At 37.5% G+C, this 121508-nt stretch overlaps 3 protein-coding genes across 3 annotated transcripts; all 3 read left to right on the plus strand.

Annotated features, from left to right (window-relative positions):
* The first annotated feature begins 7425 nt into the window (after window positions 1–7425).
* Window positions 7426–65254, plus strand: GCSAML (germinal center associated signaling and motility like). The gene is made up of 5 exons (XM_052643496.1): window positions 7426–7541; window positions 43227–43286; window positions 46820–46869; window positions 64084–64112; window positions 65021–65254. The coding sequence occupies exons 1-5, from the start codon at window positions 7426–7428 to the stop codon at window positions 65252–65254; spliced, it is 489 nt and encodes a 162-aa protein (XP_052499456.1).
* A 23465-nt stretch (window positions 65255–88719) lies between these two features.
* On the plus strand, window positions 88720–89648 carry LOC128050484 (olfactory receptor 2G2-like). Its single transcript, XM_052642741.1, is given in 2 exon segments — window positions 88720–89347; window positions 89350–89648. Coding segments are annotated over 2 exon segments (927 nt in total).
* A 13976-nt stretch (window positions 89649–103624) lies between these two features.
* Window positions 103625–104578, plus strand: LOC128050551 (olfactory receptor 2G2-like). The gene has a single exon (XM_052642807.1). It carries the CDS (start codon window positions 103625–103627, stop codon window positions 104576–104578), a length of 954 nt encoding a protein of 317 aa, XP_052498767.1.
* The last annotated feature ends 16930 nt before the right edge of the window (window positions 104579–121508 follow it).

The raw sequence follows: 121508 nt of genomic DNA on the forward strand, positions 1-121508 counted from the left end.
AGTCATGTCTGACTCTTTGCAACCCCGTGGACTGTAGCCCACCAGGCTCTTCCATCCATGGAATTCTCCAGGTAAGAATACTGGAGTGGGTTGCCATTTCCTTCTCCAGGGGATCTTCCCGACCCAGGGATCGAACCCAGGTCTCCCTCATTGCAGGCAGACGCTTTAACCTCTGAGCCACCAGGGAAGCGCTGTTTTTTATTTATTGTTTATTTATTTTTTGATGATGGCCGTTTTGATTAGTGTGAGGTGATACCTCATAGTACTTTTCATTAGCATGCTTCTAATAATAAGCAGTGTTGAGCTTCTTCTCTTGTGTTTGTTGGCTATCTATATGTCTTCTTTGGAGAAATATCTGTTTAGGTCTTCCAACCAAATTTTGATTGGATTGTTTGTTTCTCTGGTATTGAGCTTCATGAATTGCTTGCATATTTTGGAGACTAACCCTTTGTTGGTTGTTTCATTTCTATTATTTTCTCCCATTATAAGGGTTGCATTTATATCTTGTTTATAGTTTCCTTTGCTTTGCAAAAGCATTTAAGTTTAATCAAGTCCCCCTTTTTTATTTTTGTTTTTATTTCCATTACTCTAAGAGGTGGGCCAAAGAGGATATTGCTCGATTTATGTCAAAAAGTGTACTGCCTATGTTTTCCTCTAGTAGTTTTAAAGTTTTTGGCCTTACATTTAAGTCTTTAATTAATTTTCTATTTATTTTTGTGTGTGGTATTAGGAAGCGTTCTAGTTTCATTCTTTTACATGTAGCTGTCCAGTTTTCCCAGCACCACTTATTGAAGAGGCTGTGTTTTCTCCATTGTATTTTCTCTCCTCCTTTGCCGAAGATAACGTGCCCATAGGTGCATGGGTTTACCTCTGGGCTTTCTATCTTATTCAGTTGACCCATATTCCAGTTTTGTGCTAGTACTGTACTGTCTTGATGGTCTGAAGAAGGTTGATTCCTCCAGCTCCAGTTTTCTTTCTCAAGTTTGCTTTGGCTATTCAAAGTCATTTGTGTTTCCATACAAGTTGTAAATGTTTTTACTCTTATTCTGTGAACAATGTCATTCATAATTTGATAAAGATTACATTGAATCTGTAGATTGCTTTGGGTAGTATAGTCACTTTATAAGACTGATTCTTCCAATCCAAGAACATGGCATATTTCTCTATCTGTTTGTGTCATCTTTGATTTCTTTCAACAGGTTCTGATAGTTTTATACATGCAGGTCTTTTGTCACATTAGGTAAGTTTATTCTTAAACATTTTATTCTTTTGTTACAATGGTGAATGAAATTATTTCCTTAATTTCTTTTTCCGACTTTTTGTTGTTAGGGTATAGGGATGCTAGGGATTTCTGTATATTAATTTTGTATTCTGTGACTTTACCAAATTCATTGCTTAGCTCTAGTAATTTTCTAGTGGCAGCTTTACAGTTTTCTGGAGAAGGCGATGGCACCCCACTCCAGTACACTTGCCTGGAAAATCCCATGGACGGAGGAGCCTGGTAGGCTGCAGTCCATGGGGTCGCTAAGAGTGAGACACGACTGAGTGACTTTGCTTTCACTTTTCACTTTCATGCATTGGAGAAGGAAATAGCAACCCACTCTAGTGTTCTTGCCTGGAGAATCCCAGGGACGGGGGAGCCTGGTGGGCTGCTGTCTATGCGGTCGCACAGAGTCAGACATGACTGAAGTGACTCAGTAGTAGCAGTACATATAGTATCGGCCCTCTGCAAACAGTAAGAGTTATACTTCTTTTTCAATCTGGATTTCTTTTCTTTTTCTTTGTGATTGACATGGCTAGGACTTCCAAAACTGTGTTGAATAATAGTGATGAGAGTGGCACCCTTGTCTTGTTTCTGATGTTAAAGAAAATGCTTTCAGTTTTCCACCATTGAGAATGTTTGCTGTGGGTTTGCTGTATATGTCCTTTATTATATTGAGGTATGTTCCTTCTATGCCCATTTTCAGGAGCGTTCTTATCATAAATGGGTGTTGAATTTTGTGAAAAGCTTTTTATGCATCTAGAGATTATCATATGGTTTTTATTTTTCACCATGTTTAAATGGTATATACACTGGAGAATCCTTGCATCCCTGGGATTAAACCCCCATTTGATCATGATGTATAATCCTTTTAAGGTGTTGTTGGATTCTGTTTGCTAGTATTTTGTCGAATATATTTTTTTAATTTTTTAATTGGAGGAAAATTACAATGGTTTGTTGATTTCTGCCATACAAAAATGCAAATCAGCTATAATTATACATATGTCACTTCTCTCTTACACTTCCTACCATCCTCTTGTTGAGAATTTTTGCATCTATGTTTTTTCATCAGTAATATTGGCCTGTGATTTTTGTGTGTGTGTGTGTGATATTTTGTCAGGTTTAATATTAGGATGATGGTGGGGTCATAGAATGAGTTTGGGTGTGTTCCTCCCTGTGCAATTTTTGGAATAGCTTGAGAGGGATAGTTGTTAGCTCTTTAGCTGTTTGATAGAATACACCTGTCAAGCCATCTGGCCCTTAACTTTTGACTTTTGGAAGATTTTTGATCACAGTTTTGATCAGCTTGTGATTCGGTTCAGTTCAGTCTCTCAGTCTTGTCCGATGCTTTGTGACCCCATGAGCTGCAGCACGCCAGACCTCCCTGTCTATCACCAACTCCCGGAGTCCACCAAAACCCATGTCCATTGAGTTGGTGATGCCATCCAACCATCTCATCCTCTGTTGTCCCCTTCTCCTACTGCCCTCAATCTTTCCAAGCTTCAGGGTCTTTTCCAATGAGTCAGCTCTTCGCATCAGGTGGCCAAGATATTGTTGTTTCAGCATCAACATCAGCCCTTCCAAAGAAATCCCAGGACTGATCTCCTTTAGGATGGACTGGTTGGATCTCCTTGCAGTCTAAGGGACTCTCAAGAGCCTTCTCCAACACCACAGTTCAAAAGCATCAATTCTTCAGCACTCAGCTTTCTTTATAGTCCAGCTTTCACATCCATACATGACCACTGGACAAACAGCCTTAACCAGATGGGCCTTTGTTGGCAAAGTAATGTCTCTACTTTTCAATATGCTGTCTAGGTTGGTCGTAACTTTCCTTCCAAGGAGTAAGGATCTTTTAATTTCATGGCTGCAATCACCATCTGCAGTGCTTTTGGAGCCCAGAATAATAAAGTCAGCCACTGTTTCTCCATCTATTTCCCATGAAGTGATGGGACCAGATGCCATGATCTTCGTTTTCTGAATGTTGAGCTTTAAGCCAACTTTTTCACTCTCCTCTTTACTTTCATCAAGGGGCTTTTGAGTTCCTCTTCACTTTCTGCCATGAGGGTGGTGTCATCTGCATATCTGAGGTTATTGATATTTCTCCCGGCAATCTTGATTCCAGCTTGTGTTTCTTCCAGTCCAGCGTTTCTCATGATGTACTCTGCATATAAGTTAAATAAGCAGGGTGACAATATACAGCCTTGATGTACTCCTTGTCCTATTTGGAACCAGTCTGTTGTTCCATGTCGAGTTCTAACTGTTGCTTCCTGACCTGCATACAGGTTTCTCAAGAGGCAGGTCAGGTGGTCTGGTATTCCCATCTCTTGAAGAATTTTCCACAGTTTATTGGGATCCACACAGTCAAAGGCTTTGGCATAGTCAATAAAGCAGAAATAGATGTTCTTTAGTCTGTTTATATTTTCTATTTCTTCCTGGTTCAATCTTGAAAGGTTGTGCTTTTCTAAAAGTTTTTCCGTTTCTTCAAGGTTGTCAAATTTATTGGCATTTAGTTGCTGATAGTAGTGTCTTTTGATCCTTTGTAGTTCTGTGTTGTCTGTTGCAACTTCTCCATTTTTGTTTCTTATTTTATTGATATGAGTCTTCCTTTTTTTCCCTCAATGACTCTGGCTAATGGTTTGTCAATTTTGTTTATATTCTTAAAGAACCAGCTTTACGTTTGTTGATCTTTGTTCTTGTTTTCTTAGTATCTTTTGTTTATTAATATTTCTTATCTGGTTTTATGATTCCTTTCTTTCTACTAACTTTGGGGTTTTTGTTTTCTTTTTCCACTTGCTTTAGGTGTAAGTTTAGATTATTTATTTGATGTTTTTTCATTTCTTAAAGTAGGCTTTTATTCCTTTGAACTTCCCTCATAGAAATTTTCCTGCATCCCGTGGGTTGTGAATCATCATGTTTTTACTGTCATTTGTTAGTAGGTATTTGTTTTTTTTAAATTTTCCCTTTTATTTCTTCAGGGACCTCTTGATTTTTAGAAACGTATTGTTTAGCGTCCATGTGTTTGTGTTCTTTACACTTTTTTCCCCCATAATTGATACATAATCTCATAGTGTTGTGGCTCAGAAAAGATGCTTGATACAGTTTCAATTTTCTTACATTTACTGAGAGTTGATTTGTGACCCAAGATGTGATCTGTCCTGGAGGATGTTCCACGTGCATTTGAAAATAATGCGTATTTTGCTGTTTATGGATGGAATGTCCTGAAGATATCAATTAAGCCTGTCTGATCTAATATGTCATTTAAGACTTGTGTTTCCTGCATTAATTTTCTGCCTGGATGATCTGTTCATTGGTCTATGTGGGGTGTTAAAGACCCCTATTATTATTATGCTACTGTTGTTTCCATATTTATGGTTGTTAGCATTTTACTAACGTATTGAGGTGCACCTCTGAAAGTGAAAGTGAAATCGCTCAGTCATGTCTGACTCTTTGTGACCCCACGGACTGTAGCCCACCAGGCTCCTCCATACCTGGGATTCTCCAGGCAAGAATACTGCATTGGGTTGCCATTTCGTTCTCCAGGGGATCTTCCCAACCCAGGGATCGAACCCAGGTCTCCCACATTGCAGGTAGAAGCTTCAACCTCTGAGCCACCAGGGAAGCCCATAAATATTTATAACTGTAATTTCTTCTTGGATTGACCCCTTTTAAATTATGCAGTGTCCTTCTTTATCTCTTAAACAGTTTTTATTAAAAATTTTTTTTAATATGAATATTGTTATTCCAGCGTTCTTTTGATTTCCATTTGCATGGAATATCTTTTTATATCCCCTCATTTTCAGTCTATATGTGTGTTTAGGTCTTAAGTGGGTCTCTTGTAAGCAGCAGGTATATGGTTCTTATTTCTGTGTCCATATATCCAGTCTGTGTGTTTTGATAGGGGCATTTACCTCATTTACATTTGAGGTCATTATCAATATGTACGTTCTTATTGCCATTTTCTTAATTATTTTGGGCTTGATTTTGTGTGTCTTTTTCATTTCTTGTGTTTCTTGCCTACAGAAGATTTTTTTTTAGCATTTGTTGTAATGATGGTTTGGTGGTGCTGAATTCTCTTAGCTTTTCCTTGTCTGTAAAGTTTTTGATTTCTCCATCAAATCTGAGTGATATTATTGCTGGGTAGAGTCATTTTAGTTGTAGGTTTTCCTCTTTTATCACTTTTAATATATCCTGACACTTCCTTCTGGCCTACAGAGTTTCTGGTTCTTTTATATGTTATATTTTGCTTTTCCATTGCTACTTTTCCTCCTTATATTTAGTTTTTGTTAGTTTGATTAATATGTGTCTTGGTGTCTTTCTCCTAGGATTTTCCTGTTTAGGACTCTCTGTGCTTCCTGTAGTTGGGTAGCTATTTCCTGTCAGATGTTAGGGAAAATTTCAACTATCATCTCTCCAAATATTTTCAAAGACTGTTTCTCTTCTTCTTCTGAGACTTTATAATTCAAAAAAAGAAAGTAGCAGAACAATAAAAAAGAGTAATAAATGTAATAAATTTAGAATGCTAACAGATATCCTAGAAAAAATATTAATTTGTTTGAAACAGGCACTGTAGCATAAAACCAAACTCCAAAAACAAAGAAGAAGAAAAAATAATAATAAAAACAAAAGGGAGTGTAACAGGAACAAAGAATAAAAATAAAATGAACTTAGAAAATCAACAGATATATTAGAAAAAATATTTCTACTATATTAGAATAAACAGTACTATTATTGATGAAACAATCCCTTGAGGGTAAAGCTGTACTCCAATAGAAAAGAGAGAGAAAGAAAAGTATATATATATATGTATGCTGTTGTTTAGTCATTCAGTTGTGTCTAATTCTGTGACCCCTTGGACTGTAGCCTGCCAAGCTCCTCTGTCCGTGGGATTTCCCAGGCAAGCATACTGAAGTGGGTTGCCCTTTCCTTCTCCAGGGGATTTTCTGGACCCAGGATTTGAAGCCATGTCTACTACATTGAAAGCAGCTTTTTGATCACTGAACCATTTGGGAAGCCTCTCTCTCTCTATATATATATGTATATAATAACATATATGTGTATATATACATATAATAACATATATGTGTATATACACATATAGTAACATATATATATATATGTGTATATATACACATATATAATGAAAAAAGAGAGAGCAGTACGATAATGGAGTGAAAAATTAAGTTTAGGAAATTAAAAAAGAATAATAGAAAAAAAGTTATATATGAAACAACTACTGGAGGGTAAAACCAAACTCTACTGGCAAAGAGTGAAAAGAAAAGAAAAGAAAAGAAAACAACAGAAAGGCAGAAAATTTGAAAATTTTCTGGCTGTGAAGGGCAGTGCTTAGTTATGGAAGAGCCTAGGATGTGGTGGGATTTAGGGAGAGGTGTAGTTTACCCGGAAGTGAAATCCTCATTCAGGATCCACAGCTCTGGATAATGTACTGGGCGGGGAAGGGGGGCAAGCTTGGGCTCTTTCCAGCTGAGGGGTCCTCTGGAGTGCCTCCAGCTTTGGGTGCCAAAGATTAAGCCCATGCCACCAGGAGGCTCTCTGGGCCTGAGTGGGTGGGGGAACTCCAGGTGGTTCTCTGCTCTTCCACACCTCAAGGTACCCTCCCCCCACCGACCTGGCTCCTTTTCCTCTACCTTGCTTCTTGTACCAGTAGCACCTATACAGGCAGAGAGTGCCCTGAGAGGGCACTCTGGAGGACAGAGAGGGGCCCTGGAGGGTAGAGCCCTCAGTGAGGGCTTGGCCCCGAGGGCAGAGGGGAGCCCAGAGGATTGAGGACTACACCCCAGAGGGTGGACAGCTGGGTCTGGAGGGTGGAAGGGGGCATCCGTAAGATGGAGTGGAACCACAAATGGTGGAGGGCTCAGCCTGGAGGGAGGAAGGGACCTCAGAGGGAGGCGAGCACTCTGTAGGATAGAAGGGGCCCTGGAGGGTGCAGGGATGGGCTCAGAGTGATCCCAGATGGGGGAGAGTGTCCTGGAAGTTGGTGGTCTCAGCTTGGGGTCAGAGGGCTCCTCAGGCCTAGTCAATGGGGGAATGGCAGGTGGTTCCCTGATCTTGAAGCCCCTGAGGAAGCCTCCACTAGCCTGGATTTTCCTCTTCCTTCTTCCCCCTCACATCCCCAGGGCCTACCCAAGTGGAGGAAGCCCTGAAGAATGGAGTGTGCCTTGGAGGACTCTGCTGAGAGGGTGGAGATAGCCCTGGAGGACAGAGGGCCTCCAGAGCATGGAGGACCAGACTCTGGGCCCGAGAAAGATCCCCAGGGCCAAGTGTACAGGGAACTCCAGGGACTTCCTTCAATGGATCCTTCAATTCCCAAGGATTCCATCCCCCTCCCAGCTAAGGTGATGTGCTATTCCTGGCTCCTAAACTGCTTCCCTTTCCACCAGCCACCTCTCAGTTGCACCAGTCCCCTCCACTTTGCATTGACCTCTCACCTTCTGCTCCCCACTACCTGGTACCTGATTGCCCAGGGGCTCCTCCCATGCGCTTGGCCATTGGAGGTCTCCCATCAGCATCTGGTGAGTATCTTAGGTATGAGAGACATGGGACTCCATGTCTTCCCTCTCCACAATCTTGGCTCTACCTTCTATTTTGCCTTATTAATAGTCATATATTTGAAACACTGAGAGTCAAACTTATTTTTGACAATTACAATATTTACCATATTTACTGTATTGACATTTACAATATTTACTATAAACACCTTTTAGGTAAAATATACTGGAAGCAAAGAAAATAATTTCAAAAAATAACTTTTGCTTTATGGATAGTTACTGACTACAGTTATTGTACAAACCAGAGCAGTTAAGCTCAAATTCTACAGCTAAATGTCTGTACTTGGCTTCCCTCATCTCAGGGTCTGATCAGGAACACAGCCAGCAGGGAGTGCCAGTCTGAATTTACTCAGCCTCATGGCTAGAATTAGTGTCCTTGAAAATTGAGGATATGTTACTCAAAGGATACAACCATAAAGTTGGAAGATGAATAAGTTCTGGGGACCTAATGCACAGCCTTGTGATTATAATTAACAATATTACATTATGTACCTAAAATTTGCTAAGTGACTAGATCTTAAATGTTCTTATCATGAAAAAAAAAAAAAAAAGAAAGAAATGGTAATTATGTAATATAATGTGCTGACTATGTCAACAATGTTAAGTATGGTGGTACTTATATTCAATACATAAATGTATCAAATCAATACAACTTAGATTTACATGTTAGGTGTAAGTTATAGCTTGATAAAAAGAAAAAAAATCCTAACAAAGCATCTGACATAGTTAAAATACAATGAGAGAGAAATGCTTCATACATGGGGGGTTTAACCTATAAACCAGACAACTGTCTTCAGTATGGTGTGTCTATCAATTAGAAATACATAATAAGAAATGATGTTCAAAGTTATTATTGAGCATGGTTCAAAGAGCATTTGAATAATCGAGATTTTTATAGTTACTAAGATTACTAAACTATATATGTTTAACCTTCTACTTTAAACAATCCAAACCATCTGCTTCTCTGCCAACTGACAATCCATCATGACATCAGTTTCTGCAACTTAACCTCTAATCTTACTAGGTTGTAAAAATATCAGAACTTCTAATATTTGCTAATTCTTAGTGCCAGTGCCTGTCAGGTCATTCAAGAAATCTGATTTTAGTAACTGCTAGGTAAAGGACCATAAACAACAACAAAAGGACCTATGTCAGGGGAAAAGGTGCCATACAATTTGTTGAAGGAATAGTTTCTGGTCGGCGATAGGGCATTCATGATGAGTATGCTAATGAAAGGTTGAACATTTGCATTCTGGATGGAGAAAATGAGGCCACAGATCTGTACACAGATTGTTAAGCCAAATTACATCATTCATTGTTCAGGAAAATGTTTTCAATTAGGTCTTGAATCTAAAAGAGATGTAAAAAAGACCTCCTCAAGTTCTTGCACTGTTAGCTTTGGCTCTTGTATCTTTCAGTGTTCCTGATTATTTCTGGACAGTAGCACTGGAAGAAAAACACTGAGTTGTAACATAAGTTGTAATTTATAGCTCAACATTCAGAAAACTAAGATCATGGCATCTGGTCCCATCACTTTCATGACAAATAGATGGGGAAACAGTGGAAACAGTGGCAGATTTTATTTTGGGGATCTCCAAATTCACTGCAGATGGTGACTACAGCCATGAAATTAAAAGATGCTTACTCTTTGGAAGAAAAGTTATGGCCAAACTGGACAACATATTAAAAAGCAGAGACATTACTTTTCCAGCAAAGGTCCATCTAGTCAAGGTTTTGGTGTTTCTAGTAGTCATGTATGCATGTGAGAGTTGGACTATAAAAAAAGCTGAATGCCGAAGAATTGATGCTTTTGAACTGTGGTGTTGAAGGCTCTTGAGAGTCCCTTGGACTGCAAGGAGATCCAACCAGTCCATCCTAAAGGAGATCAGTCCTGGGTGTTCATTGGAATGACTGATGCTGAAGCTGAAGCTCCAATACTTTGGCCACTTGATGTGAAGAACTGACTCATTTGAAAAGACCCTAATGCTGGGAAAGATTGAAGGCAGGAGGAGAAGGGGATGACAGAGGATGGTTGGATGGCATCACCAACTCAATGGACATGAGTTTTAGTAAACTCTGGGAGTTGGTGATGGACAGGGAGGCCTGGAGTGCTGCAGTTCTTGGGGTCGCAAAGAGATGGACATGATTGAGTGACTGAACTGAGCTGAACTGTAATATAGATATTTAGGCAAGTTATGTCATAAAGGGAAATTTTACTTCTATGTTTCAAAATATGTTGTGGCAACAAAGGTACACTTTCCACAAGTTTCAGACGAGGATCAGTTAAGATAATTATAACTTTCTTGAAATCATCATTATCATCATCATCATCATCATCATCATGTCAGGCAATTGTAATGGAGGAAATCTTTCCATCTGCCTCTCTCTACTTAAGCTTAGTGACTGAGGCCCTATAAATTAAACTGACAATAGATTAAGAGAAGGAAAGATATGCAAATTTATTAAATTTTAATTTTATATCTATGGGGGGCATTTTTTTGGAAAGTGAATATCCAAAGGAGAAGTGAGATATGAGAGCTTACATATCTTAACAGGGAAAAAGGGAGAGAACAAACACTACTTGCTGCTGCTGCTGCTGCTAAGTCGCTTCAGTTGTGTCCGACTCTGTGCGACCCCATAGATGGCAGCCCACCAGGCTCCCCTGTCCCTGGGATTCTCCAGGCAAGAACACTGGAGTGGGTTGCCATTTCCTTCTCCAGTGCATGAAAGTGAAAAGTGAAAGTAAAGTCGCTCAGTCGTGCCCGACTCTTAGTGACCCCATGGACTGCAGCCTACCAGGCTCCTTCGTCCATGGGATTTTCCAGGCAAGAGTACTGGAGTGGGTTGCCATTGCCTTCTCCAAACACTACTTACCAGACAGCAAATGAATTTTAGGTTCTTAGGAGAATAATGGGGGGTATGATAGATGATGACAATGTCTGTTTGAATGTGATGATGACTTCTTATCTCGTTTCCTTTGATGATTCAATCCTCCCTGTGATAAAACTCCCAGGGAGGGGATTTACTACAAATGAATTCTTTCTTTGAAGAAATTCTTTCTTTGTGTTTAAGTAGATAAGGGGAGCTCAAAGAAAGCTTTTTCCTGCATTTATTGATTATAAAATATCTTCATTACACCAAAGTGGCATATTATGATCTCCTATACAATCATTATTTTATCTTTTCTCAAAATCGAGATAACTTTTTTCCCATATGATGAAAATAACAAAATTTAAATTTAGTCAAGCAATGACATTAAAAACATTTTAAACCAAGTATCTGCTTTGTTGATCTGTTGACTTTTCCAGTAATCAATTTTCATCTTATTGGTCTGTCCTTCCACATAAAATAATCGAGTTAGCTTTGAGAGTCAGTTTCTTTACCCAGGTCTTGGGTAAGAAACCATTTTGGTTCCAGTATTATCTACAAATAAGCAGGGACTAGCTGTTAACAGATTGGAGAAGGCAGTGGCACCCCACTCCAGTATTCTTGCCTGGAAAATCCCATGGATGAAGAAGCCTGGTAGGCTGCAATCCATGGGGTCGCTAAGAGTCGGACATGACTGAACGACTTCACTTTCACCTTTCACTTTCATGCATTGGAGAAGAAAATGGTAACCCACTCCAGTGTTCTTGCCTGGAGAATCCCAGGGACAGGGGAGTCTGATGGGCTGCCGTCTATGGGGTCGCACAGAGTCAGACATGACTGAAGTGACTTAGCAGCAGCAGCTGTTAACAGATAAGAATCTTCTTTCATCTCACATGCATGGTCTAGCTCCAAGCTTTACGGAAGTAACCGATACCAAATCTCCCACACGGATGGCTGATGTAATTTAATGTTGCAAACATCACTATTTTCATAGAGGGAAATTTCCAGTTAACATTAGAAATTTTAAACAAACATTATCAGCAATGTAAAGATTTATTTGTAAAAAATGCTAATTGTAGCATTATTATAATAGAAATACTGAAGTAACCAAAAAAATAAAAAAAAGAGAGAGAGAGAGAAAGAGAGAGAGAGAGAGAAAAGACCAAAAAACAATCATTACATGGTTATATAATGGGGTACTTTGTATCATTAGTAATGATATTATGAAAATGTAATAACAGTCATCCTAAAAAGAACTTTACACAGAATATTATAAGATACTGATGAAAGAAATCAAAGATGACATAAATAGATGGAAAGACAGTCCATGTTCCTGGGTAGGAAGAATCAATATTGTGAAAATGACTATACTACCAAAGACAATCTACAGATTCAATGCAATCCCTATCAAATTACCAATGACATTTATCACAGAGCTAGAACAAAAAATTTCAAAATACATATGTAAATACAAAAGACCACGAACAGCCAAAGTAGTCTTGAGAAAGAAGAATGGAGCTCGAGGAATCAACCTTCCTGGCTTCAAATTATACTACAAAGCTACAGTCATCAAGGCAGTATGGTACTGGCACAGAAACAGAAATATAGACCAATGGAAGAAGATAGAAAGCTCAGAAATAAACCCATGCACCTTATAGGTATCTTATTTTTGACAAAGGAGGCAAGAATATGCAATGGGGCAAAGGTAGCATCTTCAATAAATGGTGCTGGGAAAACGGGACAGCTACATGTAAAAGAATGAAATTAGAACACTTTCTAACACCATACACAAAGATAAACTCAAAATGGATTAAAAACCTAAATGTAAGACCGGAGACTATAAAACTCTTAGAGGAAAACATAAGCAGACCACTCGATGACAGAAATCAAAGCAAGATCACCACCCAAGGTAATGGAAATAAAAATAAAAGTAAACAGATGGAATCTGATTAAACTTAAAAGCTTTTGCACAGCAAAGGAAACTATAAACAAGGTGAAAAGACAGCCCTCAGAATGGGAGAAAATAATAGCAAATGAAATAACTGACAAAGGATTAATTTCCAAAATATGCAAGTAACTCATACAACTCAATGCTAGAAAAACAAACAACCCAATCAAAAAGTGGGAAAGAGACCTAAAGAGACATTTGTCCAGAGAAGACATACAGATGGCTAACAAACAAATGAAAAGATGCTCAACATCGCTCATTATTAGAGAAATGCAAATCAAAACCACAATGAGATATCACTTCAAACCAGTCAGAAAGACCAACATCAAAAAGTCTACAAACAGTAAATGTTTGAGGGGGTGTGGAGAAAAGGGAACACTCTTGCACTGTTGGTGGGAATGTAAATTGATACAGCCACTATGGAAGATGGTATGGAGATTCCTTAAAAAACTAGGAATAAAAGCACCATATGACGCAGCAATCCCACTCCTACATATATACCCTGAGGAAACTAGTGTTTCATTGCAGCACTATTTACAATAGCTAGAACATGGAAGCAACCTAGATGTCCATCGACAGATGAATGGATACAGAAGTTGTGGTTCATATACACAATGGAATACGCAGTTCAGTACAGTCAGTCAGTCGTGTCCGACTCTTTGCGACCCCATGAATCACAGCACGCCAGGCCTCCCTGTCCGTCACCAACTCCCAGAGTTCACTCAGACTCACGTCCATTGCGTCAGTGATGCCATCCAGCCATCTCGTCCTCTGTCGTCCCCTTCTCCTCCTGTCCCCAATCCCTCCCAGCTTCAGAGTCTTTTCCAAAGAGTCAACTCTTCACATGAGGTGGCCAAAGTACTGGAGTTTCACCTTTAGCATCATTCCTTCCAAAGAAATCCCAGGGCTGATCTCCTTCAGAATGGACAGGTTGGATCTCCTTACAGTCCAAGGGACTCTCAAGAGTCTTCTCCAACACCACAGTTTAAAAGCATCAATTCTTCAGCGCTCAGCCTTCTTCACAGTCCAACTCTCACATCCATACATGACCACAGAAAAAACCATAGCCCTGACTAGATAGACCTTAGTCAGCAAAGTAAAGTCTCTGCTTTTGAATATGCTATCTAGGTTGGTCATAACTTTCCTTCCAAGGAATAAGTGTCTTTTAATTTCATGGCTTCAATCACCATCTGTAGTGACTTTGGAGCACAGAAAAATTAAGTCTGACACTGTTTCCACTGTTTCCCCATCTATTTCCCATGAAGTGATGGGACCGGATGCCATGATCTTCATTTTCTGAATGTTGAACTTTAAGCCAACTTTTTCACTCTCCTCTTTCACTTTCATCAAGAGGCTTTTTAGTTCCTCTTCACTTTCTGCCATAAAGGTGGTGTGGCATATCTGAGGTTATTGATGTTTCTCCCGGCAATCTTGATTCCAGCTTGTGTTTCTTCCAGTCCAAAGTTTCTCATGATGTACTCTGCATATAAGTTAAATAATCAGGGTGACAATATACAGCCTTGATGTACTCCTTTTCCTATTTGGAACCAGTCTGTTGTTCCATGTCCAGTTCTAACTGTTGCTTTCTGACCTGCATACAGATTTTTCAAGAGGCAGGTCAGGTGGTCTTGTATTCCCATCTCTTTCAGAATTTCCCACAGTTTATTGTGATGCACACAGTCAAAGGCTTTGGCATAGCCAATCAAGCAGAAATAGATGTTTTTCTGGAACTCCTTTGCTTCTTCCATGATCCAGTGGATGTTGGCAATTTGATTTCTGGTTCCTCTGCCTTTTCTAAAACCAGCTTGAACATCAGGAAGTTCACGGTTCACGTATTGCTGAAGCCTGGCTTGGAGAATTTTGAGCATTACTTTACTAGCATGTGAGATGAGTGCAATTGTGCAGTAGTTTGAACATTCTTTGGCATTGCCTTTCTCTGGGATTGGAATGAAAACTGACCTTTTCCAGTCCTGGGCCACTGCTGAGTTTTCCAAATTTGCTGGCATATTGAGTGCAGCACTTTCACGGCATCATCTTTCAGGATTTGAAACAGCTCAACTGGAATGCCATCACCTCCATTAGCTTTGTTCATAGTGATGCTTTCTAAGGCCCACTTGACTTCACATCCCAGGTTGTCTGGCTCTAGGTGAGTGATCACACCATCGTGATTATCTAGGTTGTGAAGATCTTTTTGTACAGTTCTTCTGTGTATTCTTGCCACCTCTTCTTAATATCTTCTGCTTCTGTTAGGTCCATACCATTTCTGTCCTTTATTGAGCCCATCTTTGCATGAAGTGTTCCCTTGGTATCTCTAATTTTCTTGACGAGATCTCTAGTCTTTCCCATTCTGTTGTTTTCCTCTATTTCTTTTCATTGATCGCTGAAGAAGGTTTTCTTATCTCTTCTTGCTATTCTTTGGAACTCTGCATTCAGATGCTTATATCTTTCCTTTTGTCCTTTGTTTTTCATCTCTCTTCTTTTCACAGCTATTTGTAAGGCCTCCCCAGACAGCCATTTTGCTTTTTTGCATGTCTTTTCCTCGGGGATGGTCTTGATCCCTGTCTCCTGTACAATGTGACGAATCTCATTCTATAGTTCATCAGGCACTCAATCTATCAGATCTAGGCCCTTAAATCCTTTTCTCACTTCCACTGTATAATCATAAGGGATTTGATTTAGGTCATACCTGAATGATCTAGTTGTTTTCCCTACTTTCTTCAATTTAAGTCTGAATTTGGTAATAAGGAGTTCATGATCTGAGCCACAGTCAGTTCCTGGTCTTGTTTTTGTTGACTGTATAGAGCTTCTCCATATTTGGCTGCAAAGAATATAATCAGTTACTCAGCCATAAAAGGAACACATTTGAGTCAGTTCTGATGAGGTAGATGAACCTAGAACGTATTATACAGAGTGAAATGAGTCAGAAAGAGAAAGATAAATATTGCATTCTAATGCATATATGGGGAAGGAAATGGCAGGCCACTCCAGTATTCTTGCCTGGAGAATCCCAGGGACAAGGGAGCCTGGTTGGCTGCTGTCTATGGGGTCGCACAGAGTCAGACATGACTGAAGTGACTTAGCAGCAGCAGCAATGCATAGATACAGAATATAGAAATATGGCCCTGAAGATTTTATTTACAGGGAGCAACGGAGAAATACACATAGGGAATAGACTTATGGACATGGGGAGAGGGGAGGAGAGGGTAAAATGTAGGGAAAGAGTAACATGGAAACTTACATTACCATATATAAAACAGCCAATGGGAATTTGCTGTATGGCTCAGGAAACTCAAACATGGGCTCTGTATCAACCTAGAGGTGTGGGTGGGGAGGGGGATGGGAGGGAGGTTCAAAAGGGAGGGGTTATATGTATACATATGGCTGATTCATGTTGAGGTTTGATAGAAAACAACAAAATTCTGTAAAACAATTATCCTTCAATAAAAAAATAAATTGAAAAAAGAACAGTCATCCTAACTGGTTTGAGGTGAAATCTCATTGTGATTTTGATTTGCATTCCCCTAATGAGTAGTGATGGTGAGTGTCTTTTCACATAACTGTTGGACATCTGTAAGACATCTTCAGAGAAATGTCTACTCAAATACTTTGCCTATTCTTTTATTTGGCTACTTATTTTTCATTATTATTTCTGTTATTGAGTTGTATGAGTTTCTTACGTATTTTGGAAATTACCTCTTTATCAGATACATAGTTTGCAATTATTTTTTCTTTTCTGTAGGTTGTCTGTAGGTTGCCTTTTCCCTCTGTTGACTGTTATAACGTAATGCTATAGTTAACCAAAAGGTATTGTACACTTAAAATTTTGTTAAAAGTGTAGATCTCATGTTAACACATGCAAACACACACCCACATGCAAACACCAACAGGATGTAAGGAAATTTTGGAGGTGATGGCTAGTTTTATTTGCCTGATTGTGGGGATGGTATTGAGTATATATGTGTGCCTGCTAAGTTGCTTCAGTCGTGTTTGACTCTTTGCGACCCCATGACATAGCCTATGAGGCTCCTCTGTCCATGGGGATTCTCCAGACAAGAATACTGGAATGGGTTGGCATGCCCTCCTCCAGGGGATCTTCCAGATTCAGGGTTTGAACCCACATTGACTCTTATGTCTCCTGCATTGGCAGGTGGGTTCTTTACCACTAGTGCTATACTTGTATCTGACTCTTTGCAACTCTATGGACTGTAGCCCACCAGGCTCCTCTATCCATAGGATTTTTCAAGCAAGTATACTGGAGTGGGTTTCCATTTTCCGCTTCAAGAAATCTTCCTGACCCAGCAATTGAACCTCCATCTCCTGTGTCTCCTGCATTGCAGGTGGATTCTTTACCCTTTAAATCCTTCTCTTTTTCCTGATAGACTCATGCTAGTGTGAGCAGAGGGGAACCTAAAGAGGCTGAAGAAACTGGAGACCTTGGGTGATACCTCATCTCCATCACTCAGTGTCTGGCTCCCAGTGGGGACCTACTTAAGCATTTAGGGACTGATGAGTTTGCTGCTGCTGCTACTGCTAATGAGTAATAAATGGTTTATGGCACTGGTTCTCAAATCTTAGCAGGCAATAGGAGGAACACATCCCAAGAGTCTCTGATTCAGCAGGTGTGAGCTGGGGCCTGAAAATTTGTATCTCTAACAAATTCTCAGGTGACATGGATGCTCTTGGTCTGGAACCATGCTTTGAGAATCCCTGGTCTAGCACTGTGTTCCTTAAAGGATCAGCAGGAGTGGCATTTACCCAAGAGTTTGTTAGAAAGGCAGATTATTGACCCCAGCTTGACAATCAGAATCTGCATTTACAAGATCATCAGATGATTATTATAGATGTGAAAGTTTGGGAAGCAGGGCTTTAGTACACAGGTTCTCAAATATGAATTGGGTAAACCATAAACGCAGAATGAGATGTGTGACAATCTTGTTGCAAATATATTTTTCTCACAACTGTGGCTGAAACATAAACTAGAATTTAGAAATTTCTGAACCAGAATTTGGGCTTTCCCGGTGACTCAATGCAGGATCTGCCTGCAATGCAGAAGCCACAGGAGACATGGGCTCAATCCCAGGATTGGGAAGATCCCCTGGAGGAGGAAATGGCAACCCACTCCAGTATTCTTGCCTGGAGAATCCCATGGACAGAAAAGCCTGATGGGCTATAGTCCACAGGGTCACAAACAATCAGACACAACTGAAGTGACTTGCACACACACACAAGACCTGATACTTTCTGAGCTCTGCAGATGGCTAAGGAATTCATGTACACCTGTGGGGGTTTCATGTCAATGTATGGCAAAACCAATACAGTATTGTAAAGTAAAAACATAAAAAAAATAAAGACATCCTCAGTCCTGGAACTTTCAGAAAAAAAGAATTGAAACATATGAGTGTATAGTTTCTGAATTCAGCAGATCAATTTCATGTTGAATGAGAACTGAAGAAAAGTGGCTACTTGTTCTCTCCTCTATTGCATGAGAACTATAACAAAAAGCTATTTCACTCTCCCAGCAACAATGGCTCAGAGTCAGCAGTCAGCTCATTGCCTGCCTTGAAATTATCACTGTGGCCAGCTTGTGCTCTGTGGCTCTGATGGGCGGTGTAGGGGAGGAAGTGGGGGAGCAGATGGTGGAGATTGTATGTTAGGCCCTGTCACCTTCCCCCTTGTAATGTTAGTCTTGAAAAACAGCAGGAAGAAAATTTTCTTTTTTACTTATCTTGAATAATGTCCAGACTCTTCTATTTCTCTTACTCTTTCTCTGCAGTCTTGTCTTCTGAAGTATCAGATCACTAAGGAAAGGCATTTACATTTGATTTGATTTTTATGGATGGAAGAACAAACAGACATTTGTTCTGTTTTTAACTTTATTTCTTTTCCTTATAGGAGGGTTTCTTTTTGTGTGTTTGGAAGAGGACAAAATATTGAGAGTCTTGAAATCTCAAATTTCTGAGAAATAGAGATAGTTCCTGTCCTATCTGACTCTGAAATCCTGAAGTTTTCTTGAAAGCAAAATGAACCCAGAGTGTTAGATTTATTCTCTCATGTTTCAGCCTGATTTTTCCACACTCCACACACACACACACTCACACTCACATCTCTTCCTTTTCCCCTCCCCTGCCTTCTCTACCATGCCTATGCCCATCCTCTGGCAACTTGTCATTGGTGAAAGCATGAATCAGTGGTCAGATGTAACATCCTGCCCCATTTTGTGGTGACTGTTACTTTGGTCAAGACACCCCAAGTGGAATTAAACTCAGGATCTGAGAAACAGAGTCACAGTGAGAGGATGGGAAATAATTTCATGAGAGAAATCAGGTGAGTCCTAACTCTGGCCACAGCCCTTCTTGGGAGAAGAGACAGGGAGAGGGAGGTGGGGTGTGTGCATTTGGAATGGTGGATCAGTTGTGCTTTAATAAGGTTGAACTTAAAGACAGCATCTCCTAAGAACATACAGGAACCTCCCAATCCACTTTCTCTTGGCTTACTGTGGAATTGTGGTAGGTTGCCAGATTTAGAAAATAAAAATACAAGATTCCAGTCAGATCTGAATTTCACATAAACACATGAATTTTTTTTTCAGTATAAGTATCCCTCATGCAATATCTGGAGCACTATTGCACAGGTCATGTGCTGTGCATGGGTCATTCCTAAACTGAAAAAAATGTTGTTTACCTGAAATTCAAATTTAACTGTGCATCCTGTCTTTTACCCAGCAACCTGGGTCTGTGATCACTTGAATCTTCCTACAACTCTTTCTTCATCTGGGTAGAGGGCTTATCTTGCCATTCATTGACTTCATGGGATCAGTGTGAAAATAAACACTCAGGTTCTTACAAATTGTGGAAGTGAAATAATTCACTCAAGTGTTTTTAATTTAAGTAGTGCCTTTTGTGGGTGATTTTTATCCCTATCCTCATCAAACACTTCCCTCTTTCTCATAGGTAAATGATTTTTTCTTTGCCTAAGATATATAGACACATTTCTTTTTGTTGTTGTTGGAATGACTTTTATTTTATTCTTTATTGGAATATAATTGCTTTATAAGACACATCTTTTTTATCCATTCATCTGTGGACTTAGATTGTTTCCAAACAAGATATATCAAGTGTTGGCAAGGGTGTAGAGAAAAGAAAGACTTGTATACTGTTGGTGGTTCAGTAACTGTGGAAAACAATTTAAATAATTTAAAAAATGCAATTATCCTATGATCTAGCATTTTTGCTTCTGGGTACATATGCAAAAGAAATAAAAACAGGATCCTCCTATGTTTATTGTAGCATTATTCACAATAGCCAAGACATAAAAATAACCTAAGTATTGAGCAACGGATCAATGGATAAAGATTGTCTTTTTTTTTTTCCTCTTGTTTTTCTTGATAATAGCCATACTAATGAGGTGATATCTCGTTGTGGTTTTGATTGATTTGTATTTCCCTGATAGTTAACGATTGTTGTTGTTCAGTCTCTAAGTTGTGTTTGACTTTTTGTGACCCCATGCACTGCAGCATGCCAGGCCTCCCTGTCCTTCACTGTCTCCTGGAGTTTTCTCAGACTTACAGCCATTGAGTCGATGTTGCCCCCTTTTCCTCTTGCCTTCAATTTTTCCCAGCATCAGGGTCTTTTCCAAATAGTCATTGTTGGCCATTTGGATGTGATCTGTAATACAGGTAGATTGATCTAGCCTTGCGACACTCAACATATTGCTCCTGTGTTCCAATGAGTATATCTGTTTCCCACTAGCAAACATCTAAACTGTGGAACATTTGTTTTAGAATTTAGAGTCCTATATATTGTTTTAATCACTCCCTCCTTGTTCTCTTCTCCCTTTGGGCATTGACTCACTGGGCATTGCCTCTTGCTTAGCAACCAGCATCTAATTAAGTAATTTCTACTTACTAATGGAGTCTCTCCAAGGCAACTTTTACTTTGAATATATACTTACAGCCACTATAACTGTCTAGAATGTAGAGCAAAACAGAAATCTAAAGAATGTGTACTTAGTTAAATATACCTTTTTTTTCCCCTTTGTGTCATAAATATGTTGTATGGATTTTGTCAATCTGGTCTCTTGGCCTTTTTGAGTTCAAGTGTGCCTTGGCTGTCAGAACTCTTGCTCTAAGGCTCATTTTCAACCATTTCTTATTTTTCAAAATATAATATTCATTTTACAGTGCTGTGGCCAGATATTACATCTTCCTGATCTTTGCCAGAAATTATTCTTTTACTATTCGATGAGTTGTAAATGGTTCATACACACTGATGACACTAAACTCATCGTGTTCTGTCACGGTTATATGAGTGTAAGACTTTTAGATAACGTATTCTCTGACTACGAGGATAGTACTCTTAAACCCTGAAAATCCCTGAAATTCTTGCTAATGATCTGCAGAAAGAAGGCTCTCAATAAATGTTTTCTGGCTAGTGTTAGAAACACATGCGCTCATTGGAGAAAAGCAGAAGGTTAAATCATCCTCTTCAGATTACTGAGACTTAAAGAAGCTTTCTATTTTTAGCTGTCTTATTTTCTGTATTGATTTTTATAATATCCAACTTTATCTGTTACCATGTTCTGATAAGGTTGGTGGTCTCTTTCAAAACAGCCATGAATTTTGCTTACTTTACAACATGAAAGCATTATGAGGATGCTGATTCAGTTCAACCATGTTGTAAACAAAGCCAGTTAGACTCAGAGAGATGAAAGTGTCTTGGTTTGCTTACACTTGTCATTGCAAAACCCCCTTCTATTTTACTCTTCATGGGATTGCAAAGAGTCAGACACAACTGAGCAACTAACACACACGCATATTCTACTCTTTAGCCATTGCTCTCTGCTTAGGATCCTATTCCCACCTTCTGGAGAAGCCTATCAGCTAGATTTCAGTCCAGGAAGATGTGAAGAGGAAGTAGACAGATGTTGTTTTAGGATTTCTCATGGTTTTCATCTGTGAATGATGCCTCCACAGTATGAGAATATTCTAGGTCCTCCTGCATGCCCACAAACTTCAAGGCAACCAGATTCTGTAGTACTCACAGGACTGAGTGAAGTATTCAACTTGCAGTGATAGTAGAGACTAATAATTATCTCAGGCTTGCTCTCTGCTCTATACACCACTCAGAAGTTCATAAGATTATCTCATTATTTTTCCATACTAAGTGGTGATTTTTATCCTTATGTATGGTTTCATTGGAAAAATGCAATATTAAATATAAAAGTGATGGATTTTGAATACATTTATTAACTGGTGATGGGAGGTTATTTTATTTTCAGTAAGTAAAATACGGGTAATTTCTGTCTAGAGTACTCTTTGCCTTGGTGAACTTCAGAAGGCAGGTTAGCAGCACTGCTTGCAGTTCATACAACTGGATAAAGGAGAAATGAATAATTTCTAATAAATACTTCACCTGAGAAATCATGAAGCTAGATTAAGCTTATATTTCATAATTGTCCTATTTTTCTTGTGATCCTGGATAAGCTCCTCGGTTTCTATAATTGCATAACTGTATGTCAACTGTGAGGGTAATAATATTGCCAGATCCTAGATTTAGTTGTGATGATAAAATGAAACAAAGTATATGTGTTAGTGGACTTCCCTGATAGCTCAGCCTGCAATGCAGGAAACTCTAGTTTCGATTCCTGGGTGGAAAAGATCCCCTGGAGAAGGGTTAGGCTACCCACTCCAGTATTCTTGGACTTCTTTTGTGGATCAGCTGGTAAAGAATCCACCTGCAATGCAGGAGACCTGGGTTCAATCCCTGGGCTGGGAAGATCCCACGGAGAAGTGAAAGGTTACCCATTCCATTATTCTTTCCTGGCGAATTCCATGGACTGTGCAGTTCATGGGGTCTCAAAGAGTCGGACATGACTGAGTAACTTTCACTTTCACTTTTTAAATATGTTAGCAGGAACATCAGTTCAGTTTAGTCTCTCAGTGTCCAACTCTTTTTAGCAGGAACATAGTAGCTGATTAATGAATGATACTATTATTTAATTCCATTAGTACTGAAGTCAACTTTATTTTCAGATTCTTGAGTTACAGTGCATTTTGCTTCAGTGAATTACTTATATAAATTATTTAGTTCACAATGAACCCCATTCAATGAACTACAGATATGATTGAGAACAAGATGGAAAAAGATTCTACCTCATGGAACTTGTTCTAGCAGGAGAAATGGATTACAAGTATATAAATAGTGCACCTCAGGGAGTTCTAAGCACTATGAATGAAATAGAGCAAAGAGAGGGGTATGATGTCATGGAGAGCTAATATTAGAGTGACATGAGTAATTGGGAATAAGCAGATTAGGCAAAAACCTGTGGGATTCGCTTCCAGACAGAGAGACCATGTATAAAGGCCTTGAGGAGAGTCAGAGTATGGTGTGTAATGGGATGAGGTGGGCAGAGGACATGAGGTTAATAGGATCACCTCTTGGCCACTCCATATTTTACAACTGCTTGTCCTGGGCTTTTATCTCTAAGTGTCATTGAGATATAGTTGTTATGCAAAATTCATATATTTAAAGTATGTATTTTTAAATTGATACATATTTACACTTCTGTGATATCATCACCACAATTAAGGTACTAATACCTTAATTAGTGGAGATAATTAAAAGTGAAATAGAGGAGAGTGAAAAAGCTGGTTTAAAACTCAACATTCAAAAAACTAAGATCATGGCATCCAGTCCCATCACTTCATGGCAAACTGATGGGGAAACAATGGAAACAGTGAGAGACTAGTTTTTTTGGGCTCCAAAATCACTGCAGATGGTGACTGAAGCCATGAATTTAAAAGACGCTTGCACCTTGGAGGAAAAATTATGAACAACGTAGACAGCATATTAAGAAGAAGAGACATTACCTTGCCAACAAAGGTCCTCCTAGTCAAAGCTAAGGTTTTTCCAGTAGTCACGTATGGATATGAGAGTTGGACCATAAAGAAGGCTGAGTGTCAAAGAATCGATGCCTTTGAATTGTGGTGTTGGAGAAGACTCTTGACAGTCCCTTGGACTGCAAGGAGATCCAACAAGTCAATCCTAAAGGAAATCAGTCCTGAATATTGATTGACTGGAAGGACTGATGCTGAAGCTGAAACTCCAATACTTTGCCTAACTGATGCAAAGAACTGGCTTATTTGAAAAGACCCTGCTGTTGAAAAAGATTGAAGGCAGGAGGAGAAGGGGACAACAGAGGATGAGATGGTTGGATGGCATCACTGACTCAATGGACATGAGTTTGAGCAAGCTCCAGGAGTTAGTGATAGACAGGGAGGCCTGGCATTCTGCAGTCCATTGGTTGCAAAAAATCGGACACAACTGAGCGACTGAACTGACTGAACCATCACCTCCAGTTTCCTTGTTTTGTGTGTGTGTGTGTGTGTGTGTGTGTGTGTGTGTTTTGTGTCTGAGTTAAGAACGCTTAACATGAGATCTTAATATATTTTAAAATGCACAATTCTGCTGCTGCTGCTGTGTCACTTCAGTCGTGTCCGACTGTGTGCGACCCCATAGATGGAAGCCCACCAGGCTCCCCCGTCCCTGGGATTCTCCAGGCAAGAACACTGGAGTGGGTTGCCATTTCCTTCTCCAATGCATGAAAGTGAAAAGTGAAAGTGAAGTTGCTCAGTCGTGTCCGACTCTTAGCGACCCCATGGACTGCAGTCTGCCAGGCTCCTCTGTCCATGGGATTTTCCAGGCAAGAGTACTGAGTGGGGTGACATTGCCTTCTCTGCACAATAACTTATTATTAACTATAGGAACTATGTTGTGCTGCATACTCTGGAATTACTTTATATGGTATAACAGAAACATGATATTATTGAGCAGCAACTCCCCCTTTCCCTTTCTCTCCAGCCCTTTGCAACAATCACTCTACTTTCTGCTTCTATGAGTTCAACTATTTTCTTTTTTTTTTTTAATTTAAAACTTACTTAGTTTTCATTGAAGAATAATTGCTTTACAATATTGGTTTGATTTCCGCCATACATGAAGTAGCCATAGGTGTACATATACTCCCTCCTTCTTGAACCACTCTCCCACCTCCCACCCTTTCCCATACCTCTAGGTTGTTACAGAGCCCCAGTTAGAGCCTTAAGTCATAAAGCAAATTTCCATTTGCTATCTATTTTAGATATGGTAGTGTATATGCTTCCATGCTACAATTATTTTCAGTTTCACATATGACTGAAGTCATGCAGTATTTGTTCTTCTGTGACTGTATTATTTTACTTAAGCATAATATACTCAAGATTCATCCATGTTGTTGTAAGAGGTAGAATACTTTCTTTTTATGGCCAAATAATTTTAGATAGTATGTATATGCTACATGCCACATTTTCTTTATTCATCTGTGAATGGGCTTTTGTGTTGTTTCCATATCTTCTCTATTGTGAATAATGCTGCAGTAAACATGGGAAGGCAGATATCACTTTGAGACCCTGATTTTGATTTCTTTGGACATATACTCAGAAACAAAATTACAGAAATAATTATTTTGTTTTTAATTTTTTTGAGAAGTCATCATACTGTTTTCCATAGTGCCTGCATAATTTGTCTACCTACCAACAATGCACAAAGTTTCCAATTTCTTCACACCATTGCAAATCCACCAGCAATGCAGGAGACCTTGGTTCAATTCCTGGGTTGGGACAATCCTCTGGAGAAGGGATAGGCTACTTACTCTGATATTCTTGGGCTTCCCTGGTGGCTCAGAGGGTAAAGAATTTGCCTACATTGCGGGAGACCTGGTTTGATCCCTGGATTGGAAAGATCCCCTGGAAGAGGGCATGGCAGTCTACTCCAGTATTCTTGCCTGGAGAATCCCCACAGACTGAGAAGCCTGGAAGGCTACAGTCCATGGGGTCACAAACAGTCAGACATGACTCAGCTATAAAACAACATACACACATGTAATATATTTTTGATAACAGCTATGCCATTTTAATAGGTGTGAGATGATATAACTCAATGTGGTTTTGATCTGCACTTCACTGATAACTAGTGATGTTGAACATTTCCAGGCAGCTGTTGGCCATTGGTATGTCTTCTGTGGTGATGAAGGTGAAGTGAAACAGTTGTGCTCAAAGAGTTGAATTCATGTATGCCATGATGAAAAGTGCTTCCTTCTTTTAAGGTCAGTCAGAATTTATCGGAAGCCTATATGAAATAGCACTCTTGGCCTTAAGAAAATAATAACATAGATGAGGGACTACAGTGGATGCCAATTAAAAAGTTGATAAGCCCCTTGAACAAATACTGTACCTAATAGATGTTTGTACTTAAAAAAATTAGAAATTATATAGCTGATAGATTATAAAAGCTTTTCAAGGTCACTTCTGCTATAAAATGATGAATTAACACATATACAATGATGATTTAACACATGTATATGTTGTGAAATGATTACCAGGATATATCAGTAATTGATATCATGATATCAAGTCATGTGTCATTTCCACTATTCCACAACAACCTCCTTTTTTTCAGACAGGGCAGATGTTAATGTATTCTTCATAGAAGCCTAAATAGTGTGCTATAGAAACAAGAGGAAGGGATGAATGGAATTCTGATTTGGACTGGCAGGGAGGTAGGGCATGTTTGAAGAATTGCAGCTTGGATTGTTCTGCCAATGTTAGGCAGGCTGGACAAAGTGGAAAAGATTGCAAACTAAAAGGACAATGTGTGAAAACATATAAGAGTTTGAAGTACATGGTGTTTCAGGAAGTACAATTGTCAAAAGTTAGAGCATATTGTTCGAGGATAATCCCCACAGGAGAAGAATTTGAAAATGAGATTTGGCATTTGATGATAAAAAGTCTTCAAAGGCATCCAGGAAGTGATAATGCAATGAACATTTATGAGTGGAGAAAGATGTAATGTGGCTTATATGTTAAGAGAATTGTCTGTCCTCGGTGTGTAAGGTGAAATGGAGAAAAATGGACAAAGTTAAGAAGTTCTAAAAAATAGATGAATTAAAAGGAAATGAAGAGCTGAAATTCAGCAGGAACAATCAAAATGGAAAAAAAGAGTTTTGGTGAAAGTAAATGCACTTCACTTTGGTGTTTGTCAGTCATTTAGATCACAAATGTGGCATGAAAGGAGGAAAAAGTTATTCCCATGAATGACACATAAGTCTCTTCCTGGCCTCTCCTGGGGACCTCTCCATTATTAGAGACTCTTGGGATATGCTGCACATATTTTGAGATGAAGGAGACACAGAAACGGGGAGAGTAGTGACGAATCTTAGGTGAGGTGGTACTTTCCAACTTCCTCCTGTAAATGTCAAATAAATCCCCATCAAATCTGCCAGAGGAAACAGAAATGATAAGAATCAGACTCAGCTCTCCCCCTTTCCTTTGTCTGTGATAGCACTTTTTTATTCTCCAGACTCAGCCATTACCCCATGTCTCTGTGTGGTCGTTCATGGAATCAAAGCGCCATGAGACTGGCACCAAAGATTCTCCACATTTCACTCGCAGGCACTCTAATCCACTGGCGTTGAGGGGAAAGGGAGATGACATTTATCAAGCAACCGAACAAGCGCCGAAATACTGTATAGCTGGGCTAAATCACTACAATGATACCACAAAGGAGATATTGTTATCCCCATTTTTATATGTTTTGAAATTAAGAGTGCACTGGTTTCAGTCTCTCAGTTAGAAGGGGTGGTTTAAGTCATCAAACATGTTGTCAGCAAGACTCCAAAGACCACAATCTTTGTTTGATTACTTGAGAGAAATTTTCTATAAGACTTCTCTTCTTTCCAAGAAGAGGGTACGTTGGACCTTTTAGAACATGGGAAGGTGGGAAGCCTGCTGGTGGCTCTCAGAGGAGTATGAGGGATGACATGAAGCCCTCTGCCTGTTGCTTGTCTATTGGGTTCAGCATTAAATGGATAATAAGAACTGTTTCCTTCTTCTGGAAATCTATAGCTGACACATACATTATATTTAGAAAGTGTGAATCTTCTCTCCATCTATCCAATAATAGGGTTCAGGATGTACTACCCTAAAATATGGTGCCTTGGTATATTGACTATCTCAAGCTGGAGAAATTCAAGGACAGCAGAAGCAGGATGGTTATTCTGACTTCCCAAAACTTGCCTTTCTTCCCTGAAAGCAGGAGATGAATCTCTTACGTGAAAGGTGCTCTCCTTGTTCCAAGATGAAGAGAGAAATTTCTATCACCAGAGACAAGGAATTTAGGGTCAAAAAAGCTATGTTAACAAAACTTGTTACATCTTTGTCATTTATTAGCTCTAGCTCAATCCCTCTGCCTTGTCAGTGCTTTACAATCTTATTGTGCCTTTGTCTAAAAGATACACAAGCTTCCGGCCCTGGTCACTTCTGGTCTTCTTTCTCAAGTGAAGGCTCTCATGTGCATGTAAAAATTCAATAAAATTTGTATGTTTTTCTCCTGTTAGTCTGCCTCATGTCAGTTTAATTTTTAGGCCCAGCTGGAGACCTAAAGAAATTAGAGGAAGTCTTTTTCTCCTCTACATCATCAGTCTACTTCAAGTTTGTATCTATATATGTACACAGCATGCAAACAGGCCCATATTGACTAAAAATAATAAAATTTCTGAATAGTGCATGAAAAATTTAAAATTATAAGATTAGTAGTTTTATTGTTCTTGATCATCTTAAATATTTTATGATCTCTGTATGAGTCAGTCTTTCAAAGATGATAGTTTAAAGGAAAATTCAATAACAGAAAATCTATATTGCCTCTAGTGGAATTAGACCCAGTCCATATTTCCTCAGGCAACATGGATTTAGAACTTACATTTTGGACAGAATTTTATAACCAGATCTCCATAATTGTTTATGAAGAATTTTTACATTCCTGCTCAGGGCTAAAGTAACCAAATTAAAGGCTTGGATATTCCCCAGAGAATAAGACTTTAGTATGCCTCTGTATTCAGAAAGGGGAGGTAATAAATTGACTAAAGAAAAGGAAAATGTACCTTAAGAGGAAATTCATTTACCGTCTCATCATTCTGCTCTTACTTTTAAAATTGTGTTCAGGGCCAAGTGCTTAGCCAGGCATCAGAGACTGAAGTACCTGACTTTGAAGCAGATGAATTTTTCATGTGTAGATGATCATGTGGTTTTTTCTGTTTATTCTCATTAGTTAATAATTAAATGTAGAACTTGATGACTCTTGGTGATGCTTTTCTGCTTTCCAAAAAATAAAAAGAATGTGTTAAAGATTTTCAAAACAAACTACTCTTTGTGACCACTGAAAAGTATTTTGCATTGTTATTTTCATATAGGTTCTAATAAAGTGGCAGGTGCTTTAAAAGCAGAGAAAGGAACAAAGGAATCACCACTAACAGGAAGACTAAGGAGTGGTATCTTGTTTAGTCACTAAGTGGTGTCTGACTCTTTTATGACTTTGTGGACAGTAGCCTGCCAGTCTCCTCTGTCCTTGAGATTTCCCAGATAAGAATATTGGAGTGAGTTTGGGGCTTCCCTGGTGGCTCAGAGGGTAAAGCCCTTGCCCACAATGTGGGAGACCTGGGTTCGATCCCTGGTTTGGGAAGTTCCCCTGGAGAAGGAAATGGCAACCCACTCCAGTATCCTTGCCTGGAGAATCCCATGGATGGAATAGCCTGGTGGGCTACAGTCCATGGGGTCACAAAGAGTCAGACATGACTGAGCGAGCTCACTTAAAAAAAGTCCTTGCTTTTCCAGGGAATCTTCCCAACTTGAGAATCAAATCCATATCTCCTACATTGACAGGCAGAGTCTTTACCACTGAGCCACCTACGTAAGACCATTCTTATTATGTTTTCTCCTTCCTCCCTCATTCCCAATCTCATTCCTCTTCCTATAAGTACCAATTTTAATTTATTTTATCTGTAGCCTTAGAGTGTTTGGATCTGAGTCTTTGAAATGTTAATAGATGCAAATAATAACTTAATATCAACTTAGTCTCTTTTCTTCTATACTCATCAATATCTTTGAGATCTATATTTATTAGAGTGAGTGTATCTGCCTTGTAACTTTGTATCTGCACTTGCTTCACACTATCCATTCATTGCCAATCCGCCTACCAAAGTCCTGCTGTGGATATCTACAGCATACCTCTTATATCCCTTTGGAAGGAGTGACCTGGAAAATACCCCATTTCTTTACCAGGAGGCTACACCTTCTACTCTCCCTTTCTGGAGTTTCTGGATCTTCACATCTGTTCCTATACTTGAAAAATGCATGTTTTCTAATTTTGCCATATATTTTAAATGTAAATTTGTAAACAATTGTTATTTTAATTTTCATTTCTCTGGTTGTTTATTGGTGATTTTGTGTATCTATTCAGGTGCTTCTTAGGCTCTGAAGCTTCTTTTAAATGTTTACTATCCAAAGCCTCTGCTCCCAGAGCAGCAAGCTGAGTTCCCTGTGCTACATAGATGCTTCCCACTAGCTAGCTTTTTTACACATGGTACTCTGTGATGACCTAGAGGGTTGGGAATTGAGGAGTTGGGTGGGAGGGAGGCTCAACAGGGAAAGGATATGTGTATACTTATGGCTTATTCATGTTGTACAGCAGAAATCAACATATTATTGTAAAGCTATTGTCCTCCAATCAGAAATAAAGCAAAACAAAATACCTAAACAAACAGAAACTTTTTTGCTCATCTCCGCCCCCCCCCCCCCCACCCCCCTTTTGTTTCTTGAATTCTTGTGGATTAACAAACACCTTTTGAATATTACAGACTCACCTCTTGAGTGTTAGCCAGGTTAAAGAAAAAAGTAATGACACTTGTTAAAGATGGCAAGGAAGACTTGATTTTATAGCTGGGGAGAGAGATGGGGCTGAAAGAATTTACAGTCAAGGAACAGGGTAGGGGTCAGTGGATGAAAATTTACTAAGAGGAAATAGGGTTAAAAGTGGTTCTGGCTCAACCGACCTAACAGAACTCTTGTTGAAGACAGGCCATGATGATCAGAAATCTCTTGGTGGATGGTGGAGGGTGAGGAGCTTGGTGGGGTTCTGGTTAGAATACTTTGGCAGGATTTTTACTAAAATTGGATTTTATAGGGAAGTGCACAGATAGGACTAGGAAGAGGTTCAGGAGACTGATTCAAGTTTGTTAGCCATAACAAATAATCTAATCTTACCAGGTATCTATCTACTTGCTTCATTGTTATTTATTAATGCCTAAAGTCCTAAATGTTGATGTAATAAAATTTGTCAAGTTTTTGTGGTTTGGTTCTTTTAAGATAATTTTCCTTTAATTGATTTCTGTATTAAGGCAAAATTTGCATATGGCAAAATGAGCAAATTTTAAGTGTAACACTTGTTGAATTTTACAAATGTGTATACCTATGGAATGTGGTATATATCTGTAGAACATGTATATAGTCATAGAACATGTGTATACCTATGAGAACACCTCAATCATGACATATAATTTTTCATCATCCCAGAAATTTTCCTCATGCCTCTTCTCAATCACCTCAAAGTACTCTTCTATTCTCATTTTTGTTTTCTTACAAATGAGCTCATAAAATATGTACTTTTTTGTGTTTGCTTTTCAGTCAACATTAATGAAGAGATTCATCCATACTGTTGCATGTGACAAAAGTTCATTCTTTTTTGTTACTGAATATTCCAGAGTCTGTTTAGGTGCAAATATACAAGAGTATGATTATGCATTCTTCTATTCATAGTATTTGAGTTACTTCCTATTTTGGGCTATAATGAATAAAGCTACTATAAATATTCATATTTAAATGCTTTTGTGGATATATGTTTTCTTTTCTCTTGGGTAATTCCTTAGGAAGAAGTTTTCTCCCATTTTTATGTAGCAAAGCTATTACTCTGAATTTTCTTGTACTGATTTTCTTCATTAGATCTTTGATCTCTATTAGTAAATGGATTAAGTTAGGGGTTTTGCTTTTTTTCTCTCAAAAAAAAAAAAAATGACCCAGATTTTGAAACTTCAATTACTAGAAGATCTATTCTTTTCCCATTGAACTATAATTACTTCTATATTATATATGAAGTGTCTACATATGATTGGTTTATGTCTTGTATTCCTTTACTAGCAGCATATAGATTTTATCATTGTGACTTTGTAGTAAGACTTGATATCTGGTGTGACGTTATTCTCTATAACATCACAGAGGTTTGATATAATAAATATAAACCATAGCAGAATGATTTTAGTAGGATGGATTTTAATGTAAAGAATTTGGTACCTACAAAATCACTGGAATGGCTGTAGTTGTGGTTTTCCGCCTGGGCCTCTTTATAAACATACCTTTACCCTACAAAAGTGACCAAGCTATCCTGCCTAAGAGGTTTATAGGGTGATTCTACATTAAAACTTTCCCCACCAGTACTGTCTATGAGGCCTGAGAATGGACACCAGAAGGCTGATGCACAAAACTTCTTGTCTGTGAACCTGACTTTTGGAGGAAGAGCCACAAAAAGGCCTCTTCACACTTTGAGCAGCATGTAATTTGAAGCTTTAATATTGGTGGCAAATGATTCTGAGGAAAGCAGTCATCACTTTCCTTTTTCCAGAAAGAAGATGGAATAGATATTAACAATGCCCATTAACTATGCTCAGAACATGCCCTCTTTGTTCTTCATTTCAAAATTGATTTAACTTTTTGAGGACTTTTACCTCTCATATTTATTAAAAACTAAATTATTTGAGTTAATCAAAAGTGTCAGCTTGAATTTTGATTGGGATAACATTGGCTATATAGATTAATTTCAGGACAAAAAGCTATGCTGATGCAACCACTATTCCAGTCAAAACAGTAGTGTGTAACTTTATTCAAAATTTTAGTGTATTCTTAAAGAGTTGCAATTTGTGTTTTCTTTGTTTAGGTTGATTTCTAGGTACTATTTATAATATCAGATAAAGTACATTATACTCTAGCCTAGTGTTGTTAAAATGCTATTGAATTTTGTAAGATCGTTTTGTGTCTACCAGTCTTGCTAACTTTGTTATTTAATGGTTCGTTAAGTTAATGCTACTGGGTTTTACATATAGTTAATATATAAACTACAAGAAAGACTTCTATTTCTTTCCATTTTTTTTACAACTCCTACCTTTTTCTTGTTTTGTTTTCATTAACTTTGCTGTATGCTTTGATATATTGCTTTTATCAAAATAAGAAGTTCCAACTTAATATACATTTTATGAGAATATTTAATATTAATGTGGCTAAATAGTATTAAATGAATGTTTGAAATTGTTGAGATAACCTTTAAATTTTTTGGTTAGATTTCTAAGATGGTAAATATGTTAATAGGTTTCTTTCATTTTTTTAAAAAATTAATGGCTTAGAGTTCCAATAGCAATCAGTGTTTGATAAACAGAGATGGTAGTGAGAAAGCGAAAAAATAATGAACATAAAATCCATTATCAATTCAGAACTGTATTAAGTTACTGACTTTACTGTCCTGTCTTAGCAGTGTCTAAGTAAACTCTGGGCTTGTGAATAAGAGAGATTGTTAACAAGTAATAGGAAATGATTAGGAAAGGCTTTTCTCCTTGTCTTTTTTTCTCTGTTAGTGAATTGGAAACACTGTAAGTTGCATGACCCGTATCCATTCCTCAAGATTCCTTGCTAATATAATTTTGATTTTATTTATTTTAGCAATATAATCAGCTCTAATATCCCTTGTAGGTAGGCATATCATTAGATGTTCAATGAGATGACCTGGAGCTTCCTATGGAATATTTTTATTTTCTAATAAATATGTTCAGCATAAATGGCATCTACTTTCCCTTTTATAATTACTTTGAACATGGACATGATGTCTGAGGTTGTGATAATAATAAGACAAGCATGATAGTGACACCAAAAATGTAGGCATGGCAAAAGTAACAAGCGTGTCTGCCAGATAACACTCCTGAATGTCTCAACCCAATATCTGTAAATGTATCTAATTATTTCAGAAAAATGCACAAATAATGAACAAACAAAAATCTATTTGCTTAAGCTTATAATTTTTCTGTTAGCAGATTAATACAAGCTAAGTGTAAAATATAGTACAAGTCAATAAAGGCATCAAAGTCCAAATAGTTGATAATATGGTTCGTTTTTTAAACTTTTAATTTTAATTTGAACTTGATTAGTAATATCGTATTAGTTGTAGGTGTACAGCAAAGTGATTCAGTTATACATATTCATGTAACTATTCTTTTTCAAATGATTTTCCCATGTGAGCTCAGTTCAGTTCAGTCACTCAGTTATGTCCGACTCTTTGCAACCCCATGAACTGCAGGACGCTAGACCTCCCCGTCCATCATCAACACCTGGAGTCCACCCAAACCCATGTCCATTGAGTCGGTGATGCCATCCAACCATCTCATTTTCTGTCATCCTCTTCTCCTCCTGGCCTCAATCTTTCCCAGCATCAGGCTCTTTTCAAATGAGTCAGCTCTTCGCATCAGGTGGCTAAAGTATTGGAGTTTCAGCTTCAACATCAGTCCTTCCAATGAGCACCCAGGACTGATCTCCTTTAGGATGGACTGGTTGGATCTCCTTGCAGTCCAAGAGACTCTCAAGAGTCTTCTCCAACACCACAGTTCAAAAGCATCAGTTGTTTGGCATTCAGTTTTCTTTATAGTCCAACTCTCACATCCATACATGACCACTGGAAAAACCATAGCCTTGACTAGATGGACCTTTGTTGACAAAGAGATGTCTCTGCTTTTTAATATGCTGTCATAGCTTTCCTTCCAAGGAGTAAACGTCTTTTAATTTCATGGCTGCAATCACTATCTGCAGTGATTTTAGAGCTCAGAAAAATAAAGTCAGCCACTGTTTCCACTGTTTCCCCATCTATTTGCCATGAAGTGATGGGACTGGATGCCATGATCTTAGTTTTCTGTATGTTGAGCTTTAAGCCAACTTTTTCACTCTCCTCTTTCCCATGTAGGTTTTTACATAATATTGAGCAGAGTTCCCTTTGCTATACAGTAGGTCCTGTTGGTTATCCATTTAAAAAACAGCAATATATACATGTAAGTTCCAAACTTTTTTTTAATTAAATTTTAATTTTTACTTTATTTTATTTTACAATAATGTATTGGTTTTGCCATACATTGACATGAATCCACCACGGGTGTACCTGCAATCCCAAACATGAACCCCCCTCCCACCTCCCTCCCCACAACATCCCTCTGGGTCCCCTAGACCCTTTCCCTTTGCTAACCATAAGTTTGCTCTGTAGGTCTGGGAATCTGTTTTTGTTTTGTAAGTTCATTTGTATCATTTTATTTAGATTCTATATATAAGCAATATCATACAGTATTTGTCTTCACTCAGGATAACAATCTGTAAGTCCATCTATGTTGCTGCAAGTGACATTATTTTTAATGGCTGAGTAATATTTTATTGAATATATGTACTGCATCTTCTTTATCCATTCATTTGTCAAGGAACATTTAGGTTGCTTCCATGTCTTGGTTATTTGTATTGATAACCTACCCTTTCTGGGATAATACCTAGTTGATTGTCATGTGCTTTTTCTGATTTTTTAAACTTTAGTATTTTTATTAAAGTATATTTGACTTCTAATACTTTATTAATTTCAAGTGTACAACATACTGATTCAGTATTTTTACAGGTTATACTGTATCTAAAGTTGTTATAGGAAAATGGCTATAATTCCAGTGCTATACAGTATTTTCTTGTTGGTTATCTATTTATAATAGTAGTTTGTCTCTCTTAACCTCATATCTCTAATATGACCTTCCTTCTTTTCTCTCCCTTTTGGCAAACACTAGTTTGTTTTCTATATCTGTGAATATCTTTTGCATGTATTCATTTGCATTATATTTTAGATTCCATATATAATTGATATCAAACATTATGTCTTTGTCTGACTTACTTTGTTGTTGTTGTTCAGTCGCTCAGTCATGTCTGACTCTTTGCGACCCCATGGACCCCCTGAAGCATAGCAGGCTTCCCTGTCCTTCATCATCTCCTGGAGTGTGCTCAAACTCATGTTCATTGGTTCAATTGCTTCAATGGTTGATGGTGCCATCCAACCATTTAATCCTCTGTCATCCCCTTTTCCTGACTTCAATCTTTCTCAGCATTAGGGTCTTTTCCAATGAGTCAGCTCTTCCCATCAGGTGGCCAAAGTATTGGAGCTTCAGTTTCAGCATCAGCATCAGTCCTTCCAATGAATAGTCAAGGTTGTTTTCCTTTAGGGTTGATTGATTTGATCTCCATGCTGTCCAAGGGGCTCTCAAGAATCTCCTCCAGCACAATTCAAAGGCATCAATTTTCGGTGATCAGTCTTTTTTATTGTCTAGCTTTCACATCTGTACATGACTACTGGAAAAACCATAGCTTTGATTACATAGACTTTTGCAGGTAAAGTAATGTCTCTGTTTTTTAATATGCTGTCTAGGTTTGTCAATGCTTTTCTTCCAAGGAGCAAGCATCTTTTAATTTCATGGCTGCAGTCACCATCCACATTGATTTTAGAGCCCAAGAAAATAAAGTCTGTCACTGTTTCCATTGTTTCTGTAGATCCATCCATGTAGCAGCAAATTCGATCTTTTTAAAAGACTGAATAGTATTAATATTGTGTATTACACACACAAATCTCACGTCTTCTATATCCATTTATCTATATCTATGTCCATTTAATGAACACTTAGGTTGTTTCCATATCTTGGCTATTGTAAATAGTGATATTGTATGTACACAGCATACAGCATCTTGTGTCTTTTGCATACATGTTCTTGTGTCTTTTGCACATATGTTCTTGCTTTCTCTAGATGTAATACCAAGGAGTGGAATTTCTGGATCATATGTAGTTCTATTTTTAGTTTTTTGAGAAATCTCCATACTGTTTTTCACAGTGATTGTACCAATTTGCATTTCTACCAACAGTGTACAATGGTCCACTTTTCTCCACATCTTTTCCAACTTTTGGTATTTGCAGTTTTTTTCTTAATGGTCATTTGACAGGTGTAAGATGATACCTCAATGCTGTTTTGATTAATATTTATCTAATAATTTATGATGTTGAGCATCTTTTCATTTGTCTGTTAGCCATCTGTATGTCTTTGAAGAAATGTCTGTTCAGGCCCATTTTATTGGTTGGGTTGTTTGTTTTTATGATACTGAGTTGTATGAAGTATCTATATATTTTGGATATTAGCCTTTAATTAAGCTCAGCTTTTGCAAATATTTTATCCCATTCTTTAGGTTGTATTTCCATTTTATAAATGATTTCTTTTGTTGTGCAAAATGTTTAAGTTTAATCAGATCAAATTTGTTTATTTTTGCTTTTATTTATTTTGGCAAAAAATGTTGCTATGTCAGAGTGTTTGCCTATATATATTTTTAGAAATTTACGGTTACAAAATCTTACAATTAGGTCTTTAAATAATTTGAGTTTATTTTTTAGTACAATGTGAGAAATTTTTCTAATATCATTGTTTTACATGTAACTATCCTTTTCTTTTTAACCAGGAAAATTTGTTGAAGAGACTGTTTTATCCATTGGTATATTCTTACCAATGATTAGCTGGCTAGAGATACATGAATTTATTTCTAGATTCCCTTTTCTGTTTGACCTATGTGTCTGTTTTTTTTGTGCCAGGACCAACTTGTTTTGAATACTGTATGTAAGTAGTATACTCTGAATTCTGGTAGAGTGATACTTCCTGCTTTGTTCACTTTTCTCTAGAGAGCTTTAGAAATTCTGGGTCTTTTGTGGTTCCATATAAATTTTAGGATTCTTTGTTTCAGTTATGTGAAAAAAGTCATGGGTATTTTGATAGAGATTGCATTAAATTTGTAGACTGCTTTGATTAGAATGCTCATTTTAACAATATTAATTATTCTAATACAAAATCACAGTATAGATTTCAATTTCTTTGTATCATTTTCAACTTCTTTCATCAATGTTGTATAATTTTCTTAGTATACATCTTTCACCATCTTGGTTAAATTTATTCCCAGATATTTTAATTCTTTTTGATTCAATTTTAAACAAGATAGTTTTTTAAAACTTCCCCTTTTTGAGAATAGGTATTAGTGTACAGAAACACAAAAGATTTCTGAATATTAATCTTATATCCTGCAATTATGAGGAATTTATTTATTTTAATAGACTTTTTGGAGACATTAGGGTTTTCTATATAAAGTATTGTAAATAGGAACAGTTTTACTTCTCATCTAATATAGATGTATTTTATTTCTTTTTCTTACCTAATTGCTTTGGCTAGAATTTCCAATACTATGTTAAATAGAAGTGGCAAGAACTTGTTCCTAAATGCAGAGAAACGGCTTTCATCTTTTCACCATTGAGTGTGATGTTAGCTGTGGATTTCTCATAAATGTCCTTTATTATGCTCACTTATATTTCATCAGGGATCTTAGTTTTCTGAATGCTGAGTTTTAAGCCAACTTTTTCACTCTCTTCTTTCAGTTTCATCAAGAAGCTCTTTAGTTCTTCTTCACTTTCTGCCATAAGGGTGATGTCATCTGCATATCTGAGGTTATTGATATTTCTCCAGGCAATCTTGATTCCAGCTTGTGTTTCATCTAGCCTGGCATTTCTCATGATGTACTCTGTATATAAGTTAAATAAGCAGGGTGACAAAATACAGCCTTGACGTACTTCTTATCCTATTTGGAACCAGTTTCTTGTTCTATGTCCAATTCTAACTGTTGCTTCCTGACTTGCATACAGGTTTCTCAGGAGGCACGTCAGGTTGTCTGGTATTCCTATCTCTTTCCGAATTACCCACAGTTTGTTGTGATCCACATTGTCAAAGGCTTTGGCATAGTCAATAAAGCAGAAATATATGATTTTCTGGAATTCTGACAGTCTACGGTTCTTGAGGTTGCAAAGAGTTGGACACGTCTGAGCATGTACATACACTCATCAAAAATACTGTCTAGCACCTAGGGTATTCTACTCAATTAGAATAGAAGGTGAGATAAAATTATCTCAGACAAGCAAATCTAAAAGTTTTCATCAGTAGCAAACCTATGCTAAGTGAAATTTTGACGAGTCTTCTTGAGGTGGAAAGAAGAACCCATGGAAAATAAAAAATCTCAAATTGGATGGAGAAATATTGTACAAATTATGAGTTTTGGTGTTTATTTAGATTTCTTTTGTGGAGCTATGATGTATTAAGAAGTTAAAGTCATACATTTGGAACATTTTTAAAAAGAAAGAAAAAAGCACAGAAGATATGGAAAAATCAGCCCTTACCTCAGTACTTTGGCCAGCATACATTTTAAGCTTAATATGTGGTTTTTAAATTATATAATATTGACAATTTATTAATTTGTTCAAGAAATCTTTGTATATCATCAATGCCTGATGGTATCTGAATTCTGTTTGATTAAAACAAAATCTTTTACTTTATGTATGACAATTCATAAATGCCTATTTATGTACAGTAATTCTAGTGACATGGAATTCCAATTAAGTGCCTTCTAAATTAGGAAATTTATGACCCTGTTTTTTAAATTTTGAAATACAAACGGGCCCTTAGAAGGGTAAATTAGTGAATCATTGAAAACCTCAAGGAGAATCTTCATTGATCAGATTGGAAAAGTAAAATCATGAGAAACTGGATTCTAGGGAAACAGAAAAAGAACAGAAGAAGAACAGAAGATAGGGGACATCAAAATTAAATTTTTCCTGATTTACAATCTATACTATTAAGTAATTATAACTTCCAAATTTGACAGTTTCTGAATACTATCCAGAAATATCTACATCAGAATCAAAAGAAAAGGTTCCCTTCTTCCTCAAATCTGATTTATTTTGTATTTAACAAGTTCTACTCTTTGCTTAGTAGTCCTGTATGTCAATATCTAACAATGTTTCTTGAACTTTAAACACTAATACTGAAGAAATGACTTCTCTCAATAATGTCAGTAAGCAAGTATGAGGCTCATAGTCTGAGATATTTTACATGAAATCTTATATAGAAACAAGAGAATACACTATTTTTGAGGATTTGATACTAGTGGGAAAAGACTATTCCAAGAAATGCTATGTTTGTACAAGGCACATAGTGAAAAAATTTGATTAACTGAATCACGGGCTTTGGTCTATGATGAATTATTCTGTAACCATTATATAATCATACAAGTCACTGATTTCTCTGGTTGTACCTTCATCATTCAGTGTTTGCTTGATCCTCATAATAATGATTTTAATTAATGAGAATAAACATAAGAGTAATATGCACAACATATACTTCTCTGAATGTAGGTGAGGATTACGTTGTTCTACATGTATGTGGATGGCAAAACAGAGGGCTTTAGAAAATCTTACTCTGGCTCAGAGGGCCAGTATCCGTAGTCCTAGTATTCCACATAGACACATACAGCATGCTTATGCTACCTGGACTCACTGGAGAGGCTGCATCTTTCCATTGTAAGAGGCTTTCAACCTTCTTGGCACCGCCTATCTCTTCTGGAGAACTCAGGAAATTTGCATGCCAGATCATGATCAATCCAAGCCCTGGAACTTTCCTGATTATAAAAAATTAAACTGAGAGAATCAAAGATCCAGATCATAGAATTTTGTTCCATCATAAGTCTGGCTTCAGGTCAATTTCCAAATTGCTTTCTGTATCTATGACTGTCAATTTCAAAGGAAACGAAGTTTAACAAAAAGGAAAAGCAGGCTTTTTAATAGTAAGAGAAGTGTATTCACTCTCTAGTCCACCATCACTGTGATAAAAACCAAATATCATGAAAAAGAAAATTACAGACCTATATCACTGAGGAACATAGATGCAAATGCTCAATAAAATACTGGTAAACAGAATCCAACAACACATTAAAAACACTATATACCACGATCAAGTGGGATTTATCCCAAGGATGCAAGGGTTTTTCAATATATACAAATCAATGAATGTAATACACCATGTTAATACATTAAAGAATAAAAACTATATGAACATCTCATAGGTGCAATAAAAGCTTTTGACAAAGTTCGACACCCATTTGTGATTTAAAAAAAAAAGTGCCCAGAAAATGGGCATTGAGGGAACCTATCTCAACATAACAAAGGCTATATATGGGAAACCCACAGCAAACATCATTCTCACTGGTGAAAAACCTGAAAGCATTTCCTCTAAGATCAGGAACAAGATAACGATGTCCATTCTCACCACTGTTATTCAACATAATTTTGGAAGAGCTAGCCATGGCAATATGAAAAGAAAAACAAATAAAAGGAATCCATATTGGAAAAGCAGTAAAACTGTTACTGTTTGCAGATGACATGATACCCTACATAAAAAAAATCCTCAAGATGCCACCAGAAAACTTCTAGAGCTAATTGATGAATTTGGTAGCTACAAGATACAAAATTAATGCACATACATCTCTTGAATTCTTATACATTAACAATGAAAGATCAGAAAGATAAATTAAGGAAGCAATGCCATTTATCATTACAACAAAAAAGAGTTAAATACCTAGGAATAAACTCACCTAAGGAGGTGAAAGCTGGAGTAAGAAATGGCAAGCCACTTCAGTATTCTTGACTGGAAAATTTCATGGACAGAGGAGCCTGGTGGGCTATAGTCCATGGGGTTGCAAAGAGTTGAATAGAACTAATTAACTAAGCACAAGGCAGCAAAAGACCTGCATTTATAAACCAATAAGACAACACTGATGATGAAAGAAATCAAAGATGACCCTAACAAATGGAAAAATATACCACATTCTTGGGTTGGAAGAATCAATATTGTGAAAAATGACTACGCTACATAAAGCAACTTACAGATTCAATGTAATCCTTATCAAATTACCAACAATAATTTTTAGAGAATTAGGATGAAAAATGTTGCAGTGTATATAGAAAGGTGAAAGACCCCAAATGTCCAAAGTAATCTTGAGAAAGAAAAATGGAGCTAGAGGAATAAAGCTCCCTGACTTCAGCTGTTGTTCAGTTGCTCAGTCATGTCCCACTCTTTGCAACTCCATAGACTGCAGCACGCCAGACTTCCCTGTCCTTCCCTGTCTCCTGGGGTTTGCTTAAGCCACTACACTACAAAGCTGCAGTAATTAAAACAGTAAAGTACTTGCACAAAACAGAAATATAGATCAATGCAACAGGATGGAAAGCCCAGAGGTAAACCCATGCACCTATGGGCACCAAATCTACGACAAAGGAGGCAAGAATATACAGTGGACAAAAGACAGACTCTTCAACAAGTAGTGCCTGGAAACCTTGACAGCTACATGTAAATGGATGAAATTAGAACCTTATACCACACACAAAAATAGGCTCAAAATAGATTAAAAACTGAAATATAAGACCAGACACTATGAAATTCTTAGAAGAAAACAGGAAGAACACTCCTTGACATAAATCACAGCAAGATCATTTTTGACCATCTCCTAGAGTAATGAAAATAAAATCAAAAATAAACAAGTGAGACCTAATTAAACTTAAAAGCTTTTGCATAGCAAATAAAACCATAAATGAGGTAAAAAGACAACCCTGGGAACAGGAGAAAAGAAAGTGTTTGAAAAAGAAGCAACTGACAAGGGATTAATCTCCAAAATATACAAACAGCTCAATTACAACAACAACAACAACAACAAACCCCAATAGGTGGAAGACCTAAATAGACATTTCTCCAAGAAAGACATACAGATGACCAAGAGGCATATGAAAAATTGCTCAATATCACTAATTATTAGAGAAATGTATTTTAAAACTACAATGAGGTATCACCTCACACCAATCAGAATGACCATTTCAAAAAATCTACACACAACAAATGCTGGAGAGAGTGTGGAGAAAAGGGAACCTTCTTGCACTATTGGTGGGAAGGTAAATGGATATAGCCACTATGGAGAACAGTACAGAGTTTCCTTAAAAAACTAAACATAGAACTATTATATAACCCAGCAATCCCACTACTGGGCATATACTCTGAAAAACCATAGTTCAAAAGGCACATGCCCCTCAGTGTTCTTTATAGTACTATTTACTATAGCCAGGATATGGAAGCAACCTAAATCCAGATGAGTGGATAAAGAAGATGTCATACATATATACAATGAAACATTTTTCAGCCATAAAAAGGAACAAAGTTGGGTCATTTATACAGATGTGAATGGACATAGGGTCTATCATACAGAGAGAATTAGTCAGAGAAAAACACATACCGTGCATTAACATATATGTGTGGAATCTAAAAAAGATGGTATAGATGAACCTTTTTGTAGGGCAGGAATATAGATGCAGATGTAGAGAATAGACCTGTGGACATGTACGGGGCAAAGTGGGATGAGACTGACATATAAATCCATCATGTGTAAGAGAGATAGTAAGAACCTGCTGTATAGTAGAGGGTGCTCAGCTCAGTGCTCTATGATGACCTAGATGGATGGGATACAGGCTGGGGAAGGTCCAAGAAGGGGGAGATATGTATATATATGGATGATTCAGTTCACTGTGCAGCAAAAATTAACACAAATTGTAAGGCAACTATACCCCATTTTTTGAAAAATATTAAGGAAAGCTGAAAAAGAAGACAAAAAGATTTGGAAAGAGGTAACAATCTCTTTTTTTTCTTGTGTGTTTTCTAGTTGCTTGAAAGACAATCAAAAGGAGCTTGGGAAGGTAAGCCCAGACGTGAAAAGAAAACGGTAAGAACACAGCATTTCAGAGTATTTTCCCCAGAGATTTACTTCCAAAATCTCTGTACCATGAGAGCTAATGTCCTGTCTTAGACCTCTTACAGCCACAATGATAAAATTCTCTGGCGATTGCCTTTAAGACTTGGCAGAATGTTAGATGGAGACTCTAAACATGAAAACTGGGTCATTAGTACACATATTTTGTTTCTTAATAGTTATATAATGTGAGTGCATGAATGAACAGCTGATAGAAAGGATATTTGTTTCTGGTTGGTTATTTAGAATAACCACACTTCCAACCTATTCCACATACTTGGAATAATTTGGGGAAATATAAATCTAATCATGCCTTTCCCTTAAAACCCATCAATGTTTTTCTATTACACCCAGAATAAAGTCCAAACTTTTCACCGTAGACTAAAATTCAGTACAGATTGACTTCTGTGTATGTCTCCAATATCATTCCTCACCCTGCATGCTCACCCGTTTTCTTCCAGGAAGTCATATCCTTCATGCCACTCATCTTCTTCACCTCAGGGCCCTGGCACATGCTGCTTTGCTAGTGCTCATGGGTTTCATTTTCCTTGTTTGTGACAGAAAATATCTCTTCTGGAGATGCTGGCTCTTGATTTCTATGAGCTCCTTGACTAGACTATGTAAGAATGCTGTTTCCATACCATGTCGATTTTCTACACTGCCTCTCTCTTTATATTTTGCTATTGTTCAGTTGCTCAGCTGTGTCTGACTCTTTGTGACCCCATGGACTGTAGCACACCAGGTTTCCCTGTCCTTCACTATCCCTAGAGTTTGCTCAAACTCACATCCGTTGAGTCGAGGATGCCATCCAACCTCTGTTGACCCCATCTCCTAGTGCCCTCCATCTTTTCCAGCATCACGGTCTTTTCCAATGAGTCGGCTCTTTGCATTAGGTGACCAAAGTATTGGGGCTTCAGCTTCAGTGTCAGTCCTTCCAATGAAAATGCAAGATTTACTTCCTTTGGGATTGACTGGTTTGATCTTCTTGCAGTCCAAGGGACTCTCAAGAGTCTTCTCCAGCACCACAATTTGAAAGCATCAATTCATATTTTTCTATGTCTTTCTTTTAACTTGTAACTTTATATTGTTAGTTTGACTTTTTACATTCCATTTTCCTCTATAGACCAAGTGCTTGTGAAGGCTTTAACCACTGCTTGAACTTGTTGGTGCCTATCAGTTGCCCAACCCTGACAGGACACTCATGGAAAAAAAAAAGGCAGTGAAAAAGCAATCTATATCTGGACACTCATATCTTGCCACTGCTTAGATTAACAGAAATGCCATGACTTGTTTATCAGTCATGAGATTTTCATATCTTTGTACTCAACCCCTTTCTTAATCATTTCATCTCAAGGTTTGTGTTTCTGTCTCTGAGATGACTCTTTCTAGTCTTACAAAATGTGAAGTTATGGGGGATGGAGAGGAAGACCTTGATGTTTGTTGGTGACAGGAAATAATTTTTGAGGAATCAGTCATTTCCTAAGTTTCAGCTATGCTTTCTCTGCACAAAGGAAAATGTAGAAATAGTGGAGTGGCTATGCCTTCACTGTGACTCTTTGCAAAGACTTTACATTTTGTAGCTGGAGAAGAGGTAGAAAATACCTTGTGATGTTTCTGAACTAATGTTCTGATTTCATTCTATATCTGTAATGTTTTCCCATGGATGTTCCAGAATTCATTATTCTTGAAGTTCAGAAGCTATTACACATCAATGTTCCCATGATTTGTGTTTTTTTCACCAATAAAATAAAATTTCAGATTCAAGTCTTTATTTCAGGAGTTATTTTTTAAAGATGTATTTGGATATTTTTGTTTTAATTGTTTGGTTCTCATGTCTTGAAACAACAATTATGTGATATTAAGGTTTCTTTTTTTTTCATAATTATTCTTTTTCTAACCACTCTACCTCTTTATTTTCTACCACTTACTTTTTAGTCTTAAGTATGTTTTTTATGGTACTGCTTGTTTTTTTTTTTTTACTTTTCCTTGCTTTTAATACTATTTTACTTTCTCTAAAAGCTTTGCCATTTCTTTCAATTCCCCACACCCCCATTTATGCTAGCCCACTTTCCTGCTCCATGTATTATTATGAACAAAATTATTAACATAATTTTGTTCTCTACTTGTCTTTATCACATTGTTTCTATTATATATATATATATATATATATATATATGTATGTATATATGTATATATATATATTTATAATCCAATCCACACTTGCAACTTTGTGCTTAGGACTTTGCTGTGCAAGCAGGTGATTTGTGAGATAAAGTAGTGTGTATATTTGTCCATTGGTTTAGTGAGAGTGCTTCCCTGGAGGCTCAGACCGTAAAGGATCTGCCTAGAATGCAAGAGACACGGGTTTGATCCCTCGGTTGGGAATATCCCATGGAGAAGAGAATAGCTGCCCACTCTAGTATTCTTGCCCAGAGAATTCCATGGACAGAGGAGCCTGGTGGGCTACAGCCCACAGGGTCACAAAGAGTCGAACATGATTGAGCATCTAACACTTGCACTTTGGGGGAGAGGAGAGATAATCTAAGACTCAGGCTTTGATTTTAGTATGTTGTCTCAGATGGCCTCCTCACCAAATATTTTCTTCCCTCTGCTCTGAGCACATCACTGTTTTTATATGCATTACCCTCTTTGAGTTGGGAATATCATTATAGGTTGTATCCTTTGTCACTTCCATTTTGTCCCTCAAGTTTAAGAGTCTGGGAAAAGGAAAGTTGTGTTGGCAACTTCACCCCCTCTTTGTCTCTTCTTTGTTATGTGGTGTGGAATTGTGTGGCTGTAGAGATAATCTCTATTTCTTTCATCACTAGCCCATACTTTTAATGTCTGTCACTGCAAGATTGTAGTTATAATTTCTAGAACTTATGATTTATCTTTAAAGATGTCCTAACTCATCCAGAACAGCAGAGAAATAAATTGAATTTCAATATTATCCTTTGGGTCATTCCCAGTTTCACTATATTGCACATATGCCTTTCATATATATGCTAATATACAATATATGTGGTCTAAATAATTTAGAAATTCCTAAATACAATAAATTCATAAAGTACTTTGTTGGTATTTGTGGAATTTGTTCTCTGCTTTTCATTCTGTTCTTAGATTTGTGTGGTTTTCCTTTTTTCACCTTTATTGAAGTATAATTAAAAAATAAAAATTTAAGACAAAGTTTTAAGATAATTACAGAGTACTTGATGATTTACGTATACATTTTGAAAGGATTGCCCCACTGATGTAGTTAAAACATCCGTCATCTCACATATTTACCTTTTTAAAATGTGAGAGCCTATTTCAATGATACAATACAGCATTAACTATATTTCATGGTTTTTCTGAAAGGGGAGTAAGCAAGTATTTAAATTTATTTAACCTTTGAACTATAGATTTATCAATGAGCTTAGGTTAAGGGCAATTAAATATTTCTTTCAAGTGCAACTTTGGCTTCAGAGAACTGGAGAGTCTCATATTATTATCTTTTTCCTTTGTAGGCAGGAAGTGACTACATTTGAGATAGAAAATCAAGGTCAAGATAAGAAAAGTAAGTCATTGCTTCATAATATTTTTCATACTAGGTATGTTGTAAACATACAAATTAGGTGATGTTCTGATACTATGTTCCAGTTGGAGGAAATTCTGCTTGGAGTCCTTATAGGGATGTGCTGGTCCTTTACTTATTTTTATCTCACAAAATTGATCTCATTATTCTTTGTATTACAGTAGTATTTGAACATGATTTATTTTTGGCAGCATTTCATAGATTTCTAGGGGAAGGAATTAATCAATCTCTGCCAATTTTAATTTGTATATATATTGAAGTTTTAAAATAGGGTCATATTATCTGGTGTTGAGTTTTGTTTTGTTTTTTTAAAGCATTTACTCCATTTGATATAGTATCTAGGTGTAGTCGCTTGGTTATGTTGACTCTTTGTGACCCCAAGGACTGTAGCCCACCAGTCTCCTCTGTCCATGGGATTTCCCAGGCAAGAATATTGCAATGGGTTGCCATTTCCTTCTCCGGGGGATCCGTCCAATCCAGGGATTGACACTGCATCTCCTGCATTGGCAGGCACATTCTTTACCACTGTAGTAATCATGCAATTACTCAAAATGAACAATTATGAAGAAAACTCACATTTTCTAATCACTATTGCTTCAGCTGTCCTCTCCTCTTCACAGTCAAACTTCTTGAAAGAATTGTATGGCCTTATTATTTGGGACTTTGCATTTCCCAGTCTAAACTCAGAGTAGTTTACTTCTGGTACTACTGTTCCACTAAGTGTATTCAATGGACTATGAAACAATACATTTTACCAGACTGTATCACAGCCATAATTAGAATAACATGCTTAAAGAGCATCATAGTGCACTGCATATATAATTGTTATATGAGAATTATTTTTATTTTATATATGTATATGGTTGTACTGAACCAGGATATAAAATATACTTTTAAGTATGGATCACATTAAAAAAAGTTGAATGTCTCTGTTCAGATGTAACTACAGACTCTAAAGGAAAATATTCCATCGTAATCCCCATCACTGTATCTCTAGCACTTGAAAATGCTGCTCAGCATCTCCCTCCTGAAATTCTTCCTTCCTTCATTTATTTGACACCACACTCTATTCTTTGGATCCTCAATTGTTGCCCATTGCTCTACTGTCTTATCCTACCCTGTTTCAGTACATCAGGAATGCTGGTGCTTGACCCAGATTTGGAAACTTTCTACTCTTTTGAGGAGCTTCTGTATGATGGATTTTATTTTTTCTAATCTTTGGTAGAATTTTCTAGGGAAAAGTATCTGGGGAAAATGTTTATTGTAAGAACTTTTTTCACTTCTAGATGCAAACGCTTTTGTAGTTATAGATCATTCACATTTTCTTTTTCATCTTGTCAGTTTTGCAAGTTAAATTTCTCATCAAACTTACCCTTTTTAATTAAAATTCTGAGGTCCTAAACTTAAAATTTTAAGTATTTAATGTTTGCGGGATCTATAGTGATGCCCTCTTGCTATTCCTTTGAGCCCAACTCCAGCTGATATATACCTTACTCAAATCCTAAGAGATTCACCAAATATTGCCCTACTTTTATTTACAGGAAGAGTAGATGCAAATTGATTGAGGTAGCTGATGCTAAGTCACTTCAGTTCTGTCCGACTCTGTGCAACCCCATAGAAGGGAGCCCACCAGGCTCCCCCTTCCCTGGGATTCTCCAGGCAAGAACACTAGAGTGGGTTGCTATTTCCTTCTCCAATGCACGAAAGTGGAAAGTGAAAAGTGAAAGTGAAGTCGCTCAGTCGTGTCCGACTCTTAGCAACCCCAAGGACTAAAGCCTACCAGGCTCCCCGTCTATGGAATTTTCCAGGTGAAAGAGTACTGGAGTGGGGTGCCACTGCCATCTCTGGATTGAGGTAGGGCTATTCTGAAATAATTCAGGTTACTACCCCTCCCACCCCACAAAACTTCACCTAGGTGAAGGTTCCTTCATTTTTCTTTGGCAAACTATATATCTAAAGTATTCTGGGGTACCTGTCCCTTTATGTTCACTAGGATATATAGGCCTTATGTCCTCTATATAGTAGATTATTTTTATGTCTTGCAGATATATGAAATGATCAATGTTCCTGCAAAGCAGATATTGACAGAGAGACAGAAATTGATAAAGCCCTGAAATACACCAATGAAGTAGCACTGGTGTCTCTTCATGAAAGCAAATGTATCTAAGTATCTGCCAATGCACTGCTTTAGTGATTTAACAGACCTCATCTGCAACAGTAAATGCAACTTAAGTTATCTAATTAATTTTGTGAAAATGTCCAAGACCCAGCCACATTTACTGAAGCCAAAAGGGAAATTAAGTGAAAAAGTTATCTAAATTACATCTCTGCATCTTTTTGATATTAAAGTCAATAATTATTTTATTGCTTTTAGTTAGTTTACATTCCATTTGGACCAGAGCCAGTTGAGGAGAACCTATATGATGCTGCTGCAAATTGGTCAACATATCTGCTTTCACCCTTGTTTTAAAGTCATGGTGGTATTCATTGGATATATTTGTGGACCCCTTCAACACACTATGACATAGACACAGGAAAAAATTCCCTTCTCTTATTAGTGGGATAAGGTAAAATAAAATTCTTTTAGGGAAGTTTCCTTGGTCCTTTAATCAGCTCTTGAATCACAAATTTAAAGTATCATATTATCTGTTTATGTGCTCCAAAAAAAAAATCAGATAATCAGTAAGTCTTTATATTTCTCATTCTTCCCCAAAAGGTCTGTTAGAGCAGTCATTTAGGCTAGCCTTTTCCACCCAAGTGACCACAGGTAAATTTTAATAAGTCTTTTGCCATTTGTACTGTGGACTACTTGTGTCTCATTTTTTTTTTTTTTTAATACTGATGGAGTCTGCTCTGCCTCTAAACCTAATCAGCTGATGTAACTAAGCCTAGATTCTCCTACCTTTGGAAGTTTGTTACTTCAACCATTCCTGGTTCCAACAATTACAAATCAGTCATAATTATTGGATTGAACTGCAGGAAAGATGTGGCAGTCTGTTAATGGTGTATGAATCATAACAGAGCCAGAAGACTTACCAAAATACAAACAGCAAGAAAAAATTGCAATTTAGAAAGCAATGTGATGCTTACCATGAACATAGGGAAAGGAAGGTTATTTTTGCCATTTTCTGAGATGTTGGGGCAGGATGAGAAGGTTATAGCAGCATATTCATTTAAATATTCTTACATTCCTAAATCTTCAGATATTTTCCTCTTTTTGGCTTTATAGCAAGGAATATATAGGTAGTATGTAGAATAAGGGGCTTCCCAGGTGGCTCAGCAGTAAAGAATTTTCCTGCCAATACAGGAGATGTGGGTTCAATCCTTGAGTTGGGAAGATCCCCTGGAGGAGGAAATGATAACTCTTTCCAGTATTCTTGCTTGGAAAATCCCATGGACAGAGAAGCCTGGTGGACTACAGCTCATGGTGTCACAATGAGTTGGATAGGACTGAGCTACTGAGCATGCAAACAGGTATTAACAGAATAAAGGCCCCCGAAGACATCCAAGTTTGACTAGGTTTTTAAATGTCAAAAGGGACTTTGCATATGTGATTCAAGGTTTCTACCTGGAGAGATGAACAAATGCTCTTAAAATGTAGAAGAGAGAAGCAGAAGTGATGCAGCACAGTGTCAGAGTTATGCAGCGTAAGAAAAACTCAAACAGCTATTGCTTGTTTGTAGCAGTGGAAGGGGACAATGATCCAAGGAATGAGTGCAGCCTCCAGAAGCTTGAAAAGGCAAAGAAATTGAGTCTTATTTAGAATCTCCAGAAAGGAATGTAGCCATGTCAACATCTTGATTTTGGCCCAGTGAGACTCAGAATTCTAATATCTAAAACTGTAAGATATTATTAGTAAACTTGCATTGTTTTAAGCCATCAGGTTTGTGATAATTTGTTACAGCAGTTTTTGTTCAGTCACTCAGTCATGTCTGACTCTGTGACTCCATGGATGGCAGCATGTCAGGCTTCCCTGTCCTTAACTCCCAGAGTTTGCTCAAGCTCATATCCATTAAGTTGATGATGCCATCCAACCATCTCATCCTCTGTTGCCCCTTTCTCCTCCTGCCCTCAATCTTTCCCAGCATCAGGATCTTTCCAATGAGTCAGCTCTTCGCATCTGTTTTGCAGAAAGTTTTCACTTTCATCTCAGGTTCACAGGATTTGTTAACAAAATAAGCCACTTGTTATATACAAATAAATAATAAAAATATTTATTAGAGAATTATCTAGCTTACTTGCAATATACTAACATTAAAAGAAAGGAGAAATAGAGCAGAAGATACATCACCAAATTGGGTTTTGACCAACATTCAGACTCAATCAGCTTTGGGAAGTCCTGTGTCACAGCACATCTGGAGCCCCAATTGGGAAAGGGTCCAAGGCAGCATGTCCACTCCATGGGTGAGACTTCAAGGACTGCAATTTGGGTCTCCCATTTACAATCCCAGGACAGATGCAAACTGATATCATCAATCTGTGACCAAATTGCAAACCTCAGTTCAGTTCAGTCGCTCAGTCGTGTCCAACTCTTTGGGACCCCATAAATCACAGTATGCCAGGCCTCCCTGTCCATCACCAACTCCCAGAATTCACACAAACCCATGTTCATCAAGTTGGTGATGCCATCCAGCCATCTCATCCTCTGTCGTCCCCTTCTCCTGCCCCCAATCCCTCCAGCATCAGGGTCTTTTCCAATGAGTCAACTCTTCCCATGAGGTGGCCAAAATACTGGAGTTTCAGCTTTAGCATCAGTCCTTCCAATGAACACCTAGGACTGACCTCCTTTAAATGGACTGGTTGGATTTCCTTGCAGTCCAAGGGACTCTCAAGGGTCTTTTCCAACACCACAGTTCAAAAGCATCAATTCTTCGGCACTCAGCTTTCTTCACAGTCCAACTCTCACATCCATACACGATTACTGGAAAAACCATAGCCTTGACTAGACAGACCTTTGTTGGCAAAGTAATGTCTCTGCTTTTGAATATGCTATCTAGGTTGGTCACAACTTTCCTTCCAAGGAGTAAATGTCTTTTAATTTCATGGCTGCAATCACCATCTGCAGTGATTTTGGAGCTCCCCAAAATAAAGTCTGACACTGTTTCCACTCTTTCCCCATCTATTTCCCATGAAGTGATGGGACCGGATGCCTTAATCTTAGCTTTCAGAATGTTGAACTTTAAGCCTGCTTTTTCACTCTCCTCTTTTGCTTTCATCAAGAGGCTTTTGAGTTCCTCTTCACTTTCTGCCATAAGGGTGGTGTCATCTGCATATCTGAGGTTATTGATATTTCTCCCGGCAATCTTGATTTCAGCTTGTGCTTCTTCAAGGCCAGCGTTTCTAATGATGTACTCTGCATAGAAGTTAAATAAGCAGGGTGCCAACATACAGCCTTGACGTACTCCTTTTCCTATTTGGAACCAGTCTGTTGTTCCATGTCCAGTTCTAACTGTTGCTTCCTGACCTGCATATCGGTTTCTCAAGAGGCAGGTCAGGTGGTCTGGTATTCCCATCTCTTTCAGAATTTTCCACAGTTTACTGTGATCCACACAGTCAAAGGCTTTCGCATAGTTAATAAAGCAGAAATAGATGTTTTTCTGGAACTCTCTTGCTTTTTGATGATCCAGCAGATGTTGGCAATTTGATCTCTGGTTCCTCTGCCTTTTCTAAAACCAACTTGAACATCAGGAAGTTCACGGTTCATGTATTGCTGAAGCCTGGCTTGGAGAATTTTGAGCATTACCTTACTAGCGTGTGAGATGAGTGCCATTGTGCGGTACTTTGAGCATTCTTTGGCATTACCTTTCTTTGGGATTGGAATGAAAACTGACCTTTTCCAGTCCTGTGGCCACTGCTGAGTTTTCCAAATTTGCTGGCATATTGAGTGCAGGACTTTCACAGCATCATTTTTCAGGCTTTGAAATAGCTCAACTGGAATTCCACCACCTCCACTAGCTTGACTTGTAGTGATGCTTTCTAAGGCTCACTTGACTTCACATTCCAGGATGTCCGGCTCTAGGTGAGTGATCACACCATCGTGATTATCTTGGTTGTGAAGATCTTTTTGTACAGTTCTTCTGTGTATTCTTGCCGCCTCTTCTTTTTTTTTTTTTTTTTTTTTTTTTTTTTTTTTTTTTTTAATTTTTATTTTTATTTTTTATTTTTTTTAATTTTAAAATCTTTAATTCTTACATGTGTTCCCAAACATGAACCCCCCTCCGCCTCTTCTTAATATCTTTTGCAAGCCTAGTTTCATGCTAATTCTGTTTGTTTTGTCTTGTAAAACTTGGAATATTGTTAAGCCTGGGGCTTGGTTGGCCAGTCCCCCTTCAGGGGCTCAACAATCTCAAGATTCTTCCCCCATTTTATATAAGGTACTCTACTTTGGCAACAGAGGTCCATCTAGTCAAGTCTATGGTTTTTCCAGTAATCATGTATGGATGTGAGAGTTGGACTGTGAAGAAAGCTGAGCGCTGAAGAGTTGATGCTTTTGAAGTATGGTGTTGGAGAAGACTCTTGAGAGTCCCTTGGACTGCAAGGAGATCCAACCAGTCCATTATAAAGGAGGTCAGTCCTGGGTGTTCTTTGGAAGGAATGATGCTAAAGCTGAAACTCCAGTCCTTTGGCCACCTCATGGGAAGAGTTGACTCATTGGAAAAGACTCTGATGCTGGGAGGGATTTGGGGGCAGGAGGAAAAGGGGACGACAGAGGATGAGATGGCTGAATGGCATCACCGACTCGACGGACATGAGTTTGAGTGAACTCCGGGAGTTGGTGATGGACAGGGAGGCCTGGCGTTTTGCAATTCATGGGATCGCAAAGAGTCGAACATGACTGAGGGACTGAACTGACTGACTGAAATGACTGAAAATCTTGCACTTACAGCAGGCAGTCACTCTCAGTCAGTCCCAGTCAGGGCAGTGGCCAGGCAGGTTAGAAGCAAAGTCAGAGGCCGGCTCTGCTTTGTCTCTGAAGCCTAAATAAGACTGTGCGTGTGTGTGCGTGAGCGCGTGTGCATGCGCACTTATTTTCTCAGTCATGGTCGACTGTTGCAACACCATAGACTGTAACCTGCCAGGCTCCTTTATCCATGGGATTCTCCAGGCAAGGAAACTGGAGTGGGTTGCCATTTCCTTCTCCAGGGGATCTTCCTGACCCAGCAATGGAATCCAGTTTTCCTGCATTGGAGGCAGACTACTGACTGAGCTACACAGGAGGTTTAGTTTCCCTAACAGCATCAGGTGGCCAAAGTATTGAAGCTTCAGTATCAGTCCTTCCAGTGAGTATTCAGGATCTATTTTCTTTGGGATTGACTGTTTTGATCTCCTTGCTGTCCATGGGACTCTCAAAGTCTTCATAAGCACCACAGTTCAAAAGCATCAATTCTTTGGCACTTAGCCTTCAGTATGGCCCAGCTCTCACAACCATAGCACTACTGGAAAAGCCATATCTTTGACTATACAGACTTTTGTCAGCAAAGTGATGTCTGTTTTTTAGTACTCTATGTTTGTTATAGCTTTTCTTCCAGGGAGTAAGCGTCTTTTAATTTCATGGCAGCAGTAATAGGAGACAATTACAACCTGAAGCAGTAATGCCATTTTATACAGGCCATTACTGAGATTAACTCCTAGGCAGCCACTCTAGTTAACAATTAGATGTGCCTCTCAACTCTGTGAATTGCACTATTGAATCCAGACTTTCTGGTAAGTGCATCAGTATCTAGACATTCATTTGGTTCCATACGATATGTGTGCTTTCTTTCATAATCTAGGACTCACAGAATCAATTCAATAACAACACAGTGTTGCTGAATTCACACTTTTGTTTGTTTGATTTGGGCCTGTTGTGAATACATATTAAGAGCATAAATAAAAAGGAAAATATACTTTCTTTAAAAAAATTTTTTATTTTAATTGGAGGCTAATTACTTTGCAATATTGTAGTGGTTTTTTGCCATACATTGACATGATTCAGCCATGGGTTTATGTGTGTTCCCTATCCTGAATCCCTTTCCCAATCCCTCCCCATCCCATCCCTCAGGATCATCCCAGTGCATCAGCCCTGAGCACCCCATCTCATGTATTGAATCTGGACTGGCGATCTGTTTCACATATGATAATATACATGTTTCAATGCTATTCTCTCAAATCATCCCACCCTTGCCTTCTCCCACAGAGTCCAAAAGACTATTCTATACATCTGTGTCTCTTTTGCTGTCTCACATATAGGGTTACCATCTTTCTAAATTCCATATATATATGCGTTAATATGCTGTATTGGTGTTTTTCTTTCTGACTTACTTCATTCTGTATAATAGGCTCCAGTTTCATCCACCTCATTAGAACTGATTCAAATGCATTCTTTTTAATGGCTGAGTAATATCCCATTGTGTATATGTATCACAGCTTTCTTATCCATTCATCTGCTGATGGACATCTAGGTTGCTTCTGTGTCCTGGCTATTATAAACAGTGCTGCAATGAATATTTGGGTACATGTGTCTGTTTCACTTCTGGTTTCCTCGGTGTGTATGCCCAGTAGTGGGATTACTGGGTCATAAGGCAGTTCTATTTCCAGTTTTTTAAGGAATCGCCACACTGTTCTCCATAGTGGCTGTAGTAGTTTGCATTCCCATCAACAGTGTAAGAGGGTTTCATTAATTTCTCCACAGCCTCTCCAGCTTTTATTTGTAGACTTTTGGATAGTAGCCATTCTGGCTGGTGTGAGATAGTACCTCATTGCAGTTTTGATTTGCATTTCTCTGATAATGAGTGATGTTGAGCATCTTTTCCTGTGTTAGTTAGCCATTTGTATGCCTTCTTTGGAGAAATATCTGTTTAATTCTTTGGCCCATTTTTTGATTGGGTCATTTATTTTTCTGGAATTGAGCTGCATGAGTTGCTTGTATATTTTTGAGATTAGTTGTTTGTCAGTTGCTTCATTTGCTATGATTTTCCCCCATTTGAAGACTCTTTTCACCTTGCTTATACTTTCCATCGTTGTGCAAAAGCTTTTAAGTTTAATTAGGTCCCATTTGTTTATTTTTGCTTTTATTTTCAATATTCTGGAAGGTGGGTATAGAGGATCCTACTGTGATTTATGTCAGAGAATGTTTTTCCTGTGTTCTCCTCTAGGAGTTTTATAGTTTCTGTTCTTATGTTTAGGTCTTTAGTCCATTTTGAGTTTATTTTTGTGTATTGTGTTAGAAAGTGTTCTAGTTTCATTCTTTTACAAGTGGTTGACCAATTTTCCCAGCACCACTTGTTAAAGAGATTGTCTTTTCTCCATTGAATATTTTTGCCTCCTTTGTCAAAGATAAAGTGTCCATAGGTGCGTGGATTTATCTCTGAGCTTTCTATTTTGTTCCATTGATCTATATTTTTGTCTTTGTGCCAGTACCATACTGTCTTAATGACTGTAGCTTTGTAATGTAGCCTGAAGTTAGGCAGCTTGATTCCTCCAGTTCCATTGTTCTTTCTTAAGATGGCTTTGGCTATTTTTTTGAGGTTTTTTGTATTTCCATACAAATTGTGAAATTATTTGTTCCAGTTCTCTGAAAAATACCGTTGGTAGCTTGATAGGAATTGCATTGAACCTATAGATTACTTTTGGTATATACTCATTTTCACTATATTGATTCTTCTGATCCATGAACATGGTGTATTTCTCCATCTATTTGTGTCATCTTTGATTTCTTTCACCAGTGTTTTATAGTTTTCTATATATAGGTCTTTTGTTTCTTTAGGCAGATTTATTCCTAAGTATCTTATTCTTTTTGTTGCAATGGTGAATGGAATTGTTTCCTTAATTTCTCTTTTTGTTATCTCATTGTTAGTGTATAGGAATGCAAGGAATTTCTGTGTACTAATTTTATATCCTGCAACTTTCCTATATTTATTGATTAGCTCTAGTAATTTCTGGTGGAGTCTTTAGGGTTTCCTATATAGAGGATCATGTCATCTGCAAACAGTGAGAGCCTTACTAATTTTCCAATCTGGATTCCTTTTATTTCTTTTTCTTTTCTGATTGCTGTTGCTAAAACTCCCAAAACTATGTTGAAAAGTAGTGGTGAGAGTGGGCACCCTTGTCTTCTTCCTGACTTTAGGGGACATGCTTTCAATTTTTCACCATTGAGGGTATTGTTTCTGTGGGTTTATCATATATAGCTTTTATTGTGTTGAAATATGTTTATTCTATGCCTGCTTTCTGGAGGGTTTTTATCATAAACAGATGTTGAATTTTGTCAAAGGCTTTCTCTGCATCTATTGAGATAATCATATGGCTTTTACCTTTCAATTTGTTAATGTGGTGTATTACATCGATTGATTTGTGAATAATGAAGAATCCTTGCATCCCTGGGATAAACCCCACTTGGTCATGATGTATGATCTTTTTAATATGTTATCGGATTCTGTTCGCTAGGATTTTGTTAAGGAGTTTTGCATCTATGTTCATCAGTGATATTGGCCTGTGGTTTTCTTTCTTCGTGGCATCTTTGTCTGGTTTTGGTATTAGGGTGATGGTGGCCTCATAGAATGAGTTTCAAAGTTTACCTTCCTCTGCAGTTTTCTGGAAGATTTTGAGTAGGATAAGTGTTAACTCTTCTCTAAATTTTTGGTAGAATTCATCTGTGAAGCCGTCTGGTCCTGGGCTTCTGTTTGCTGGAAGATTTCTGACTACATTTTCGATTTCCAGGCTTGTGACGGGTCTGTTAAGATTTTCTATTTCTTCCTGATTCAGTTTTGGAAAGTTATACTTTTCTAGGAATTTGTCCATTTCTTCTGAGTTGTCCATTTTATTGGCATATACTTGCTGATAGTAGTCTCTATGATCCTTTGTATTTCTGTGCTGTCTGTTGTGATCTCTCCATTTTCATTTCTAATTTTATTGATTTGATTCTTCTCCCTTTGTGTCTGGATGAGTCTGGCTAATGGTTTGTCTATTTTATTTATCTTCTCAAAGAACCAGCTTTTAGCTTTGTTGATTTTTGCTATGGTAACTTTTGTTTCTTTTGTATTTATTATGCCCTAATTTTTAAAATTTCTTTCCTTTTACTAACCCTGGGGTTCTTCCATTTCTTCCTTTCCTAGTTGCTTTAGGTGTAGAGTTAGGTTATTTGTTTGACATTTTTTCTCGTTTCTTGAGGTAAGCCTGTATTGCTATGAACCTTCCCCTTAGCACTGCTTTTACAGTGTCCCATAGGTTTTGGTTGTTGTGTTTTCATTTTCATTCATTTCTATGCATATTTTGATTTCTTTTTTGATTTCTTCTGTGATTTGTTGGTTATTTAGCCTCCATATGGTGGCATTTTTAATAGTTTTTTTTTTCTTGTAGTTGACATCTAATCTTACTGCATTGTGGTCAGAAAAGATGCTTGGAATTATTTCATTTTTTTTGAATTTAGGAAGGCTAGATTTATGGCCCAGGATGTGATCTATCTTGGAGAAGGTTCCGTGTACACTTGAGAAAAAGGTGAAATTCATTGTTTTGGGGTGAAATGTCCTATAGATATCAATTAGGTCTAACTGGTCCATTGTATCATTTAAAGTTTGTGTTACCTTGCTAATTTTCTGTTTAGTTGATCTATCCATAGGTGTGAGTGTGGTATTAAAATCTCCCACTATTATTGTGTTATTGTTAATTTCCCCTTTAACACATGTTAGCATTTGCCTTACATATTGTGGTACTCCTATGTTGGGTGCATATATATTTATAATTGTTATATCTTCTTGGATTGATCCTTTGATCATTATGCAGTGTCCTTCTTTGTCTCTTTTCACGGCCTTTATTTCAAAGTCTATTTTATCTGATATGAGTATTGCTACTCTTGCTTTCTTTTGGTCTCCATTTGCATGAAATATCTTTTTCCAGCCCTTCACTTTCAGTCTGTATGTCCTTTGTTTTGAGGTGGGTCTTTTGTAGACAGCATATATAGGGGTCTTGTTTTTGTATCCATTCAGGCAGTCTTTGTCTTTTGGTTGGGGCAGAAAACCCATTTACATTTTTGTAATTATTGATAAGTATGATCCCATTGCCACTTACTTTGTTGTTTTGGGTTCAAGTTTATACACCTTTTCTGTGTTTCCTGTCTAGAGAAGATCGTTTAGCATTTGTTGAAGAGCTGGTTTGGTGGTGCTGAATTCTCTCAGCTTTTACTTGTCTGTAAAGCTTTTGACTTCTCCTTCATATCTGAATGAGATCCTTGCTGGGTATAGTAATCTGGGTTGTATGTTTTTCTCTTTCATTACTTTAAGTATGTCCTACCATTTCCTTCTGGCCTGAAGAGTTTCTGTTGAAACAGAAACTAATGGGAATCCCCTTGTGTGCTATTTGTTGTTTTCCCCTTGCTGCTTTTAATATTTGTTCTTTGTGTTTGATCTTTGTTAATTTGATTGATACGTGTCTTTGGGTGTTTCCTTGGGTTTATCCTGTTTGGGACTCTCTGGGTTTCTTGGTCTGGGGTGACTATTTCCTTCCCCATTTTAGGGAAGTTTTCAACTATTATCTCCTTAAGTATTTTCTCATGTCCTTTCTTTTTGTCTTCTTCTTCTGGGACTCCTATGATTAGAATGTTGGGGCATTTGACATTGTCCCAGAGGTCTCTGATGTTGTCCTCATTTCATTTAATTCTTTTTTCTTTTTTACTCTCTGCTTCATTTATTTCCACCATTCTATCTTCTACCTCACTAATCCTATCTTCTGCCGCCATTATTCTACTGTTGGTTTCCTCCAGAGTGGTTTTGATTTCATTTATTGCATTATTCATTATTGATTGACTCTTTTTCATTTCTTCCAGGTCCTTGTTAAACATTTCTTGCATCTTTGCAATCCTTGTCTCCAGGCTATTTATCTGTAACTCCATTTTGTTTTTAAGATTTTGGATCATTTTTAGTATCATTATTCTGAATTATTTTTCAGGTAGACTCCCTATCTCCTCCTCTTTGGTTTGGTTTGGTGGGTATTTATCATATTCCTTTACTTGCTGAGTATTTCTCTGCCTTTTCATCTTGTTTACATTGCTGTGTTTGGGGTGGCCTTTCTGTACTTTGGCAGTTTGTGGTTCCTCTTTATTATGGAGTTTCCTCCCTGTGGGTTGGGTTGGATGAGTGGCTTGTTAAGGTTTCTTGGTTAGAGAAGCTTGTGCCAGTGTTCTGGTGGGTGGAGCTGGATTTATACTCTCTGGAGTGCAATGAAGTGTCCAGTAATGAGTTTTGAGATGTCAGTGGGTTTGGTGTGACTTTGGGCAGCCTGTATATTAAAGCTCAGGGCTATGTTCCTGTGTTACTGGAGAATTTGTGTGGTATGTCTTGCTTTGGAACTTGTTGGCTCTTGGGTGGAGCTTGGTTTCAGTGTGGGTATGGAGGCTTTTAGATGAGCTCTTATTTATTAATGTTCCCTGGAGTCAGGGGTTCTCTGTTGTTCTCAGGATTTGGACTTAAGCCTCCTGCCTCTGGTTTTCAGTCTTATTCTTACAGTAGCTTCAAGACTTCTCCATCCATACAGCACAAATGATAAAACATCTAGGTAAATGGAGAAAAGATTCTCCATAATGAGGGACACCCAGAAATGTTAGCTGAGTTACATGGCGAAGAGAAGAGGGAGGAGGGAGATAGAGGTGACCAGGAGGAGAAGAGGGGGAATCAAAAGGGGGGAGAGCAATCTAGCCAGTAATGAAATCCCTATGTGTTCTCGACAGCCTGAACACCCAGAGAGGTTCACTGAGTTACACAGAGAAGACAAGAAGGAGGAAGGAGATAGAGGTGACCCTCAGAAGTGGGGGCGGGGGTCAAAAGCAGAGAGGCAGATCTAGCCAGTAATCAGTTCCCTAAGTGTTCTCCACAGCCCAGAATACCCAAAGAGATTCACAGAGTTGGGTAGAGAAGTGAAGGGGGAGGGAGGAAATAGAGGTGATCTAGGGGAGAAAAAGGAGAGTCAAAATGGGAGAGGGCAATCAAGCCAGTAATCACACTCCTAAGTAAAAATGGGTACTGAAGATTGGATTCTTAAAGGTACAAAATTTATAACAAATACTAAAAAGCAAAGATTAAAAATCTAGAGTAGAGATTAGGCTCTCAAAAATACAATATTAAAAAAGCAAAACAAAATCACAAAAACTATAAAAAATATATATGAAGTTTCCTTTAAAAATAGGGTCTTTTTTGGCAAGGTAATAGCAGGATATAAAAATGAAAATTAAGGGAGTAAGAGGACTTAAAAATAAAAAGAAAATAAAAAAAATTTGAAAATAGTAAAATTATATGTAGGAATTTCTATGGAGCTGTTGAGGGCAGTGTGGTGTCAGTTCAGTTTCAGATAGTTTCCTGTTCCAGCTTATACTTCTCACGATCTGTAGGCCCCTTCCAATGTAATCGGTGCTAACTACAGGGTTTTAATCTGTTGCACCTGTCACTTCTAAAGTGGCTTCCTCTGTTTATTTTGGTTCCCTCTGTTTATTTTGGCTTCTGTTTGTAAGTCTCTTCAGTGTCTAATTTCCATCCTGACACAACAGGGTGAAGGTGGTCACTTATTTAGGCTCACTTGTTCAGTCGTGGTGTGGGGAGAGAGGAACACTGCAAACAAATATCACTGGCGTGTGTGGGGAGTGCTCGCAGTGTTTTGGCCACACTGGGTTTGCCCCCGCTCACGGAATGTGTGCTTTCACAGTCCACACTGCTCAGGCTCCAGGTTGCTCTGCAGGGGAACTGTCTAAAGCAGGCCATGGGTTGCGTGCGCTTCCCAGGTCTAAGCTGCTCAGGTTCAGGTTCTCGGGTACTCCACGAAGGTGCAGACTCGGTTGGGCCTGTAATTTGTGCCCTTCCCAGGTCCGAGCAGCTCAAATGACCAGGTGCTTGGTGAGCACACACCCCAGGTGCGGTGCGTCTTATCGCCTCTCGCGTCTCAGCCATTCAGTTTCCTGGGTGCACCAGTGGGAGTGCCGTCTCAGGTGTGTCCTGCGTCTCTTCCGGGGAGCTGATCTCTGGTTGCGACCCTCCTGGTGGATGTCAACCATCCAGGATCCCAGGAAGACTTGGTTAGAAACTGTGAGCCTGCTTGCAGTTTAATAGAGGATGCCATCTCTGGGGCGGAGATTGCCCCTTTCCGGCTCTGGCCGTTGCCCGCCTGCCTCTGTGCCTCCAGCGGGGGATGGGCCGGTCCGCTGCTGGCTAGCTCTCCTCTAGTATTCACTCAGTCCTTTGTTCTGTGAGCAGGCCAGCAGTGCCTAAGGTTAGGGCTTTTCACAGGAAAGCTCTCTCTCTCTTTTCTCTCTCTGGCTATCCCTCAGTTTGAATTGCTATCTCAAGTTAGCTCTCTTAGATTGCCCTCAGGGCATTCAAGCCTGGTCTTTACCCTAAGCAAAGCAGCGTGTGCCTCCCTGTTCAGCCCCTGCTTGCTGGTGGTTCTTGCAAGCATCTGGGCTACTTCTCCACTGGGAGTTGCCATTCGGCACGTAATCTGTGCGTTTTATTTATTTATTTTTTCCACCTGGTTATGTTGCCCTCTGAGATTCCAAGACTCCCCACAGATGCACCAGTGAGAGTCTTATTGCCTCCTGGTGTTTGGAACTTCTCTTTTACTACTCCCTTCCACGACTGGTCTCCATCCCTAACTCTTTTGTCTCTCTTTTTTATCTTTTATATTTTGTCCTACCTCCTTTCGAAGACAATGAGCTGCCTTTCTGGGTGTCTAGTGTCCTCTGCCAGTGTTCAGAAGTTGTTTTGTGGAATTTGCTGAGTGTTCAAATGTTCTTTTGATGAATTTGTGGGGGAGAAAGTGATCTCCCCATCCTATCTCTCTTTCTTTTATAATCTACTATATGTCAAGGGTATGTTTGGATCTAATTTTTATCTTCAGTATGAATAATATAATGTATTCTTGGTAAGAGATACTGGCTGGCCTTCCTTTGCAAGATAAATTTCAGGGTTTTCAAAAGGAAAGAGGAGTCCCACTCTCTAAGACCAGAGGGAACACCTCATGTGACACATTGATCTTTCTTGGAGTTTGGAATTCAGGTTAATTGCAGTCAACAGAAAATTTCTCATATATTTCCATTCTGGTTCTAAGCTTCACATATTTTTTTTTTCAATGTTCTAACTTCAAATAAGAAGTCTACTCTGGATATGGATTTAGCTGACCTTTAGCACAATGATGGCATGTTTCACATTTTTTACCTTAGAATAAACATGCTTGTTCTTAAATATGTTAACATTTTCAGCACCAAAAGCTGTAACCACTTCACCCACTGGTGTATGGTTTTTTTGCATGTCTTTCATACTTGTGTTTGGTTCTCCAAATTGTCACTAATGCTAAAATTGAATTATGCTCAAGCTATATAATTCCCTCAGTTTCTGATTATAAAACAATATTAATTTTAAAAAATATTTGGTTAATTGTTTAATTACATACTATAATATTTATAGATATATTATTATATGGATAATATAATATTTCATATTTGAAATCAGTGCATTGAATGTGACTTTTCTGTGAAGAACAATGAGGTGTTAAAAATTACTAGCATACTGTTGTTATACAGAATCTGTTTATTTAACATATTCTATGATTTTGCTCACAATCACTTTAAAGCCTATTAGGTTGTAGATTTAAGAATCATTCAATGTTCCTTTTACAAATTGGGATTTTACTATATTTAGTACTCTAAATATAGTAACCTATAGTTCTAACATATTTATTTAAAATATTAGCAATGAATCTTAGAGTAACATGTATAATTCAGTATTTATAGCTGTAATCAAATTGAATCTGTATTTAATTTGATATAGTTTTGTTATGTCAGTACCTATCCCTATAACAACGTCATCTTAAGAGGTGTATGATTTCCCTATGATAACTTTATAAAATTTATAGCAATTTTATAGCCATAATTATTTTTTATTTATACTTGCCATTCTGTATTGTCATAGCATATTTATGGACAAAATTTTATTATCCAGCTTCAAAATTTACTTTTAGTCACCAACTTTGGTATGTATCATTTACACAGAAAGATAGTATTGTTGCCTCAAAAGATGTGTCCTTCCTTAAGAACCTCAATAATAACATGGAATCATGACATGTTTACACAGTGGACCTTTTTGAAGTTTCATCATTTCTTCCTATCCTTTCATTATCTCCTTACCCTCAATTTTTGATGTCCCAAAACTCTTAGATTGCTTTCTTTTTATTTTTACCCTCCAGGTAAAGGTGTTCCATTCACTTCTAATCAGGTAATACAATCACTGTTACATTTGTGTGATAAATGCAAAATACAGACAACTTCATATAAACCTACTTGTATATCTTCCTTAACATGCAAATTCTGAATGGATTTATCAAAGACTTTCATAGTTTAAATATTATTCCTGGAAATTCTAATGCAGAAATAGAAATAAAAAATAAAAATATTTTAACAAAATTTAGGTGATTAGTAAGTTTGTATTGTTTTCTTAAGTCTACCAAAGTCTAATATTTTAATTTTCAAAGCTACTATAACAAAAGTAAATAAAATTCACAACTACAATCTGACTACCATAAAACATATTATTTTTTAGTTTTCCACATTCCCTTTTAATCTTTATGTGCAGGACTTAGATTTTGTATTTATAAACGTGGTGATATCAATCAACAGATGAAAAAACACTTATTCTTTTTAATATTGTATCACAAACATTTTATTGATTTAATTAGCAGTATTTTAAGTTTTCTTTCATGGTCCATACAATTGAAAATGTATTTAGATGCTTAATTATAGTAAATTTTATCCTATGAAGAATTGTTATGCAATTTGCTTAATTACTTATAGATCTGTGATTCTGATTGTTGCATATATTATACCTCAGTATGTGTGACATAAACTATACAACTACTTTTCTCTAGATGTTCAGGGAGATAACAGTGTCTTGTTATTCTCTTTTATTATTTGTAGTGAAATGAAAACAGAATTAGTGGTAGTTTGAAGCATAGGATATGTTGCTAAAATGAAGTCTTTAAGACATCAGGGCTTGGAGAAAGGGCCTTGAATACCTGAGGTGCAAGGTCATCATTAGACAAGAAAAAAGGATGGGTAGTGGAGTACAGAGTTCAAATCTGATGATTGATTCTAGATCCTTGATTTCTTTTTTCTTTGTACTTGCAGGAAAATGAGAATGTCAGTGGTTGTGAAGAAGTATGCTACACTGTCATTAATCATAGGCCCTATCGGAGACCCTCCCTGAACTCCAGTGATGATGGTTATGAGAACATCACAAGGAGAGTGAGACCATTAAGAGAAGGGCCAGAAACAGAATATGCCCTTCTCAAGAAACCTTGCACTATCAGATCTTCTTCCTGTACAGCTGAGAATGATTACGAAATTGTGCTTCCTCACTAGAATACTCCTGCCTCATCATCCTCCAGTAATAAAGATGACCAAATGGTGACCTCCAGGGGAGTCTTTCTCTTTCAGCAGTACATGCAACTTTTATTTCTGGCCAGATTTTATAAATGATATTCTTTCATTGTACCACATTAAAAAACTGAAACATCTTGTCAATGTGGTTTGGGTAAAGCCACAGAAGTTGATATAATGATATAGAATATTTGACCTCTTTTTGTTTGTAAGGTTTAAGGATGTGGAAATTGTAGGGGGGATCCTCCTTAGAACAATAAACATCTATACATATGTGACTTAGAATATCCAACTCCAATTCTACTTTCCAAATTTCAGAGGCCAGCATTCACACTCCTAATTATCTATTTCATTTTTGAGGTATAATCTACTCAATAAATTCTTAACATAATAAGACCAGTGACCAGAACCTTTGCTAACTGAGTATTTACTTCAATTTTGCCTTTTCTGCATACTGGAGATTCTTGCATGTAAATTTGTGGTAGCAGTTTAAGAATTAATGGGTTTTGATATTGGCCTTTCTAAAAGGAAAAGCTGAGTGCAATTTAAAAAAAGGAATGAGGTTTAGTGGCCCAGTGTTTTTCTTTCTGATAGTAAATCAGATAAATCTGTTCAAAGTTCACTAAAAACTAAAAGCATACTTGTACTTACAGTTTTGTTCACAATATACTAGTTAATTTAAATACTAGTTATTTTTAATGAAGAAGGAAGAATAGTGTCTGGCTTTAAAATCCAGGCAAATTGGTAAACAACCCATTTATTTTTACTTTTGTTCTCAAGGAGAGTCTAAACAACTTGCTAACTTCCCATTGAGGACATAAAGGACATAATTGATAAAACATCAATAATTATTTTTTATATAGCTACAATATACTGACCTTTTAGATTACTGGCAAGGATAAATCAATAGATGTCAGCTAACTTTCTGTTTTGTTTTTCATATTTTTTCATTAAAATGACGTGCTGTAGGAAGGAATCTGGTTTCTAGTTATTAGTTTAATACTAGACTTACTCTAAAATAATGTCTGTTATTCTTCTATGCACATTAATCTCTAACAAAATGTAAACTGAGACACTTCTCTACATTGGAGCTCCTTTGCTGCCTCCTCTACAGGCACTCTCTACCTGGAAGAGAGTGGGCAGACAGAAAATGGACAAATTAGCAGAATGTAATAGGTCATGTCAAAATATAACTTACCTTATTTATTAGGAATGATCTCATATAACATAAGATACAGATAATTACTATTTATTGAGCATTTGCTGGGTTCTAGTTGTATAACTTATTGGGTTTTATACAAATTTTGACTCTCTATTCTTGGTAAATTCTTGTGTTACTTTAAAGAGATTTCAATGTGTGGAAGGAGAACTTAACAGAAATCTTATAATTCTGGAAAAGTCACCCTGTTAGAAATATGTAGAGATATTGTAGAAATCAGCCAACTTTAGGAGGTGACAAAACTAATTTTTTATTGTAGAAATCAGTCAACTTTAAGAAACGACAAAATTGTTTTACCTCGTAGAAATCAGTCAACTTTATGAAAGGACAAAATTATTTTTTCTCTGTATGATTTTGTAGTTATTTTTCACATGTAATAAATACTATGTTCAAGATAATGACTCATTTTAATATACTTAATAATCTGGAATTATAGGAGAAGGGGCAGTCAATAGGTCAATGAATATTACTGTTTAGTAAAAGAAATATAGAAATCTAAAAGCATAGATGTGACCTGGTTGTAAATCATACCCTATTTCTTGTGGAGATTCAGTATTTATTTTTAATGTATAAGCTGTGTTTCATTCAGCATAATGAATGTTTCACCTTATATTAGTAGTTGACATTTTGATTAGTATACTACTGAACGAATAACTCATAATTTTTAATCCAATTATTTGCTGATGGGTATGTGAGGCATTTATAGTTTTGACATAAATAAAGCTGCTATACATTTACTTGAGTACTCAGACGTATTGGTTTGCTAGGGTTGCCAATGTGTCACAGTCTAGGTAGCTTCAATAACAAAATTTTATTTTTTCACAATTCTGGAGGCTGCAAAGCTCAAGATCAAATTGTAAGCCAGAGGTTTTCTATTTTCCCAAGACCTGTTTTATGCCTCTCTCCTAGTTTCTGATGACTTACTGGCAATCTTTGGGATTTGAAGACTTATCAGTAAGACCTTTATGTCTCAAGAGTAAGAAATAAATTTTACTACAATTCAGTGATTTTCTATGTTAGTGAAATATATAGGCATCTAGTGGTATAGGGGATGTTGAGATATTATTTCTGAGGTAAATAATAAATTGTTGCATCTGGCTACTACTATAAACAAAAAAGAGATCCAATGCCTGTGGAATTTTGAAGACACAATATTTGTGGATTTTGCTAATAACATACTCTTTATTTGGATTTGCAGCTCTTGTCTGCTTATGGAGTGACCTAAAAAGTTGCTAGTTTTTAGTGGGGCCCAAGACAAGTGACAGTTCTGCATCAGGTCCAGGCTGCTCTCTGCCACTTGGACCTTATGATTCAGCAGATCCAGCGGTGCTTGAAGTGTTAGTGGCACATAAGGAAATTGTCTGGAGCTTTGGAAGGTTCCTATAGGTAAATCACAGGGAAAGCCCTTAAAATTTTGGATCCATCCTCCAAAGATCATTACTATCCTTTTGAGAAATAGCTCTGAGACTAAAGGTTTAATCATGGTCACCAAGTTGCCTTGCAATATGAGTTGCCCATCATCAACTGTGTCATTTGACCAAGCCATAGAATTGGGCACACATGATAACATTCCATCACATATACCACTGGAAGTGGTATATATAACTTTGGGCCAAGCAGGCCCTGAAGGCACAAATAGGTTACATGAAGAAGTGGCCCAAATGCCCCTGGTTCCCATTCCTGCTATAGCACTTTCTTTCTCTCAACCTGTACCTATTGCTCCATGAAGAGTTTTCCACAATCAGCTGACAGGAAGAAAGACTCATCTGGTTTACAGATGGTTTTGCACCTACACAGGTATTATGCCTAAAATGAAAAGCTCTTGCTCTACTGTTCCTTTCTGGAACATCCCTGAAGAACAGTACTGAAGGGAAATTCTCTCTGGGCAGAACTTCAAGAAGTGCACTTGGTAATTCACTTTTCTTGGCAGAAAAAATGACCAGATGTGCAACTGTGTACAGATTCATTTGCTATGGCCAGAGGCTTAGTGAATAGTCAGATATTTGGAAGGAACATGATTGGAAAATTGGTAAAGAGGTCTGGAGAAAAGATATGTGGTTAGACTTCTCTTAACATGTTAAAAATTATGAAGATATTTGTGTCCTATGAGAATGCTCACCAAAGTGTGACCTTAGCAGAGAAAGATTTTAATAATCAGATGGATGGGATAACCTGTCAGCCTGTTTCCCCAGACCTATCATTGCTCAGTGGGCTTATGAACAAACTGGTCATAGTGGCAGGGATAAGCTTTATGTTTGGGCTCAGCAACATCACTCACCAAGGACTACCTTGTTATGGTCACTGCTGATGGGCCAAGTGTCAGCAGGAGAGTCCAGCACTGAATCCCTGATGTAACACTATACCTGTGGTGATCAGACAGGTACCTGGCTGTTGTTATTCAGTAGCTAAGTCCTGGCAGACTCTTTATGACCCCATGGACTACAGCATGCCAGGCTCCTCTGCCATTCACTATCTTCTGCTATTTATAAACTCTCACTATTTGAGTTTTTTCAAATTCATGTTCAATTGATTCGATGATGCTATCTGACCATCTCATCCTCTGCCACACCATTCTCTTTTTGCCTTCAGTCTTTCCCAACATCAGGGTGTTTTGTATCACTCCCATTAAGGAAGAGCATTATTTTTGTTTTTAAGGAGATAGGCACTTTTTTAAGATGAGGTTTTCACCCTTTGAATGCAATGTTTCTGCCAAAATCACCAGTAGTAGTACCAACAGTGGAATGCCTCATCTACTGTTATGTTACTCTTCTACAAGAGCATTGCTTCTGATCAATGAACTTACTACACAGAGAAAGAAGCATGGCAATGGGCCCATGATTATGAAAATCATTGATCTTACCATGTTCTCCTGAAGCAGAGGGCTTGATAGAACAGGGGGGTGATATTTTGAAGACTCAATTATAGCACCAGTTCTTTGGCAATATGTTGCTTAGTTGAGGCCAGGTTCTCCTGGCTGTGTACACTCTAAATTGGTGGCCACTATGTGGTGCTGTTTCACAAGTCCCGCAATCGAAGGGTGAACACGGGAGGGGCACCACTCACTATTACTTCTAGTGACACATTAGGCAAAATTTTGCTTTTAGTTCTCAGAAACTTATGCTCTGCTTGCCTAGAGATCTTACTTCCAAAAGTAGAAGTATGAAGACCAGGAGAAACAATAATGAACCAGAAGTTAAGACTGCCACCTAGCCATTTTGGGCTCATACCACCTGATCAACAGACAAAAGGAAATTACTGTCCTGGTTGGGGTAATTGATATGAACAACCAAAGGGAAATAAATCGGACTGGTCGTCTACAACAGAGATAATGAAGAGTATGTCTGGAATTGGGGATATCCCTTAAGGTTCTCTTAATGTTACCATGTTATATGACTAAGGTCAATGGAAAATTACAACAACCTAATTCAGGTAGGACTACTAATGTCCCTGACACTTCAGGAATGGCTTGGATCACCCCACAAGGTAAAAAACCCCCAACTATCTGAGGTACTTGCTGAGGGCACAGGAAATATGTAATATGTAATGAAAGATGATAATTATCCAGCTACAACCATGTGACTAATTATAGAAATGAAGATTGTAATTGTTATGAGTATTTCTTTTATGTTGCTATGCATGTGTTTGTGTTTATGAATTATATCATATATATATTCACACACACATATATATATATAAACCTGTAAATGTATAGTATACATTTTACATATTACATATACATGTACATTTATATTAAGTAAATGTCTTTAAATCTTTCCTCTCATTTTCTTATCATGAAACATAAAATGTATTGACTTTCCTTATATATATATGTACATACATACACATATATACACATACATTTTAACTTTACATCATAGTATTTAAATTATAGAATATCAAACAGAAGAGTGAATCTCATCCAAGGACTTTGCATTCTTTTTGGGGGAGAAGATTAGTATACCTTTGGGTATACAAAAGATAAGCAGAGAGGCTTCCCTGGTGCCTCAGTGGTAAAGAATCCACCTGCCAATGCAGGAGACATGGGTTCAACCTGGTCTAGGAAGATCCCACAGGCTGTGGAGCTGCTTAAACTGTGTGGAGGAACTAAGCCTGTGTGCCACAACTATTGATCCTGTGCTCTAGAGCCCAGGAGCCACAACTCCTGAGCTCACATGCCACAACTACTAAAGCCCACACCCTAGAGCCTGTGCTCCTCAACAAGAGGAGTCTGCAATGAGAAACCTGCATACCACATCTAGAGAGCAGCTCTGCTCAGCACAGCTAAAGAAAAGCCCATGCAGCAACAAAGACCCAGCACAGCAAAAAGTAGACAAATAAATGAAATTTTAGAAAAAGATAAGGAAAGGTGAAATTTTGCTCTTTCTCTTTTCTTTAAACTAATTTCTGAATTTGTGTCATTCACAAACTATATTTCATCCTTTCTTCTATAAAGTAAACATTTAAGATAATAAATTTTAAAGTACTGTTTAAGCTGTATCCTACATATCTGAAGACACATTTCGACAACTGTTCACTTTTTAATATTTTCTGTTTTCATTACTATTTATTTTGGATCATAAGTTATTTAAAACACATTCTCAATTTCTAGTATCAGTTTTTTTCTTTTTTCCTTTTGTTAATACTTTCTAATTATTGTTGTTGGAGAAGGATGTCTGTATAATACTAGTTCTCTGAAATTTGTCAAAATTTGTTTCATGATACAGTAAGTGGAAAAGTTTTGAAATTATATCACAGTGAGCTAAAAAAATAATGTAACTTTGGTTCCATTGTGTATATACCGATTAGATATAACCAGTTGAGCATGTGGTTTAAATAGTCTATCTTCATTTTTTTCCCTTTAAATGTGATAATTATTGAGAAAAAATGTGTTGAAAATATCCTACTATGGTGGTAAATTTGTCAGTTTCCTTTCATTCTATACCATATTTAGTTATATATTTTGAAAGAGGTTATTAACTTCACGCAAAGCTTAGAATCAGCACCTCTCCTTGTTATCCTCTTATATATCCTCTTTACTTAAGCTTTATTTTTTCTAATGTTAATAAAGCCATATCAGTTTTGTTTTAGTTATTATTTGCATGATTCAATTATCTTTTTTAATCCTTTTTCCTCTCAACTTTTCCATGTCCTTATATGTTAGATACCTCTTTTAAATAGCTTAGCTTACAGCTAAATATTGTTTTTCTAGTCCAGAAAGTCTTGACACCTTCTTATTTATTTATTTAAATTGAGATATAACATTGTATTAGATGTATATATAGTTAACATACATCATCACTCATAAGTACACATTGTTTTCTCATGGTAAGAACTGTTAAGATTTACTCTCTTAGCAATTTCTAAAGATACAATACAGTATTGTTAACTATAGTCACCATGCTGTCATTACATCCCCATACCTATTTGTCTTTTAACTTGAATTTTGTACGTTTTAAGCACTTTTACCCATTCCACCCTGTTATTTTTTTATTTGCAGATTTAGTACTGTTTAAGAAGATGTGTATGGATGCCACACAAACAAAGGGTGGACCACAACTTGTCTAGGCTGCTCAAGCAACCATCTAGATGTTGTTGTGATATTTTTTTTAGATGTGATTATCATTTAAGTGTGTAAATTTTTAGTAAAGTATATAACCCTTTATGGGCTTCCCTTGTGGCTCAGCTGGTAAAGAATCTGCCTGCAATGCAGGAGACCTGGGTTCGATCCCTTGGTTGGGAAGATACCCTGGAGAAGGGAAAGGCTATCCACTCCAGTATGCTGGCCTGGAGAATTCCACGGACAGTCCATGGGTTTGCAAAGAGTCGGACACGACTGAGTGACTTTCACTCACTTCACTTAACCTTTTATAATGTTGTGTGGGCCTCATCCAATCAACTAAAAGCCTTAATTAAAAAAGACTGATACAAATCAAGAAAGAAAGATTTCTTTCTAAGACTGCAACATAGAAGTCTGGCCTAAATTTCCAGACTCCTGTCCTACAGAATTCAGACTCAAGATGCAGCTTCAATTCTTACCTAAATTTTAAGCTGTCAGACCCACTTAGAAATTTCAGGCTTATCAATCATTACTTTTGTGTGAGAAAATTCTTTCTCTGTCTCTCTATGGATAGATAGGTAGATAGATGATAGGTAGGTAGATAGATATAGATATAGATGCATCTTTTGTATTAGTCTGCCTCTGTGGAAAACTCTGCCTAGTAATCATTATCTGTTCATCAATGTATCTTAGGTATTTAAGCATTTAAAAATAAATCTCAGAGACTTCCCTGGTGGTCCAGTGGCTAAGAATCCACCTTGCAATGCAGGGAATATGGGTTTCATCCCTGGTCGAGGAACTTAGATCCCACACACTGCACAGCAACTAAGTTTGTGTGCCACAACTAGAGAATCTGTGCAGTGATGAAATGAAATTCATGTGAAAGGGATTCACAACTGCTGAACAATCATGAAAAAACCTGTCAAAAAAAGATACCCCACATCCAAAGACAAAGAGAAGCCAGAATGAATCAGTAGAAGGGGTGTGGTCATAATAAAATCAAATCCCATACCCAGCAGGTAAGTGACCCACAAACTGAAAAATAATTATACCACAGAAGTTATTCCACAGGAGCATTCTGAGCCCCATGCCAAACTTCACAGCTGGAGGTCAGGGAATGAGAGGAAGAGTCCCCAGAGAATCTGGCTTTGAAGACCACTGGGGTCTGATTGCAGGACTTCCACAACACTGGAGAAAACAGAAGCTCCACTCTTGGAGGGCACACACAAAGTCTTGTGCACACTAGGACCCAGAGGGGGAAAAATAGTGAACCCATCAGAGACTAGGCAAGATCTGCTTGGTAATATTGAAAGGTCTTCTGCAGAGTTCAGGGTGGCTGTGACTCAATTCAGGGATGAAGACATTGGAAGGATCAGTTCTGCAAAGTACTCATTGGAGTCAGCCCTTCCAGAAATAGCCACTAACCCCACCAAACAGTCTGTAGGCTCCAGTGCTTGGTCACCTCAGGCCAGACAACAAAGAGGTTGGGAACACAGCCCCATCAATCAGCAGACAAGCAGATTAAAGTTTTACTGAGTGCAAGCCTGACCACCAGAGGGACAATACCCAGCTCTACCCACCACTAGTCCTTCCCCTCAGAAAGCTTGAAAAATCCTCTTAGTCTCATATATTAGAGGGGAGACATCAGAAGCAAGAACTACAACCTTGCAACCTGCAGAAAGAAAACCATAATCACAGATTCAACAAAGTGAAGCAGTAGAGGAATATGTACCACATGAAAGAGCAAGATGAAGCCCCAGAAAAACAATTAAGTGAAGTGGAGATAGGCAGCCTCTCAGGAAGAAAAGTCAGAATAATGATAGCAAGGAAGATACAGGATCTCAGAAAAAAAATTCTTTTATTTAAAAATTAGATATGTTTGACATATGTCATGCATGTTCTAGTCATCCAGTTGTCTCTGACTCTTTGCAGCCCATGGACTGTAGTCCACCAGGCTCCTCTGTCCATGGAATTTTCCAGGCAAGAATACTAGAGCAGTTTGCTGTTTTCAACTTTAGGGAATCCTCCTGACACAGAGATCAAACCTGTATCTCTTGCATCTCCTGCATTGGCAGGCAGCTTCTTTACCATTGAGAAATACTGAAGGAGTCCCAAAAAGAGAAAAAAGAGAGAAGGGGGCTGAGAACATACTGAAAACATATTAGGTAAAACTTTCCCCAACCTGGGAAAGGAAACAGACATCCAGGTATAGGAAGCACGGAGAATACAAAAAAGAAAGTCCCAACAGGACCACATCAAGACAAAGTGTAATTAAAGTGGCAAAAATTAAAGAAAAGACAGAACCATATAAGCAGCAAGTGGAAAGCAACAGTTATGTACAAGTGAGCTCTCATTATTCTTTCAGCTGACTTTTCAGCAGAAGCTCTGTAGGCAAAAAGAGAGTAATGCTTTATATTGAAAATGATGAAAGTGAAAAACCTATAGCCAAGAATAATCCATATGCCAAGGCTTTTATTCAGATGTGATAGAGAGATAAAAAATTTCACAAACAAGTAAAATTGAAAAGGTTTAGCTCCATGAGACCAGCTCTACAATAAATGTTAAATAGACATCACTAAATGGAAAAGAAAAAGCCCCAATTTAGAAATTAAAAAGCTATAAAAGAAAAAAGTCTAATGGGAAAAAGCAGGTATGCAATAAAGGTAGTATAAACCTTTTATAAAACTAGTAGAAAGATTAAAAGACAAAAGTAATAAGATCATCTATAATAAAAATAGCTAAGGGACAGACAAAAGAAAAATATATAAATAAGGATGTCAAAAACAGTAAACATAATGGGAGAAAGTAAAAATTCACGGTCATTAAAATGCATTTAAATATCAGAAACAAATCAGTTACATATATGTGTATATATATACACACATATTTTCTATATTGCTATATATAAGCCTCACGATAATCACAAGCCTAAAATTTGTAATAGATAAAAACACAACAAAGAAAAAAATCCAAACATAAGTTAGTCATCATATCACATAGAAGGGAAAGAAAGAAGAAAGAAACACAAAAGAACTACAAAAACAATCTTGAAGAACTACAAAAACAATGAGAAGAATGGCAATATGTACACATTAATACTTATCAGCAATTTATTGATTTACATTTTTTTTTGTATGTGAAATGAGTGCAATTCTTTTTTTTTTTAAATTTTTTATTTATTTATTTTTTTAATTTTAAAATCTTTAATTCTTACATGTGTTCCCAAACATGAACCCCCCTCCCACCTCCCTCCCCATAGCATCTCTGTGGGTCATCCCCATGCACCAGCCCCAAGCATGCTGTATCCTGCATCAGACATTTTTAAATTTACTTTTTATTTTATACTGGGGTATAGTTTATTTATAAGATTGCATTAGTTTCAGGCGTACAGCAAAGTGATTCAATTCCACATATACATATATCCATTTTTTCAGACTATTGTCCTGAATAATCCTTAATAATAATAATTTTTTCCTGAATAATAGGTTATTATAAAATATTGAGTAGAGTTCCTGTGCTATACCTTAATCTTGCTGATTATCTATTTTATATATTTTAGGATATACATGTTATTCCTAATTTATCCTGCCTTTCCACCTTTCTCCTTTGGTAACCATAAGTTTCTTTTTGAAGTCTGTGAGTCTGTTTCTGTTTTGTAAATAAGTTTGCTCGTATCACATTTTTTTTAGCTTCTGCATGTAAATGACACCACATGATATTTGTCTTTCTCTGTTTGACATAATATTTCACTTAGTATGCTAATCTCCAGATCCATTATGTTGTTGTAAATGACATTATTTCATTTTTAATGGCTGAGTAATATTCCATAGGATATGTATACCATGTGGACACTCAGGTTGCTTCTATACGTTGACTATTATAATAATGCTGAACATTGGGGTGCATGTATCTTTTGGAATTATGTTTTTTTTCCAGCTATATGCCCAGAATTGGAATCCTGGATCATATGGTAGTTTTATTTTTATTTTTTAAAGGCATATTCATAGTATTCTCCATAGTGGCTATACCAATTTACATTGCCACCAACAAGATGAGAGGGTTCTCTTTTTCTCCACACCCTTTCCAGCATTTATTGTTTGTAGACATTAATGATGATGACCATTCTGACAGCTATGAGGTGTTAACCCATTGTAGTCTTGACATGCATTTTTCTAGTAATTAGCAATGTTGAGCATCTTTTCACATGCTTTTTGGTCACCTGTATGTCTTCTTTGGAGAAATGTCTATTTAGATATTTTACCTATTTGTTTATGGTTATTATTACTATTTTTCAGTATATTGAGTTTCATGAGCTATTTGTATATTTTGGAGATCAATCCCTTGTCTGTCACTTTGTTTGCAAACATTTTTTACCATTCTATGGATTGTCTTCTTGTTTTGTTTATGGTTTACTTTGCTGTACAAAAGCTTTCAATTTTAATTAGGTCACATTTATGTATTTTTGTTTTTATTTTCATTACTCTAGAATGTGGATCTGAAGAGATCTTGTAGCAATTTATTTCAAAGAGTGTTCTGCCTCTGTTTTCATCTAAAAGTTTTATAGTATCTGCACTTTCATTTGGGCCTTTAATCCATTTTGTGTTTGTTTTTGTGTATGGTGTAGAGAATGTTCTAATCTCATTCTTCTACATGAAGTTGCCAGGTTTCCCAGTACCACTTATGAAAGAGACTGTCTTTTCTTGCCTTCTTTGTTGTATATCACTGACCATAGGTGTGTGTTGGTTTATTTCTGAGCTTCCTATTGAGCTCCACTGATCAATATGTCTTTTTTCTTTTTTTTGCCAGTACTATACTGTTTTGATGACTGTAGCTTTGTTTTAATAGTATAGTCTGAAATCACAGAAACTATGTCTTCCAACTTTATTTCTTTATTCTTAAGATTTCTTTGGTATTTGGGATCTTTTGTGTCTCCATACAAATTAAAAAAAAGTTTATTCTATTAATATGAAAAATGCCATTGGCAATTTAATAGGACTGCATTGAATCTGCTTTGAGATAGTAATCATTTTCACAATGTTGATTCTTCCAATTCAAGAGTATCTTTACATCTGTTTGTTTAATCTGCATTTACTTTCATCAGCATCTTAAAGATTTAAGAGTATAAATCTTTTGTTTTCTTAGGTCACTTATTCCCTAGCATTCTTATTCTTTTTGATGTGATATTAACTAGAATTGCTTCCTTAGTTTCTCTTTCTGAATTTTCATCGTTAGTGTATAGAAAAGCAACAGATTTCCATGTATTAATTTTGTATCCTGTGACTTTACCAAATTCATTGATGAACTGCAGTAGTGTTCTGGTAGCATCTTTAGTTTTTTCTATGTACAGTATCATGTCACCTGCAAACAATGACAGCATTACTTCTTTTCCAATGTGAATTACTCTTATTTATATTTTTCACCTCTGTTGCCATGGTTAGGAATTCCAAAACTACATGGAATAAAAGTGGTAAGGGTGGACATACTTGTCTTGTTCCAGATCTTAGAGGAAATGCTTACAGCTTTTCCCTGTTGAGCGTGACGTTAGCTATGGTTTGTCATATATGGTTTTTATTATGTTGTGGTATGTTCCCTGTATGCTCATTATTCAAATCCCTTATGATTATTCTGTAGAAGTGACAAGTAGATTCAAGGGATTAGACCTGATAGAGTCCCTGAAGAACTATGACAGAAATTCATCATATTGTACAGGAAGCTGTGATCAAAACCATCCCCAAGAAAAATAAATGCAAAAAGGCAAAATGGTTGTCTGAGGCGGGGGTGGGGGTGGGGGTCTTACAAATAGCTGAGAAAGGAAGAAAAGTGAAAGGCAAAGGAGAAAAGGAAAGATATAGCCATCTGAATGCAGAGTTCCAAAGAATATCAAGGAGAGATAAGAAAGCCTCCCTAAGTGAACAAAGCAAAGAAATAGAGGGAAAAAACAGGATGGGAAAGACTAGAGATTTCTTCAAGAAAATTAGAGATAGCAAGGGAATATTTCATGCAAAGATGGGCACAACAAAGGATGTAAATGGTATGGACCTAACAGAAGCAGAAAATATTAAGAAGAAGTGGCAAGAATACACAGGAAAACTATACAAAAAAACTCTTAATGACCCAGATAATGGCAATAGTGTGATCACTTCACCTAGAGCCATGCATACCATAGCGTGAAGTCAAATTGTCCTTAGGAAGCACCACTATGAACAAAACTAGTGGAGGTGATGAAATTCCAGTTGAGCTATTTCAAATCCTAAAAGATGATGCTATGAAAATGCTGCACTCAGTATGCCAGCAAATTTGGAAAACTCAGCAGTGGCCACAGGACTGGAAAAGTTCAGCTTTCATTCCAGTCCCAAAGAAAGGCAATGTTGCTCAAACAAGATTAAGAGCTATAAACTTCCAGTTGCAGAATAAATGAATCACATGTATGAAATGCACAGTGTGGGAAATATAGTCAATAATTATATAATACCTTTTTTTTTGGTGACAGATTATAGCAAAACTTATAGTGGTGATCATTTTGAAATGTATAGAAATATTGAATAGAACTGGACATGGAATAACAAACTGGTTCCAAATTGGGAACGGAGTACATCAAGTTGTATATTGTCACCCTGCTTATTTAACTTCTATGCAGAGTACATCATGAGAAATGCTGGGTTGGATGAAGCACAAGCTGGAATCAAGATTACTGGGAGAAATATCAATAACCTCAGATGACACCACCCTTATGGCAGAAAGCAAAGAAGAAACAAAAAGCCTCTTGATGAAAGTGAAAGAGGAGAGTGAAAAAGTTGGCTTAAAACTCAGCATTCAGAAAACTAAGATTATGGCATCCGGTCCCATCATTTCATGGCAAATAGATGGGGAAACAGTGGAAACAGGGACAGACTTTAGTTTTTTGGGCTCTAAAATCACTGCAGATGGTGACTGCAGCCATGAAATTAAAAGATGGTTGCTCCTTGGAAGAAAAGCTATGACAACCTAGACAGCATATTAAACAGCAGAGACCTTTGTCAACAAAGGTCCATCTAGGCAAAGCTATAGTTTTTCCAATAGTCATGTATGGGTGTGAGTTGGACTATAAAGAAAGCTGAGAGCCAAAGAGTTGATGCTTTTGAACTGTGGTGTTGGAGAAGACTCTTGAGAGTCCCTTGGACTGCAAGGAGATCCAACCAGTGCATCCTAAAGGAAATCAGTCCTGAATATTCATTGGTAAGACTGATGCTGAAGGTGAAACACCAATACTTTGGCCACCTGATGTGAAGAACTGACTCATTTGAAAAGACCCTGATGCTGGGAAGATTGAAGGCTGGAGGAGAAGAGGACGACTGAGAATGAGATGGCTGGATGATCACCAACTCAAGGGACATGAGTTTAAGTAGGTTCCCAGAGTTGTTAATAGACAGGGAAGCCTAATGTGCTGCAGTCCATGGGGTCGCAAAGAGTCGGACATGACTGAGGGACTGAAATGAACTGAACTATGTTTTCTAACAGGAACTAACATAGAGTTGCAGGTCATTTCTACTTCAAAATGAATAAAAAAACACTGTAGAAGAGAATATCAGATTTGTGATTGCCAAAGGCAGAGAGTGTTGTGAAACGGAACTGAATCAAAGTAGTCAAAATGTATAAACTTCCAGTTATAAGATAAATAAGTACTGGGATGTAATGTAGAAAATGATTGAATTACAGTGCTGTATGTTATATATGAAAGCTGTTAAGAGAGTAAATCCTAAGAAATCTCATCACAAGGAAAAAAAAATTTCTATTTCTCATATTTGTTTGTATATGAGATGACAAATATTCACTAAACTTATAATGATAATCATTTCATGATATGTAATTCAAATCATTATAGTCTATACCTTAAACTTACACAACAGTGCTGGGTGTCAATTATATTTCAATTAAATTGGAAGAAAACAAACAAAATGATTTAAGGTGACAGCAAAACACATGACACAAAACTGTATGGTTTGCTAATAGACTGTAGGTGTCTTTTAGCTTAAATTATACCAGTAACTGTACGCTGTTAACTAGCAACAATTTTGATTTCTTTTTTGTATTAATTGAAATCTACAATACTTATATTTAAAGTAAAGCCATGAAAAAAAATAAAGTAAAGCCATGGATTAAAATATAGGTTTAAATTTATATATATATTTAAATATATATATATAAAACTTTCCAAAGCAGAAGCCTTCAGGCTTACATACTCAGTAATTAATTCTATCAAACTTTTAAAGAATAAATGGAATTTAGAAAGATGGTAACGATAACCCTGTATACGAGACAGCAAGAGACACAGATGTTTAGAACAGTCTTTTGGACTCTGTGGGAGAGGGAGAGGGTGGGATAATTTGGGAGAATGGCATTGAAACATGTATAATATCATATAAGAAATGAATCGCCAGTCTAGTTTCGATGCAGGATACAGGATGCTTGGGGCTGGTGCACTGGGATGACCCAGAGGGATGGTATGGGGAGGGAGGTGGGAGGGGGGTTCAGGATTGGGAATACGTGACACCTGTGGCAGATTCATGTTGATATATGGCAAAACTGATACAATATTATAAAGTAAAAAAAAAAAAAAGAAAGAAAACAATAAATGGTAGTCATCTCCAGAGATACTATTGAAATTTTCTAGGCTATTAAAAATGTTTCAAATGACCAAAAAATATGACTTTGGGGATTACAATGAATTGTTCTCCTTGGCCATCTTCTGTTAATAAGTATTTCCCGGTGGGGCACAGTATCCCAGAGGACAAATGCATGATCTCTCTCTGTAGTATGCAAAGCATCCACACTTCAGGAAAATTGACAATTTCATAATAAATTGTGTTTATTCTCTGAACACCACATGAGGCAGAACATTTTTACATACTCCAAAGGTTGTGCTACTCTAAACATGCATTATTATTAAGACAATATGCTTTTTAAATAGCTAATATTTCCTCAAAATTTAAATGTTACAACATCTGGAAGGATAACTGCTAAATATGTTTCATAGAATTCTGCTTGAACTATCATGCTGACTAAAGAAGAATGCCCATGCTTTAAGAGTTGGATAAAGTGAGGGAGTTCATTTAATTGCTACCAAATTATAATCATAAATTTACTACTTCAGAGAGATTTCTAAAGCATTTATAGTAGCTTCTTTAAAGAGTCATAAATTTGGTTATAGTCACAGACTTAAAAATCTTTTTAAAATTAAACTTAAAAAGTATTTTAATCTTTCTTTAAAGCATAGAAATATAGAAATATTTTAATTTTCATTCATTTTTACAGAAGTGGCAACAGAAACATATAGAGATGAAACCATAAGTTCAAGGAACTTTAATGAGTTGGCAGCAGATAATTTTGGACTAACGTCACCACTAAGCGGGGAAAAGGTAAGTGGGTAGTTCAATTCAGTTCAGTCACTCAGTCGTGTCCGACTCTTTGCGACCCCATGAACCACAGCATGCCAGGCCTCCCTGTCCATTACCAACTCTGGGTAATACATTTCTAAAGAAGAGATGTCAACGAGTTTGTAAGAGATTGACTACTGTGTGGCTTCCAAAAGTTCATTGGTTTGGTGTATTCATGAAAATAGTGTTCTTTCCCTGCTTTGTGGGCTTAAGTTATATTTCTTTAATAGTTAATACTCAGCATTAAAATTATATAGCAGCAAAGTATTCCTCTCCTGGACAATGGTTAAGTTGGGGTTATAATAAGAATTAAATTTGTGTATCCCAGCCCTTTCACAGGTCAATTTTTCTCCATTTTTTCATTTCATTTTAGGGAAAAGGGAAAATTAGTAAAAGGGGAAAATGACCTACTAAGATCAAACCAAATGAATAATGCAGGAATGGTACAAGTCTCCTATGATAGAATGGTCAGCTATGAACTCCACACTAGGCGTCTCAGAAGCAATTATACATAAAGTCTTTGTATCAGCAACTTTATGGGTAAGTTTTGTAACATTTTTCCAATACCCTTTACTCTTGTAAGCAACATTTAAACATTTCACAATATCTAATCAGATAACCCCAATACACATTAATTACAGCAGGCTATGCTTAGATCTGGTTTAGGGTTCACTCAACTGAACAGTAGAAACATCTTTACTGCTACCTCTTTCCCTACATTCATGTGTACTTCCGAATCAGAAAATATCACCATAAGATTAAACTCTCAACATTGGCTTCATTCATGCTCGGTTTTGCTCATCGGACTAAGTGAATATCCCTAGCTCCAAAAGCTGCAAAGATATCTCATATGTGCCAGTTTCCCCACAATTGTATTTCTTTTAATCCTTATCTTCTTTCCCAGTGTTACTCCCTGTCTCTATTATTTGTCAGAATGCCACCTGCCACTGGCTCTGTCTATATGCTCTTATTAAATTTTCCTTCCTCTCCACCTCAGAGCAGAATATGCAGATATGTATATATGAAATAGGTTTTGGTATACCGCCATTGTGACACTGCTTCCCATCTGTGGTCTTGGAGTGTAAATATCTGAGAGCTCTCCAAGGTATTAGCACAGTCTGGAAGGCTTGAAGCTAAAATTCAAAACAGGGCAGTTTTCACCAAAATAAATCTCTTAACAGAAAGAGTTAATGAATGAGACACTAAAGAGATGACTTAGAAGGTAGTTGTAGTTGCATAGCCATTACATGTATGCCCATTTCTTGCATCTTAGCAAGAACTCAGGAGGCCAGCACAGCGTGAGGAGTTTGGGAGTACAAACACCTGGGCTCAGATTCCAGCTTTGACACTAAAGTCTCCTTGAACTTGTTACTTCTCCACTCTCAGCATCAATTTTCTCATCTTTATTGATAAGAATAGTAAAAACCACTAGTCTTATAGAGAGAATTAAACAGGTTCACAGAATGCACATAACTCAGAACAGAGTTTGGTGTATGATGAGTCCTCTGTGTCTCATTCATTATGTACTCATGACTGAATTACTGACTTTCAGTGATATTTATAAAACATATTTTAATTCATCATGGCAATATATCTTAGATGCGTGGAAAAAACTGATGGTAATATCCTAACTTTATATATAAAGACACTTAATTCTAGGGACATAAAACCAGTTCCCAAAGTTAGCCAAGTAGTCAGGGATCACTCTTAGAGCAAATGCCAAATCTCATGTTTTATCTAGTGAATTCCTAGGCAACTGCACAGATTGCAGTCCTGTCCTAGCATCCTCTCAGAATCAATGCAACATAAACAGCCAAGACATTTTTCTCTGTTTCAGAAATGGTAAGAGCAGGCAGAACTTTCTGCAGCAAAGTATTGAGACCAGGTCATGCATTTTCTTTTCTAAGTGAAAAGCAGCTTCCAAACTCAACTATGAGAGGTGCAGTTCTCTGAATGTCATGTAACAAACATTTGTAGATAAAGAGAAAACCCATTTGGAATTCTCTTATCAGAATGGCCTGTTTAGTAGTACCATGAGATAAGTTTGTTTTTATTTTCCAAGACATGAATTGGATCAGAGACAGTGGAAGGTAAAGCAGGAGGTCAGCAGACACATCTTTTCCTTCTTGCTGTTTTAGATCCCATTTCTATCACCTAGCCTCTGCTAAAGTCTTCAGAATAATTGCTTGACATTTCCATTCATAAAATTACCCACATGGTTGTCATAGTTTGTAAAAATGCTGTGTGGATTTCTAGTACCTAAGCACTCTAAGATCAATCAACTGCTGGTTGCAGCTTCTCTATCCCTCTGCTCTTTCCAGCTCTTGCACTTTAAGCTCCAGGCAATAATTTTCAGCTTTACTGATGATACCAGCTTATTTCAAGTCTGTTTTTTTTTTTTTTAAACTCATCAGACTGCTGCTGCTTCTTGAAATAAACTTGTGCAACTCAAGAGCACTCTATAATCTTAAAAGCTCAACTCAAATACACTTTCTGAAATTTTTCTTTTATCTCTATTTTTTCTCCCCTCTGTTAGTTATTATAGAATGGAATAAGATTTGCTAAGCAACTATACCTAAAACTTCTCATTGTGCTTACTTCTTGAGTATGCTTGTGCTTCTACTAGCCAGCAAAATTTCTGATACAAAATTCATGCTTTTTAAAATTTAATATTCCCCTTATATAGCATAGAATGTAGTATATATACAATAAATTTTGGTGGATACATTAGCTGATACAATGTCCAAGAGAAATAGTTAATTTGTAGTTATTCACCTGACATGTATAAATACTTTAATACATGCTGTTAAAAGGATAAGAAAACTGGTCCTCAATGTGTTTATGACTGAATAGAGTATAAAAATTAAGTATATATAGATTTGATATTGATGAAAAAGAGATGAAAACCTCAATCTTGATTCATTCTAAGTTGTTTGGTTTTCAAGGTAGATGGAAAATCTCTGATCAATAGACCAGGTATCATGGGATAACTGATGATATTACACACTGGTATTCTCTACTTTAGCCCCTTCCCTTTATTACAGTCTTCTTTCTGAATATTTAGATCTTTTTCTTTGTCATTTATTATATTATAATGTAATATTTGAATATGTATTATAAGTTCATTATTCTAGATCTCTGTCTTGTATTTTATATATAATGAAGCATAATATATAATTATATATAATGGAATAAATAATAAACGTATATTACTATATAAATATGTAAAATATTTCATATATTAAATGATAAAAGATAAATATATTATTAGACAAGCCACAAGCTCTTCTTTTAAAATTTTATTTGAAAGTGACAGTGTTAGTTGCTCAGTCATGTTTGTGACCCTGTGGACAATAGCGTCTGTCCATGGAATACTCCAGGCAAGAACACTGGAGCGGGTTGCCATTCCCATCTTTAGGAGATCTTCCCAACCCAGGGATCAAACCTGGGTCTTTCATGTAGGAGGCGGATTGTTTACCATCTGAGCCACCAGGGAAGCCCAAGTTTTATTTCTTCCTGACCCAGGAATCGAACCTGGGTCTCCCGCATTGCAGGCAGACTCTTTACGGTCTGAGCCACCAGGGAAGCCTTAAGTTTTATTTATACATATTTATATATTGATTTTGACTTAACAATTATTTTTTGGAAACTATGCTAGATATGAAGGACATCAAGATAGTAGACATCACATTCAATAGTCTTTAATGCTAATAATGTATAAGTATAGAAATACAGAGTTGTAGAAATGAATTGCAAAAGTGACTTCTGTAAAGATTTGCCAAAATGCTGATTAAATTGAGTCTTAAAGAATGTAAAAATATCTAAGCAGATGATGAGTATGAGTATGTAGTATCTGTATGAGTGAATACTATTAAAAATACAGTATGCAGTAAAACTTAACAATGGAAAACCACATTCTAAGTTTGGAGAACTGAAAGTGTTTCCTTCTGAGGCTTGGAAGGAGTTGTCAAAAGCCACCATGTTTGGCTTAGGCATGACTATTGAGAGGCTAGTAAACTACATGAAGGACTTTTGACCTTGCATTTTAACACTCTCACCCATACATGAAATACAATATTTATTCACACCTTTATCCCCAACCAAAGCACTGCCATTCTAGATCCACTATCTCAAACAGTTCTTACATTATCACTGTAAATTAGAACTATTCATCATCTCCATGTTGCAGTCAAGTAAACCAAAGCCCAGTGACATCTAGTGATTTATTCAAGATATACAACTAAGATGTGAAAAACCAAGACTTAAACCTTATCTGCCTCCAAAATCCTTGACTTTTCATCATGCTCCATAGACTTCCATTAACACAAGGAGAAGCAATGATTGCATGTGTGTTTAAGCACAATAAATATGACTTTGGTGGTGTCTTGGTGGATTTTAATGACACAAAAGAGAAATTTTGAAAACCTGTGCTAAGACAACATACTTAGAGGTAAAAGAGATATAGTTTAAAAAATAAAAAACTTGACAGGATTGTTTTTAAAAACTTCAGGACAAAAATTTAAGGTCTTAAAGTGTTACCCTTTTCAGCTACATCTGTATTTTAAAAGAGACTTGGGGAGTGATAATGATTAATTTGCCACAAGTTCTTCAAACATCCAGAGTTTTGACACTTGGCTGGGGATAGCGCTTATATTCATTCAGCTGTCCTAATATGACCAACCCAGATAGCATATTCAAAAGCAGAGACATTACTTTGTTGACTAAGGTCCATCTAGTCAAGGCTATGGTTTTTCCTGTGGTCATGTATGGATGAGGAGTTGGACTGTGAAGAAAGCTGAGCACCGACAAATTGATGCTTTTGAACTGTGGTGTTGGAAAAGACTCTTGAGAGTCCTTTGGACTGCAAGGAGACCCAACCAGTCCATTCTGAAGGAGATCAGCCCTGGGATTTCTTTGGAAGGAATGATGCTAAAGCTGAAACTCCAGTACTTTGGCCACCTCATGCAAAGAGTTGACTCATTGGAAAAGACTCTGATGCTGGGAGGGATTGGGGGCAGGAGGAGAAGGGGACGACAGTGGATGAGATGTCTGGATGGCATCACGGACTCGATGGGTGTGAGTCTGAGTGAACTCCGGGGGTTGGTGATGGACAGAGAGGCCTGGCGTGCTGCGATTCATGGGGTCGCAAAGAGTTGGACATGACTGAGCGACCAAACTGAACTGAACTGAATCATATTATTATGCAATTGCCATAATCATAAAAGTTATATATATATGATTTATGTGTTTATATAGGATCTTAATTATGACTAGGTGTCAAATGAGTAACTGGTAACAATATGTCATAGGTTGGGTGAGACTCTAGGTCAAAGTCTTCATGATAAGAAAGGCACCAAAAAGTGGTTTTAAATTTTGTTCTTGAACATTGTAGAAATGATCAGTCTGTTTTTCCAGGCCTCAGCTGACTTGAAACTGAATTGATGCACACTGTTCTTAACTACTCAATCTTCTAATTTCATTATGTGCAAAACTTCAATAATTTTAACTTCTTCCTATTCATTGGCTCAATATCCCAATGGTAGTTAAATCCTAATAATTTTCACTTCATGCTCTGAAGCATTTCTTGCATCCTATTGATATCAACTTCACTGTCTCTAATTGTGATTGTCTACACTGTTATGTTATGGACTTCCCAGGTAAAGCTAGTGGTAAAGAACCAACCTGCCAATTCAGGAGACACAAGAAATGTAGATTTGATCTCTGGGTCGGGAAGATCTCCTGGAGGAAGGCATGGCAACCCACTCCAGTTTTCTTGTCTGGAAAATCCCATGGGCAGAGGAGCCTGGTGGGCTCCTTATGGACCTTATTGTCCATAAGGTCACAAAGAGTTGGACACTACTGAAGTGAGTTAGCATGACACTGTTATTATTAGCTGCCTACATAGTTTCTGTACTAGGCTACCTTCTGTTTTAAATGATTCTACACTGTGCAGGCGTATTTATCTAGCAAAGGAAAATTTAAAGCAAACCAAAACCCTCCTACAAAGCCTAGGCTATGCAGATAATATGTATTGATATTGGTATCCTTGAAAAAGTGAGTCAAATTTACCTCATATCCTATTCTGTTATGTGGCATAGTCAATAAGCAATAATCATGCTTCAAATTTAGTTCCTTTTTCCTATGACATCCTATAATGTACTCTCCATTTCTATACTCATTTCTTTTTTAAAAATACTTTTATTTATTTTTGACTATGTTCAGTCTTTGTTACCGTGTGAGCTTTACTCTAGTTATGGAGAGTGGTGGCTATTCTCTAGCTGCAGTGCCATGTGGGCTCAGTAGTTGCGGCTCCTGGGTGCTAGAGCACAGGCTCAATAGTTGTGTCACCTGGGCTCAGCTGCTCCATGGCACGTGGGATCAGCCAGGATCAGGGATTGAATCCATATCTCCTGTATTGGCTGGTGGATTCTTTACCACTGAGTCACTAGGGAAGCCCTCTATATTTATATCTTACCGTCAAGACATGGTTTATTCTTTGATTGTTCTCATCTTTTTGAGAGCACAGTTGATTCAATCTAAGCCTTGTCCTCTACAGATTCTTCTCCCTACTCTACATTCTCATAAGTACACTGCTTATACAGATAAGATGCATAGTCTCACATGTTTCATCATGGCCCTACCTTACTTAATCTATTTGGTAGGTTCTGATAATGCACATTGATGTTTATAATTCCTACATTCATTTCCTACAACATTCCATTAATTACTTTTATATCGAAAAAAATGATATTGATGAAAAGGTGTTGAGAATTTCAGCCTTGATGCATTTTAAAACTTTGGTTTTATCCTCAAGATAAATGGAAAACCTGTGATCAACAGATCAGGCATGCCACTTCACAAGATAACCAATGATATCATACTCCAGTATCATCTACTATGGCCCTTTCTCTTTACCTATATCCAAAGTCTTATTTCTCAATATCTAGATCTTAATTCCCCGGTGGCTCAGATGGTAAAAGCGACTGCCTACAATGTGGGAGACCCAGGTTTGATTCCTGGGTCAGGGAGACCCCCTGGAGAAGGAAATGGCAACCCACTCCTGTATTCTTGGAAAATCCCATAAACAGAGGAGCCTGGTAGGCTACAGTCCATGGGGTCGCAAAGAGTCGGACAGGACTGAGCGGCTTCATTTTCTTTCTTTCTAGATCTTAATTGCCAAGGGAATTGCTGTAAAATTCTTTCAGTTCCTGTTTAATGTGACTTCATCACTCTGGAGTGAATAATCAAAGCAAGAGTAATGCAGTGGACCAATGACAGCAGACTCCTTGGGTTCATCCTGGCAGGTTTTTCTGACCAACCTCAATCAGAGCTCATTCTCTTTGGGGTAATCTTGTTTCTTTACTTCATGACGCTCCTTGGCAACTCTACCATCATCCTCGTGTCCCTCTTGGATTCTAAACTCCATAATCCCATGTACTTTTTCCTCTCCCATCTCTCCTTCCTGGACCTCTGCACTACCAGCAGTATTGTTCCTCAGCTTTTAGTCAACCTGGGCAGTTCAGATAAGTCTATCACATATGGTGGCTGTGTGGTTCAGCTCTATGTCTCCCTTGCCCTGGGATCCACGGAGTGTGTCCTTCTGGCTGTAATGTCCTATGACCATTATGTTGCAGTCTGCCGTCCTCTACATTATGCCTTTGTCATGCACCCTCGGGTCTGTAGCATCCTGGCCTCTATGGCGTGGCTCAGTGGGGTGACGACCACCCTCATACAGTCCACCCTCACCCTACAACTCCCCTTTTGTGGGAATCGCCAAGTGGATCATTTCTTCTGTGAAGTTCCTGTGCTCATCAAGTTGGCTTGTGTGGACACCACTTTCAACCAGGCAGAACTCTTTGTGGCTAGTGTCTTATTCTTGGTGGTGCCATGTCACTCATCTTGATGTCTTATGGGAACATTGCTCAAGCAGTTCTGAAGATAAAGTCAGCCATTGGACGACGTAAAGCATTTAGGACCTGCTCTTCCCACCTGATGGTTGTCATCATCTTCTATGGAACCATTATCTTCATGTATCTCCAGCCCGCCAAGAGTAGATCCAAGGACCAGGGAAAGTTTGTGTCTCTCTTCTACACTGTGGTGACGCCCATGCTTAACCCCCTTATTTATACCCTGAGAAATAAGGAAGTCAAAGCAGCACTGAAAAAATTTATGGGGAAAGCTTTATGATTTAGTGAGGCAAGATTGTCAAAAGATATTTAAAAGAGCATTATTAGGACAGTAATTTAATGGATGATGACTCAACAAATAATTCAGTTATGTTCATAACCTTATAAGTAAGTTTTCATAGAAAAATTTTAAACAGAGCTTGAAATTCTAAGTTGGATGAACTTGAGTTTGAATGCCCGTTTCATGACAGAACAGCTGGGTGACCCAAACAATTTGCATAACCTTTACATCAGCTATAAATATAAGCTGGAATGAATGATATTGAACAGCTTAGATTAAAATTAGATTATTCTAGTTATTTTATTGCTTATAAAGTTTATTCATAAAGTTATTTATTAGTCATAACTACATGACTATTATACTTTTTCTTTTGCATGGATTGAAATATTTTGACCAATTACTCATGTCAGAAAGAACAAATCCTAAACATCCACACTATTATTCTTTCAGCTAACCATGGATTCCTGAACCCCTCAGGTTGTGATCTCATTATACACCGTGCTCATTATTGCTGTGCTTTCCTCCTGTTTGACAATTTTCTGACTTTTTAGTGTTTCTCTCCCTCGTAGATTTTTAAGAATGGCAACTATGCTATGACCGGATCAAAGTTTAAAGTAAAATCTGTACAAAGGTGACACCCAGATTTGTGCTTCAATATAGATATTTACTGTCTATATTTTCATGTTCAATTATGTATTTCACTTCTACACCTGGGTATATTAAAACAACCTCAGAATTAGTACATCAAAGCTAAGTCAAAGCTCTCTGTTTTTTTGGTTATTTTTTACTATTCTCATTATCACAAAATGGAACATACATCATCCCAACTCTGTCTCCTAGTTCATTTGCTGTTTGTAACTTATATACAGTCTTGTGGATTTTACCTTTTAGTTATCTCTCTAGTCTATCCACTTCTTTCCATTTTAATTTTCTATCACAAGTGCACTTCTAAGATGGCCTCCTTACTAGGCAGAAGATATTTATTTAATGAACTAATCATGTTTTCCATTATATATGTTACTAGGTATATGCAATTTTTAACTCCTTATGAAACTTATATTTGTCTTATCTCCTTTGTGAAGTATGTTTATTAACAATTATTCAAGTATTGGGGACACAGATGTGAACAGAACAGCATCCACACTTGTAAAGGGTTTATATGCTAATCATCCAACTCAGTCCAGTTGATAGATTTTCACTGTGTGATGGTATCTCTTGTCAAACAATAGAAGTGAATGTTAGATGGAGAAAAACCTCACTTTCATCAAATTGATTGTAAAATCAAATTTATCTCAATATAATATTAATGGCTACATGTTTTTATTTTATTTGGATTTTTGATATTAAGCTGATATGGTTGCAAAGCAACATTATCTAGGCAGCAGCACCTCACCTTGAAGAAGGAAGAATGAGTTTATACTGTTATTTGCTAAATTACAACTATTTTAATATGTGTATAAGAAGGGAAAGGATTCATGGGTAAAATTTAAAGGGTCTGACAGCTTATAATAGACATATAGTCTCCAAGTGGTATGTTTTTGGTGATAGTGAGAACAATTTTTTTAATGAATAGAAGACTTACATGATATATACACAGATATAGCAAGATATAACTGGAAATAAAATGTTTTCCACTGTATTGAGGAGGGTGCAAGCATCTCTGAAATCCAAGTAAACTGGAGCTTAATAATAGAAAAATGAAAAGAAAAACAAGGTCTGACAGGTTTCTTTTTCTTTTTTTTTTTTGTAACATAAATGCCTGACTTAAGGTTTGATTGATGAGAGACCCATTTCAGTGGTGAATCCACTACACAGATGGCTATCTGACAAATTGTTGGCCACCTTACTTGATAAAGAGACAGGTCACCTTCACCCAATAAGGCTCTTTTGTTTTAGAGATCATAGATCACTTCAACAACTGACCTTTTGGACTGATGAAGACTTTTTTCTCTTTTGGCTTTCTTTGTTTGAAGCATATTAATTATATATATATATACACATACATATGTATATATTTGAATATTTCTCTTTTATAAATAAATTCACTTGTATCCTTTTTTTTTTTTCAGATTTCACATGTAAGGGATATCATATATTTGTCTTTCTCTGGTTTGGGCACTTTAAATTTCTGCTCTTGTGTTTTAAGTTCACCTACAAAGAATGAACTTAAGAAATCCTAGGTTCCTATCCATGAATTCAATAAACTCAGAACCCCAAGCCCACTACTCTTCTTCCCAACCCCATGTGGCCCCATGTGTGCTGGGTAATTGTTAAATCTTATAAATAATAAAGCTTTATTTTTCAAAGTTTCCTGAAGGTTATTGCTGAAGGGTGTTTTGCAAGTATATAAGAACTACAATTGTGTCCAGTCACAACATTGATTATTGATAGTCTGATATCAGCACAAAACAGCTTAATAGGCAGGATGTAGAATTTGGAGATTGTTGGTAAGCATGATCAGACTTAGACAATCAAGGAAAAATGGGGACTCTTTGGTTTTGAATAAAAACAAAGCAGCAATTAATTTTTCTTCTACAGAACAACTAAAGTATTATATGAATAGAGAAGAGAAATGAGAATAGAATTATTAATTTGTCTACTCAAAAATGTAAAGTGGCATTTTACAACAGTGAGAACAGAGCAGTGTAATAATGCTTGACATTTGCTGTTCAATTGTAACTCATTCTAGAGCCACCTCAATATCGTAAGCCAATTACTTAAGGGATCTATTCTTGAGGTTATTTTTCTGAGTTGCTGTAATTTTTCCGAATTCTCTGTAATTGCTAAATTAGTATTTTTCTATTGTCCAAGCAAGCATTATAAAAGGGTTCAGTTCAGCTCAGCTGCTTAGTCATGTCCAACTCTTTTTTGCAAAGCCATGAACCACAGCACGCCAGGCCTCCCTGCCCATCACCAACTCCCAGAGTCCACCAAAACCTAGGTCCATTGAGTTGGTGATTCCATCCAACCATCTCATCCTCTGTCGTCCCCTTTTCCTCCTGCCCTCAATCTTTCCCAGCATCAGGGTCTTTTCAAATGAGTAAGCTCTTTGCATCAGGTGGCCAAAGGATTGGAGTTTCAGCTTCAACATCAGTCCTTCCAATGAACACCCAGGACTGATCTCCTTTAGGATAGACTGGTTGGATCTCTTTGCAGCCTAAGGAACTCTGAAAAGTCTTCTCCAACACCATAGTTCAAAAGCATCAATTCTTGGGTGTTCAGCTTTTTTTATAGTCCAACTCTCACATCCATATATGACGACTGGAAAAACAATAGCCTTGACTTGATGGACCTTTGTTAATAAAGTAATGTCTCTGCTTTTTAATATGCTGTCTAGGTTGGTCATAACTTTCCTTCCAAGGAGTAAGTGTCTTTTAATTTCATGGCTTCAATCACCATCTGTAGTGGTGTTGGAGACCCCACTGTTTCCACTGTTTCCCCATCTATTTGCCATGAAGTGATGGAACCAGATGCCATGATCTTCGTTTTCTGAATGTTGAGCTTTAAGCCAACTTTTTCACTCTCCTCTTTCACTTTCATCAAGAGGCTCTTTAGTTCTTCTTCACTTTCTGCCATAAGGGTGGTCTTATCTGCATATCTGAGGTTATTGATATTTCTCCTGTAATCTTGATTCCAGCTTGTGCTTCCTCCAGCCCAGTTTTCTCATGATGTACTCTGCATATAAGTTAAATAAGCAGGGTGACAATATACAGCTTTGATGTACTCCTTTTCCGATTTGGAACCAGTCTGTTGTTCCATGTCCAGTTCTAACTGTTGCTTCCTGACCTGCATACAGGTTTCTCAAGAGGCAGGTCAGGTGATCTGGTATTCCCAGCTCTTTCAGAATTTTCCACAGTTTATTGTGATCCACACAGTCAAAGGCTTTAGCATAGTCAATAAAGCAGAAATAGATGTTTTTCTGGAACTCTCTTGCTTTTTCAATGATCCAGCAGATGTTGGCAATTTGATCTCTGGTTCCTCTGCCTTTTCTAAAACCAGCTTGAACATCTGGAAATTCACAGTTCACGTATTGTTGAAGCCTGGCTTGGAGAATTTTGAATATTACCTTACTAGCATGTGAGATGAGTGCAATTGTGCGGTAGTTTGAGCATTCTTTGGCATTGCCTTTCTTTGGGATTGGAATGAAAACTGACCTTTTCCAGTCCTGTGGCCACTGCTGAGTTTTCCAGATTTGCTGGCAAATTGTGTGTAGTACTTTCACAGCATCATCTTTTAGTATTTGAAATATCTCAACAGGAATTCCATCACCTTCACTAGCTTTGTTCATAGTGATGCTTTCTAAGACCCACTTGACTTCACATTCCAGGATGTCTGGCTCTAGGTGAGTGTGAGTGATCACACCATCATGATTATCAGGGTCCTGAAGCTCTTTTTTGTACAGTTCTTCTGTGTATTCTTGCCACCTCTTCTTAATATCTTCTGCTTCTGTTAGGTCCATACCATTTCTGTACTTTATTGAGCCCATTTTTAATGAAATGTTCCCTTGGTATCTCTAATTTTCTTGAAGAGATCTCTTGTCTTTCACATTCTATTGTTTTCCTCTCTTTCTTTGCATTGATTGCTGAGGAAGGGTTTCTTATTTCTCCTTGCTATTTTTTGGACCTCTGCATTCAAATGGGTATATCTTTCCTTTTCTCCTTTGCTTTTCACTTCTCTTCTTTCCACAGCTCTTTAGGATAAATTTAACTGGCACATGTTTTGGAAAGTGCCAAGGTAAGTTCCCAGTGTTCATATTAGTTGCTCAGTTGTGAACTACTCTTTGTGACCCCATGGAATATAGCCCACCAGGCTCCTCTGCCCATGGAATTCTCCAGGTAAGAATACTGGAGTGGGTAGCCATTTCCTTCTCCAAGGGATCTTCCCGACCCAGGGACTGAACCTGGGTCTCCCACTTTGCAGGCACATTCTTTACCTCTGAGCCATCAGGGAAGTTCCTGGTATCTTACCACACAAACATTAGATGATATTAACAAATGATGATCACAGGGCATTTTTTTCATGATCATATCCTGGGATCTTCTGTTATAGACATTTTAATGAACAACATATTTTCCATAGAGGGAATATGGTAATTTTCTTATCCTTCTGGGGACTTTCTAAGGCCATATTAACAGTTTTTTTTTTTTCCCCCCCTAGTATAAACCAACTCCTAAAGGAGGAAATAAGTCACTGGAGTTTTACCCTTTCAAGTTCATTCTTTTCAGAATTGGCATCACCGGGGATTGCTCATTTTCTTCTGGCATGTTTCTATGCAAACTCCAGCATCTAGTTTAGAAACTATTTACTTTTTAATTATTTGCAACTGGCATTTCTATATTGTACCCCAGACTGATTGAGCAGGCGCAACATCTTTCTTAGCTGCTGCAGAGAGATTCAGTTTCAGAGAAGTAGCTTTCTAGCCATTGTGATATTTCTTACTCACAACTGAGGGTCAAAATTCATTCATGTAGGAAATTCCCAAAGATAGTTTCAGTATTCTTGCATACTCTTCCAGATAAGACGGAAAGATTAGGTATTATCTTTGTGGGCATACCGACATTAGTTTAGTTGGTAGTCAGTGACAGGACTTTACAACAGCCTGAATGTTTCCTTTTCTCAGAACCTCACATTTGATTCCTAGCTTGCACTGTCTTGAATAGTTCCTGTGGCTCTGGGACCTTAATCAGGAATACCTTTATATTTCCTCTCAAGACACAGGCACCCAGAAATACTGTGAACAAAGAAGTAACTCCTGAAGCCAGAATGCATGTTCTCAGCCTCAAACAGGTATGTTGACAGATGGTACCTGCTGTGGTCATCATAGTCTGGTTGTATGTTTTACTGCATGTAAAGCAAGCTATGAAATCAAAGAAATTCATGTGGCTCAGATGGTAAAGAATCTGCTGCAATGCAGGAGACCTGGGTTCACTCCTTGGGTTGGCAAGATCCCCTACAGCAGGGACTTGTAACCCACTCCAGTATTCTTGCCTGGAGAATTCCATGGCAGAGGAGGGCCTGGTGGGCTACAGTCCATAAGATGCAAAGAGTCAGACAAGATTCAGCAACTAACACTTTCACTTTCTTTTCAGAATTGAGAAGTCTCTGGATTTCTAATAGTAATTTCATGTTGTATTTGACTATTTCAAAAACATTTTTCCTCATAAAACTGACTGGACTTCTTCTTTCCTCCCTGGCTCCTTTCCTTCCTTCCCCCCCATCTTTTTTTTTTTTTTTTTTTTTTTTTTGATGCTCAATATCACCTCTGCTCAAAGGCAGCAAAAAGTGAGTTTAAAATTGATCATTCCTGATCTTTCTATATTCTTCAAAATGAAAAAACTGACCTTTTGACCGAAATATTTTTGCACTTGATACACATTTGTGAAGCATCTTGTCAAAGTCTAGAGACAGTCTCATTGACTTAAAAGGGAATTAAGTCAGTAAACACATTATCTGCTTAACCAACTGATATTACTTGTAAGTACAAATGCATTTCCAGAAATTCATTTCTGAGAGATTAATATGTGCCTCACTTCTTCACTTACCACCCTGCTGCCCCTTTATTTAACAGCAATCTCAGTCTCCTAATTTCCTCTGGATTGACCCCATAGACAATTAAAATGCTTGTTTTTTATATCAGAATACTGCCCTCTCGCATGATACATCCCATATCTCTTTTTTCTATTGAAAGGACATTTGAACCCATTTTTAAAAAAGGATTTCAGTTAGTGGACAGTATTTGTGATGTCTAAACTAGAGTTATTCCTATCCTATGTGGATGAGAATGTTTTGTTTCATATATTTACATATAAAATTTAATTTTTGTTTTTTTTGTTGTTGGATTTTAGAAACGTAAAAAGAGTTTACCAAAACTGAGTAGAAGATTGAATGATTCATAGCAACTTTTATATACTGGAAAGTATTTTAAGGAGAATAATAGTTTGTGGACTAAAAAGTATGACAGAATTTGAACTCATACCCTATAATCACAGAGTGAAATAATGGATGCCAGACTACTTTCAAAGAGAAAAAACTTTCAGTGTTAGAGAAACACAATATGAGAGTTTAAAACATTTGTTAATACAGGTGGTATTTCTAATGACTCAATCAAGAGAAACAAATTGGGGATATACACTAGAGATGAAGTCTCAGCAGATAGCAGATTCTTGAGGAATGGAGGAGCTCCAGGTGCATGTGAGGTGCTATATGTACGTCCAGCACAAGCAAAAGGAGGAGCTCTCTCCATGCTTATGTTACAGTCAGGATAGACTCTCTGTGATATGAAAACATCCAGAAGTTTTCTATACTTTAGTTATCCTGGAGGTACACCCAAGACAATGTGAATTATGAATATCTCATTTCTTGAGGATGAAAATACCCTGCAGATGGTTGTGTAAGGCAGATGGGTTGGGCTGCAGGTGACGACATTGATTGGGTGACAATTCAAGACAACATTGATTATGTCATTTTCTGAGGATAGCACAGATAATCAGTGGTCTTAAAGGTGGTAGCATCTGTTGCAATACAAGAGGGCATTATCTTCAAGGGTTTAGAGAACTGTCCCATGGGTTGTTCCTTGTCACAGTGGATTGGTTCAAAACAGAGACCAAGAGTGACCATGTTAGGAGGCAGCTATCAAATCCAAAAGTTAGTTTCATACAATGATTTAAGGCCCATAACAGAGCATGTGGGGAGCCCAAGGAAGAGTGGGTTACATAGAACGAAGAAACATAATTGCAGATTAGACAGTCGACATTTGCAGGGGGAGCTGGAGGGGAAGTCTGGCTGAAACTTGAGAGATACTCCTTAGGTATTGGTGGAAGGAATGATTATTCAGTTCAGTTCAGTTCAGTCGGTCAGTCGTGACCGACTCTTTGTGGCCCCATGAATTGCAGCACGCCAGGCCCCCCTGTTGATCACCAACTCCCCTCATGTGCATCGAGTCGGTGATGCCATCGAGCCATCTCATCCTCTGTCGTCCCCTTCTCCTCCTGCCCCCAATCCCTCCCAGCATCAGAGTCTTTTAGCATGATTTATTTAGTCTCACTTACACAGTATGGTTCTTCACATGATATTGCTTGCATGCTCAGTCATGCCCTATTCCTTGTGACCCCATGTACTGTAGCCTGATAGGCTCCTTTGTCCATGGAATTTTTCAGGTAAGAATACTGGAATGGGTTGCCATTTTATACTCCAGGGGATCTTCCCGAGCCAGGGATTGAACCTACATCTCCTATGTCTCCTGCATTGGCAGGCGGATTCTTTACCACTGTGCCACCTGGGAATCAGAAATGTGTCTTTGTTTACAAGTCTATTTCCACTTTAATTGAAAGTTTTAATGATGGTATTTTGCACAACAGATGACTGGCAGTTTTATAATAAAGCGTAAAAATTGTTTACAATCTAGCCTCAATTTGCTGTTTTGTATGAAAATTTCTTTGTGAAATATAATTTAGTCAGTAACCATTATACATTTTCCTGATGTTTTTCACACGATTAGCCAGTCCTTCTTTAAAAACTACTGTTAATTTGAATCATTTGTTTTTGTAGCTACAGGTTGTCTTAAATTCTTAGAGAGTGAGAAGGAGTACATTTTATTTCCCAAACATTTACCTTGTTTCTTGGAGAAATTCTTCAAGTATATACATTCTTCATCTAACTTTTGTTTCTTAGAGATCTTCACTTCATTGTTTTTCTTTGTCTTTGATTTTTGTTGTTGTTGTTGCATTTTATTTTGAAAAACATAAACATTACGCTTCCCTGGTAGCTCAGCTGGTAAAGAAGTCACCTGCAATGCAGGAGATCCCAGTCTATTCCTGGGTCCGGAAGATCTGCTGGTGAAGGGATAGGCTACTCACTCCAGTATTCTTGGGCTTACCTGGTGGCTCAATTGGTAAAGAATCAGCCTGCAATGTGGGAGACCTGGGTTCTATCTCTGAGTTGGGAAGATCCCCTGGAGAAGGGAATGGCTACCCAATCCAGTAGTCTGGCCTGGAGAATTTCATGGACTGTAGAATTCATGGTGGAGAAGGAAATGGCAACCCACTCCAGTATTCTTGCCTAGAGAATCCCATGGACAGAGGAGCCTGGTGGGCTGCTGTCCATAGGGTCACACAGAGTCAGACATGACTGAAGTGACTTAGCATGCATGCATGCATTGGAGAAGGAAATGGCAATCGACTCCAGTATTCTTGCCTGGAGAATCCCAGGGACAGAGGAGCCTGGTGGGCTGCCATCTATGGGGTCACACAGAGTCGGACTTAGCAGCAGCAGCAGCAGAGTCCATGGGGTCGCAAAGAGTCCAACTCGACTGAACAACTTTCACTTTCAAACATTAGGTTCAGTGTTTTATACTTTTTACATATCCCTTATCTTTTGATGTATACAGTGATCTAGACTTGTCTTTTCCCAAATACAGCAGAATCATTTTGTCTTATAGTTTCCATCTTCCCACCCCAGCCCCCGGTGCTATTTTAGTGGTATTTTTAGAATATGAGAGGGAGAATTAAATGTTGGTAATTTAGAATTTGTGTTCTGTCCTTCAATCATTTGATAGGAAAGTACAGAGGGCATCTTGAATGTTCGCTCAAGATATATAGTTTTCAATCATTTCTTCCCTTAATGAAATCTCTACTCTGGAACATGCCCAGCTCAACTTGATATTTGACCCTGTCACTCAATTATGAAACTAGCTAATCTTCCCAGCTATGGAGCCATCCCTTATATGGGCTATACTTTCAGAAGTATATATGTTTTCATGGCCCTTTATATTTTATACTTTGTTTGTCCAAGATGAGACCTATATCAAATAGTGCTTAGTAAAGAGAGTTTCACTCTTTGTTCATGTGATTTGTTAAATTTTAACATATCAGGCACATAATATGTGGAATATATAATATAGGCTTATAAACATTCCATAGCTTTTAGAACTGTTCCTGCTTAGAATAGTATTCACTTTCTATTTTCTGCCATTTGTGTTTAAGCTATTAGTTTTAAAGAGAGAAGTGGAAATACTACATTCATTGTCAATATTTACATCTTAAAAATGTTTTTCACAACTTGTTTTGAAACTTTCATACTTAGTAATGCATAATGTGTTCTTAATGAGCAATAAAGATATTTTACTTGCTCAGAAAAATACTGTTACTTAATGAGTCCAAGTTAGTGATATCTATAATTGGAATTAACTGCTTCCTGTGAACTTAGCAATGTACATTTGGAAGGTGTTTGGACACTGCTGTTGTTTCCTGTAAGTCCACTCATTCATGTTTATTGTGAGGTTTTTAAAGGTTCAGATGAAAGAAAATGTAAACTGAAGTAGTAATCGTTTACTATGCAAAGAAAAAGTCAATGAATTGGAATATTGACAGTGAAGTGGAAGGTAGACATTTTTCAGGGCACTGATCTGAAGTGATAGGAACTAATAACAGTTGCTGCTCCTGCTGCTAAGTCGCTTCAGTCGTGTCTGACTCTGGTGACCCCATAGGCGGCAGCCCACTAGCCTCCTCTCTACCTGGGATTCTCCAGGCAAGAATACTAGAGTGGGTTGCCATTTCCCTCTCCAATGCATGAAAGTGAAAAGTCAAAGTGAAGTCGCTCAGTTGTGTCCAACTCTTTGCGACCCCATAGACTGCAGACTACCAAGCTCCTCCATCCATGGGATTTTCCAGGCAAGAGTACTCTGCATAATATCTACTAAAAATATTTGAAAAGGGATCATTTGCTTTAGTAATAAACATAAAGTTTATGGTATTTCCTACTGAGAAAGGATGAGAAAAAGATGAAATAATGAGGATAAGTCAGAGTGTTTCCATTTTGTAGTTATAAGAATTGGATAGAGTTCATAAAAATCAAGAAAAGGGCCATGTGTGGATTTGACCCCTAGTTATGACATTACAAGTCCACTTTCTCAGCTTCATGCTTTCAATAAAGCCATGTTCAAATAGATAGCAGAGCCATATATGTTTGAGATATCTCTAATTTGAGGGAAGGTTGGTAAGTTCTGATCATTCATATGGTAGTGATATCTACTATCTACTAGTTGACTAGAGACATGTTAGTTTCCCTAGGGAAAAAGAAAGAAGTATAATATGGTGGACATAATATGAGTGAACTGCTGAATAATTTTTGAAAGGCTACTTTGTGCTGACCACTCTAAGGGTTAGAGACAGAGAAGTCATATCATATATGACTCCTGGCCTCATGAATCTCACAATCTGTTGTGAGTGTCTGTTGTGAGTAGACACATATACAACTTAGTCAAATGCAAAAATATATTTATCCATTATCAAGGTTCCCAGATAGTTGAGAACAAAGATTTTTTTTGGAGTGTATGGTAGTAAAGTATGCTTACTACCATAAGGATAATAAAGAATGTTTTATTTACCCTTAATAACTTGCATTCAAAATATGAAATACATTTTGCACTCACACTTTGAGTCAATAAAAAATATGCAAATGATTACAGGAAAAAGAAATATGGCTAGCATTTCATTTCCTAAAGACTTTTTGGAGCCTGGAGGATCCTGGGTCTCTGAAAAAAAGAGAATGAGGAATTTTTCAAAAGCACAGAAACAAACACTAAGGGAAAGAAAAAGAAAGATAGGTAAGAGTATAGAATTAACTGGTTGATCATAAGAAATAGATTCAAATGTTGCCTTAAATACTAAATACGTATGCACCTTTGACTGAACATATAGCTCTGAGTAGTTGATTTTTAATTAATGCCAGTCTTATCTGGTATATTTAAAAATTACATAGTGTTACAACTAATTTCTACTCTTTTGGGGTGATGAAAAATGGTCTTATTCTCACTTTATTGAAAGTTGCTTAAATAAGCCTGTTTTTTTCTCTAGTTGAAATTAACTGAGTTTCCCCTTCATGTGACTAGAAAGACATCAATATAAAGGGGTACATTTGGTTGGATGGAAGTGATAATAAAATTAATTTCCTAAAACAGATGATGGTGCTTCTTTTTTAATAGCTTTATGAGGTAGAACTAATATATAAATAAATTCATAATTTATTTAACATATATAAGTTCATGTGTCTGGACATATGTGTGGACCCATGATACAGTCACCACAATCTAGGTAATACATTTATATGTCTTCTCCTAAAGTTCCCCTGTGTTCTTTTGCTTTTTGTGTGAATGTGTGGTAGGAATATATAACATGATTTACCCTGGTAAATGTTAAGTACATAATATAGTATTGTTAGTTATAAGCAATATGTTGGACAGCAGCTTTCTAGAACTTATATTGTATAGCTGCAATTTTTAAACCATTGAGCACTTCCCTGTTTCCTCCTCCTCCCATCCTCTGGCCATCACCATTTTATGTTTCTATAAGGCTGGCTGTTTTACATATTACATATTAGAGGTGTGTTTGTCCATTTGTGTCTGACCTATTTTGCATAATATACCGTCTCAAAGTACATCCATGTTGTTGCACATTGTAAGACTTGTTTCCTTTTTAAGGCTAAATATATTTCATCAATAGTCTAATAATACTCCATTAATTAAAGTTGACTAAAATACCATAAGGGTCTTCCCAGGTGGCACTAGTGGTAAAGAACCCATCTGCCAGTGTACGAGGCATAAGAAACACAGGTTTGATCTCTGGGTCAGGAAGCTCCACTGGAGGAGGGCGTGGCAACCCCTCCAGCATTCTTGCCTGGAGAATTCTCAAGGACAGAGGAGCCTGCCAGGCTACAGTCCATAGGGTCGCACAGAGTTGGACACAACTGAAAGGACTTAGCATGCATGCATGGAATATACTGTATCTTCTTTATTTATTCATAATATTTTATCAATATGCTAACAATACTCCATTAGTTAAAGTTGAATAGTATATCTTTAATTTGACCATTATTAGATGGACACTTAGGTTGGCTGTTGTGAATAATGCTGCAATAAATACAGGAATGAAGTTATCACTTAAAGATCCCAATTTCAATTCTTTGGGGTGTATATCCAGAAGTGGGAATGTTGGACCGTATGATAGTTATAATATTTTGAGGAACATTGATTCTGTTTTTCATTCCCACTAATACTGTACAAAGATTCTAATTTCTCCATAATCTTTCCAACATTTGTTGTCATTTTGTTTTTTATAACAGCCATCCTTACAGGTATGAGGTGATATCTCATTGTGGGTTTATTTGCATTACCCAGATGATTAGTGGTGTTGAACACTTTTTCATATGCCTACTGGACATTTGCATGTCTTGTTTTGAGAAATGTCTGTTCAAGTTCTTTGTTCACTTTTTAATTGGGTCATCTCTTTTGTTGTTGTTGTAGACATTTGAATTTCTTACATATCTTGGATGTTAGGTATAATTTTGTATATTTTCTCCCCTTCCATAGATTTTTGCTTTTGTTGCCCATGGTTTGGTCTTATACCTTTAAAATCATCACCAAGACCAATACCATGAAGGTTTTCCTCCATGTTTCTTCTAGGAGTTTCAGTTTCAGATTTTACATTCAAATCTTTAATCTAAGTTGATTTATGTGTATGGTGTAAGCTAGGGGTTCAGTTTTATTCTTTTGCATGTGGATATTCCGTTTTCCCCAAACTGTTTATTGAAGAGACTGCCCTTTCTACATTGTGTATTCTTGGTCTCTTTGTTGAAGATTACTTGTTTATATGCAAGCGTTTATCTCTAGGTTCTCTATCCTGCTCCAACGATCTATACATTTACTTTTATGCCAATACAATACTGTTTTAATTACTATAGTTTGATCACTTAAAAAAATCTGTTCTTTTCTATCTTGCAGAGCATCAGAAGACACCTATGCCATTGAGAGAATGCACACTGTATTTATTTAGAATGCACATAATAGGAAAATAGATACAAGTTATGAGGTCTAACCATTTAACATATAAATTTGGGGAGAGATGACATTGTCATTTATCTGACATTATGTAATATATAATCTTTCTCAGCTATGACTCAACTTTCTGGAACATACTTTGCACATGGGGATGGTGAAGAGCACCAATGAGGGAAACATAACAGGTTTTATCCTGTTAGGGTTTTCTGATTACCCTCAGTTACAGATGGCCCTCTTTGTGGTCATCTTGATCTTATATTTACTAACCATTTTAGGGAACACCATCATCATTCTGATATCTCATCTGGAACCCAAACTTCATACACCAATGTATTTTTTCCTTTCTCATCTCTCTTTCCTGGACCTCTGCTTTACTAGCAGTGTTACTCCTCAGCTCCTGGTAAACTTGAAGGATCCCATGAAAACCATTACCTATGGTGGCTGCATGGTTCAGCTCTATGTCTCTCTTGCTCTTGGATCTACTGAGTGTGTCCTTCTGGCTGTGATGTCCTATGATCGCTATGTGGCCATCTGTCATCCCCTCCACTATGCTCTCCGAATGCATCCTCATCTCTGCATGGCCCTGACATCTTTAGCATGGCTTAGTGGGGTGGCCACCACCCTGGTACAGTCCACTCTCACCCTGCAGCTACCTTTATGTGGGCATCACCAAGTGGATCATTTTATCTGCGAAGTCCCTGTACTTATCAAGTTGGCTTGTGTGGATACCACTTTCAATGAGGCTGAGCTCTTTGTGGCTAGTATCCTCTTCCTTGTTGTGCCTATCTCCTTCATCCTAGTCTCTTATGGTTACATTACTCAAGCAGTTTTGAAGATCAAGTCAGCTACTGGAAGAAAGAAAGTTTTGGGGACCTGTTCTTCCCATGTGACAGTTGTCATCATGTTCTATGGAACCATCATGTTCATGTATCTGCAGTCAGCCAAAAGTACATACAAAGATCAAGGAAAGTTTGTCTCTCTCTTCTACACAGTGGTGACCCCCATGCTTAATCCTCTTATTTATACTCTGAGGAACAAAGAGGTCAAGGAAGCACTAAGAAAAGTTCTAGGGAAGATTCTGGTAATAAAGTTTACATGATTGTCAAAAAATGGTTTAAAGCACTGCTATGATAAATACCTAATTTTTGTCGTTAAAGAAAATCACATAATGTTTTAAAACTATTTTTTCCCCATTTCCTTTTGATTAATTTCTTATAAAACACTCTGTACGCACCTATGGACACCTTATCTTTGACAAACGAGGCAAGCACATACAATGGAGAAAAGACAATCTCTTTAACAAGTGGTGCTGGGAAAACTGGTCAACCACTTGTAAAAGAATGAAACTAGAACACTTTCTAACACTGCACACAAGAATAAACTCAAAATGGATTAAAGATCTAAATGTAAGAACAGAAACTATAAAACTCCTAGAGGAGAACATAGGCAAAACACTCTCCAACATAAATCACAGCAGGATCCTCTATGACGCACCTCCCAGAATATTGGAAATGAAAGCAAAAATAAACAAGTGGGATCTAATTAAAATTAAAAGCTTCTGCACAACAAAGGAAACTATAAGCATTGTGAAAAGACAGCCTTCAGAATGGGAGAAAATAATAGCAAATGAAGCAACTGACAAAGAACTAATTTCAAAAATATAGAAGCAACTCCTGCAGCTCAATTCTAGAAAAATAAACGACCCAATCAAAAAATCGGCCAAAGAACTAAATAGACATTTCTCAAAAGAAGACATACAGATGGCTAACAAACACATGAAAAGATGCTCAACATCACTCATTATCAGAGAAATGCAAATCAAAACCACAATAAGGTACCTTTTCAAGCCAGTCGGAATGGCTGCTATCCAAAAATCCACAAGCAATAAATGCTGGAGAGGGTGTGGAGAAAAGGGAACCCTCTTACATTGTTGGTGGGAATGCAAACTAGTACAGCCACTATAGAGACCAGTGTGGAGATTCCTTAAAAAAACTGGAAATAGAACTGCCTTATGACCCAGCAACCCCACTGCTGGGTATACACACTGAGGAAACCAGAATTGAAAGAGACACGTGTACCCCAATGTTCATCGCAGCACTGTTTATAATAGCCAGGACATGGAAGCAACCTAGATGTCTATCAGCAGATGAATGCATAAGAAAGCAGTGGTACATATACACAATGAAATATTACTCAGCCATTAAAAAGAATACATTTGAATCAGTTCTGATGAGATGGATGAAACTGGAGCCGATTATACAGAGTGAAGTAGAAAAACATGAATACAGTATACTAACACATATACATGGAATTTAGAAAGATAGTAACGATAACCCTGTGTGTGAGACAGCAAAAGGGACACAGATGTATAGAACAGTTTTTTGGACTCTGTGGGAGAGGCAGAGGGTGGGATGATTTGGGGGAATGTCATGGAAACATGTATAATATCATATAAGAAACAAATCGGCAGTCCATGTTTGATACAGGATGCTTGGGGCTGGTGCACTGGGATGACCAGGAGGGATGGTACAGGGCGGGAGGTGGGAGAGGGGTTCAGGATGGGGAACACGTGTATGCCCGTGGTGGATTCATGTTGATGTGTGGCAGAACCAATAAAATATTGTAAAGTAAATAGCCTCCAATTAAAATAAATAAATTTAAATTAAAAAGAAAGTACACTGAGATAGAAGAAGAAAAAGGGTGACTAAAAAAAAAACCCAATTACTTCTTAATCTCTGAAATTAAAAACATTGTTAAGTAAACACAGTACACAAACACACACACACAAAAACATTCTGTAACATACTATGGAATGTATGTGTCTAGTCCCAACCTTACAATTACACAGTGGTAATATAAATCCTTTGGTTCATGTCTTTTCTCCAAAATATATTATATATGCAGCATTTGAGGTTTATTTTAATTAAATATTTTATAAGATGAAGACAAATATGAAAATATTCAAGAAATATTTTAAATTAGCCACTTAAAAATTCTTGAATAACATACTCAGTCTTTTACCCTTTATGTTTCTCTAGATGGATTTACGGCTAAAGATGGATGAACCATGGGCAAGCTGTCATAAAGCAAATTCTTTTACTTCACCCTATACTCTATCCACTTAAACTGTGGTAGACATATATAGAGTTGCATAAACAGCATGAAGACAAAAGCCACACATTAAAGGTGGAGAATAAAGCAGAAGCAGAAACTTGATTTTATTATTTTGCAGTTGAACCAGTTGAAACTTTTTGGACTAACATCGGATTCTGATTCCTAAGAAAAAGCATAGCCATGGAGTATTCTATAGCTTGCAAAGCCATATAAAGAAAAACACCATTGTTGTTAGTATAACCGTGCACTTCTTAATGTTGTTGTTGATTATTTCACTTTTTAAAAATACTATATATATATATATATTACATTTAGAACCCTATAGGTCTATATATATAAACATATTTTTATAATTTGGAAACTTATTTTCCAGATGAAAGCTTAATAAAACTCCTTTTATTATTTATGCTACAACACTGATTTGTTACCTATAACTTCATTCTGAAAGATCTTTGCTTATAACTTTCCTTTTCTGAAAATGAAGACTTTTGCACCTTGATTCTGAGAAATTTTGTACAAACACATAGTGTTAAAATCTCTATTTCACTGCACTGTAGCAAACATTAGGTTGTACAGCCTATAGTTGGCAAAAATAATCTACGTTCCATAGATTTTGGAAAACTGTGTCTCCATTTTTATTGCCTCAAGGTATTTTAAAAATTTCCTCTTTAGTTTCTTTGTTGATCCATTAATTGTTTAGTAGAATGTTGTTTAGTCTTCACATGTTCATGTTTTTCCAGTTTTGTTTTCATAGTTATTTCTAGTTTCATAGTGTTGTGGTCAGAAAAGATGCTTGATGTGATTTTAATCCTCTTAAATTTATTGAGACTTGTTTTGTGGCCTAACATGTAATCTACTATACAGTTTTTAGGTAAACTATTTTGTATATATTTATTAAGACAATGTGGTTAATATATCACTTAAAGTCAGTGTTTTCTTATTGATCTTCTCCTTGGATGATTAATTGATTGATGTAAGTAGGGTATTAATGTCCCCTACTATTATTGCTTCCCTGGTGGCTAATGAATAAGAATTCACCTACAATGTGGGAGACCTGAGTTCAATCCCTAGGTTGGGAAGATCCCCTGGAGGAGAGAATGGCAGTATTCTTGCCTGGAGAATCCCCTAGGCAAAGAAGGCTGGTGGGCTATAGTCCATGGGGTCACAGAGAGCCAGACACTACTGAGCGACTAAGCACACAAAAACACTATTATTGCAAACTCTCAACTTCTCCCTTTATATCCATTAATATTTCCTTGCTTTATATAGTCAGGTGCTCCCGTATTGGGAGAGTTAGTATTTATGAATATCATATCCTTTTTTCAGATTGATCTCTTTCAGTTCAGTTCAGTTCAGTCACTCAGTCATGTCTGACTTTCTGCAACCCCATGCCAGGCCTCCCTGTCCATCACCAACACTTGGAGTCCTTTCAAACTCACGTCCATTAAGTTGGTGATGCCATCCACCATCCCATCCTCTGTTGTTCCCTTCTCCTCTTGCCTCCAATCACTTCCAGCATCAGAGTCTTTTCCAGTGAGTCAACTCTTCGCATGAGGTGGCCAAAGTATTGGAGTTTCAGCTTGAGCATCAGTCCTTCCAAAGAACACCCAGACCTGATCTCCTTCAGAATGGACTGGTTGGATCTCCTTGCACTCCAAGGGACTCTCAAGAGTCTTCTCCAACACCACAGTTCAAAAGCATCATTTCTTCAGTGCTCAGCTTTCTTCACAGTCCAACTCTCACATCCATACATGACTACTGAAAAAACCATAGCCTTGACTAGGCAGACCTTTGTTGGCAAAGTAATGTCTCTGCTTTTAAATATCCTATCTAGGTTGGTCATAACTTTCCTTCCAAGGAGTAAGCGTCTTGTGACTTTTAATTTTTTGGCTGCAGTCACCATCTGCAGTGATTTTGGAGCCCCCTAAAATAAAATCTGACACTGTTTACAGTTTCCCCATCTATTTCCCATGAAGTGATGGGACCAGATGCCATAATCCTCGTTTTCTGAATGTTGAGTGTTAAGTCAACTTTTTCACTCTCATCAAGAGGTTCTTTAGTTCTTTTTCACTTTCTGCCACAAGGGTAGTGTCATCTGCATATCTGAGGTTATTGATATTTCTCCCGGCAATCTTGATTCCAGCTTGTGCTTCTTCCAGCCCAGCGTTTCTCATGATGTATTCTGCATATAACTTAAATAAGCAGGGTGACAATATACAGCCTTGAAGTACTCTTTTTCCTATTTGGAAACAGTCTGTTGTTCCATGTCCAGTTCTAACTGTTGCTTCCTGACCTGCATGTGGGTTTCTCAAGAGGCAGGTCAGGGGGTCTGGTATTGCCATCTCTCAGAACTTCCCACAGTTTATTGTGTTACACACAGTCAAAGGTTTTGGCATAGTCAATAAAGCAGAAATAGATGTTTTTCTGGAACTCTCTTGCTTTTTCAATGATCCAGCAGATGTTGGCAATTTGATCTCTGGTTCCTCTGCCTTTTCTAAAACCAGCTTGAACATCAGGAAGTTCATGGTTCACGTATTGCTGAAGCCTGGCTTGGAGAATTTTGAGCGTTACTTTACTAGCGTGTGAGATGAGTGCAATCGTGCGGTAGTTTGAGCATTCTTTGGCATTACCTTTCTTTGGGATTGGAATGAAAACTGACCTTTTCCAGTCCTGTGGCCACTGCTGAGTTTTCCAAATTTGATGGTACAATGCAGCACTTTCACAGCATCATCTTTTAGGATTTGAAATAGCTCCACTGGAATTCCATCACCTCCACTAGCTTTGTTCGTAGTGATGCTTTCTAAGACCCACTTGACTTCACATTCCAGAATATCCTGCTGTATGTGAGTGATCACACCATTGTGATGATTTTGGTCATGAAGATCTTTTTTGTACAGTTCTTCCATGATTTCTTGCCACCTCTTCTTAATATTTTCTGCTTCTGTTAGGTCCTTTCCATTTCTGTCCTTTATTGAGCCTATCTTTGCATGAAAGTTTCCTTTGGTATCTCTGATTTTTTTGACGTGATCTCTAGTCTTTCTCATTCTGTTGTTTTCCTCTATTTCTTTGCATTGATCGCTGAGGAAGGCTTTCTTATCTCCCCTTGCTATTCTTTGGAACTCTGCATTCAGATGCTTATATCTTTTCTTTTCTCCTTTGCTTTTCACTTTTCTTTTCACAGCTATTTGTAAGGCCTCCCCAGACAGCCATTTTGCTTTTTTGCATTTCTTTTCCATGAGGATTGTCTTGATCCGTGTCTCCTGTACAATGTCACAAACCTCCATCCATAGTTCATCACGCACTCTATCTATCAGATCTAGTACCTTAAATCTATTTCTCACTTCCACTGTATAATCATAAGGGATCTGATTTAGGTCATAACTGAATGGTCTAGTGGTTTTCCCTACTCTCTTCAATTTAAGTCTGAATTTGGCAATAAGGAGTTCATTATCTGAGCCACAGTTAGCTCCCAATCTTGTTTTTGCTGACTGTTTAGAGCTTCTTCATGTTTGGCTGCAAAAAATATAATCAATCTGATTTTGGTGTTGACCATCTGGTGATGTCCATGTGTAGAGTCTTCTCTTATGTTGTTGGAAGAGGGTGTTTGCTACGACCAGTGTGTTCTCTTGGCAAAACTCTATTAGCCTTTGCCCTGCTTCATTCCGCATTCCAAAGCCAAATTTGCCTGTTACTCCAGGTGTTTCTTGACTTCCTACTTTTGCATTCCAGTCCCCTATAATGAAAAGGACATATTTTGAGGGTGTTAGTTCTAAAAGGTCTTGTAGGTCTTCATAGAACAGTTCAACTTCAGCTTCTTCAGCATTACTGGTTGGGGCATAGACTTGGATTACTGTGATAGTTACAGTTAATTTTACTGTTTTTGCATTTTAACTTTGTAAGTGGCTGATCCACTGCCTTTACTATGCATTTTCCTTTACCAATGAGATTTTTCCTTTCACATATTTTCTTATTTCTTATTATGGCCTTTCCTTTTAAGCTGAAAGAAGAATCTTCAATATTTGTTTTAAGAGTGATTAGTGATGATTAACTTCTTTAGCTTTTCCTTATCTGGAAAACTCCTGATGTCTCCTTCAATTTTATGATAACTCTGCCAAGTAGAGTATTCTTTAAATATTTTTTTTTTTCCCTTTTAGTACATTAAATATTTCCTACCATTTCTTTATGGCTTGCAAACTTTGTACTGAAAGACACTGGTAGCCTTAAGAGAGTTCTCTTGTATGTTATTAGTTATTTTTCTCTTGCTGCCTTTAAATTTTTCTTTTTAACTTTCACCACTTTAACTGTGATATGTCTTGGTCAGGATCTTTTTGGGTTCATCTTGTTTGAGACTTTCTTTCTTTCTGGACCCGGATGCTTGTTTTCTTTCGCATGTTAAAGGAGTTTTCAGCAAACGTTTCTTCCTTTTTTAAAATAAACTTTTATTGGAGTTCAGTGCTTTAAATTCAGTCACTGTTTCTTCCAATAAGTTTTCTGCTCTATTCTCTCTATCTTCTCCTTTTTGAACTCCTATAATGTGAATATAAGTACGCTTGATATTACCTCAGACGTCCCTTAAACTATTTTTAAAATTCTTTTTTTCTTTTTATTGTTCTGATTGGGTGATTTTGATTAATTTGTCTTCCAGATCACTTATTCATTCTTCTGCATTGTCTATTCTGCTACTGATTTCCTTTAAGGATTTATTTTTCACTTCACTTATTGTATATATAGCTCTGATTGATTCTTTCTTATATTTTCTAACTCTTTGTTGAAATTCTCAATTCTTCTCAGTTTGGTGAGCATCCTTATGATGATTACTTTGAACACTATAAAATAAATTACATCCACTTCATGACATTCGCCCCCCCCCCCCCCCCCCCCCCGGGGTTTTATTTTGTTCTTTTGTTTGGAACATAATTACTCTATCTTCTCATTTTGTTTGACTATCTGCAGTTTATTCCTATAAGTTAGGCAATATAGGTACTTGCCTGGTCTTAAAGTTACGGTCTTGTGTAGGAGCATCCCCTGTACACTGTGTATACTGGGCAGCTTTGTCAGGTCACATAAACCCTCAGGAGTCAATTTTTAATTAATGCTAATCACATTTAGTGTATTTCAATCATATAACCTGATAATTATTTTTCACTATGTATGACAAATATCTTCTCCTTAGTTGAATAAAACCTTAAAATCTAAATAAAAACCTAAGTTTTGTGTCCTTAAATGGAATTATCTGAGTTTTCCCTTTCTGTAATGAGGAATACACTAATAGAAGGGGTTAACTTTAGCTCACCCTGCTGCTGCTGCTGCTAAGTCACTTCAGTCATGTCTGACTCTGTGCGACCCCATAGACGGCAGCCCACCAGGCTCCCCCATCCCTGGGATTCTCCAGGCAAGAACATTGGAGTGGGTTGCCATTTCCTTCTCCAATGCATGAAAGTGAAAAGTGAAAGTAAAGTCGTTCAGTAGCTGACCCTACTTCTGCTTTATTGACTATGCCAAAAACTTTGACTATGTGGATCACAATAAACTGTGGAAAATTCTGAAAGAGATGGGAATACCAGATCACCTGACCTGCCTCCTGAGAAACCTGTATGCTGGTCAGGAAGCAACAGTTAGAACTGGACATGGAACAACAGACTGGTTCCAAATAGGGGAAGGAGTATGTCAAGTCTGTGTATTGTCACCCCGCTCATTTAACTTCTATGCAGAGTACATTATGCAAAATGCTGGACTGGATGAAGCACAAGTTGGAATCAAGATTGCTAGGAGAGATATAAATAACCTCAGATATGCTGATGACACCACCCTTATGGTAGAAAGTGAAGGAGAGCTAAAGAGCCTCTTGATGAAAGTGAAAGAGGAGAGTGAAAAAGTTGGCTTAAAAAACTGAAACGCTGAGATTAACTAGAATCTTAGGAATAATACTGATGGTGAAGTAGAGATCCTGAAGGAGAGATTTAAAAGGAACGACAGAGGATGAGATGGCTGGATGGCATCACTGACTCCATGGACATGAGTCTGAGTGAACTCCGGGAGTTGGTGATGGACATGGAGACCTGGCGTGCTGCAATTCATGGGGTCGCAAAGAATCGGACATGACTGAGCGACTGAACTGAACTGAAATGAACTGAACTGAACTGAACTGAATATATTGGTATATGAATCTTGGGATCCAGATGAGATAGTAGGATGATGGTGATGGTCCTCAAAATGGTTAATGTCTACAAGATCAAGATAATTACAAATAGAACCTTCTGTAACTGAGGGTAATTAGAAAACCCCACCAGGGTGAAAACTGTTAGGTTATTCTCAATGGTAATCCTCAGCATCCTGATGTGTAAATTATATTCTAGAAAGCTGATTTATAGTTGAGAAGCATGACATATTACATATGGTTAAATGAATGACAATGCTACCTTCCTCCAAAGCACTTTATTTTAAACACTTATAAGCTATGCTTACATCTAGTGATTTACTTCTGTTTTCCTACTGTGTAAATTTTAAGTGAATGCAGTCCCTTTTTACCTCTTAACTGTTCTATCTGATGCTCTCCTAAGTAAACAACAGCAGATCTTTAATAAGCACTTGCATCTCCTTTGGGAAATAAAATGGACCATCCTTTTCTCATAACTCAACTAAATTTCAGTCAGTTCTTTTCAGTTCAGTCCCTCAGTCATGTCCGACTCTTTGCGATCCCATGGACTGCAGCACTCCCGGCTTCCCTGTCCATCATCAACTCCTGAAGCTTATTCAAACTCGTGTCCATAGAGTCGGTGATGTCATCCAACCATCTCATCCTCTGTCATCCCCTTCTCCCACCGTCAATCATTCCCAGCATCAGGGTCTTTTCAAATGAGTCAGTTCTTCACATCAGGTAGCCAAAGTATTGGAGTTTCAGCTTTAGCATCAGTCCTTCCAATGAATATTCAGGATTGATTTTCTTTAGTATGGACTCATAGGATCTCCTTGCAGTCCAAGAGACTCTCAAGAGTCTTCTCCAATACCACAGTTAAAAAGCATCAATTCTTCGGCGCTCAGCTTTCTTCACAGTCCAACTCTCATATCCATACATGGCCACTGGAAAAACCATAGCCTTGACTAGACGGACCTTTGTTGGCAAATTAATGTCTCTGCTTTTGAATATGCTGTCTAGGTTGGTCATAGCTTTTCTTCCAAGGAGCAAGCGTCTTTTAATTTCATGGCTGCAATCACCATTTGCAGTGATTTTGGAGCCACAAATGTAAAGTCTGTCAGTGTTTCCATTGTTTCTCCATCTATTTGCCATGAAGTAATGGGACTGGATGCCATGATCTTAGTTTTCTGAATGATGTGTGGTTCAACTCTATATATCTTATGCAATGGAATCATGCAGTGTGTCTTCCTGGCAGTGATAATCTACAACTATTACACTGCTACTGGTTGTCCTCTAAATTATGCCTTTGTCATATACATTGAGCTTTGCCACATCCCTGTGTCTTTGACATGGTTCTTCAGGGTAGACATCACACAACTTTAATTTGCTATCAAACAATGAAACTGCCCTTCTGTAGTCATCAGCAAGTAGATCATCTCATCTGTGATGTTCCTGTGTTTATCCAGTTGGATGGTGTGAACACCATTTTCAACACTTCGTGGTCTCCTTCATTTTGGATCTCTGGCTACCTTACTAAGTACTTCTGAAGATCAGCTAGCCAGCCACTGTAGAAGAGAGAGACAAACGTTCACTGTTCTTGGCTTGCTGCAGGTACATGAAATGATGGTTCCATATAAAATGGTGACAACCATCAGATGAGAAAGGAGGTCTCACATGCTTTCTTTCTTCAAGTAGTTAACTTGATCTTCAGAAGTACTTGTTAAAGGTAGCCAGAGGTCCAAAATGAAGGAGCCAAGCACTATAAAAGAGGATACCAGCAACAAAGAGCTACACACACAGACACACACACACACACACACACAAGAGGAGAGACAAACATCTACTAGTTTTTGGCTCTAATAGTCTATAGTGTAGTGACCTCCATGCTTAGTACTTGTCTATATAATTTAAGGAACAAAGAGGTTAAAGGAGCAGTTTAAAAAAAAAGACTAGGGAAAACTCTGGGGATAATTACACAATTTTTAAAAAAGAATTTAAAAAATAAAAATAAAAAAAATTTAAAATGATACTTTGATGAACATATTTATTTTTTAATTGGATATAAATTGCTATACAATGTGTTGGTTTCTGCTCAACAAACACACAAATCAGTCATTATATATATATATACAGTTAGATATACATATATATATATACACACACACACACACAAACACACCCACACGCACATACCCTCTTTCTTCTCTTGAGTCTCTGTCCCCCTAAGCCACCCCTCTAGGTTGTCATAGAGCTCCAGGATGGGCTCCCTGTGTTATACAGCAGCTTCCCACTAGCTATCTATTTTTCTAGATTACATATATATGTGTTAATATATGGTATTTGTTTTTACTTTTCTGACTAACTTCACTCTGTATAATAGTTATAATGGCTCTAAGTTCATCCACCACACTACAAACAACTCAAATTCCTTTTTATGACTGAGTAATATTCCATTGCATATATGTATAACATCTTCTTTATCCATTCACCTGTCAATGGACATCTAGGTTGTTCTGATGGCCTGGCTATTGTAAATAGTGCTGCAGTGAACATTGTGGGGTACACGTGTCTTTTTCATTTCTCTGGTGGCTCAGATGGTAAAGCATCTGCTTACAATGCAGGAGACCTGGGTTCGATCCCTGGATCTGGAAGATTCTCTGGAGAAGGAAATGGCAATCCACTCCAGTACTCTTTCCTGGAAAATCCCATGGACAGAGGAGCCCAGTAGGCTACAGTCCATGGGGCTGCAAAGAGTCGGACATGACTGAGCAGCTTCACTTTCAACTTCACTTTCTCATAGTATATGTCCAGTAGTGGGAGTGCCGGATCATATGACAGTTTTATATCTAGTCTCTTTTTTTAAGGAATCTCCATTCTGGTCTCTATAGTGGCTGTACCAGTTTACATTACCACCAGTGCCAGATGGTTCCCTTTTTTACACATCCTCTCCAGCATTTATCGTTTGTAGATTTTTTGATGATGGCCATTTCATTGTTGTGAAGTGATGCCTCATGGTAGTTTTGATTTGCACTTTTCTAATAATGAATGATGTGGAGCATCTTTTCATTTGTTTATTGGTCGTCTGTATGTTTTCTTTGGAAAAATGTCTGTTTATGTCTTCTCCCCATTTTTTGATTGAATTGTTTGTTTTTCTGATATTAAGCTATATGAACTGCTTATATATTTTGAAAATTAATCCTTTGTCAGTTCCTTTGTTTGCAGTTATTTTCTCCCATTCTGAGGGCTGCCTTTTCATCCTCAACTGTGCAAAAGCTTTTAATTGTGGCTCAGATAGTAAAGAAGCCACCTGCAATGTGGGAGACCTGGGTTGGATCCCTGGGTTGGGATGATTCCCTGGAGAAGGAAATGGGAACCACTCCAGTATTCTTGCCTGAAGCATCCCCATGGACAGAGGAGCCTGGCAAGCTACAATACATGGGGTCACAGAGAGTCAGACATGACTGAGTGACTAAGCACAGCAAGCCCCACTTGCTTAGTTTTCATTTCCATTCCTCAAGAGGTGGGTCAAAGAGGATATTGCTGCAATATATGTCAAAGAGTGCATTGCTTGTGTTGTCCTCTAAGAGTTTTATAGTTTCTGGTCTTAAAATTTAAGTCTTTAAACAATTTTGAATATTTTTTTTGTGTGTGTATGGTGTTAGGAAATGTTCTAATTTCATTGCTTTACACAGAGCTGTCCAGTTTTTCCTGTACCATGTATTGAAAAGGCTGTCTTTTCTCCATTCTATATTCTTGCCTCCATTGCTAAAGATAATGTGCCCATGGATGGATGGGTTTATCTCCCAGCTTTCTATTTTGTTCCCTTTGTCTAAATTTCGTTTTTGTGACAGTACCACACTGTCTTGATGACTACAGCTTTATAGCATAGTCTGAAGTCAGGAAAGTTTATTCCTCCACTGTCGTTTTTCTTTCTCAAGATTGTTTTGACTATATGGGTATTTTGTGTTTCCATGTGAAATTGTAAAGTTTTTGTTCTGTTCTGTGAAAAATGTTATCTGGTTATGTTACCATCATTATCTGGGTCATTAAGATGCTTATTGTATAGTTCCCTTGTGTATTCTTGCCACCTCTTCTTAATATCATCTGTTTCTGTTAGGTCCATATCATTTCTGTCCTTTAATGAGCCCATATTTGCATGAAATGTTCCCTTGGTATCTCTAATTTTCTTGAAGAGATCTCTAGTCTTTCCCATTCTATTGTTTCCCTCTAGTTCTTTGCATTGATCACTAAGGAAGGCTTTCTTACCTATCCTTGCTATTCTTTGAAACTCTGTATTCAGATGGGTGTATCTTTTCTTTTTTCCTTTGACTTTTGCCTCTCTTTTTTTCTCAGCTATTTGTAAGGCCTCCTCAGACAGCCATTTTGCCTCTTTGCATTTCTTTTTCTTGGGGATGGTCTTGATTCCTGTCTCCTGTACAATGTCACAAACCTACATCCATAGTTCTTCAGGATCTAATCCCTTGAATCTATTTGTCACCCCACTGTATAATTGTAAGGGATTGGATTTAGATCATACCTGAATGGTCTAGTGGTTTTCCCTACTTTCTTCAATTTAAATCTGAATTTGGCAATAAAGAGTTCATGATCTGAGCCACAGTCAGCTCCTGATCTTCTTTTGATGATTGTATAGAGCTTCTTCATCTTTGGCTGCAAAGAATATAATCAATCTGATTTCAGTATTGACCATCTGGTGATGTCCATGTGTAGAGTCTTCTGTGTTGTTGGAAGAGGGTGTTTGCAATGACCAGTGTGTTCTCTTGGCAAAACTGTTAGCCTTTGCCCTGCTTCATTTTGTACTCTAAGGCCAAATTTGCCTGTTACTCCAGGTATCTCTTGACTTCCTACTTTTGCATTCCAGTCCCCTATGATGAAAAGGACATCTTTAATTGGTGTTAGTTCTAGAAGGTCTTGTAGGTCTTCACAGAACCACTCAACTTCAGCTTCTTTGGCATTAGTGGTTGAGCATAGACTTGGATTACTATAATATTGAATGGTTTGCCTTGGAAACAAACAGAGATCATTCTGTAATTTTTGAGATTGCACCCAAGTACTGCATTTTGGACTCTTGTTGACTATAACGGCTACTCCATTTCTTCTAAGGGATTCTTGCCCACAGTAGTAGATAAAATGGTCATCTGAATTAAACTTGCCCATTTCACTCCATTTTAGTTCACTGATTCCTAAAACATCGACACTCACTCTTGCCGTCTTCTGTTTGACCACTTCAGTTTACCTTGATTCATGGACTAACATTCCAGGTTCCTAATGCAAAATCGTTCTTTACAGCATCCGACTTCACTTCCACCACCAGTCATACCCACAACTGGGCATTGTTTTCTCTTTGGCTCTGTCTCTTCCTTATTTCTGGAGTTATTTCTCCACTTTTTTCCAGCAGCACATTGGGCACCTACTGACCTGGGGAGTTAATCTTTCAGTGTCCTATCTTTTTGCCTCTTCATACTGTTCATGGGGTCCTCAAGGCAAGAATACTGAAGTGGTATTATATAGAAAATATAACCAACATTTTATAATAAAATTAAATTGAGTAAAATGTATATAAACTTTGAATCACTAGTGGTGTTGTATACCTGAACTAATATGATAATGTAATTACTATGCTTCAATTAAAAATAAATATGTTTTGAGACTGATATTTGAAAAATAGATTTTTAAAAAAAATTTCATAATCTCACAAAAATATCAGATCTAGACATTTCTTCAGATGATTTTAATTTTAAAGTTATTAATACTTAACAAGGACAGATGCTCAGAGAGCAAGTTATATGGTTCATTTAACCCAATATTCAGGAGGAAAAAAAAAATGCTCTATTGATCTCTCTTGCAATTGGGGGCTTCCCTCATAGCCCATTCGGTAAAGAATCTGCCTGCAATGTAGGAAACCTGGGTTCAATTCCTGGGTCTGGAAGACCTCCTGGAGAAGGAAATGGTAACCCACTCCAGTATTCTTGCCTGGAGAATCTCATGGAGAGAGGAGCCTGGCAGTCTACAGTCCATGGGGTCGCAAGAGGGGGACATAACTTAATGACTAAACCACCACCACTACCTCTTGTAATTAGAGTAAAGAAAGAAAAATACCCAGAAGTAGGCTATTTTTATTTATTTATTTATTTATTTTAAACTGGGCAAGTCTGATAACTTCTATTTCCTTGAGAAATTGTAAGGTTCCCAAAACAATATTCAAGGAAGAAAGGAAACTCTCACAGTTGGGAAATAAGTGTATCCTGTCTCCCTGAATGATCCTCAGAATTAGTCAGTGCCTTGATTAATTGTCTGTTGGGGACACAGGTTTTCCCCAGAAGACTTTTAACTGTAAACAAGCCTTGGCCTTTTCATGATATTGCCAACTACCCCTTTCTAGGATCCCCTTCTGTCATAATTCTCATTACCACTAAAATTTCCTCATGGTTGGCTTCTGTTGGAAATACGACTCTTTGATAGACACCGTTTTGAAGCCTGTCATCTTGTGGCCAGGCTCTGGTTAGACATGTAAACACACAACTAAGAAAATGCTGTGTAATGAGCCTCTTGAGGATGTGAAAATTTCAAACGGAACAAAATAAAGTGAGTAAAGTAAGTAAAGATTGTCTGTTCAGTCTTAATTGAATACACTTGGATCTTGAAGGTGTTTATAAAAGTTACTGAGGTAGCAAATCTTTGGTTTCTATTATTGCTGGATTTGATCTATCAGTTAAATAACAATGGTTTCTGATGAGACAGATAAGCTATCTGCACTCAGGTTTGCCTATCAAATAAGGGAATAGAGTAATTTATGCTATTCTTCATAGGTATAAACCATTGTCATTGACTTGTTTAGATGGCTAATATTTTTGTGTTAATTATGCTTTTACAAGAACACTATAGATGATTATGATGATAGACAACAGATAAATAGATACAGGCACACTCAATTCCACATCAGTACAACTCCACAGCTCAATTAGAGCACTTCAATTCAAGGTGATCCAGCTTTCTGTAAAAATTTACTCATGTGAATTACCATAAGGAAATTTTCATTAAATAGGGCACCACTACAAGCTTTTCAACGCTGGAGGTCTCTCCCATTTTCGAAAAATGGCTCTAGTGGTGAAGAATCTGCCTGCCAATGCAGGAGATCCCAGAATCACAAATTTGATCCCTGGTTTGGGAAGATCCCCTGGAGGAGGAAATAGCAACCCACTCCAGTATTCTTGACTGGAGAATCCCATGGACAGAGAAGCCTGGCAGGCTACAGTCCATGGGGTCACAAAGAATCAGAGATGACTGAGTGACTAAGCACACACAAACACACAATTTAACCAAAACATGGGAGGGTTTGTTTTATTGATTGGATTTCATCAAGAAGAAATGTAATATTTTCTAGAGATCTATTCTTTCTTAATTCTAATGACATTATGGTCTCTCTCTCTCTCTCTTTTTTTCTCCTTATAGGATGTAATTTATTTTACTGAAACTTGAAAGTCAGCAAGAATACAAATCTTCATGGGTAGAGGGCACTTGATTACACCTTAGACCAGGAACTTTACTCAGGAGAGCACTTCCAATCTGTTTTTTAAACACATGAACTGAGAAACCTACAACCACTGAAACTGAATTTTCACCAATAGTGCTGTGCCGTCCGTCACTCACTCACGTCTGATTCTTTCCAACCCTGTGGACTGTGGCCCACCAGGCTCCCTTGTTCATGGGGATTCTCCAGGCAAGACTACTGGAGTGGGTTGCTATGCCCTCTTCCAAGGGATCTTCCCAACCCAGGGATTTAACCCAGTTCTCCCACATTGCAGGCAGATTCTTTACTGTATGAGCCACCAGGGAAGCCCAATAGAGTAGCCATGAAGGAACACAGTATATGGAAAATATGCTAGATCAGAAAAACATGTGTCTTACACTGAATTTCTCCAAATGGAGACAGGACAGAATTATGATTTTTTTAGGCTGTCCCAAAGCTTTCACAAGCAGGCAATTGAGGTAGTGAACAAAGGCTGGGTGGCACAATAGCACAAATAACAGAGGAGTTGATTCTGGTTGTGTAATATTCCATTAGGTATATGTACCACATCTTCTTTTTCTATCCCTCTGTTGATAGGTGTTCTTCTTCAACCCTGACTTTAGGCAGTTACAAAAACTTTGCCTAGCAGGCTTCACAGGAAAATCTGCCACTTCCACATGAGACTTGCTGCATAGCCAATGCACCACAATCTCTGAAAGGTTGCAGTCAGACTCAAACTCCCGTGGCTAGTCATGTTCTTAGACACATTGGTATTTATGTCCTGGGTATCTTCATTGCTAGGTCTGTTTGTCTGAAGCTTTGAAAAGAGGCTTTCCTCATGTGGGCTCCCCAGTGGCTCAGTGGTAAGAGTCTGCCTACCAACGTAGGAGGCACAGGAGATGCTGATTCTATCCCTAGGAGATGCTGATTCTATCCCTTCTCCAGGGAAGTTCCCCTGGAGAAGGAAATGGCAATCCACCCAGTATTTTTGCCTGGAAAATCCCACAGACACAGGAGCCTGATGGACTATGGTCTGTAGGGTCACAAAGAGTCAGACAGGACTGAGCGACTGAGCACTTCTTCAGATACTTCTGCCAAAGCCTCCTTGTAGGGGGAGAAGGGGAAAACTTCAAGATTTCTTCCACTCTGATTCAGTGCTGTATTTTTCTATACCTTGTCCTTTTCTTCTCTCTCTCCCCTTGGTTTTAGGATCATGAAATTGCAGGAGCTACTTTTTAGGGCACCCTCAAC

Source organism: Budorcas taxicolor, chromosome 7, assembly GCF_023091745.1.
Source record: "Budorcas taxicolor isolate Tak-1 chromosome 7, Takin1.1, whole genome shotgun sequence".
Lineage (NCBI taxonomy): Eukaryota > Metazoa > Chordata > Mammalia > Artiodactyla > Bovidae > Budorcas > Budorcas taxicolor.

Excerpts from the sequence above, each read along its gene's own strand:
- GCSAML (XM_052643496.1), top strand. The coding sequence starts at position 7,426 with ATGGAGTGTGCCTTGGAGGACTCTGCTGAGAGGGTGGAGATAGCCCTG. Across the intron at positions 43,287-46,819 it reads CCAGACGTGAAAAGAAAACG|GCAGGAAGTGACTACATTTG; the intron begins GTAAGAACACAG and ends TTTCCTTTGTAG. Across the intron at positions 46,870-64,083 it reads TCAAGGTCAAGATAAGAAAA|GTAAAGGTGTTCCATTCACT; the intron begins GTAAGTCATTGC and ends TTTACCCTCCAG.
- LOC128050551 (XM_052642807.1), top strand. The coding sequence starts at position 103,625 with ATGGGGATGGTGAAGAGCACCAATGAGGGAAACATAACAGGTTTTATC.